Source organism: Scyliorhinus torazame, chromosome 23, assembly GCF_047496885.1.
Source record: "Scyliorhinus torazame isolate Kashiwa2021f chromosome 23, sScyTor2.1, whole genome shotgun sequence".
NCBI classification, from domain to species: domain Eukaryota; kingdom Metazoa; phylum Chordata; class Chondrichthyes; order Carcharhiniformes; family Scyliorhinidae; genus Scyliorhinus; species Scyliorhinus torazame.
In genome coordinates, this window is record NC_092729.1 from 27402680 (window position 1) to 27546858 (window position 144179).

Below are 144179 nucleotides of genomic sequence, written 5' to 3' on the forward strand. Positions count from 1 at the left end.
CCCCCACACAGACAGCACTGTCAGAGCTCCCACCCCACACAGCTAGCACTGTCCGTGCTCCACCACACAGTCGGCACTGCCAGTGCTCCCACCACACAGCCAGCACTGTCAGTGCTCCCACCACACAGCCAGCACTGTCAGTGCCCCCAACCCACACAGCCAGCACTATCAGTGCTCCCACACAGCCAGCACTGCCAGTGCTCCCACCACACAGCCAGCACTGCCAGTGCTCCCACCACAGCCAGCACTGTCAGTGCTCCCACCACACAGCCAGCACTGTCAGTGCTCCCCCACACAGCCAGCACTGTCAGTGCTACCACCACACAGCCAGCACTGCCTGTGCTCCCACCACACATCTAGCACTGTCAGTGCTCCCCACAGAGCCAGCACTGTCAGTGCTCCCACCACACATTCAGCACTGTCAGTGCTCCCACCACACAGCCAGCACTGTCAGTGCTCCCCACACAGCCAGCTCTGTCAGAGCTCCCCACACAGCCAGCACTGTTCGTGCTCCCCACAAGCCAGCCCTGTCAGTCCTCCCACCACACAGCCAGAACTGTCAGTGCTCCCACCACACAGCCAGCACTGCCAGTGCTCACCCACACAGCCAGTACTGTCAGTGCACCCCCCACACAGCCTGCACTGTCAGTGCACCCCCATACAGCCAGCACTGTCAATGCTCCCCCACACAGCCAGCACTGCCAGTGCTCCCACCACACAGCCAGCACTGTCAGTGCTCCCACCACACAGCAAGCACTGTCAGTGCTCCCACCACACAGCCAGCACTGTCAGTGCTCCCATACAGCCAGCACTGCCAGTGCTCCCACCACACAGCCAGCACTGCCAGTGCTCCCACCACAGCCAGCACTGTCAGTGCTCCCACCACACAGCCAGCATTCTCAGTGCTCCCCCACACAGCCAGCACTGTCAGTTCTCCCACCACACAGCCAGCGCTGTCAGTGCTCCCCTACACAGCCAGCACTGTCAGTGCTCCCCCCACACAGCCAGCACTGTCAGTGCTCTCCCCACACAGCCAGCAGTGTCAGTGCTCCCCCACACAGCCAGCACTGTCAGTGCTCCCCCACACAGCCAGCACTGTCAGTGCTCCCACCACAAAGTCAGCTCTGTCAGTGCTCCCCAGATACAGCCAGCACTGTCAGTGCTCCCACCACACGGCCAGCACTGTCAGTGCTACCACCACACAGCCAGCATTCTCAGTGCTCCCACCACACAGCCAGCACTGCCAGTGCTCCCACCACACAGCCAGCACTGTCAGTGCTCTCACCACACAGCCAGCACGGTCACTGCTCCCCCCACACAGCCAGCACTGTCAGTGCCCCCCGCACACACAGCCAGCACTGTCAGTGCTCCCTCACACAGCCAGCAATGTCAGTGCTCCCACCACACAGCCAACACTATCAGTGCTCTCACCATACTGCCAGCACTGTCAGTGCTCCCCACAGAGCCAGCACTGTCAGTACTACCCCCACTCAGCCAGCACTGTCGGTGCTCCCCACAGAGCCAGCACTGTCAGGTCTCCCACCACACAGCCAGCAATGTCTGTGCTCCACACACAGCCAGCACTGTCAGTGCTCCCCCACACAGCCAGCACTGTCAGTGCTCCCCTCACACACAGCCAGCACTGTCAGTGCTCCCACCACACAGACAGCACTGCCAGTGCTCCCACCACACAGCCAGCACTGTCCGAGCTCCCACCACACAGCCAGCACTGTCAGTGCTCCCCAGAGAGCCAACTCTGTCAGTGCTCCCACCACACAGCCACCACTGTCAGTGCTCCCCCACGCAGCCAGCACTGTCAGTGCTCTCACCACACAGCCAGCACTGTCAGTGCTCCCCCCACTCAGCCAGCACTGTCAGTGCTCCCGCCACACAGCCAGCACTGTCAGTGCTCCCCCCACACAGCCAGACTGTCAGTGCTCCCCTCACACACAGCCAGCAGTGTCAGTGCTTCCCCCACACAGCCAGCACTGTCAGTGCTCCCCCACACAGCCAGCACTGTCAGTGCTCCCCACAGAGCCAGCACTGTCTGTGCTCCTCCCACACAGCCAGCACTGTCAGTGCTCTCACCACACAGCCAGCACGGTCACTGCTCCCCCCACACAGCCAGCACTGTCAGTGCTCCCACCACACAGCCAGCACTGCCAGTGATCACACCACACTGCCAGCACTGTCAGTGCTCTCCCCACACTCAGCCAGCACTGTCAGTGCTCCCCCACACAGCCAGCAATGTCAGTGCTCCCACCACACAGCCAACACTGTCTGTGCTCCCCACACAGCCAGCACTGTCAGTGCTCTCACCATACTGCCTGCACTGTCAGTGCTCCCACCACACAGCCAGCACTGTCAGTGCTCCCCCCACACAGCCAGCACTGTCAGTGCTCTCACCATACTGCCTGCACTGTCAGTGCTCCCACCATACTGCCTGCACTGTCAGTGCTCCCCCCATACAGCCAGCACTGTCTGTGCTCCCCACACAGCCAGCACTGTCAGTGCTCTCACCATACTGCCTGCACTGTCAGTGCTCCCACCACACAGCCAGCACTGTCAGTGCTCCCCCCACACAGCCAGCACTGTCAGTGCTCCCCCACACAGCCAGCACTGTCAGTGCTCCCCACACAGCCAGCACTGTCAGTGCTCCACCCTCACAGCCAGCACTGTCAGTGCTTCCACCACACAGCCAGCACTGTCAGTGCTCCCCCACAGAGCCAGCACTGTCAGTAATCCCCCCACACAGCCAGCACTGTCAGTTCTCCTCCCACACAGCCTGAACTGTCAGTGCTCCCCCACACAGCCAGCACTGTCAGTGCTCCCCACACAGCCAGCACTGTCAGTGCTCCCCCACACAGCCAGCACTGTCAGTGCTCCCTCCCCACACAGCCAGCACTGTCAGTGCTCCCCCCACACAGCCAGCACTGCCAGTGCTCCCAGCACACAGCCAGCACTGTCAGTGCTCCCACCACACAGCCAGCACTGTCAGTGCTCCCCACAGAGCCAACACTGTCAGTGCTCCCACCACAGAGCCAGCACTGTGAGTGCTCCCCCCACGCAGCCAGCACTGTCAGTGCTTCCCCCACACAGCCAGCAGTCTCAGTGCTCCCCCACACAGCCAGCACTGTCAGTGCTCCCCCACACAGCCAACACTGTCAGTTCTCTCACCACACAGCCAGCACTGTCAGTGCTTCCCCCACACAGCCAGCACTGTCAGTGTTCCCACCACACATCTAGCACTGTCAGTGCTCCCCACACAGCCAGCACTGTCAGTGCTCCCGCCACACAGACAGCACTGTCAGTGTTCCCACCACACATCAAGCACTGTCAGTGCTACCCGCACAGCCAGCACTGTCAGTGCTCCCCCCACACTGCCAGCACTGTCAGTGCTCCCCCCCACACAGCCAGCACTGTCAGTGCTCCCCCACACAGCCAGCACTGTCCGTGCTCCCCACACAGCCAGCACTGTCAGTGCTCCCCACACAGCCAGCACTGTCAGTGCTCCCCCACACAGACAGCACTGTCAGAGCTCCCACCCCACACAGCTAGCACTGTCCGTGCTCCACCACACAGTCGGCACTGCCAGTGCTCCCACCACACAGCCAGCACTGTCAGTGCTCCCACCACACAGCCAGCACTGTCAGTGCCCCCAACCCACACAGCCAGCACTATCAGTGCTCCCACACAGCCAGCACTGCCAGTGCTCCCACCACACAGCCAGCACTGCCAGTGCTCCCACCACAGCCAGCACTGTCAGTGCTCCCACCACACAGCCAGCACTGTCAGTGCTCCCCCACACAGCCAGCACTGTCAGTGCTACCACCACACAGCCAGCACTGCCTGTGCTCCCACCACACATCTAGCACTGTCAGTGCTCCCCACAGAGCCAGCACTGTCAGTGCTCCCACCACACATTCAGCACTGTCAGTGCTCCCACCACACAGCCAGCACTGTCAGTGCTCCCCACACAGCCAGCTCTGTCAGAGCTCCCCACACAGCCAGCACTGTTCGTGCTCCCCACAAGCCAGCCCTGTCAGTCCTCCCACCACACAGCCAGAACTGTCAGTGCTCCCACCACACAGCCAGCACTGCCAGTGCTCACCCACACAGCCAGTACTGTCAGTGCACCCCCCACACAGCCTGCACTGTCAGTGCACCCCCATACAGCCAGCACTGTCAATGCTCCCCCACACAGCCAGCACTGCCAGTGCTCCCACCACACAGCCAGCACTGTCAGTGCTCCCACCACACAGCAAGCACTGTCAGTGCTCCCACCACACAGCCAGCACTGTCAGTGCTCCCATACAGCCAGCACTGCCAGTGCTCCCACCACACAGCCAGCACTGCCAGTGCTCCCACCACAGCCAGCACTGTCAGTGCTCCCACCACACAGCCAGCATTCTCAGTGCTCCCCCACACAGCCAGCACTGTCAGTTCTCCCACCACACAGCCAGCGCTGTCAGTGCTCCCCTACACAGCCAGCACTGTCAGTGCTCCCCCCACACAGCCAGCACTGTCAGTGCTCTCCCCACACAGCCAGCAGTGTCAGTGCTCCCCCACACAGCCAGCACTGTCAGTGCTCCCCCACACAGCCAGCACTGTCAGTGCTCCCACCACAAAGTCAGCTCTGTCAGTGCTCCCCAGATACAGCCAGCACTGTCAGTGCTCCCACCACACGGCCAGCACTGTCAGTGCTACCACCACACAGCCAGCATTCTCAGTGCTCCCACCACACAGCCAGCACTGCCAGTGCTCCCACCACACAGCCAGCACTGTCAGTGCTCTCACCACACAGCCAGCACGGTCACTGCTCCCCCCACACAGCCAGCACTGTCAGTGCCCCCCGCACACACAGCCAGCACTGTCAGTGCTCCCTCACACAGCCAGCAATGTCAGTGCTCCCACCACACAGCCAACACTATCAGTGCTCTCACCATACTGCCAGCACTGTCAGTGCTCCCCACAGAGCCAGCACTGTCAGTACTACCCCCACTCAGCCAGCACTGTCGGTGCTCCCCACAGAGCCAGCACTGTCAGTGCTCCCCCACAGCCAGCACTGTCAGTGCTCACACCACACAGCCAGCACTGCCAGTGCACACTGTGTTCCCACCACACATCTAGCACTGTCAGTGCTCCCCACACAGCCAGCACTGTCAGTGCTCCCGCCACACAGACAGCACTGTCAGTGTTCCCACCACACATCTAGCACTGTCAGTGCTCCCCACACAGCCAGCACTGTCAGTGCTCCCCCACACTGCCAGCACTGTCAGTGCTCCCCCCACACAGCCAGCTCTGTCAGTGCTCCCCCACACAGCCAGCACTGTCCGTGCTCCCCACCCAGCCAGCACTGTCAGTGATCCCCCACACAGCTAGCACTGTCAGTGTTCCCCCTCACAGCCAGCACTGTCAGAGCTCCCACCCCACACAGCCAGCACTGTCGGTGCTCCCCCCACACAGTCGGCACTGCCAGTGCTCACACCACACAGCCAGCACTGTCAGTGCTCCCACCACACAGCCAGCACTGTCAGAGCCCCCAACCCACACAGCCAGCACTATCAGTGCTCCCACACAGCCAGCACTGCCAGTGCTCAAACCACACAGCCAGCACTGCAAGTGTTCCCACCACAGCCATCACTGTCAGTGCTCCCACCACACAGCCAGCACTGCCAGTGCTCCCACCACACAGCCAGCACTGCCAGTGCTCCCACCACAGCCAGCACTGTCAGTGCTCCCACCACACAGCCAGCACTGTCAGTGCTGCCCCACACATCCAGCACTGTCAGTTCTACCACCACACAGCCAGCACTGCCTGTGCTCCCACCACACATCTAGCACTGTCAGTGCTCCCCACAGAGCCAGCACTGTCAGTGCTCCCACCATACAGCCAGCACTGTCAGTGCTCCCACCACACAGCCAGCACTGTCAGTGCTCCCCACACAGCCAGCTCTGTCAGAGCTCCCCACACAGCCAGCACTGTTCGTGCTCCCCACAAGCCAGCCCTGCCAGTGCTCCCACCACACAGCCAGCACTGTCAGTGCTCCCACCACACAGCCAGCACTGCCAGTGCTCACCCACACAGCCAGTACTGTCAGTGCACCCCCACACAGCCTGCACTGTCAGTGCACCCCCATACAGCCAGCACTGTCAATGCTCCCCCACACAGCCAGCACTGCCAGTGCTCCCACCACACAGCCAGCACTGTCAGTGCTCCCGCCACACAGCAAGCACTGTCAGTGCTCCCACCACACAGCCAGCACTGTCAGTGCTCCCATACAGTCAGCACTGCCAGTGCTCCCACCACACAGCCAGCACTGCCAGTGCTCCCACCACAGCCAGCACTGTCAGTGCTCCCACCACACAGCCAGCATTCTCAGTGCTCCCCCACACAGCCAGCACTGTCAGTTCTCCCACCACACAGCCAGCGCTGTCAGTGCTCCCCCCACACTGCCAGCACTGTCAGTGCTCCCCCCACACAGCCAGCTCTGTCAGTGCTCCCCCACACAGCCAGCACTGTCCGTGCTCCCCACCCAGCCAGCACTGTCAGTGATCCCCCACACAGCTAGCACTGTCAGTGTTCCCCCTCACAGCCAGCACTGTCAGAGCTCCCACCCCACACAGCCAGCACTGTCGGTGCTCCCCCCACACAGTCGGCACTGCCAGTGCTCACACCACACAGCCAGCACTGTCAGTGCTCCCACCACACAGCCAGCACTGTCAGAGCCCCCAACCCACACAGCCAGCACTATCAGTGCTCCCACACAGCCAGCACTGCCAGTGCTCAAACCACACAGCCAGCACTGCCAGTGTTCCCACCACACCCATCACTGTCAGTGCTCCCACCACACAGCCAGCACTGCCAGTGCTCCCACCACACAGCCAGCACTGCCAGTGCTCCCACCACAGCCAGCACTGTCAGTGCTCCCACCACACAGCCAGCACTGTCAGTGCTGCCCCACACATCCAGCACTGTCAGTTCTACCACCACACAGCCAGCACTGCCTGTGCTCCCACCACACATCTAGCACTGTCAGTGCTCCCCACAGAGCCAGCACTGTCAGTGCTCCCACCATACAGCCAGCACTGTCAGTGCTCCCACCACACAGCCAGCACTGTCAGTGCTCCCCACACAGCCAGCTCTGTCAGAGCTCCCCACACAGCCAGCACTGTTCGTGCTCCCCACAAGGCAGCCCTGTCAGTGCTCCCACCACACGGCCAGCACTGTCAGTGCTCCCACCACACAGCCAGCACTGCCAGTGCTCACCCACACAGCCAGTACTGTCAGTGCACCCCCCACACATCCTGCACTGTCAGTGCACCCCAATACAGCCAGCACTGTCAATGCTCCCCCACACAGCCAGCACTGCCAGTGCTCCCACCACACAGCCAGCACTGTCAGTGCTCCCGCCACACAGCAAGCACTGTCAGTGCTCCCACCACACAGCCAGCACTGTCAGTGCTCCCATACAGCCAGCACTGCCAGTGCTCCCACCACACAGCCAGCACTGCCAGTGCTCCCACCACAGCCAGCACTGTCAGTGCTCCCACCACACAGCCAGCATTCTCAGTGCTCCCCCACACAGCCAGCACTGTCAGTTCTCCCACCACACAGCCAGCGCTGTCAGTGCTCCCCCTACACAGCCAGCACTGTCAGTGCTCCCCCCACACAGCCAGCACTGTCAGTGCTCTCCCCACACAGCCAGCAGTGTCAGTGCTCCCCCACACAGCCAGCACTGTCAGTGCTCCCCCACACAGCCAGCACTGTCTGTGCTCCCACCACAAAGTCAGCTCTGTCAGTGCTCCCCAGATACTGCCAGCACTGTCAGTGCTCCCACCACACGGCCAGCACTGTCAGTGCTCCAACCACACAGCCAGCACTGTCAGTGCTCCCCCCACACAGCCTCACTGTCAGTGCTCCCCCCACACAGCCAGCACTGTCAGTGCTTCCACAACTCGGCCAGCACTGTCAGTGCTCAGCCCACACAGCCAGCACTGGCAGTGCTACCACCAATCAGCCAGCATTCTCAGTGCTCCCACCACACAGCCAGCACTGCCAGTGCTCCCACCACACAGCCAGCACTGTCAGAGCTCCCACCACACAGCCAGCACTATCAGTGCTCCCCCACAGAGCCAACACTGTCTGTGCTCCCACCACACAGCCAGCACTGTCAGTGCTCCCCCACACAGCCAGCACTGTCAGTGCTGCCACCCACACAGCCAGCACTGTCAGTGCTTCCCCCCACACAGGCAGCACTGTCAGTGCTCCCACCACACAGCCAGCAATGTCAGTTCTCTCAGCACACAGCCAGCACTGTCAGTGCTCCCCTCACGCAGACAGCACTGTCAGTGCTCCCCCACACAGCCAGCACTGTCAATGCTCCCACCACACAGCCAGCACTGCCAGTGCTCCCACCACACAGCCAGCACTGTCAGAGCTGCCACCACACAGCCAGCACTATCAGTGCCCCCCCACAGAGCCAACTCTGTCTGTGCTCCCACCACACAGCCAGCACTGTCAGTGCTCCCCCACGCAGCCAGCACTGTCAGTGCTCCCCCTACACATCCAGCAGTGTCAGTGCTTCCCCCACACAGCCAGCCCTGTCAGTGCTCCCCCTCACACAGCCAGCACTGTCAGTGCTCCCCACAGAGCCAGCACTGCCTGTGCTCCTCCCACACAGCCAGCACTGTCAGTGCTCTCACCACACAGCCAGCACGGTCACTGCTCCCCCCACACAGCCAGCACTGTCAGCGATCCCACCACACAGCCAGCACTGCCAGTGCTCACACCATACTGCCTGCACTGTCAGTGCTCCCCCCACACAGCCAGCACTGTCAGTGCCCCCCGCACACACAGCCAGCACTGTCAGTGCTCCCTCACACAGCCAGCAATGTCAGTGCTCCCACCACACAGCCAACACTATCAGTGCTCTCACCATACTCCCTGCACTGTCAGTGCTCCCCACACAGCCAGCACTGTCTGTGCTCCCCACACAGCCAGCACTGTCAGTGCTCTCACCATACGGCCTGCACTGTCAGTTCTCCCACCACACAGCCAGCACTGTCAGTGCTCTCCCCACACAACCAGCACTGTCAGTGCTCCCCCACACAGCCAGCACTGTCAGTGCTCCCCCACACAGCCAGCACTCTCAGTGCTCCACCCTCACAGTCAGCACTGTCAGTGCTCCCACCACACAGCCAGCACTGTCAGTGCACCCCCACAGAGCCAGCACTGTCAGTGATCCCCCCACACAGCCAGCACTGTCAGTTCTCCTCCCACACAGCCTGAACTGTCAGTGCACCCCACACAGCCAGCACTGTCCGTGCTCCCCACACAGCCAGCACTGTCAGTGCTCCCCCACACAGCCAGCACTGTCAGTGCTCCCTCCCCACACAGCCAGCACTGTCAGTGCTCCCCCCACACAGCCAGCACTGCCAGTGCTCCCAGCACACAGCCAGCATTGTCAGTGCTCCCACCACACAGCCAGCACTGTCAGTGCTCCCACACAGCCAGCACTGTCACTGCTCCCCCACACAGCCAGCACTGTCAGTGCTCCCTCCCCACACAGCCAGCACTGTCAGTGCTCCCCCCACACATCCAGCACTGCCAGGGCTCCCAGCACACAGCCAGCACTGCCAGTGCTCACACCACACAGCCAGCACTGTCAGTGCCCCCCGCACACACAGCCAGCACTGTCAGTGCTCCCCCACAGAGCCAACACTGTCAGTGCTCCCACCACAGAGCCAACACTGTCAGTGCTCCCCCCACGCAGCCAGCACTGTCAGTGCTTCACCCACACAGCCAGCAGTGTCAGTGCTCCCCCACACAGCCAACACTGTCAGTGCTCCCCCACACAGCCAGCACTGTCAGTTCTCTCACCACACAGCCAGCACTGTCAGTGCTTCCCCCACACAGCCAGCACTGTCAGTGCTAAACACACAGACAGCACTGTCAGTATTACCCCCACTCAGCCAGCACTGTCGGTGCTCCCCACAGAGCCAGCACTGTCAGTGCTCCCCCACACAGCCAGCACTGTCAGTGCTCACACCACACAGCCAGCACTGCCAGTGCTCCCTCCGCACAGCCAGCACAGTCAGTGCTCCCGCCACACAGACAGCACTGTCAGTGTTCCCACCACACATCTAGCACTGTCAGTGCTCCCCACACAGCCAGCACTGTCAGTGCTCCCGCCACACAGACAGCACTGTCAGTGTTCCCACCACACATCTAGCACTGTCAGTGCTCCCCACACAGCCAGCACTGTCAGTGCTCCCCCCACACTGCCAGCACTGTCAGTGCTCCCCCCACACAGCCAGCTCTGTCAGTGCTCCCCCACACAGCCAGCACTGTCCGTGCTCCCCACCTAGCCAGCACTGTCAGTGATCCCCCACACAGCTAGCACTGTCAGTGTTCCCCCTCACAGCCAGCACTGTCAGAGCTCCCACCCCACACAGCCAGCACTGTCCGTGCTCCCCCCACACAGTCGGCACTGCCAGTGCTCACACCACACAGCCAGCACTGTCAGTGCTCCCACCACACAGCCAGCACTGTCAGAGCCCCCAACCCACACAGCCAGCACTATCAGTGGTCCCACACAGCCAGCACTGCCAGTGCTCAAACCACACAGCCAGCACTGCCAGTGCTCCCACCACAGCCATCACTGTCAGTGCTCCCACCACACAGCCAGCACTGCCAGTGCTCCCACCACACAGCCAGCACTGCCAGTGCTCCCACCACAGCCAGCACTGTCAGCGCTCCCACCACACAGCCAGCACTGTCAGTGCTGCCCCACACATCCAGCACTGTCAGTTCTACCACCACACAGCCAGCACTGCCTGTGCTCCCACCACACATCTAGCACTGTCAGTGCTCCCCACAGAGCCAGCACTGTCAGTGCTCCCACCATACAGCCAGCACTGTCAGTGCTCCCACCACACAGCCAGCACTGTCAGTGCTCCCCACACAGCCAGCTCTGTCAGAGCTCCCCACACAGCCAGCACTGTTCGTGCTCCCCACAAGCCAGCCCTGTCAGTGCTCCCACCACACAGCCAGCACTGTCAGTGCTCCCAGCACACAGCCAGCACTGCCAGTGCTCACCCACACAGCCAGTACTGTCAGTGCACCCCCCACACAGCCTGCACTGTCAGTGCACCCCCATACAGCCTGCACTGTCAATGCTCCCCCACACAGCCAGCACTGCCAGTGCTCCCACCACACAGCCAGCACTGTCAGTGCTCCCGCCACACAGCAAGCACTGTCAGTGCTCCCACCACACAGCCAGCACTGTCAGTGCTCCCATACAGCCAGCACTGCCAGTGCTCCCACCACACAGCCAGCACTGCCAGTGCTCCCACCACAGCCAGCACTGTCAGTGCTCCCACCACACAGCCAGCATTCTCAGTGCTCCCCCACACAGCCAGCACTGTCAGTTCTCCCACCACACAGCCAGCGCTGTCAGTGCTCCCCCTACACAGCCAGCACTGTCAGTGCTCCCCCCACACAGCCAGCACTGTCAGTGCTCTCCCCACACAGCCAGCAGTGTCAGTGCTCCCCCACACAGCCAGCACTGTCAGTGCTCCCCCACACAGCCAGCACTGTCTGTGCTCCCACCACAAAGTCAGCTCTGTCAGTGCTCCCCAGATACTGCCAGCACTGTCAGTGCTCCCACCACACGGCCAGCACTGTCAGTGCTCCAACCACACAGCCAGCACTGTCAGTGCTCCCCCCACACAGCCTCACTGTCAGTGCTCCCCCCACACAGCCAGCACTGTCAGTGCTTCCACAACTCGGCCAGCACTGTCAGTGCTCAGCCCACACAGCCAGCACTGGCAGTGCTACCAACAATCAGCCAGCATTCTCAGTGCTCCCACCACACAGCCAGCACTGCCAGTGCTCCCACCACACAGCCAGCACTGTCAGAGCTCCCACCACACAGCCAGCACAACAGTGCTCCCCCACAGAGCCAACACTGTCTGTGCTCCCACCACACAGCCAGCACTGTCAGTGCTCCCCCACACAGCCAGCACTGTCAGTGCTGCCACCCACACAGCCAGCACTGTCAGTGCTTCCCCCCACACAGGCAGCACTGTCAGTGCTCCCACCACACAGCCAGCAATGTCAGTTCTCTCAGCACACAGCCAGCACTGTCAGTGCTCCCCTCACGCAGACAGCACTGTCAGTGCTCCCCCACACAGCCAGCACTGTCAATGCTCCCACCACACAGCCAGCACTGCCAGTGCTCCCACCACACAGCCAGCACTGTCAGAGCTGCCACCACACAGCCAGCACTATCAGTGCCCCCCCACAGAGCCAACTCTGTCTGTGCTCCCACCACACAGCCAGCACTGTCAGTACTCCCCCTCACACAGCCAGCACTGTCAGTGCTCCCCACAGAGCCAGCACTGCCTGTGCTCCTCCCACACAGCCAGCACTGTCAGTGCTCTCACCACACAGCCAGCACGGTCACTGCTCCCCCACACAGCCAGCACTGTCAGTGATCCCACCACAAAGCCAGCACTGCCAGTGCTCACACCATACTGCCTGCACTGTCAGTGCTCCCCCCACACAGCCAGCACTGTCAGTGCCCCCCGCACACACAGCCAGCACTGTCAGTGCTCCCCCACACAGCCAGCAATGTCAGTGCTCCCACCACACAGCCAACACTATCAGTGCTCTCACCATACTGCCTGCACTGTCAGTGCTCCCCCACACAGCCAGCACTGTCAGTGCTGCCACCCACACAGCCAGCACTGTCAGTGCTTCCCACCACACAGGCAGCACTGTCAGTGCTCCCACCACACAGCCAGCAATGTCAGTTCTCTCAGCACACAGCCAGCACTGTCAGTGCTCCCCTCACGCAGACAGCACTGTCAGTGCTCCCCCACACAGCCAGCACTGTCAATGCTCCCACCACACAGCCAGCACTGCCAGTGCTCCCACCACACAGCCAGCACTGTCAGAGCTGCCACCACACAGCCAGTACTATCAGTGCTCCCCCACAGAGCCAACTCTGTCTGTGCTCCCACCACACAGCCAGCACTGTCAGTGCTCCCCCACGCAGCCAGCACTGTCAGTGCTCCCCCCTACACATCCAGCAGTGTCAGTGCTTCCCCCACACAGCCAGCACTGTCAGTGCTCCCCCTCAAACAGCCAGCACTGTCAGTGCTCCCCACAGAGCCAGCACTGCCTGTGCTCCTCCCACACAGCCAGCACTGTCAGTGCTCTCACCACACAGCCAGCACGGTCAATGCTCCCCCACACAGCCAGCACTGTCAGTGATCCCACCACACAGCCAGCACTGCCAGTGCTCACACCATACTGCCTGCACGGTCAGTGCTCCCCCCACACAGCCAGCACTGTCAGTGCCCCCCGCACACACAGCCAGCACTGTCAGTGCTCCCCCACACAGCCAGCAATGTCAGTGCTCCCACCACACAGCCAACACTATCAGTGCTCTCACCATACTGCCTGCACTGTCAGAGCTCCCCCACACAGCCAACACTGTCTGTGCTCCCCACACAGCCAGCACTGTCAGTGCTCTCACCATACTGCCTGCACTGTCAGTGCTCCCACCACACAGCCAGCACTGTCAGTGCTCCCCCCACACAACCAACACTGTCAGTGCTCCCCCACACAGCCAGCACTGTCAGTGCTCCCCCACACAGCTAGCACTCTCAGTGCTCCACCCTCACAGCCAGCACTGTCAGTGCTCCCACCACACAGCCAGCACTGTCAGTGCACCCCACAGAGCCAGCACTGTCAGTGATCCCCCCACACAGCCAGCACTGTCAGTTCTCCTCCCACACAGCCTGAACTGTCAGTGCACCCCACACAGCCAGCACTGTCCGTGCTCCCCACACAGCCAGCACTGTCAGTGCTCCCCCACACAGCCAGCACTGTCAGTGCTCCCCCCACACAGCCAGCACTGCCAGTGCTCCCAGCACACAGCCAGCACTGTCAGTGCTCTCACCACACAGCCAGCACTGTCAGTGCTCCCCACACAGCCAGCACTGTCAGTGCTCCCCCACACAGCCAGCACTGTCAGTGCTCCCTCCCCACACAGCCAGCACTGTCAGTGCTCCCCCCACACATCCAGCACTGCCAGGGCTCACACCACACAGCCAGCACTGTCAGTGCCCCCCCGCACACACAGCCAGCACTGTCAGTGCTCCCCCACAGAGCCAACACTGTCAGTGCTCCCACCACAGAGCCAGCACTGTCAGTGCTCCCCCCACGCAGCCAGCACTGTCAGTGCTTCCCCCACACAGCCAGCAGTGTCAGTGCTCCCCCACACAGCCAGCACTGTCAGTGCTCCCCCCACACAGCCAGCTCTGTCAGTGCTCCCCCACACAGCCAGCACTGTCCGTGCTCCCCACCCAGCCAGCACTGTCAGTGATCCCCCACACAGCTAGCACTGTCAGTGCTCCCCACACAGCCAGCACTGTCAGAGCTCCCACCACACATAGCCAGCACTATCCGTGCTCCCCCCACACAGTCGGCACTGCCAGTGCTCCCACCACACAGCCAGCACTGTCAGTGCTCCCACCACACAGCCAGCACTGTCAGAGCCCCCAACCCACACAGCCAGCACTATCAGTGCTCCCACACAGCCAGCACTGCCAGTGCTCCCACCACACAGCCAGCACTGCCAGTGCTCCCACCACAGCCATCACTGTCAGAGCTCCCTCCCCACACAGCCAGCACTGTCAGTGCTCCCCCCACACAGCCAGCACTGCCAGTGCTCCCAGCAGACAGCCAGCACTGCCAGTGCTCCCAGCAGACAGCCAGCACTGTCAGTGCTCCCCCCACACAGCCAGCACTGTCAGTGCTCCCCCCACACAGCCAGCACTGCCAGTGCTCCCAGCAGACAGCCAGCACTGTCAGTGCTCCCACCACACAGCCAGCACTGTCAGTGCTCCCCCACAGAGCCAACACTGTCAGTGCTCCCACCACAGAGCCAGCATTGTCAGTGCTCCACCCACGCAGCCAGCACTGTCAGTGCTTCCCCCACACAGCCAGCAGTGTCAGTGCTCCCCCACACAGCCAGCACTGTCAGTGCTCCCCCACACAGCCAGCACTGTCAGTACTACCCCCACTCAGCCAGCACTGTCGGTGCTCCCCACAGAGCCAGCACTGTCAGTGCTCCCCACACAGCCAGCACTGTCAGTGCTCACACCACACAGCCAGCACTGTCAGTGCTTCCCCCACACAGCCAGCACTGTCAGTGCTCCACACACAGACAGCACTGTCAGTACTACCCCCACTCAGCCAGCACTGTCGGTGCTCCCCACAGAGCCAGCACTGTCAGTGCTCCCCACACAGCCAGCACTGTCAGTGCTCACACCACACAGCCAGCACTGCCAGTGCTCCCTCCGCACAGCCAGCACTGTCAGTGCTCCCGCCACACAGGCAGCACTGTCAGTGTTCCCACCACACATCTAGCACTGTCAGTGCTCCCCACACAGCCAGCACTGTCAGTTCTCCCGCCACACAGACAGAACTGTCAATGTTCCCACCACACATCTAGCACTGTCAGTGCTCCCCACACAGCCAGCACTGTCAGTGCTCCCCACCACACTGCCAGCACTGTCAGTGCTCCCCCCACACAGCCAGCTCTGTCAGTGCTCCCCCAAACAGCCAGCACTGTCCGTGCTCCCCACCCAGCCAGCACTGTCCGTGCTCCCCACACAGCCAGCACTATCCTTGCTTCCCCCACACAGCCAGCACTGCCAGTGCTCCTACCACACAGCCAGCACTGCCAGTGCTCCCACCACAGCCATCACTGTCAGTGCTCCCACCACACAGCCAGCACTGTCAGTGCTCACCACACAGCCAGTACTATCAGTGCTACCACCACACAGCCAGCACTGCCTGTGCTCCCACCACACATCTAGCACTGTCAGTGCTCCCCACACAGCCAGCACTGTCAGTGCTCCCGCCACACAGATAGCACTGTCAGTGCTCCCACCACACAGCCAGCACTGTCAGTGCTCCCCCACACAGCAGGCTCTGTCAGTGCTCCCCACACAGCCAGCACTGTCCGTGCTCCCCACACAGCCAGCCCTGCCAGTGCTCCCACCCCACACAGCCAGCACTGTCCGTGCTCCCCCCACACAGTCGGCACTGCCAGTGCTCCCACCACACAGCCAGCACTGTCAGTGCTCCCACCACACAGCCAGCACTGTCAGTGCCACCACCCCACACAGCCAGCACTATCAGTGCTCCCACACAGCCAGCACTGCCTGTGCTCCTACCACACAGCCAGCACTGTCAGTGCTCCCACCACACAGCCAGCACTGTCAGTGCTCCCACCACACAGCCAGCACTGCCAGTGCTCCCCATACAGCCAGCACTGTCAATGCTCCCCCACACAGCCAGCACTGCCAGTGCTCCCACCACACAGCCAGCACTGTCAGTGCTCCCACCACACAGCCTGCATTGTCAGTGCTCCCACCACACAGCCAGCACGATCAGTGCTCCCATACAGCCAGCACTGTCAGGGCTCCCCCACACAGCCAGTACTGTCAGTGCACCCCCCACACATCCAGCACTGTCAGTGCTCCCCCATACAGCCAGCATTGTCAATGCTCCCCCACACAGCCAACACTGCCAGTGCTCCCACCACACAGCCAGCACTGTCAGTGCTCCCACCACACAGCCAGCACTGTCAGTGCTCCCACCACACAGCCAGCACTGTCAGTGCTCCCATACAGCCAGCACTGTCAGTGCTCGCACCACACCGCCAGCACTGTCAGTGCTCCCCCACACAGCCAGCACTGTCAGTGCCACCCCACACAGCCAGCACTGTCAGTGCTTCACCCACACAGCCAGCACTGCCAGTGCTCCCCACACAGCCAGCACTGACAGTGCTTCCCCACAGAGCCAGCACTGTCAGTGCACCCCCCACACAGACAGCACTTTCAGTGCTAACCCATACAGCCAGCACTGTCAATGCTCCCCCACACAGCCAGCATTGCCAGTGCTCCCACCACACAGCCAGCACTGTCAACCTCCCCCCACACAGCCATCACTGTCAGTGCTCCCCCACACAGCCAGCGCTGTCAGTGCTCCCCACACAGCCAGCACTGTCAGAGCTCCACCACACAGCTAGCACTGTCAGTGCTCCCCACACAGCCAGCACTGTCAGTGACCCCCCACACAGCCAGCACTATCAGTGCTCCCCACAGCCAGCACTGCCAGTTCTCCACCCACAGCCAGCACTGCGAGTGTTCCCCACACAGCCAGCACTGCCAGTGCTCTCCCACAGAGCTAGCACTGTCAGTGCTCCCCCACAGACCCAGCACTGTCTGTGCTCCCACCACACAACCAGCACCGTCAGTGCTCCCCCACACAGCCAGCACTATCAGTGCTCCACCCTCACAGACAGCACTGTCAGTACTCCCACCACACAGCCAGCACTTTCAGTGCTCCCCCACACGCCAGCACTGTCAGTGCTCCCACTACATAGCCAGCACTGTCAGTGCTCCCACCACACAGCCAGCACTGCCAGTGCTCCCACCACACAGCCAGCACTGTCAGTGCTCCCCACACAGCCAGCACTGTCAGTCCTCCCACAACACAGCCAGCACTGTCAGTGCTCCCTCCACACAGCCAGCACAGTCAGTGCTCCCCACACAGCCAGCACTGTCAGTGCTCCCCCACACAGCCATCACTGTCAGTGCTCCCTCCACACAGCCATCACTGTCAGTGCTCCACCCACAGCCAGCACTGTCAGTTCTCCCACCACACAGCCAGCACAGTCAGTGCTCCCCCACACAGCCAGCACTGTCAGTCCTCCCACCACACAGACAGCACTGTCAGTGTTCCCACCACACATCTAGCACTGTCAGTGCTCCCCACACAGCCAGCACTGTCAGTTCTCCCGCCACACAGACAGAACTGTCAATGTTCCCACCACACATCTAGCACTGTCAGTGCTCCCCACACAGCCAGCACTGTCAGTGCTCCCCCCACACTGCCAGCACTGTCAGTTCTCCCCACGCAGCCAGCTCTGTCAGTGCTCCCCCACACAGCCAGCACTGTCCGTGCTCCCCACCCAGCCAGCACTGTCCGTGCTCCCCACACAGCCAGCACTGTCCGTGCTTCCCCCACACAGCCAGCACTGCCAGTGCTCCCACCACACAGCCAGCACTGCCAGTGCTCCCACCACAGCCATCACTGTCAGTGCTCCCACCACACAGCCAGCACTGTCAGTGCTCACCACACAGCCAGTACTATCAGTGCTACCACCACACAGACAGCACTGCCTGTGCTCCCACCACACATCTAGCACTGTCAGTGCTCCCCACACAGCCAGCACTGTCAGTGCTCCCGCCACACAGATAGCACTGTCAGTGCTCCCACCACACAGCCAGCACTGTCAGTGCTCCCCCACACAGCAGGCTCTGTCAGTGCTCCCCACCCAGCCAGCACTGTCCGTGCTCCCCACACAGCCAGCACTATCCTTGCTTCCCCCACACAGCCAGCACTGCCAGTGCTCCTACCACACAGCCAGCACTGCCAGTGCTCCCACCACAGCCATCACTGTCAGTGGTCCCACCACACAGCCAGCACTGTCAGTGCTCACCACACAGCCAGTACTATCAGTGCTACCACCACACAGCCAGCACTGCCTGTGCTCCCACCACACATCTAGCACTGTCAGTGCTCCCCACACAGCCAGCACTGTCAGTGCTCCCGCCACACAGATAGCACTGTCAGTGCTCCCACCACACAGCCAGCACTGTCAGTGCTCCCCCACACAGCAGGCTCTGTCAGTGCTCCCCACACAGCCAGCACTGTCCGTGCTCCCCACACAGCCAGCCCTGCCAGTGCTCCCACCCCACACAGCCAGCACTGTCCGTGCTCCCCCCACACAGTCGGCACTGCCAGTGCTCCCACCACACAGCCAGCACTGTCAGTGCTCCCACCACACAGCCAGCACTGTCAGTGCCCCCACCCCACACAGCCAGCACTATCAGTGCTCCCACACAGCCAGCACTGCCTGTGCTCCTACCACACAGCCAGCACTGTCAGTGCTCCCACCACACAGCCAGCACTGCCAGTGCTCCCACCACACAGCCAGCACTGTCAGTGCTCCCACCACACAGCCAGCACTGTCAGTGCTCCCACCACACAGCCAGCACTGTCAGTGCTCCCATACAGCCAGCACTGTCAGTGCTCGCACCACACCGCCAGCACTGTCAGTGCTCCCCCACACAGCCAGCACTGTCAGTGCCACCCCACACAGCCAGCACTGTCAGTGCTTCACCCACACAGCCAGCACTGCCAGTGCTCCCCACACAGCCAGCACTGACAGTGCTTCCCCACAGAGCCAGCACTGTCAGTGCACCCCCCACACAGACAGCACTTTCAGTGCTAACCCATACAGCCAGCACTGTCAATGCTCCCCCACACAGCCAGCATTGCCAGTGCTCCCACCACACAGCCAGCACTGTCAACCTCCCCCCACACAGCCATCACTGTCAGTGCTCCCCCACACAGCCAGCGCTGTCAGTGCTCCCCACACAGCCAGCACTGTCAGAGCTCCACCACACAGCTAGCACTGTCAGTGCTCCCCACACAGCCAGCACTGTCAGTGACCCCCCACACAGCCAGCACTATCAGTGCTCCCCACAGCCAGCACTGCCAGTTCTCCACCCACAGCCAGCACTGCGAGTGTTCCCCACACAGCCAGCACTGCCAGTGCTCTCCCACAGAGCTAGCACTGTCAGTGCTCCCCCACAGACCCAGCACTGTCTGTGCTCCCACCACACAACCAGCACCGTCAGTGCTCCCCCACACAGCCAGCACTATCAGTGCTCCACCCTCACAGACAGCACTGTCAGTACTCCCACCACACAGCCAGCACTTTCAGTGCTCCCCCACACGCCAGCACTGTCAGTGCTCCCACTACATAGCCAGCACTGTCAGTGCTCCCACCACACAGCCAGCACTGCCAGTGCTCCCACCACACAGCCAGCACTGTCAGTGCTCCCCACACAGCCAGCACTGTCAGTCCTCCCACAACACAGCCAGCACTGTCAGTGCTCCCTCCACACAGCCAGCACAGTCAGTGCTCCCCACACAGCCAGCACTGTCAGTGCTCCCCCACACAGCCATCACTGTCAGTGCTCCCTCCACACAGCCATCACTGTCAGTGCTCCCCCCACAGCCAGCACTGTCAGTTCTCCCACCACACAGCCAGCACAGTCAGTGCTCCCCCACACAGCCAGCACTGTCAGTCCTCCCACCACACAGACAGCACTGTCAGTGTTCCCACCACGCATCTAGCACTGTCAGTGCTCCCCACACAGCCAGCACTGTCAGTTCTCCCGCCACACAGACAGAACTGTCAATGTTCCCACCACACATCTAGCACTGTCAGTGCTCCCCACACAGCCAGCACTGTCAGTGCTCCCCCCACACTGCCAGCACTGTCAGTTCTCCCCACGCAGCCAGCTCTGTCAGTGCTCCCCCACACAGCCAGCACTGTCCGTGCTCCCCACCCAGCCAGCACTGTCCGTGCTCCCCACACAGCCAGCACTGTCCGTGCTTCCCCCACACAGCCAGCACTGCCAGTGCTCCCACCACACAGCCAGCACTGCCAGTGCTCCCACCACAGCCATCACTGTCAGTGCTCCCACCACACAGCCAGCACTGTCAGTGCTCACCACACAGCCAGTACTATCAGTGCTACCACCACACAGCCAGCACTGCCTGTGCTCCCACCACACATCTAGCACTGTCAGTGCTCCCCACACAGCCAGCACTGTCAGTGCTCCCGCCACACAGATAGCACTGTCAGTGCTCCCACCACACAGCCAGCACTGTCAGTGCTCCCCCACACAGCAGGCTCTGTCAGTGCTCCCCACACAGCCAGCACTGTCCGTGCTCCCCACACAGCCAGCCCTGTCAGTGCTCCCACCCCACACAGCCAGCACTGTCCGTGCTCCCCCCACACAGTCGGCACTGCCAGTGCTCCCACCACACAACCAGCACTGTCAGTGCTCCCACCACACAGCCAGCACTGTCAGTGCCCCCACCCCACACAGCCAGCACTATCAGTGCTCCCACACAGCCAGCACTGCCTGTGCTCCTACCACACAGCCAGCACTGTCAGTGCTCCCACCACACAGCCAGCACTGTCAGTGCTCCCACCACACAGTCAGCACTGCCAGTGCTCACCCACACAGCCAGTACAGTCAGTGCACCCCCCACACAGCCTGCACTGTCAGTGCTCCCCATACAGCCAGCACTGTTAATGCTCCCCCACACAGCCAGCACTGCCAGTGCTCCCACCACACAGCCAGCACTGTCAGTTCTCCCACCACACAGCCTGCATTGTCAGTGCTCCCCCCACACAGCCAGCTCTGTCAGTGCTCCCCCACACAGCCAGCACTGTCCGTGCTCCCCACCCAGCCAGCACTGTCAGTGATCCCCCACACAGCTAGCACTGTCAGTGCTCCCCCACACAGCCAGCACTGTCAATGCTCCCCCACACAGCCAACACTGCCAGTGCTCACACCACACAGCCAGCACTGTCAGTGCTCCCACCACACAGCCAGCACTGTCAGTGCTCCCACCACACAGCCAGCACTGTCAGTGCTCCCATACAGCCAGCACTGTCAGTGCTCGCACCACACCGCCAGCACTGTCAGTGCTCCCCCACACAGCCAGCACTGTCAGTGCAACCCCACACAGCCAGCACTGTCAGTGCTTCACCCACACAGCCAGCACTGCCAGTGCTCCCCACACAGCCAGCACTGACAGTGCTTCCCCACAGAGCCAGCACTGTCAGTGCACCCCCACACAGACAGCACTGTCAGTGCTAACCCATACAGCCAGCACTGTCAATGCTCCCCCACACAGCCAGCATTGCCAGTGCTCCCACCACACAGCCAGCACTGTCAACCTCCCCCCACACAGCCATCACTGTCAGTGCTCCCCCACACAGCCAGCGCTGTCAGTGCTCCCCACACAGCCAGCACTGTCAGAGCTCCCCCACACAGCTAGCACTGTCAGTGCTCCCCACACAGCCAGCACTGTCAGTGACCCCCCACACAGCCAGCACTATCAGTGCTCCCCACATCCAGCACTGCCAGTTCTCCACCCACAGCCAGCACTGCGAGTGTTCCCCACACAGCCAGCACTGCCAGTGCTCTCCCACAGAGCTAGCACTATCAGTGCTCCACCCTCAGACAGCACTGTCAGTACTCCCACCACACAGCCAGCACTTTCAGTGCTCCCCCACACGCCAGCACTGTCAGTGCTCCCACTACATAGCCAGCACTGTCAGTGCTCCCACCACACATCCAGCACTGCCAGTGCTCCCACCACACAGCCAGCACTGTCAGTGCTCCCCACACAGCCAGCACTGTCAGTCCTCCCACAACACAGCCAGCACTGTCAGTGCTCCCTCCACACAGCCAGCACAGTCAGTGCTCCCCACACAGCCAGCACTGTCAGTGCTCCCCCACACAGCCATCACTGTCAGTGCTCCCTCCACACAGCCATCACTGTCAGTGCTCCCCCCACAGCCAGCACTGTCAGTTCTCCCACCACACAGCCAGCACTGTCAGTGCTCCCCCACACAGCCAGCACTGTCAGTCCTCCCACCACACAGACAGCACTGTCCGTGTTCCCACCACACATCTCGCACTGTCAGTGCTCCCCACACAGCCAGCACTGTCAGTGCTCCCGCCACACATCTAGCACTGTCAGTGCTCCCCACACAGCCAGCACTGTCAGTGCTCCCCCCACACTGCCAGCACTGTCAGTGCTCCCCCACACAACCAGCTCTGTCAGTGCTCCCCACACAGCCAGCACTGTCCGTGCTCCCCACACAGCCAGCACTGTCAGTTCTCCCCCACACAGCCAGCACTGTCAGTGCTCCCGCACACAGCCAGCACTGTCAGTGCTCCCACCCCACACAGCCAGAACTGTCCGTGCTCTCCCCACACAGTCGGCACTGCCAGTGCTCCCACCACACAGCCAGCACTGCCAGTGCTCCCACCACACAGCCAGCACTGTCAGTGCCCCCAAACCACACAGCCAGCACTATCAGTGCTCCCACACAGCCAGCACTGCCAGTGCTCCCACCACACAGCCAGCACTGCCAGTGCTCCCACCACAGCCAGCACTGTCAGTGCTCCCACCACACAGCCAGCACTGTCAGTGCTCCCCACACAGCCAGCACTGTCAGTGCTCCCACCACACAGCCAGCACTGTCAGTGCTCCCACCGCACAGCCAGCACTGTCAGTGCTCCCGCCACACTGACAGCACTGTCAGTGTTCCCACCACACATCTAGCACTGTCAGTGCTCCCCACACAGCCAGCACTGTCAGTGCTCCCGCCACACAGACAGCACTGCCAGTGCTCCCCCACACAGCCAGCAATGACAGTGCTCCCCCACACAGCCAGCACTGACAGTGCTCCCCCACAGAGCCAGCACTGCCAGTGCTCCCACCACACAGCCAGCACTGTCAGTGCTCCCCCACACAGCCAGCACTGTCAGTGCTCCCACCACACAGCCAGCACTGCCAGTGCTCCCAACGCACAGCCAGCACTGTCAGTGCTCCCGCCACACAGACAGCACTGTCAGTGCTCGCCCACACAGCTAGCACTGTCAGTGCCACCCCACACAGCCAGCACTGTCAGTCCTCCCACCACACTGCCAGCACTGTCAGTGCTCCCCCCCATACAGCCAGCACTGTCAATGCTCCCCACACAGCCAGCACTACCAGTGCTCCCACCACGCAGCCAGCACTGTCATCCTCCCCCCACACAGCCATCACTGTCAGTGCTCCCCCACACAGCCAGCGCTGTCAGTGCTCCCCACACAGCCAGCACTGTCAGTGCTCCCCCCACACAGCTAGCACTGCCAGTGCTCCCCACACAGCCAGCACTGTCAGTGACCCCCCAGACTGCCAGCACTATCAGTGCTCCCCACAGCCAGCACTGCCAGTTCTCCACCCACAGCCAGCACTGCGAGTGCTCCCCACACAGCCAGCACTGCCAGTGCTCTCCCACAGAGACAGCACTGTCTGTGCTCCCACCACACAACCAACACCGTCAGTGCTCCACCACACAGCCAGCACTGTCAGTGCTCCAACCTCACAGACAGCACTGTCAGTACTCCCACCACACAGCCAGCACTTTCAGTGCTCCCCCACAGAGCCAGCACTGTCAGTGCTCCCACTACATAGCCAGCACTGTCAGTGTTCCCACCACACAGCCAGCACTGCCAGTGCTCCCACCACACAGCCAGCACTGTCAGTGCTCCCCACACAGCCTGCACTGTCAGTCCTCCCACAACACAGCCAGCACTGTCAGTGCTCCCCACACAGCCAGCACTGTCAGTGCTCCCCCACACAGCCAGCCCTGACAGTGCTCCCCCACACAGCCAGCACTGTCAGTCCTCCCACCACACTGTCAGCACTGTCAGTGCTCTCCCCTCACAGCCAGCACTGTCAGTGCACCCCCCTCACAGCGAGCACTGTCCGTGCTCCCCTCACACAGCCAGCACTTTCAGTGCTCCACCCGCACAGCCAGCACTGTCAGTGCTGCCCCCACACAGCCAGCACTGTCAGTGCTCCCCCACACAGCCAGCACTGTCAGTTCTCCCCCCACACAGCCAGCACTGTCAGTGCTCCCCCACACAGCCAGCACTGTCAGTGCTCCCTCCACACAGCCATCACTGTCAGTGCTCCCCCCACAGCCAGCACTGTCAGTGCTCCCACCACACTGCCAGCACTGTCAGTGCTCCCCCACACAGCCAGCACTGTCAGTCCTCCCACAACACAGCCAACACTGTCAGTGCTCCCTCCACACAGCCATCACTGTCAGTGCTCCCACCACACAGCCAGCACTGTCAGTGCTCCCCACAGAGCCAGCACTGTCAGTGCTCCCCCACACAGCCAGCACTGTCAGTGCTCCCCCACACAGCCAGCACTGTCAGTGCTCCCCCCCACAGCCAGCACTGTCAGTCCTCCCACCACACAGCCAGCACTGTCAGTGCTCCCCTCACACAGCCTGCACTGTCAGTGCACCACCCACACAGCCAGCACTGTCAGTTCTCCCCCCACACAGCCAGCACTGTCAGTGCTCCCCACACAGCCAGCACTGTCAGTCCTCCCACCACACAGTCAGCACTGTCAGTGCTCTCCCCTCACAGCCAGCACTGTCAGTGCACCCCCCTCACAGCCAGCACTGTCCGTGCTCCACTCACACAGCCAGCACTTTCAGTGCTCCACCCACACAGCCAGCACTGTCAGTGCTGCCCCCACACAGCCAGCACTGCCAGTGCTCCACCCACACAGCCAGCACTGTCAGTGCTCCCCCCACACAGCCAGCACTGTCAGTGCTCCCCCACACAGCCAGCACTGGCAGTGCTCCCTCCACACAGCCATCACTGTCAGTGCTTCCCCCACAGCCAGCACTGTCAGTGCTCCCTCCACACAGCCAGCACTGTCAGTGCTCCCACCACACAACCAGCACTGTCAGTGCTCCCCACACAGCCAGCACTATCAGTCCTCCCACCACACAGCCAGCACTGTCAGTGCTCCCTCCACACAGCCAGCACTGTCAGTGCTCCCATCACACAGCCAGCACTGTCAGTGCTCCTCACACAGCCAGCACTGTCAGTGCTCCCCCACACAGCCAGCACTGTCAGTGCCCCCCCACACAGCCAGCACTGTCAGTGCTCCCCCCACCGCTAGCACTGTCAGTCCTCCCACCACACAGCCAGCACTGTCAGTGCTCCCCCCACAGAGCCAGCACTGTCAGTGCTCCCACCACACAGCCAGCAGTGTCAGTGCTCCCACCACACAGCAAGCACTGTCAGTGCTCCCCACACAGCCAGCACTGTCAGTGCGCCCACCACAGAGCCAGCACTGTCAGTGCTCCCCCACACAGCCAGCACTGTCAGAGCTCCCCCACACAGCCAGCACTGTCAGTGCTCCCCCCACACAGCCAGCACTGTCAGTGCACCCCCCTCACAGCCAGCACTGTCCGTGCTCCCCTCACACAGCCAGCACTTTCAGTGCTCCACCCACACAGCCAGCACTGTCAGTGCTGCCCTCACACAGCCAGCACTGTCAGTGCTCGACCCACACAGCCAGCACTGTCAGTGCTCCCCCCACACAGCCAGCACTGTCAGTGCTCCCATCAGACAGCCAGCACTGGCAGTGCTCCCCCACACAGCCAGCACTGTCAGTGCTCCCACCACACAACCAGCACTGGCAGTGCTCCCCCCACACAGCCTTCACGTTCAGTGCTCCTAACACACAGCCAGCACTGTCAGTGCTCCCACCACACAGCCAGCACTGTCAGTGCTCCCCCACACTGCCAGCACTGTCAGTGCTCCCCCACACAGACAGCACTGTCAGTCATCCCGCCACACAGCCAGCACTGTCAGTGCTCCCCCACAATGCCAGCACTGTCAGTGCACCCCCCACACAGCCAGCACTGTCAGTGCACCCCCCACACAGCCAGCACTGTCAGTGCTCCCCCCACACAGCCAGCACTGTCAGTGCTCCCCCACACAGCCAGTACTGTTAGTGCTCCCCACACACAGCCAGCATTGTCAGTGCTCCACCCACACAGCCAGCACTGTCATTGCTCCACCCACACAGTCAGCACTGTCAGTGCCCCCGCCACACAGCCAGCCCTGACAGTGCTCCCCCCAAACAGTCAGCACTGTCAGTGCCCCCGCCACAAACCCAGCTGATTGGCAACGGGGGGACGCACACACCCAGCTGATCGGCAATGGGGGAAGCACACTCCCAGCTGATCGGCAATGGGGGGGAAGCACACTCCCATCTGATCGGCAATGGGGGCAGGCACACACCCAGCTGATCGGCAATGGGGGGAAGCACACACCCAGCTGATCGTCAATGTGGGGAAGCTCAATGCCAGCTGATCGGCAATGCGGGGAAGCACACACCCAGCTGATCGGCAATGGGGGAACCAACACCCAGCTGATCGGCAATGGGAGGAAGCACACACCCAGCTGATCGGCAATGGGGGGAAGGACACACCCAGCTGATCGGCAATGGGGGGAAGCACACTCCCAGCTGATCGGCAATGGGGGCAGGCACACACCCAGCTTATCGGCAATGGGGGGAAGCACACACCTAGCTGATCGTCAATGTGGGGAAGCACAATGCCAGCTGATCGGCAATGCGGGGAAGCACACACCCAGCTGATCGGCAATGGGGGGAAGCACACAACCAGCTGATCGGCAATGGGGGGAAGCACACACCCAGCTGATCGGCAATGGGGGGAAGCACACACCCAGCTGATCGGCAATGGGGGGAAGCACACGCCCAGCTGACCGGCAATGGGGGGAGGCACACACCTAGCTGGTCGGCAATGGGGGGAAGCACACACACAGCTGATCGGCAATGGAGGGAAGGACAAATCTAGCTGATCGTTAATGGGGGGAAGCACAAACCCAGCTGATCGGCAATTTGGGGAAGCACACACCCAGCTGATCGGCAATGCGGGGAAGCACACACCCAGATGATCGGCAATTTGGGGGAAGCATACACCCAGCTGATCGGCAATGGGGGGAAGCACAAACCCAGCTGATCGGCAATGGGGGGAAGCACACACCGAGCTGATCGGCAATGGGGGGAGGCACAAACCCAGCTGATCGGCAATGCATGGAAGCACACTCCCAGCTGACCGGCAATGGGGGAGGCACACACCCAGCTGATCGGCAATGCGGTGAAGGACAGACCCAGCTTATCGGCAATGGGGGGAAGCACACTCCCAGCTGATCGGCAATGGGGGGAAGCACACACCCAGCTGATCGTCAATGTGGGGAAGCACAATGCCAGCTGATCGGCAATGCAGGGAAGCACACACCCAGCTGATCGGCAATGGCGGGAAGCACACACCCAGCTGATCGGCAGAGGGGGGGAAGCACACGCCCAGCTGATCGGCAATGGGGGAAGCACAATGCCAGCTGATCGGCAATGTGGGGAAGCACACACCCAGCTGATCGGCAATGGGGGGAAGCACACAACCAGCTGATCGGCAATGGGGGGAAGCACACACCCAGCTGATCGGCAATGGGGGGAAGCACACAACCAGCTGATCGGTAATGGGGGGAGGCACACACCCAGCAGATCTGCAATGCGGGGAAGCACACACCCATCTGATCGGCAATGCGGGGAAGGACAGACCCAGCTGATCGGCAATGCGGGGAAGGACAGACCCAGCTTATCGGCAATGGGGGGAAGCACACTCCCAGCTGATCGGCAATGGGGGGAAGCACACACCCAGCTGATCGTCAATGTGGGGAAGCACAATGCCAGCTGATCGGCAATGCAGGGAAGCACACACCCAGCTGATCGGCAATGGCGGGAAGCACACACCCAGCTGATCGGCAGTGGGGGGGGAAGCACACGCCCAGCTGATCGGCAATGGGGGAAGCACAATGCCAGCTGATCGGCAATGCGGGGAAGCACACACCCAGCTGATCGGCAATGGGGGGAAGCACACAACCAGCTGATCGGCAATGGGGGAAGCACACACCCAGCTGATCGGCAATGGGGGGAAGCACACAACCAGCTGATCGGCAATGGGGGGAGGCACACACCCAGCAGATCTGCAATGCGGGGAAGCACACACCCATCTGATCGGCAATGCGGGGAAGGACAGACCCAGCTGATCGGCAATGCGGGGAAGGACAGACCCAGCTGATCGGCAATGGGTGGAAGGACACACCCAGCTGATCGGCAATGGGGGGAAGCACACTCCCAGCTGATCGGCAATGGGGGGAAGCACACTCCCAGCTGATCGGCAATGGGGGGAAGCACACACCCAGCTGATCGGCAATGGGCGGAAGCACACTCCCAGCTGATCGGCAATGGGGAGATGGACTCACCCAGCTGATCGGCAATGGGGGGAAGCACACTCCCAGCTGATCAGCAATGGGGGGAAGCACACACCCAGCTGATCGGCAATGGGCGGAAGCACACTCCCAGCTGATCGGCAATGGGGAGATGGACTCACCCAGCTGATCGGCAATGGGGGGAGGCACACACCCAGCTGATCGGCAATGTGGGGATGCACACACCCAGCTGATCAGCAATGGGGGGAAGGACACACCCAGCTGATCGGCAATGCGTGGAAGGACAGACCCAGCTGATCGGCAATGCGGGGAAGGACAGACCCAGCTGGTCGGCTTTGCGGGGAAGCTCACACCCAGCTGATCGGCAATGCGCGGAAGGACACACCCAGCTGATCGGCAATGGGGGGAAGGACAGACCCAGCTGATCGGCAATGGGGGGAAGCACAAACCCAGCTGATTGGCAACGGGGGGAAGCACACACCCAGCTGATCGGCAATGGGGGGAAGCACACTCCCAGCTGACCGGCAATGGGGGGAGGTACACACACAGCTGATCGGCAATGGGCCGAAGCACACACCCAGCTGATCGGCAATGGGGGGAAGGACAAATCTAGCTGATCGGCAATGGGGGGATGCACAAACCCAGCTGATCAGCAATGGGGGGAAGCACAAAACCAGCTGATCGGCAATGTGGGGAAGGACACGCCCAGCTGATCGGCAATGCGGGGTAGCACACACCCAGCTGATCGGCATTGGGGGGAAGGACACACCCAGCAGATCAGCAATGGGGTTAAGGACAGAACCAGCTGATCGGCAATGGGGGGGAAGCACACACCCAGCTGATCGGCAATGGGGGGAAGCACACACCCAGTTGATCGGCATTGGGGGCAAGCACACACCCAGCTGATCGGCAATGGGGGGAAGGACACACCCAGCTGATCGGCAATGGGGGGAAGGCACACCCAGCTGATCGGCAATGGGGGGAAGGACAGGCCCAGCTGATCGGCAATGTGTGGAAGCACACTCCTAGTTGATCGGCAATGGGGGGAAGCACACACCCAGATGATCGGCAATGGGCGGAAGGACAGACCCAGATGATCGGCAATGGTGGGAAGGACACACCCAGGTGATCGGCAATGTGGGGAAGGACAGACCCAGCTATTCGGCATTGCGGGGAAGCACACTCCCAGCTGATCGGCAATGGGGGGAAGCACACACTCAGCTGATCGGCAATGGGGTGAAGCACAAACCCAGCTGATCGGCAATGGGGGGAAGCTCAAACCCAGCTGATCGTCAATGTGCTGAAGCACACACCCAGCTGATCGGCAATGCGGGGAAGCACACACCCAGCTGATCGGCAATGGGGGAAGCAAACACCCAGCTGATCGGCAATGGGGGGAAGCACACACCCAGCTGATCGGCAATGAGTGGAAGCACACACCCAGCTGATCGGCAATGGGGGGAAGCACACTCCCAGCTGATCGGCAATGGGGGCAGGCACACACCCAGCTGATCGGCAATGGGGGGAAGCACACACCCAGCTGATCGGCAATGGGGTAAAGCACACACCCAGCTGATCGGCAATGGAGGGAAGCACACAGTCAGCTGATCGGCAATGCGGGGAAGGACACACCCAGCTGATCAGCAATGGGGAGAAGAAAACACCCAGCTGATCGGCAATGGGGGGAAGGACAAATCTAGCTGATCGGCATTGGGGGGAAGCACACACACAGCTGATCGGCAATGGGGGGAAGCACATACCCAGCTGATCGGCAATGGGGGGAGCACACACCCAGCTGATCGGCAATGGGGGGAAGGACATACCCAGCTAATCGTCAATGTGGGGAAGGACAAACCTAGCTGATCGGTAATGGGGGGAAGCACACTCCCACCTAATCGGCAATGCGGGGAAGGACACTCCCAGCTGATCGGCAATAGGGGGAAGAACAGACCCAGCTGATCTGCAATGGGGGGAAGCACAATGACAGCTGATCGGCAATGGGGGGAAGCACACACCCAGCTGATTGGCAATGGAGGGAAGCACACATCCAGCTAACTGACAATGGGGGGAAGGACAGACCCAGCTGATCGGCAATGGGGGAAGCACACTCCCCGCTGATCGGCAATGGGGGGAAGGACATACCCAGCTGATCGGCAATGGGGGGAAGCACACTCGCAGCTGATCGGCAATGGGGGGAAGGACAGACCCAGCTGATCGGCAATGCGGGGAAGGACACACCCAGCTGATCGGCAATGGGGGGAAGGACAGACCCAGCTGATCGGCTAGTGGGGGGAAGCACACACCCAGCTGATCGGCAATAAGGGGAAGCACATACCCAGCTGATCGGCAATGGGGGGAAGCAAACACCCAGCTGATCGGCAATGGGGGGAAGGACAGACCCAGCTGATCGGCAATGGGGGGAAGGACACACCTAGCTGATCGGTAATGGGGGGAAGCACACTCCAAGCTAATCGGCAATGCGGGAAAGGACACTCCCAGCTGATCGGCAATGGGGGGAAGAACAGACCCAGCTGGTCTGCAATGGGGGGAAGCTCAATGCCAGCTGATCGGCAATGGGGGGAAGCACACACCCAGCAGATCGGCAATGAAGGGAAGCACACACCAAGCTGATCGGCAATGGGGGGAAGCACACCCCCAGCTGATCGGCAATGGGGGGAAGGACACAGCTGACCGGCAATGGGGGGAAGGACACACCCAGCTGATCGGCAATGGGGGAAGCACACATCCAGCTGACCGGCAATGGAGGGAAGGACAGACCCAGCTGATCGGCAATGGGGGGAAGCACACTCCCAGCTGATCGGCAATGGGGGGAAGGACATACCCAGCTGATCGGCAATGGGGGGAAGCACACACCCAGCTGATCGGCAATGGGGGGGGGGGAAGCACACTCCCAGCTGATCGGCAATGTGGGGAAGGACACACCCAGCTGATAGGCAATGGGGGGAAGCACACTCCCAGCTGATCGGCAATGGGGGGAAGCACACGCCCAGCTGATCGGCAATGCGGGGAAGGACAGACCAAGCTGATCGGCAATGGAGGGATGCACACACCCAGCTGATCGGCAATGGGGGGAAGCACACACCCAGCTGATCGGCAATGGGGGGAAGCACACGCCCAGCTGATCGGCAATGGGGGGGGGGGGAAGCGCACACCCAGCTAATCGGCAATGCGGGGAAGCACGGACCCAGCTGATCGGCAATGGAGTGAAGCACACTCCCAGCTGATCGTCAATGGGGGGGAAGCGCACTCCCAGCTGATCAGCAATGCGGGGAAGCACATTCCCAGCTGATCGGCAATGGGGGGGAAGCACACACCCAGCTGATTGGCAATGCGCGGAAGCACACACCCAGCTGATCGGCAATGGGGGTAGTTCACTCCCAGCTGATCGGCAATGCGGGGAAGCACACACCCAGCTGATCGGCAATAGGGGAAGCATACACCCAGCTGATCGGCAATGGGGGGAAGGACAAACCCAGCTGATCGGCAATGTGGGGAAGGACACTCCCAGCTGTTCGTCAATGGGGGAAGCACACTCCCAGCTGTTCGTCAATGGGGGGGGAAGTACACTCCCAGCTGATCGGCAATGCGTGGAAGCACACACCCAGCTGATCGGCAATGGGGGAAGCACACTCCCAGCTGATCGGCAATGCGGGGAAGCACAAACCCAGCTGATCCGCAGTGGGGGGAAGCACACACCCAGCTGATCGGCAATGGGGGGAAGGACAGACCCAGCTGATCAGCAATGGGAGAAGCACACACCCAGCTGATCGGCAATGGGGGGAAGCACACACCCAGCTGGTCGGCAATGGGGGGAAGGACACACCCAGCTGATCGGCAATGGGGGGAAGCACACACCCAGCTGATCGGCAATGCGGGGAAGCACACACCCAGCTGATCGGCAATGAGGGGAAAGACACACCCAGCTGTTCGGCAATGGGGGTAAGTACACACCCAGCTGATCGGCATGGGGGGGGGGGAAGGACTCACCCAGCTGATCGGCAATGTGGGGAAGGACAAACCCAGCTGATCGGCAATGTGGGGAAGCACAGTCCCAGCTGATCGGCAATGGGGGGAAGCACACACCCAGCTGATCGGAAATGTGGGGAAGGACACACCCAGCTGATCGACAATGGGGCAAGGACACACCCAGCTGATCGGCAATAGGGGGGGAAGGACAGATCCAGCTGATCGGCAATGGGGGGAATGACAGACCCTGCTGATCGGCAATGCGGGGAAGCACATTCCCAGCTGATCGGCAATGGGGGGAAGCACACAACCAGCTGATCGGCAATCGGGGGGGAAGCAAAAACCCAGCTGATCGGCAATGGGGGGAAGCACAAACCCAGCTGATCGGCAATGTGGGGAAGGGCACACCCAGCTGATCGGCAATGCGGTGTAGCACACACCCAGCTGATCGGCAATGCGGGGAAGCACACTCCCAGCTGATCGGCGAGGGGGAAGCACACACCCAGCTGATCGGCAATGCGGGGAAGAACACACCCAGCTGATCGGCAATGCCGGGAAGCGCACACCCTGCTGATCGGCAAAGATGTGAAGAACACACCCAGCTGATCGGCAATGCGGGGAAGAACACACCCAGCTGATCGGCAATGCCGGGAAGCGCACACCCTGCTGATCGGCAAAGAGGTGAAGAACACACCCAGCTGATCGGCAATGGGGGGAAGCACACACCCAGCTGAACGGCAATGGCGGGAGGCACACACCCAGCTGATCGGCAATCTTGGGAAGCACACTCCCAGCTGATCGGCAATGGGGGGAGGCACACACCCAGCTAATCGGCAATGGGGGAAGGACACACCCAGCTGATCGGCAATGGGGGGAAGCACACACCCAGCTGATCCGCAGTGGGGGGAAGGACAAATCTAGCTGATCGGCAATGGGGGGAATCAAACACCCAGCTGATCGGCAATGGGGGAACGCATACCCAGCTGATCGGCAATGGGGGGAAGCACACACCCAGCTGATCGGCAGTGGGGAAGGACAGACCCAGCTGATCGGCAATGGGGTGAAGGACAAACCTAGCTGATCGGCAATGGGGGGAAGCACACACCCAGCTGATCGGCAATGGGGGGAAGCACACACCCTGCTGATCGGCAATGGGGAGAAGGACAGACCTAGGTGATCGGCAATGGGTGGGAAGGACAGACCCAGCTGATCGCCAATGGGGGGGGAAGCACAGACCCAGCTGATCGGCAATGGGGGAAGGACAGACCCAGCTGATCGGCAATGGGGGGAAGGACAGACCCAGCTGATCGGCAATGAGGGGAAGCACACACCCAGCTGACCGGCAATGGGGGGATGCACAGACCCAGCTGATCGGCAATGGGGTGTAGCACACTCCCAGCTGATCGGCAATGGGGTGAAGGACAGACCCAGCTGATCGGCAATGCGGGGAAGGACATACCCAGCTGATCGGCAATGCGGGGAAGGACACACCCAGCTGATCGGCAATGGGGGGAAGGACAGACCCAGCTGATCGGCAATGCAGGGAAGGACACACCCAGCTGATCGGCAATGGGGGGAAGGACAGACCCAGCTGATCGGCAATGCGTGGAAGGACACCCAGCTGATCGGCAATGCGGGGAAGGACACACCCAGCTGATCGGCAATGCGGGGAAGGACACACCCAGCTGATCGGCAATGCGGCGAAGGACACACCCAGCTGATCGGCAATGGGGGGAAGGACAGACCCAGCTGATCGGCAATGGGGGGGAATGACACACCCAGCTGATCGGCAATGGGGGGAAGGACACACCCAGCTGATCGGCAATGGGGGGAAGGACACAATCAGCTGATCGGCAATGGGGGGAAGGACATACCCAGCTGATTGGCAATGGCGGGAAGGACACACCCAGCTGATCGTTAATGGAGGAAGCACACACCCAGCTGATCGGCAATGGGGGGGAAGCACACCCAGCTGATCGGCAATGGGGTGAAGGACAGACCCAGGTGATCGGCAATGGGGGGAAGGACAGACCCAGCTGATCGTCAATGGAGGGAAGCACACACCCAGCTGATCGGCAATGGGGGGAAGCACACATCCAGCTGATCGGCAATGAGGAGAAGGACAGACCCAGCTGATCGGCAATGGGGGGAAGGACAGACACAGCTGATCGCCAATGGGGGGGAAGCACACACCCAGCTGATCGGCAATGGGGGGAAGCACACACCCAGCTGATCGCCAATGGTGGGAAGGACAGACCCAGCTGATCGGCAATGGGGGGAAGGGCAAACCTAGCTGATCGGCAATTGGGGGAAGCACAATCCCAGCTGATCGGCAATGGGGGGAAGCACACACCCAGCTGATCGGCAATGGGGGGAAGCACACACGCAGCTGATCGGCAATGGGGGGAAGGACAGACCCAGCTGATCGGCAAATGGGGGAAGGACAGACCCAGCTGATCGCCATTGGGGGGGGGGGGGAAGCACACACCCAGCTGATCGGCAATGGGGGGTAGGACAGACCCAGCTGATCGGCAATCGGGGGAAGGTCACACCCAGCTGATCGGCAATGGGGGGGAAGCACACACTCAGTTGACCGGCAATGTGGGGAAGGACACTCCCAGCTGTTCGTCAATGGGGGAAGCACACTCCCAGCTGTTCGTCAATGGGGGGAAGCACACTCCCAGCTGATCGGCATTGGGGGGATGGACACACGCAGCTGATCGGCAATGGGGGGAAGTACACTCCCAGCTGATCGGCAATGCGTGGAAGCACACACCCAGCTGATCGGCAATGGGGGGAAGCACACTCCCAGCTGATCGGCAATGCGGGGAAGCACACACCCAGCTGATCGGCAATGCGGGGAAGCACATACCCAGCTGATCGGAAATGCGGGGAAGCACACACCCAGCTGATCGGCAATGGGGGAGGCACACACCCAGCTGATCGGCAATGTGGGGAAGCACACACCCAGCTGATCGGCATGGGGGGAGTCACACCCACCCACTGATAGTCCTGGTAATGCAGACTGGTAAGTCAGGGTGAGGCTGGCTTGGGATGGTCAGTTTTACCGGCAGTGCGAGGAGAGAGATGCCGAGTGGGTGGGGTTTCCTCTCAGGGTTTAATGAATTGAAGAATTGAACTAAAGGGAACTTTCAGCCCATTATTCAACTGCTGCCTGAACTGAGTCTGTGTCACGGCGTAAATCGCAGTGTTTGTGCAGCAACTCAGGAGCTGCAGCATGAAGCCCAATTCCTGAACATAATCATCTAACCATACAGAGTAATACCCCAGCCACCGCATCCGGTTCCATATAGAATAAACCATTAACGTTGACCATAACAGGATGAAGTTGGCGGAGATAACGAAGAGTAAAATGATGGATTTGCTCCGACTCTCCATCTCTGGGTCTCTGGCACTGTACCCACTGCTGTGAGCCCGGAGTCTCCTGCGGGCCCTGCTGCTCAGGACAATGTGTCTGACGGTGAGAACATTGAGCAGCAGAATCAGGGCGAATGGAACACCCGGGGTTAGAATGTGGTGGAGGAACTCGATTGGTCCCCAGACCGGAGAGAACACAACACCCTTTTTGACTTCACAAAACCAGGGGCTGTTCCCCAGCCAATACCCACCGGTCAGCATCACCCCCCAGGAAATGTCCTTCAAACAGCTCAGCACAGCCACTGTTCCCAGAACCATAGCCGCCGTTTTCTCGCTGCAATATTTACTTTTCAGCCTCGGGCAACAAATGGCCACAAATCGATCAAAGGTGAAAGTGACGGTGAACCAGACAGAACAGTCAGTGGCTGCATAAAGCAGGGCGGCGTGGATATTACACACGGGGATGGACCGCAGGAAAATAAACTGTTCACCAAAAACAATGGGAATGTGTCTGAATATCAGGTCGAGAATAACGACCAGGAGATCCCCCACTGCCATGGCCAACAGGTAACAACTCACACATTTGGACAGCCCACAGTTTCTTCTCTTCAGGATCACAATTGTGATGAGGTTCACTGTGAGGAAGGGAAATACACAATGAAATTATACATCAGCCTGGGAAAGACATCACAAGTATGGTCGGCGTGGTGTTGAGGGAGTGAAATAAATATATACTTATACACACACACACATACAGAGACAGTAACACACACACAGTAATACACTGACACACACGCACACAAACACTAACACACTCACACACAGAGACACTGACACACACTCACAAACACACACTAACACACTCTCTCACACACACACAGTAATTCACTCACACACACAGACACTAACACACTCACACATACAGACACTGACACACAAACACACACATACAGAGACAGTAACACACACACACAGTAATACACTCACACACACGCACACAAACACTAACACACTCACACACAGAGACACTGGCACACACTCACATACAGTAATACACTTACACACACAGACAGAGACAGTAATACACTCACACACACAGACACTAACATACTCTCACACACACACACAGTAATTAACTCACACACACGCACACAGACACTAACACACTCACACATACAGACAGAGACAGTAATGTGCTCACACTCACACAGGCACTAACACACTGACACACACATACAGAGACAGTGATACACTGACACACACAGACACTGACAGACACTCACATACAGTAATACACTTACACACACACAGACAGAGACAGTAATGCACTCACACTCACACAGACACTAACACACACACATACTGAGACAGTAATACACTCACACAGACACTAACACACACACATACAGTAATACACTTACACACACACAGACAGTAATACACTCACACAGACACTAACACACACAGTAATACACTCACACACACACAGTAATACACTCACACACACATGGACAGTAATACACTCACACTCACACAGACACTAACACACACACACAGTAATACACTCACATACACACATACAGAGACAGTAATACAGTCACACACACACAGACACTGACACATTCTCACACACACACACAGAGACAGTAATACCCACACACGTACAGAGACTGTAATACCCTCACACTCACAGAGAAACTAGCACACTCACACACACACATACAGTAATACACTCACACACACATACAGAGACAGTAATACACTCACACATGCACAGACAGAGACAGTAATACACTCACACTCACACAGACACTGTCACACTCTCACAAACACACATGCAGAGACAGTAATACACACACACAGACACTGACACGCACATAACAGAGACAGTAATGCACTCACACACACACATACAGAGACAGTAATACACTCACACTCACACAGACACTAACACTCGCACACACAAAGGCAGTAATACACTCACGCACAAAGGCACTAATACACACTCACAAAGACACTAATGCACACACTCACAAACAGACACAAATACACACAATCACTGACACAGATACACTAATACAAACACTCAAAGACATACAGAGAGACTAATACACACACTCACTAACACGCAGATACACTAATACAAACTCACAGACACACACACACTAATACGCACAAACACATACACTAATACACACACTCACTGACACATAGAGCAATACATATACACACTCACCGGTACACACTGGCACTAATACACACTCACACATACACAGACACTGATAAACACACTCACAGACACAGATACCATAATGCACACACTCACACACAGACGCTAATACGCTAACAGACACACTGCGACACTAATACACACACTCACACACAGATACACTAATACACACATTCATTGACTCACACAGACACTAATAAATACACACACAGACACACAGAGACACGACTACACACACACAGAAACTAATAGACACTTCACAGCCGCACAGAAAGACATTTATACATACATTCACTCACACACACACAGACACTAATGCACACACTCTCAGACACACAGATAGACTAATACACACACGCACTGACACGCAGATACACTAATACATACTCACAGGCACGCACACATGCACAGTAATACACACAAACACTAAAACACACACTCACACACAGACAGTAATACACACACTCACAGACACACACAGGGACACAAATGCACACTCACACAGAGACAGTAATACACACACACAGACAAACACACAAACACAAATACACACTCACAGACACACAGATAGACCCGAATACACACACTCACACACACACAAAGACACCAATGCGCACAATCTCACACACACAGATACACTAATACACATACACTCACAGACCTAAACAGAGACTCTATACACATACACACACTCACACACACAGACCCCAATACACACACAGATAAACTAATACACACACTCACAGGCACACATAGACTATAATACACACACTCATACAAATACACAGGCAGCAACACACACACTCACACACACAAACACTAATACGCACAGTCACATAAAACAGACACATACAGGGGCACTAATTAACACTCACAGACACAGAGACACGAATACACACACACACAGACAATAATACACACACTCACAGACACAAACACAGACACTAATACACACGCACACACACACACACACTAATATACACACACAATGACACAGACAGAGGCACGAATACACAAACTCATTAATACACACAGCCACACACAGATACACTAATGCACACACACACACAGACATACACAGACACTAATGCACAGATTCAACGACACACAGAGACACTAATACACACACTCACTGACAAGCAGATACACAAATACATACTCAGACACACACACAGGCTAATACACACACAAACAGACACTCAGAGACACACACAGACACGCACACTAATACACACACTCTCACACACAAACACCATGCACACACACACACACAGACACTAATACACACACTCACTGACACATAGAGACAGTAATATACATACTCAGAGAAACAGACACAATAATACACACACTCTCCCACAGGCACTAATAGAGACTCACAGATACAGTAATACACACACACACAGACATACACAGGCACTAATACACACACACACATATAGGTGCACTAACACATACACTCACAGACACACACATACACTAATACACAAACCCACAGACACACAGACACTAATACACACACTCACACATGGAGGCACTAATACACACACTCACAGACACACACAGACACTAATACACACTCACACATGCAGGCGCACTAATACATACACTCACAGTCACACACAGACTTAAAACACACACTGAAAGACACACAGAGACACTCATATACACACTTACAGACACAGAGATACTAAAATTCACACACAGAGACATACACAGATACACTGATAGGTACATTCAAAAACACAGGGACACTAATACACACAATCACACACAGATACTAATACACACACTCACAGACATACAGAGACACTAATACATACACTCACTGACACATAGAGGCACTAATATACACACATACATACACACAGACACAGACAGATACAATGATACACACATAGGGACAGTAATAAACACAGTCACAGACTCACACAGACACTAGCACACACACTCACACACAGGAACACTAATACACACACTCACAGACACGCACAGAGCCACAAATACACACATTCACAGACTCACACAGACACTAGCACACACTCTCACAGACACACAGAGACACTAATACACACACTCACAGACACACAGAGACACTACTTTAAACATAGCTTTAAACTGAGGGGTAATAGATATAGGACAGAGGTCAGAGGTAGGTTCTTTATGCAAAGAGTGGTGAGGCCGTGGAATGCCCTACCTGCAACAGTAGCGAACTCGCCAACATTGAGGGCATTTAAAAGTTTATTGGATAATAACCATATGGATGATAATGGCATAGTGTAGGTTAGATGGCTTTTGTTTCGGTGCAACATCGTGGGCCGAAGGGCCTGTACCGCGCTGTATCGTTCTATGTTCTATGTACTACACACACTCACAGACACACACAGAGATACTAATACACACATTCACACACAAACCGACCATAATATGCACACTCATACACACATACAGACACTAATACACACACAGACAGTCACACACAGACACAAATTCACAGAGAGACTAATACACACAGTCACAGAAATACGGGAAATGCTACACACACTCATAGACACACACAGACACTAATACACACAATCACACACACAGACACTGATACACGTATATATGTACACACACACTCTCACACAGAGACACTAGTACACAGCTCACAGACAGGCAGAGACACTAATATACACACGCACACAGACACTAATAGAAGCACTCACACTCACAGACACTAATACACTCACACACACAAACGCAGACACTAATGCACACATTCTCACACACACACAGACACTCACAGATACACTAATAAACACAGAAATAAAGACATACACAGACTCTAATACACACACTCACAGACAAACACAGAGACACTAATACACACACACAGACACGTAGTCACACTCTCACAGACACACAGAGACATACATACACACACCCACAGGCACATGGAACTCTAATGCACACACTCACACACACACACACACACGCAGACACTGTCATGTGCGAGTACCTGTAAGAAATGGGTGTTTATAAATGGGTGTGTATATAAATATCTATAGTGAAGTACCTTTTAGAAATGGGTGCTTATTACTGTCGTGATGTCAGAGAGTGGGTGGAGATGGGCTGTCTGTCCGCTTTTTACTTTCGTTTTGGCTGTTTGCTCCAGGGTGTGTTTTAGATTTGTTATCAGTGTTGGAGCTGAAGCCAGACAGAGCAGGTGTACTGTTGTTCTCTCTGCCATGAAAAAACTATCTCTTGATCATTGGGTGAATTCAGAATTATAAAGTATTTCTTAAGTCTTCTGGATGTCAAAAGGACAGCTTACGGATTACTTAGTGTTGTATTCTTTTGGAATTGAATTAGGTTTCTAAGTTGAGTTGTTCACTGTATGTTGTTTTAAAAAGGTTAACTTGAGTTTATAGAATAAACATTGTTTTGCTTTAAAAGGTGCTTTTCCATTCCTGCTGTACCACACTGTACAGTGGGCCATGTGCTCCCCATAACACAACCTATTAAACATTGTGGGTCAGGGGAACTCCATGGCACACTTTGGGGTTCTCTAAACCCTGGCCCACAATACTAAGACACACACGCGCAGACACACAGAGGCACTAATACACACACTCGCAGACACATAGAGACACTAACACACACACTCACAGACACACAGAAACACTAATACACACACTCGCTGACACAGAGGCACTAATACACATACTCGCAGACACATAGACACTAACACACACACTCGCAGACACACAGAGGCACTAATACACACACTCACACACACATAGACACTAATACACATACTCGCAGACACATAGACACTAACACACACTCTCGCAGACACACATAGACACTAATACAGACACACAGAGACTCTAATACACCCACTCACACACAGACACTAATACACACACTCACTGACACACAGGTACACTAATACACACACTCACAAAAACACAGACAAAAATGCACACACTCGCAGACACACAGACGCGTATACATACACACAGGCACACACAGGCACACACATACACTAATACACTCAATCACTGGCACGCAGATGCACTAAAACACACACTCACACAACACACAGAGACACTAATACACACACACAGACACACACAGACACTAATACACACACTCTCACACACACATAAACACTAATACACACACTCACCGACACATAGATATACTAATACACACTCACAGACAGACATACTGTCACTAATACACACACTAACACACAGAGACTAATACACATTCACAGACACACAGATACACTAATACACAAACTCACACACACAGAGGCATTAGTACACAGCTCACAGACCGACAGAGACACTAATACACAAATACACACACATTAATAGAGACACTCACATACATAGCCACTAATACACTCACACGCACACAAACACTAATGCACACATTCTCACACACACTCAGACACACACAGACACTAATCCACACACTCACACACACACAGACACTAATACACACACTCACACACACAGCGACACAAATACACACACTCACTGACACATAGATACACTAATGCTCACTCACAGACACACATACAGACACTAATACACAGACTCACACACACAGATACTAATACACGCACTCACAGACAGACACTGGCACCAATACACACACACATACACTAACACACACACGAATACGCACACTCACTGTTACACAGAGACAATAATACACACTCACAGACACACACAGACACTAATACACACACTCACACACAGATACACTAATACACATACACAGACACACAGATACACTAATACAGACACGCACACACACAGATATACTAGTACACAGCTCACAGACCGACAGAGACATTAACACAAAAACACAGACACGCACACTAATAGAGACACTCACACACATAGACACTGATACACTCACACACACAGACTAAGGCACACATTCTCAGACACGTACCGACACTCACAGATACACTAATATACACAGAAATACAGACACACACAGACTCTAATACACACACTCAAACGTCCCTACAAACACACACACACTACTCTCCACACACACACGACCCCCTCCACACACACTACCCCCTCCACGCACACTAACCCCTCCCCACACGCACGCTAACCCCCTTAACCACAGACATACTAACCCCCCCACACTCACTAACCCACCCCCACACACACTAACCCCCCTGACACACACACACTATCCCACCACCCCACAGACACTAACCCCGCCACACAGCCAAACCCACCCCCACACACACTGACCCCCCACACACACTAACACACCCCACACACACTAACCCCCCCCCACACACTAACACCCCCACACACTAACCCCCTCACACACTAACCCCCCCCACACACACTAACCCCCCCCCCACAAACACACACTAAACCTCCCACACACAAATATTAAAACCCCCACACACACTAACCTTCCCACACACACTCACCCCCACACACACACTAACCCTCCCACACACACTAAAACCCCCACACACACAATAACACCCTCCACACACACTTACCCTCCCACACACACACATTAACCACCCCACACACACTAACCCTCCCACACACATACTAACTCCCCACCAACACGCACACACTAAGCCCCCAGACACACACTAACCCCCCACACACACTAACCCTCCCCACACACACTAACACCCCACCAACACACACAAACGAACCCCCCTCACACACACTAACCCCCCAACACACTAACCCCCCAGACACACACTAACTCTCCAGACACACACTACCCCCCCCCACACACACACACACTAACCCTCCCCACACACACACACTAACACCCCACCAACACGCACAAACAATCCCCCCTCACAAATACTAACCCCCCAACACACTAACCCCCTCACACACTCACCCCCTCACACACACACTAACCCCCCCACACACACACTAACCCCCTCACAAACACACGATCCCACACACACACTGACGGCCCACCGACACTAACCTCCCCAAAACACATACGCAAACACCCCCTCACACACCCCCACACACACAGTAACCCCCTAACACACATTAACCCCCCACACACACTACCCCCACGCACAATTACACCCCACACACACACTGACCCCCCTCACACACACATTAACCCACCCCACACAAACACTAACCCTCCCACACACACTATATCCCCCACACACACACTGACGGCCCACAGACACTCATCTCCCCAAAACACACACACTAACCCCCCTCACACACACTAACCCACCCCACACAAACACTAACCCTCCCACACACACACACTATCCCCCACACACACACTGACGGCCCACAGACATTCACCTCCCCAAAACACACACGCAAACCCCCCTCAACCCACCCCCCAGACACAGCAACCCTCCAACACACATTAACCCCCCACACACACTACCTCACCCCCACACACACAATAACACCCCACATACACACTTACCCCCCTCACACACACACTAACCCACCCCACACACACAAAACCGCCACACACACACTAACCCCCGCCCCCACACATACTAACCCACACACTTACAATATCCCCCACACACACAGTAACCCCACCCACACATACACTAACACCCCCACCACACACACTAACCAAACACCGCCCACACACACACACTAACCGCCCTCACACATACACTAACAGCTCCCCCCACACACACTAAACGTCGCCGACACACTAACACCCCCCACACACACACACACACTCCCCCACCACACACACAATAAACCTCCCATACACACTAACCCTCCCACACACACTAACCCCCCCACAAACAGACTAACCCCCCACACACACTAACCCTCCTCACAGACACACAACCCCCCCCACACACACATTAATCCCCCATCATACATTAAACCCCCAACAAAAACTAACACCCCCCACACACACAATAACCCCCCACCACACACGAACCACCCCACACGCACACTTCCCCACACCACACACACAAAACCCCACACACACTAACCCCCGCCCCCACACACAGTAACCCACACACTTACTATATCCCCACCACACACACAATAAACCTCCCACACACACTAACCCACCCACACACACTCACCCTCCCACACACACTAACCCTCCCACACACACTAACCCTCCCACACACACAATAACCCCCCCCCACCCACAGTAACCCTCACACACACACACTAACTCCCCCACACACACTAACCCTCCCACATACACACTATCTCCCCACCAACATGCACACATTAACCCCCAGACACACACTAATCCCCAGACACGCACAAACCCCCCACACACACTAACCCTCCCACACACACTAAAACCCCACCAACACACACAAACTAAGCCCACTCACACACACACTAACCCTCCTCACACACATTAACCCCACCCACAAACAGACTACCCCCCAAACACACTAACCCCCCTTACACACACTATCCCCCACACACACACTGACGCCCCACAGACGCTAACCTCCCAAAAACACACACACTAACCCCCCTCACACACACAGAAACCCCCCCACACAGACTAAAACCCCCACTCACACTAACACCTCCACACACAGTAACCCCCCCCGCCACACACTGACCCCACCCCACACACACTGACCCCCTCCCACACACACACACACTAAACCCCCCCACACACCCTGACACACACGCAAACTAATCCCCCCACACACACACTAACCCCCCACACACACACTCCCCCACCCCACACACACTAACCCCCCACACATACACTCCCCACCACACACACACTAACCCTCCCACACACACACTAACCCCCCACACACACTAACCCTCCCACACACACACTAACCCCCACACACACTAACCCTCCCTCACACACACTAACCCCCCACACACACTAACCCTCCCTCACACACACTAACCGCCCTCACACAGACACTAACCACCCCCTGCCACACAAACACACATACTAACCCCCCACACACACATTAATCCCCACCCCTCACACACACTAACCCCCTCACACACTAACCCCCCCCCCCCACACACACACACTAACACCCCCAAATAAACACACACACTAACACCCCCCCCCCCACATACTAATGTTAAATCCTCAGTTTCTTTACCCGTCAGTCTGGCCTCAATAAAAGTCGAGATGGATTTGCAGGTACAGCATTAGTTATTTTATTCAGCTTGCAAGCTAGCTCAGTTCACAGCAGTACAGAATGCGTCTCGCTCTCTGTACTTCCAGAATCAAGTGCCTTTATCAAACAAAGAGCTCTGTACTGATACATTCAAATGGCATCAAGTTTCACATACTCGACGCCCATAGGTCATCCTATGTCCCTCCTGACCTGTTTGATCTATTCTGATTGGCTCACTTCCAATCCCTTCCTCTGGCCCTTATTATTCAGCATCACTCTCGTAGACACACCTCTTCCTGCTTTTCCATGCGGTCTGAAATCCTTTGTCTGTGAACTAACCAGAATCAAAGTGGCCTATTTCTACATTACATTAACTAATATCTCTAAAGTAACTATTTTATATCACATTCATCACTAACACCCCCTCACACACTAATATCCCCACTACACACACACTAACCCCACACACACTAATCTCCCCAACAAAGACACTAAACCCGCCCCACACACACTAACCCCCCTAACACACTCACACACTAAAACCCCCACAACACACACGCACATTAACGCACCCACACACACTGACACCCCCACACACTAACCGCCCCACACACAAACTAAAGCCCCCCCCCCACACATGAACGACACACACATGCACTAATCACACCCCAACGCACACACTAACACCCCCACACACACTAACACCCCCACACACACTAACCCTCCCACACACACACTAACACTACCACACACACTAACCCTCCCACACACTAATCCCCCCCCACACACACTAACCCTCCCACACACTCAGCCCCCCCCAGGCACACATTACCCCTCCCACCCACACACTAACACCCCCACACACACACTAACCCTCCCATACACACACTAGCCCCCTGTGGTGGTATGTATTAGGGGTATTGTGGTACCCTGTGATGCCGAGAGTCTATTGGTGGATAGACGCTGGGTCCCGAGTGGATCAGCCGCCTACTGGCTCCACCCAGTAAGGCGGAGTATAAGAGCCCGGTTTCTCCCAGCAGCTGCAGTCTGTAACTGTGCTGCTGGGGAAGAAGTCTGCGTAATAAAGCCATCGATCGACTCCTTCTCAGCTCGTCTCGAGAGTGATTGATTGTGCTGCACTCTGAGCCTGTATACAGTTAACCATTTACTGCTCAATAATCTCTGGGAGCAGGGGACAGGCAGTGTGGCCTCGGGAGCCCCCAATTAAAAAGCTGTTTCAGAGGCCTCTGTGCCTGTATAGAGTTAACCATTTACTTCTCAATAATCCCTGGGAGCAGAAGACAGGCAGTGTGTCCTCGGGAGCCCCCAATTAAAAAGCTGTTTCAGAGACCTCTGTGCTGTATACAGTTAACCATTTACTGCTCAATAATCCCTGGGAGCAGGGGACAGGCAGTGTGGTCCGGGAGCCCCCAATTAAAAAGCTGTTTCAGAGACCTCTGTGCTGTACGTAGTTAACCATTTACTGCTCAATAATCCCTGGGAGCAGGGGTCAGGCAGTGTGGTCCGGGAGCCCCCAATTAAAAAGCTGTTTCAGTGACATTTGTGCCTGTATCTGGTTAACCATTTACTGCTCAAAAATCCCTGGGAGCAGGGGACAGGCAGTGTGACCTCGCAGCACCCAATGAAAAGCTGTTTGGGAGACTTCTGTGCTCTATACAGTTACCATTTACGTCCCAATAATCACTGGGAGCAGGAGATAGGCAGTGTGGCCTCGGGATCCCCCAATTAAAAAGCAGTTTCGCGAGACCTCTGTGCTTGTATATAGTTAACCATTTACTGCTCAATAATCCAGGTGAGCAGGGGTCAGGCAGTGTGGCTTCGCGAGCTCCCAATTAAAAAGCTGTTTCAGAGACCTCTGTGCTGTACGTATTTAACCATTTACTGCTCAACAATCCCTGGGAGCAGGGGTCAGGCAGGGCGGCCTCGAGAGCCCCCAATTAAAAACTGTTTCAGTTTTGTATGTAGTTGTATATAGTTAACCATTTACTGCTCAATAATCCCTGGGACCAGGAGCTGGCAGTGTGGCCTCGGGAGCCCCCAGTTAAAAAGGTGTTTCAGATACTCTGTGCTGTATATAGTTAACCATTTACTGCTCAATAATCCCTGGTTGCAGGGGACAGGCAGTGTGGCCTTGGGAGCCCCCAATTAAAAAGCTGTTTCAGGGACCTAGGTGCTGTACATAGTTAACCATTTACTTCCTGTCAATAATCCCTGTGAGCAGGGGACAGGCAGTGTGGTCCGGGAGCCCCCAATTAAAAAGCTGTTTCAGTGACCTCTGTGCTGTGTATAGTTAACCATTTACTGCTCAATAATCCCTGGGAGCAGGGAACAGGCAGTGTTTTCCGTGAGCCACAATTAAAAAGCTGTTTCAGAGACGTCTGTGCTGTCTCTGGTTAACCATTTACTGCTCAATAATCACAGGGAGCAGGGGACGGCAGTGTGGCCTCGGGAGCCCCCAATTAAAAAGCTGTTTCAGAGACCTATGTGCTGTACATAGTTAACCATTTACTGCTCAATAATCCCTGGGAGCAGGGGACAGGCAGTGTGGCCTCGGGAGCCCCCAATGAAAAAGCTGTTTCAGAGACCGATGTGCTGTACATAGTTAACCATTTACTGCTCAATAATCCCTGAGTGCAGGGGACAGGCAGTGTGGCCTCGGGAGCCCCCAATGAAAAAGCTTTTTGGGAGACCTCTGTGCTGTATATAGTTAACCATTTAATTCCCAAAAATCCCAAGGAGCAGAGGAAATGCAATGTGGCCTCGGGAGCCGTCAATTAAAAAGCTGTTTCAGAGACCTCTGTGCCTGTACATAGTTAACCATTTGCTGCTCAATAATCCCTGGGAGCAGGGGTCTGGCAGTGTGGTCCGGGACCCCCAATTAAAAAGCTGTTTGAGAGGCCTCTGTGCTGTATATATTTAACCATTTACTTCCTGTCAATAATCCCTGTGAGCAGGTGACAGGCAGTGTGGTCCGGTATCCCCCAATTAAAAAGCTGTTTCAGAGACCTCTGTGCTGTATATAGTTAACCATTTACTGCTCAATACTCCCTGGGAGCAGGGGACAGGCAGTGTGGCCTAGGGAGCCACCAGTTAAAATGCTGTTTCAGAGACCTCTGTGCCTGTATATAGTTAACCATTTACTGATCAATAGTCCCTGGGAGCAGGGGACAGGCAGTGTTCCCTAGGGAGCCATCATTTAAAATGCTGTTTCAGAGATCTCTGTGCTGTATTTGGTTAACCATTTACTTCTCAATAATCCCTGGGAGCAGGGGACAGGCAGTGTGGTCCGGGAGTCCCCAATTAAAACGCTGTTTCAGTGACCTCTGTGCTTGTATATAGTTAACCATTTACTGCTGAATACTCCCTGGGAGCAGGGGACAGGCAGTGTGGCATAGGGAGCCACCAGTTAAAATGCTGTTTCAGAGACCTCTGTGCATGTATATAGTTAACCATTTACTGCTCAATAATCCCTGGGAGCAGGACAGGCAGTGTGGCCTCGAGAGCCCCCAACTAAGAAGCTGTTTCAGAGACGTCTGTGCCTGTATATATTTCATCATTTACTGCTCAATAATCCCTGGGAGCAGGACAGGCAGTGTGGCCTCGAGAGCCCCCAATTAAAAAGCTGTTTCAGAGACCTCTGTGCCTGTATATAGTTCATCATTTACTGCTCAATAATCCCTGGGAGCAGGGGACAGGCAGTGTGGCCTTGGGACCCCCCAATTAAAAAGCTGTTTCAGAAACCTCTGTGCTGTATATGGTTAACTATTTGCTGCTCAATAATCCCTGGGAGCAGGGGACAGGCAGTGTGGCCTCGGGAGCTCCCAATTAAAAAGCTGTTTCAGTGACCTCTGTGCCTGAATATAGTGAACCATTTACTGCTCAATAATCCCTGGGAGCAGGGAACAGGCAGTGTGGCTCCGGGATCCCCCAATTAAAAAGCTGTTTCAGAGACCTCTGTGCTGTATATAGTTAACCATTTACTTCTGAATAATTCCTTGGAGCAGGGGACAGGCAGTGTGGTCCGGGAGCCCCCAATTAAAAAGCTGTTTGAGAGACCTCTGTGCCTAAAGATGGTTAACCATTTACTTCTCAATAATCCCTGGGAGCAGGGAACAGGCAGTGTGGTCCGTGAGCCAAAATTAAAAAGCTGTTTCAGTGACCTCTGTGCCTGTCTCAGGTTAACCATTTAATTCTCAATAATCCCTGGGAACAGGGGGCAGGCAGTGTGGCTCCGGGAGCCCCCAATTAAAATGCTGTGTCAAAGATCACTGCGCCTGTATATAGTTAACCATTTACTGCTCAAGAATCCCTGGGAGCAGGGGACAGACAGTGTGGCCTCGGGAGCCCCCAATGTAAAAGCTTTTTGGGAGACCTCTGTGCTGTATATAGTTAACCATTTAATTCTCAAGAACCCCAGGGAGCAGAGGAAATGCAGTGTGGCCTCGGGAGCCCACAATTAAAAGGCTGTTTCAGAGACCTCTGTGCTGTACGTAGTTAACCATTTACTGCTCAATAATCCCTGGGAGCAGGGGTCAGGCAGTGTGGTCCGGGAGCCCCCAATTAAAAAGCTGTTTCAGTGACATTTGTGCCTGTATCTGGTTAACCATTTACTGCTCAAAAATCCCTAGGAGCAGGGGACAGGCAGTGTGGCCTCGCAGCACCCAATGAAAAAGCTGTTTGGGAGACTTCTGTGCTCTATACAGTTACCATTTACGTCCCAATAATCCCTGGGAGCAGGAGATAGGCAGTGTGGCCTCGGGATCCCCCAATTAAAAAGCAGTTTCGAGAGACCTCTGTGCTTGTATATAGTTAACCATTTACTGCTCAATAATCAAGGTGAGCAGGGGTCAGGCAGTGTGGCTTCGCGAGCTCCCAATTAAAAAGCGGTTTCAGAGACCTCTGTGCTGTACGTATTTAATCATTTACTGCTCAACAATCCCTGGGAGCAGGGGTCAGGCAGGGTGGCCTCGAGAGCCCCCAATTAAAAACTGTTTCAGTTTTGTATGTAGTTGTATATAGTTAACCATTTACTGCTCAATAATCCCTGGGACCAGGAGCTGGCAGTGTGGCCTCGGGAGCCCCCAGTTAAAAAGGTGTTTCAGATACTCTGTGCTGTATATAGTTAACCATTTACTGCTCAATAATCCCTTGTTGCAGGGGACAGGCAGTGTGGCCTTGGGAGCCCCCAATTAAAAAGCTGTTTCAGGGACCTAGGTGTTGTACATAGTTAACCATTTACTTCCTGTCAATAATCCCTGTGAGCAGGGGACAGGCAGTGTGGTCCGGGAGCCCCCAATTAAAAAGCTGTTTCAGTGACCTCGGTGCTGTGTATAGTTAACCATTTACTGCTCAATAATCCCTGGGAGCAGGGAACAGGCAGTATTTTCCGTGAGCCACAATTAAAAAGCTGTTTCAGAGACGTCTGTGCTGTCTCTGGTTAACCATTTACTGCTCAATAATCACAGGGAGCAGGGGACGGCAGTGTGGCCTCGGGAGCCCGCAATTAAAAAGCTGTTTCAGAGACCTATGTGCTGTACATAGTTAACCATTTACTGCTCAATAATCCCTGGGAGCAGGGGACAGGCAGTGTGGCCTCGGGAGCCCCCAATGAAAAAGCTGTTTCAGAGACCGATGTGCTGTACATAGTTAACCATTTACTGCTCAATAATCCCTGGGTGCAGGGGACAGGCAGTGTGGCCTCGGGAGCCCCCAATGAAAAAGCTTTTTGGGAGACCTCTGTGCTGTATATAGTTAACCATTTAATTCCCAAAAATCCCAAGGAGCAGAGGAAATGCAGTGTGGCCTCGGGAGCCGTCAATTAAAAAGCTGTTTCAGAGACCTCTGTGCCTGTACATAGTTAACCATTTACTGCTCAATAATCCCTGGGAGCAGGGGTCTGGCAGTGTGGTCCGGGACCCCCAATTAAAAAGCTGTTTGAGAGGCCTCTGTGCTGTATATATTTAACCATTTACTTCCTTTCAATAATCCCTGTGAGCAGGTGACAGGCAGTGTGGTCCGGTAGCCCCCAATTAAAAAGCTGTTTCAGAGACCTCTGTGCTGTATATAGTTAACCATTTACTGCTCAATACTCCCTGGGAGCAGGGGACAGGCAGTGTGGCCTAGGGAGCCACCAGTTCAAATGCTGTTTCAGAGACCTCTGTGCCTGTATATAGTTAACCATTTACTGCTCAATACTCCCTGGGAGCAGGGGACAGGCAGTGTTCCCTAGGGAGCCATCATTTAAAATACTGTTTCAGAGTTCTCTGTGCTGTATTTGGTTAACCATTTACTTCTCAATAATCCCTGGGAGCAGGGGACAGGCAGTGTGGTCCGGGAGTCCCCAATTAAAACGCTGTTTCAGTGACCTCTGTGCTTGTATATAGTTAACCATTTACTGCTCAATACTCCCTGGGAGCAGGGGACAGGCAGTGTGGCCGAGGGAGCCACCAGTTAAAATGCTGTTTCAGAGACCTCTGTGCATGTATATAGTTAACCATTTACTGCTCAATAATCCCTGGGCGCAGGACAGTCAGTGTGGCCTCGAGAGCCCCCAACTAAAAAGCTGTTTCAGAGACGTCTGTGCCTGTATATATTTCATCATTTACTGCTCAATAATCCCTTGGAGCTGGACAGGCAGTGTGGCATCGAGAGCCCCCAACTAAAAAGCTGTTTCAGAGACGTCTGTGCCTGTATATAGTTCATCATTTACTGCTCAATAATCCCTGGGAGCAGGGGACAGGCAGTGTGGCCTTGGGACCCCCCAATTATAAAGCTGTTTCAGAGACCTCTGTGCTGTATATGGTTAACTATTTACTGCTCAATAATCCCTGTTAGCAGGGGACAGGCAGTGTGGCCTCGGGAGCCCCCAATTCAAAAGCTGTTTCAGTGACCTCTGTGCTGTATATAGTTACCCATTTTTCGGATCAATAATCCCTGGGAGCAGAGGACAGGCAGTGTGGCCTCGAGAGCCTTCAATTAAAAAGCTGTTTCAGAGACCTCTGCGCCTGGAGAGAGTTAACCATTTACTGCTCAATAATCCCTGAGAGCAGGGGACAGGCAGTGTGGTCCGTGAGCCACAATTAAAAAGCTGTTTGAGAGACCTGTGTGCTTGAAGATGGTTAACCATTTACTTCTCAATAATACCTGGGAGCAGGGAACAGGCAGTGTGGTCCGTGAGCCACAATTAAAAAGCTGTTTCAGAGACGTCTGTGCTGTCTCTGGTTAACCATTTACTGCTCAATAATCCCTGGGAGCAGGGGACAGGCAGTGTGGCCTCGGGAGCCCCCAATTAAAAAGCTGTTTCAGTGACCTCTGTGATGTATATAATTAACCATTTACTGCTCAATAATCCCTGGGAGCAGGGGGCAGGCAGTGTGGCTCCGGGAGCCCCCAATTAAAACGCTGTGTCAGAGACCACTGCGCCTGTATATAGTTAACCATTTACTGCTCAATAATCCCTGGGAGCAGGGGACAGGCAGTGTGGCCTCGGGAGCTCCCAATTAAAAAGCTGTTTCAGTGACCTCTGTGCCTGAATATAGTGAACCATTTACTGCTCAATAATCCCTGGGAGCAGGGGACAGGCAGTGTGGCTCCGGGATCCCCCAATTAAAAAGCTGTTTCAGAGACCTCTGTGCTGTATATAGTTAACCATTTACTTCTGAATAATCCCTGGGAGCAGGGGACAGGCAGTGTGGTCCGGGAGCCCCCAATTAAAAAGCTGTTTGAGAGACCTCTGTGCCTAAAGATGGTTAACCATTTACTTCTCAATAATCCCTGGGAGCAGGGAACAGGCAGTGTGGTCCGTGAGCCAAAATTAAAAAGCTGTTTCAGTGACCTCTGTGCCTGTCTCAAGTTAACCATTTAATTCTCAATAATCCCTGGGAGCAGGGGGCAGGCTGTATGGCTCCGGGAGCCCCCAATTAAAATGCTGTGTCAAAGATCACTGCGCCTGTATATAGTTAACCATTTACTGCTCAAGAATCCCTGGGAGCAGGGGACAGACAGTGTGGCATCGGGAGCCCCCAATGTAAAAGCTGTTTGGGAGACCTCTGTGCTGTATATAGTTAACCATTTAATTCTCAAGAACCCCAGGGAGCAGAGGAAATGCAGTGTGGCCTCGGGAGCCCACAATTAAAAGGCTGTTTCAGAGACCTCTGTGCTGTACGTAGTTAATCATTTACTGCTCAATAATCCCTGGGAGCAGGGGTCAGGCAGTGTGGTCCGGGAGCCCCCAATTAAAAAGCTGTTTCAGTGACATTTGTGCCTGTATCTGGTTAACCATTTGCTGCTCAAAAATCCCTGGGAGCAGGGGACAGGCAGAGTTTCCTCGCAGCACCCAATGAAAAAGCTGTTTGGGAGACTTCTGTGTTCTATACAGTTACCATTTACGTCCCAATAATCCCTGGGAGCAGGAGATAGGCAGTGTGGCCTCGGGAACCCCCAATTAAAAAGCAGTTTCGAGAGACCTCTGTGCTTGTATATAGTTAACCATTTACTGCTCAATAATCAAGGTGAGCAGGGGTCAGGCAGTGTGGCTTCGCGAGCTCCCAATTAAAAAGCGGTTTCAGAGACGTCTGTGCCTGTATATAGTTACCCATTTTTCGGAGCAATTATCCCTGGGAGCAGAGGACAGGCAGTGTGGCCTCGAGAGCCTTCAATTAAAAAGCTGTTTCAGAGACCTCTGCGCCTGTAGAGAGTTAACCATTTACTGCTTAATAATCCCTGAGAGCAGGGGACAGGCAGTGTGGTCCGGGATACCCCAATTAAAAAGCTGTTTGAGAGACCTCTGTGCTTGAAGATGGTTAACCATTTACTTCTCAATAATACCTGGGAGCAGGGAACAGGCAGTGTGGTCCGTGAGCCACAATTAAATAGCTGTTTCAGAGACGTCTGTGCTGTCTCTGGTTAACCATTTACTGCTCAATAATCCCTGGGAGCAGGGGACAGGCAGTGTGGCCTCGGGAGCCCCCAATTAAAAAGCTGTATCAGTGACCTCTGTGCTGTATATAATTAACCATTTACTGCTCAATAATCCCTGGGAGCAGGGGGCAGGCAGTGTGGCTCCGGGAGCCCCCAATTAAAACGCTGTGTCAGAGACCACTGCGCCTGTATATAGTTAACCATTTACTGCTCAATAATCCCTGGGAGCAGGGGACAGGCAGTGTGGCCTCGGGAGCACCCAATTAAAAAGCTGTTTCAGTGACCTCTGTGCCTGAATATAGTGAACCATTTACTGCTCAATAATCCCTGGGAGCAGGGGACAGGCAGTGTAGCTCCGGGATCCCCCAATTAAAAAGCTGTTTGAGAGACCTCTGTGCCTGATGATGGTTAACCATTTACTTCTCAATAATCCCTGGGAGCAGGGAACAGGCAGTGTGGTCCGTGAGCCACAATTAAAAAGCTGTTTCAGTGACCTCTGTGCCTGTCTCAGGTTAACCATTTAATTCTCAATAATCCCTGGGAGCAGGGGGCAGGCAGTGTGGCTCCGGGAGCCCCCAATTAAAATGCTGTGTCAAAGATCACTGCGCCTGTATATAGTTAACCATTTACAGCTCAAGAATCCCTGGGAGCAGGGGACAGACAGTGTGGCCTCGGGAGCCCCCAATGTAAAAGCTGTTTGGGAGACCTCTGTGCTGTATATAGTTAACCATTTAATTCTCAAGAACCCCAGGGAGCAGAGGAAATGTAGTGTGGCCTCGGGAGCCCACAATTAAAAGGCTGTTTCAGAGACCTCTGTGCTGTACGTAGTTAACCATTTACTGCTCAATAATCCCTGGGAGCAGGGGTCAGGCAGTGTGGTCCGAGAGCCCCCAATTAAAAAGCTGTTTCAGTGACATTTGTGCCTGTATCTGGTAAACCATTTACTGCTCAAAAATCCCTGGGAGCAGGGGACAGGCAGTGTGGCCTCGCATCACCCAATGAAAAAGGTGTTTGGGAGGCTTCTGTGCTCTATACAGTTACCATTTACTTCCCAATAATCCCTGGGAGCAGGAGACAGGCAGTGTGGCCTCGGGATCCCCCAATTAAAAAGCTGTTTCGAGAGACCTCTGTGCCTGTATATAGTTAACCATTTACTGCTCAATAATCCCTGGGTGCAGGGGACAGGCAGTGTGGCCTCGGGAGCCCCCAATGAAAAAGCTTTTTGGGAGACCTCTGTGCTGAATATAGTTAACCATTTAATTCCCAAAAACCCCAAGGAGCAGAGGAAATGCAGTGTGGCCTCGGGAGCCGTCAATTAAAAAGCTGTTTCAGAGACCTCTGTGCCTGTACATAGTTAACCATTTACTGCTCAATAATCCCTGGGAGCAGGGGTCTGGCAGTGTGGTCCGGGACCCCCAATTAAAAAGCTGTTTGAGAGGCCTCTGTGCTGTATATATTTAACCATTTACTTCCTGTCAATAATCCCTGTGAGCAGGTGACAGGCAGTGTGGTCCGGTAGCCCCAAATTAAAAAGCTGTTTCAGAGACCTCTGTGCTGTATATAGTTAACCATTTACTGCTCAATACTCCCTGGGAGCAGGGGACAGGCAGTGTTCCCTAGGGTGCCATCATTTAAAATGCTGTTTCAGAGATCTCTGTGCTGTATTTGGTTAACCATTTACTTCTCAATAATCCCTGGGAGCAGGGGACAGGCAGTGTGGTCCGGGAGTCCCCAATTAAAACGCTGTTTCAGTGACCTCTGTGCTTGTATATAGTTAACCATTTACTGCTCAATACTCCCTGGGAGCAGGGGACAGGCAGTGTGGCCTAGGGAGCCACCAGTTAAAATGCTGTTTCAGAGACCTCTGTGCCTGTATATAGTTAACCATTTACTGCTCAGTAATGCCTGGGAGCAGGACAGGCAGTGCGGCCTCGAGAGCCCCCAACTAAAAAGCTCTTTCAGAGACGTCTGTGCCTGTATATAGTTCATCATTTACTGCTCAATAATCCCTGGGAGCAGGGGACAGGCAGTGTGGCCTTGGGACCCCCCAATTAAAAAGCTGTTTCAGAGACCTCTGTGCTGCATATGGTTAACTATTTAACGCTCAATAATCCCTGGGAGCAGGGGACAGGCAGTGTGCCTAGGGAGCCACCAGTTAAAATGCTGTTTCAGAGACCTCTGTGCCTGTATATAGTTAACCATTTACTGCTCAATAATCCCTGGGAGCAGGACAGGCAGTGTGGCCTCGAGAGGCCCCAATTAAAAAGCTGTTTCAGTGACCTCTGTGCTGTATATAGTTACCCATTTTTCGGATCAATAATCCCTGGGAGCAGAGGACAGGCAGTGTGGCCTCGAGAGCCTTCAATTAAAAAGCTGTTTCAGAGACCTCTGCGCCTGTAGAGAGTTAACCATTTACTGCTTAATAATCCCTGAGAGCAGGGGACAGGCAGTGTGGTCCGGGATACCCCAACTAAAAAGGTGTTTGAGAGACCTCTGTCCTTCAAGATGGTTTACCATTTACTTCTCAATAATACCTGGGAGCAGGGAACAGGCAGTGTGGTCCGTGAGCCACAATTAAAAAGCTGTTTCAGAGACGTCTGTGCTGTCTCTGGTTAACCATTTACTGCTCAATAATCCCTGGGAGCAGGGGACAGGCAGTGTGGCCTCGGGAGCCCCCAATTAAAAAGCTGTATCAGTGACCTCTGTGCAGTATATAATTAACCATTTACTGCTCAATAATCCCTGGGAGCAGGGGGCAGGCAGTGTGGCTCCGGGAGCCCCCAATTAAAACGCTGTGTCAGAGACCACTGCGCCTGTATATAGTTAACCATTTACTGCTCAATAATCCCTGGGAGCAGGGGACAGGCAGTGTGGCCTCGGGAGCACCCAATTAAAAAGCTGTTTCAGTGACCTCTGTGCCTGAATATAGTGAACCATTTACTGCTCAATAATCCCTGGGAGCAGGGGACAGGCAGTGTGGCTCCGGGATCCCCCAATTAAAAAGCTGTTTGAGAGACCTCTGTGCCTGAAGATGGTTAACCATTTACTTCTCAATAATCCCTGGGAGCAGGGGACAGGCTGTGCGGCCTCGGGAGCCCCCAATTAAAAAGCTGTTTCAGTGACCTCTGTGCTGTATATAGTTAACCATTTAATTCTCAAGAACTCCAGGGAGCAGAGGAAATGCAGTGTGGCCTCGGGAGCCCACAATTAAAAGGCTGTTTCAGAGACCTCTGTGCTGTACGTAGTTAACCATTTACTGCTCAATAATCCCTGGGAGCAGGGGTCAGGCAGTGTGGTCCGAGAGCCCCCAATTAAAATGCAGTTTCAGTGACATTTGTGCCTGTATCTGGTAAACCATTTACTGCTCAAAAATCCCTGGGAGCAGGGGACAGGCAGTGTGGCCTCGCAGCACCCAATGAAAAAGCTGTTTGGGAGGCTTCTGTGCTCTATACAGTTACCATTTACTTCCCAATAATCCCTGGGAGCAGGAGACAGGCAGTGTGGCCTCGGGATCCCCCAATTAAAAAGCTGTTTCGAGAGACCACTGCGCCTGTATATAGTTAACCATTTACTGCTCAATAATCCAGGTGAGCAAGGGTCAGGCAGTGTAGCTCCGCGAGCTCCCAATTAAAAAGCTGTTTCAGAGACCGATGTGCTGTACATAGTTAACCATTTACTGCTCAATAATCACAGGGAGCAGGGGACGGCAGTGTGGCCTCGGGAGCCCGCAATTAAAAAGCTGTTTCAGAGACCGATGTGCTGTACATAGTTAACCATTTACTGCTCAATACTCCCTGGGTGCAGGGGACAGGCAGTGTGGCCTCGGGAGCCCCCAATGAAAAAGCTTTTTGGGAGACCTCTGTGCTGAATATAGTTAACCATTTAATTCCCAAAAACCCCAAGGAGCAGAGGAAATGCAGTGTGGCCTCGGGAGCCGTCAATTAAAAAGCTGTTTCAGAGACCTCTGTGCCTGTACATAGTTAACCATTTACTGCTCAATAATCCCTGGGAGCAGGGGTCTGGCAGTGTGGTCCGGGACCCCCAATTAAAAAGCTGTTTGAGAGGCCTCTGTGCTGTATATATTTAACCATTTACTTCCTGTCAATAATCCCTGTGAGCAGGTGACAGGCAGTGTGGTCCGGTAGCCCCCAATTAAAAAGCTGTTTCAGAGACCTCTGTGCTGTATATAGTTAACCATTTACTGCTCAATACTCCCTGGGAGCAGGGGACAGGCAGTGTGGCCTAGGGAGCCACCAGTTAAAGTGCTGTTTCAGAGACCTCTGTGCCTGTATATAGTTAACCATTTACTGCTCAATACTCCCTGGGAGCAGGGGACAGGCAGTGTTCCCTAGGGAGCCATCATTTAAAATGCTGTTTCAGAGATCTCTGTGCTGTATTTGGTTCACCATTTACTTCTCAATAATCCCTGGGAGCAGGGGACAGGCAGTGTGGTCCGGGAGTCCCCAATTAAAACGTTGTTTCAGTGACCTCTGTGCTTGTATATAGTTAACCTTTTACTGCTCAATACTCCCTGGGAGCAGGGGACAGGCAGTGTGGCCGAGGGAGCCACCAGTTAAAATGCTGTTTCAGAGACCTCTGTGCATGCATATAGTTAACCATTTACTGCTCAATAATCCCTGGGAGCAGGACAGGCAGTGTGGCCTCGAGAGCCCCCAACTAAAAAGCTGTTTCAGAGACGTCTGTGCCTGTATATATTTCATCATTTACTGCTCAATAATCCCTGGGAGCAGGACAGGCAGTGTGGCCTCGAGAGCCCCCAATTAAAAAGCTGTTTCAGAGACCTCTGTGCCTGTATATAGTTCATCATTTACTGCTCAATAATCCCTGGGAGCAGGGGACAGGCAGTGTGGCCTTGGGACCCCCCAATTAAAAAGATGTTTCAGAGACCTCTGTGCTGTATATGGTTAACTATTTACTGCTCAATAATACCTGGGAGCAGGGGGCAGGCAGTGTGGCCTCGGGAGCCCCCAATTAATAAGCTGTTTCAGTGACCTCTGTGCTGTATATAGTTACCCATTTTTCGGATCAATAATCCCTGGGAGCAGAGGACAGGCAGTATGGCCTCGAGAGCCTTCAATTAAAAAGCTGTTTCAGAGACCTCTGCGCCTGTAGAGAGTTAACCATTTACTGCTGAATAATCCCTGAGAGCAGGGGACAGGCAGTGTGGTTCGGGATCCCCCAATTAAAAAGCTGTTTGAGAGACCTCTGTGCTTGAAGATAGTTAACCATTTACTTCTCAATAATACCTGGGAGCAGGGAACAGGCAGTGTGGTCCGTGAGCCACAATTAAAAAGCTGTTTCAGAGACGTCTGTGCTGTCTCTGGTTAACCATTTACTGCTCAATAATCTCTGGGAGCAGGGGACAGGCAGTGTGGCCTCGGGAGCCCCCAATTAAAAAGCTGTTTCAGTGACCTCTGTGCTGTTTATAATTAACCATTCACTGCTCAATAATCCCTGGGAGCAGGGGCAGGCAGTGTGGCTCCGGGATCCCCCAATTAAAACGCTGTGTCAGAGACCACTGCGCCTGTATATAGTTAACCATTTACTGCTCAATAATCCCTGGGAGCAGGGGACAGGCAGTGTGGCCTCGGGAGCTCCCAATTAAAAAGCTGTTTCAGTGACCTCTGTGCCTGAATATAGTGAACCATTTACTGCTCAATAACCCCTGGGAGCAGGGGACAGGCAGTGTGGCTCCGGGATCCCCCAATTAAAAAGCTGTTTCAGAGACCTCTGTGCTGTATATAGTTAACCATTTACTTCTGAATAATCCCTGGGAGCAGGGGACAGGCAGTGTGGTCCGGGAGCCCCCAATTAAAAAGCTGTTTGAGAGACCTCTGTGCCTAAAGATGGTTAACCATTTACTTCTCAATAATCCCTGGGAGCAGGGAACAGGCAGTGTGGTCCGTGAGCCAAAATTAAAAAGCTGTTTCAGTGACCTCTGTGCCTGTCTCAGGTTAACCATTTAATTCTCAATAATCCCTGGGAGCAGGGGGCAGGCAGTGTGGCTCCGGGAGCCCCCAATTAAAATGCTGTGTCAAAGATCACTGCGCCTGTATATAGTTAACCATTTACTGCTCAAGAATCCCTGGGAGCAGGGGACAGACAGTGTGGCCTCGGGAGCCCCCAATTTAAAAGCTGTTTGGGAGACCTCTGTGCTGTATATAGTTAAGCATTTAATTATCAAGAACCCCAGGGAGCAGAGGAAATGCAGTGTGGCCTCGGGAGCCCACAATTAAAAGGCTGTTTCAGAGACCTCTGTGCTGTACGTAGTTAACCATTTACTGCTGAATAATCCCTGGGAGCAGGGGTCAGGCAGTGTGGTCCGGGAGCCCCCAATTAAAAAGCTGTTTCAGTGACATTTGTGCCTGTATCTGGTGAACCATTTACTGCTCAAAAATCCCTGGGAGCAGGGGACAGGCAGTGTGGCCTCGCAGCACCCAATGAAAAAGCTGTTTGGGAGACTTCTGTGCTCTATACAGTTACCATTTACGTCCCAATAATCCCTGGGAGCAGGAGATAGGCAGTGTGGCCTCGGGATCCCCCAATTAAAAAGCAGTTTCGAGAGACCTCTGTGCTTGTATATAGTTAACCATTTACTGCTCAATAATCAAGGTGAGCAGGGGTCAGGCAGTGTAGCTTCGCGAGCTCCCAATTAAAAAGCGGTTTCAGAGACCTCTGTGCTGTACGTATTTAATCATTTACTGCTCAACAATCCCTGGGAGCAGGGGTCAGGCAGGGTGGCCTCGAGAGCCCCCAATTAAAAACTGTTTCAGTTTTGTATGTAGTTGTATATAGTTAACCATTTACTGCTCAATAATCCCTGGGACCAGGAGCTGGCAGTGTGGCCTCGGGAGCCCCCAGTTAAAAAGGTGTTTCAGATACTCTGTGCTGTATATAGTTAACCATTTACTGCTCAATAATCCCTGGTTGCAGGGGACAGGCAGTGTGGCCTTGGGAGCCCCAATTAAAAAGCTGTTTCAGGGACCTAGGTGCTGTACATAGTTAACCATTTACTTCCTGTCAATAATCCCTGTGAGCAGGGGACAGGCAGTGTGGTCCGGGAGCCCCCAATTAAAAAGCTGTTTACGTGACCTCTGTGCTGTGTATAGTTAACCATTTACTGCTCAATAATCCCTGGGAGCAGGGAACAGGCAGTATTTTCCGTGAGCCACAATTAAAAAGCTGTTTCAGAGACGTCTGTGCTGTCTCTGGTTAACCATTTACTGCTCAATAATCCCTGGGAGCAGGGGACAGGCAGTGTGGCCTCGGGAGCCCCCAATTAATAAGCTGTTTCAGTGACCTCTGTGCTGTATATAGTTACCCATTTTTCGGATCAATAATCCCTGGGAGCAGAGGACAGGCAGTATGGCCTCGAGAGCCTTCAATTAAAAAGCTGTTTCAGAGACCTCTGCGCCTGTAGAGAGTTAACCATTTACTGCTCAATAATCCCTGAGAGCAGGGGACAGGCAGTGTGGTTCGGGATCCCCCAATTAAAAAGCTGTTTGAGAGACCTCGGTGCTTGAAGATAGTTAACCATTTACTTCTCAATAATACCTGGGAGCAGGGAACAGGCAGTGTGGTCCGTGAGCCACAATTAAAAAGCTGTTTCAGAGACGTCTGTGCTGTCTCTGGTTAACCATTTACTGCTCAATAATCCCTGGGAGCAGGGGACAGGCAGTGTGGCCTCGGGAGCCCCCAATTAAAAAGCTGTTTCAGTGACCTCTGTGCTCTATATAATTAACCATTTACTGCTCAATAATCCTTGGGAGCAGGGCGCAGGCAGTGTGGCTCCGGGAGCCCCCAATTAAAACGCTGTGTCAGAGACCACTGCGCCTGTATATAGTTAACCATTTACTGCTCAATAATCCCTGGGAGCAGGGGACAAGCAGTCTGGCCTCGGGAGCTCCCAATTAAAAAGCTGTTTCAGTGACCTCTGTGCCTGAATATAGTGAACCATTTACTGCTCAATAATCCCTGGGAGCAGGGGACAGGCAGTGTGGCTCCGGGATCCCCCAATTAAAAAGCTGTTTCAGAGACCTCTGTGCTGTATATAGTTAACCATTTACTTCTGAATAATCCCTGGGAGCAGGGGACAGGCAGTGTGGTCCGGGAGCCCCCAATTAAAAAGCTGTTTGAGAGACCTCTGTGCCTAAAGATGGTTAACCATTTACTTCTCAATAATCCCTGGGAGCAGGGAACAGGCAGTGTGGTCCGTGAGCCAAAATTAAAAAGCTGTTTCAGTGACCTCTGTGCCTGTCTCAGGTTAACCATTTAATTCTCAATAATCCCTGGGAGCAGGGGGCAGGCAGTGTGGCTCCGGGAGCCCCCAATTAAAATGCTGTGTCAAAGATCACTGCGCCTGTATATAGTTAACCATTTACTGCTCAAGAATCCCTGGGAGCAGGGGACAGACAGTGTGGCCTCGGGAGCCCCCAATGTATAAGCTGTTTGGGAGACCTCTGTGCTGTATATAGTTAACCATTTAATTCTCAAGAACCCCAGGGAGCAGAGGAAATGCAGTGTGGCCTCGGGAGCCCACAATTAAAAGGCTGTTTCAGAGACCTCTGTGCTGTACGTAGTTAACCATTTACTGCTCAATAATCCCTGGGAGCAGGGGTCAGGCAGTGTGGTCCGGGAGCCCCCAATTAAAAAGCTGTTTCAGTGACATTTGTGCCTGTATCTGGTTAACCATTTACTGCTCAAAAATCCCTGGGAGCAGGGGACAGGCAGTGTGGCCTCGCAGCACCCAATGAAAAAGCTGTTTGGGAGACTTCTGTGCTCTATACAGTTACCATTTACGTCCCAATAATCCCTGGGAGCAGGAGATAGGCAGTGTGGCCTCGGGATCCCCCAATTAAAAAGCAGTTTCGAGAGACCTCTGTGCTTGTATATAGTTAACCATTTACTGCTCAATAATCAAGGTGAGCAGGGGTCAGGCAGTGTGGCTTCGCGAGCTCCCAATTAAAAAGCGGTTTCAGTGACCTCTGTGCTGTACGTATTTAATCATTTACTGCTCAACAATCCCTGGGAGCAGGGGTCAGGCAGGGTGGCCTCGAGAGCCCCCAATTAAAAACTGTTTCAGTTTTGTATGTAGTTGTATATAGTTAACCATTTACTGCTCAATAATCCCTGGGACCAGGAGCTGGCAGTGTGGCCTCGCGAGCCCCCAGTTAAAAAGGTGTTTCAGATACTCTGTGCTGTATATAGTTAACCATTTACTGCTCAATAATCCCTGGTTGCAGGGGACAGGCAGTGTGGCCTTGGGAGCCCCAATTAAAAAGCTGTTTCAGGGACCTAGGTGCTGTGTATAGTTAACCATTTACTGCTCAATAATCCCTGGGAGCAGGGAACAGGCAGTGTTTTCCGTGAGCCACAATTAAAAAGCTGTTTCAGAGACGTCTGTGCTGTCTCTGGTTAACCATTTACTGCTCAATAATCACAGGGAGCAGGGGACGACAGTGTGGCCTCGGGAGCCCCCAATTAAAAAGCTGTTTCAGAGACCTATGTGCTGTACATAGTTAACCATTTACTGCTCAATAATCCCTGGGAGCAGGGGACAGGCAGTGTGGCCTCGGGAGCCCCCAATGAAAAAGCTGTTTCAGAGACCGATGTGCTGTACATAGTTAACCATTTACTGCTAAATAATCCCTGGGTGCAGGGGACAGGCAGTGTGGCCTCGGGAGCCCCCAATGAAAAAGCTTTTTGGGAGACCTCTGTGCTGTATATAGTGAACCATTTAATTCCCAAAAATCCCTAGGAGCAGAGGAACTGCAGTGTGGCCTCGGGAGCCGTCAATTAAAAAGCTGTTTCAAAGACCTCTGTGCCTGTACATAGTTAACCATTTACTGCTCAATAATCCCTGTGAGCAGGTGACAGGCAGTGTGGTCCGGTAGCTCCCAATTAAAAAGCTGTTTCAGAGACCTCTGTGCTGTATATAGTTAACCATTTACTGCTCAATACTCCCTGGGAGCAGGGGACAGGCAGTGTGGCCTAGGGAGCCACCAGTTAAAATGCTGTTTCAGAGACTGTGCCTGTATATAGTTAACCATTTACTGCTCAATACTCCCTGGGAGCAGGGGACAGGCAGTGTTCCCTAGGGAGCCATCATTTAAAATGCTGTTTCAGAGAACTCTGTGCTGTATTTGGTTAACCATTTACTTCTCAATAATCCCTGGGAGCAGGGGACATGCAGTGTGGTCCGGGAGTCCCCAATTAAAACGCTGTTTCAGTGACCTCTGTGCTTGTATATAGTTAACCATTTACTGCTCAATACTCCCTGGGAGCAGGGGACAGGCAGTGTGGCCTAGGGAGCCACCAGTTAAAATGCTGTTTCAGAGACCTCTGTGCCTGTATATAGTTAACCATTTACTGCTCAATAATCCCTGGGAGCAGGACAGGCAGTGTGGCCTCGAGAGCCCCCAACTAAAAAGCTGTTTCAGAGACGTCTGTGCCTGTATATAGTTCATCATTTACTGCTCAATAATCCCTGGGAGCAGGGGACAGGCAGTGTGGCCTTGGGACCCCCCAATTAAAAAGCTGTTTCAGTGACCTCTGTGCTGTATATAGTTACCCATTTTTCGGATCAATAATCCCTGGGAGCAGAGGACAGGCAGTGTGGCCTCGAGAGCCTTCAATTAAAAAGCTGTTTCAGAGACCTCTGCGCCTGTAGAGAGTTAACCATTTACTGCTTAATAATCCCTGAGAGCAGGGGACAGGCAGTGTGGTCCGGGATCCCCCAATTAAAAAGCTGTTTGAGAGACCTCTGTGCTTGAAGATGTTTCACCATTTACTTCTCAATAATACCTGGGAGCAGGGAACAGGCAGTGTGGTCCGTGAGCCACAATTAAAAAGCTGTTTCAGAGACGTCTGTGCTGTCTCTGGTTAACCATTTACTGCTCAATAATCCCTGGGAGCAGGGGACAGGCAGTGTGGCATCGGGAGCCCCCAATTAAAAAGCTGTTTCAGTGACCTCTGTGCTGTATATAATTAACCATTTACTGCTCAATAATCCCTGGGAGCAGGGGGCAGGCAGTGTGGCTCGGGGAGCCTCCAATTAAAACGCTGTGTCAGAGACCACTGCGCCTGTATATAGTTAACCATTTAATGCTCAATAATCCCTGGGAGCAGGGGACAGGCAGTGTGGCCTCGGGAGCTCCCAATTAAAAAGCTGTTTCAGTGACCTCTGTGCCTGAATATAGTGAACCATTTACTGCTCAATAATCCCTGGGAGCAGGGGACAGGCAGTGTGGCTCCGGGATCCCCCAATTAAAAATCTGTTTGAGAGACCTCTGTGCCTGAAGATGGTTAACCATTTACTTCTCAATAATCCCTGGGAGCAGGGAACATGCAGTGTGGTCCGTGAGCCACAATTAAAAAGCTGTTTCAGTGACCTCTGTGCCTGTCTCAGGTTAACCATTTAATTCTCAATAATCCCTGGGAGCAGGGGGCAGGCAGTGTGGCTCCGGGAGCCCCCAATTAAAATGCTGTGTCAAAGATCACTGCGCCTGTATATAGTTAACCATTTACTGCTCAAGAATCCCTGGGAGCAGGGGACAGACAGTGTGGCCTCGGGATCCCCCAATGTAAAAGCTGTTTGGGAGACCACTGTGCTGTATATAGTTAACCATTTAATTCTCAAGAACCCCAGGGAGCAGAGGAAATGCAGTGTGGCCTCGGGAGCCCACAATTAAAAGGCTGTTTCAGAGACCTCTGTGCTGTACGTAGTTAACCATTTACTGCTCAATAATCCCTGGGAGCAGGGGTCAGGCAGGGTGGCCTCGACAGCCCCCAATTAAAAACTGTTTCAGTTTTGTATGTAGTTGTATATAGTTAACCATTTACTGCTCTATAATCCCTGGGACCAGGGGCTGGCAGTGTGGCCTCGGGAGTCCCCAGTTAAAAAGGTATTTCAGAGACGTCTGTGCCTGTATATATTTCATCATTTACTGCTCAATAATCCCTGGGAGCAGGACAGGCAGTTTGGCCTCGAGAGCCCCCAATTAAAACGCTGTTTCAGAGACCTCTGTGCCTGTATATAGTTCATCATTTACTGCTCAATAATCCCTGGGAGCAGGGGACAGGCAGTGTGGCCTTGGGACCCCCCAATTAAAAAGATGTTTCAGAGACCTCTGTGCTGTATATGGTTAACTATTTACTGCTCAATAATCTCTGGGAGCAGGGGACAGGCAGTGTGGCCTCGGGAGCCCCCAATTAATAAACTGTTTCAGTGACCTCTGTGCTGTATATAGTTACCCATTTTTCGGATCAATAATCCCTGGGAGCAGAGGACAGGCAGTGTGGCCTCGAGAGCCTTCAATTAAGAAGCTGTTTCAGAGACCTCTGCGCCTGTAGAGAGTTAACCATTTACTGCTCAATAATCCCTGAGAGCAGGGGACAGGCAGTGTGGTTCGGGATCCCCCAATTAAAAAGCTGTTTGAGAGACCTCTGTGCTTGAAGATAGTTAACCATTTACTTCTCAATAATACCTGGGAGCAGGGAACAGGCAGTGTGGTCCGTGAGCCACAATTAAAAAGCTGTTTCAGAGACGTCTGTGCTGTCTCTGGTTAACCATTTACTGCTCAATAATCCCTGGGAGCAGGGGACAGGCAGTGTGGCCTCGGGAGCCCCCAATTAAAAAGCTGCTTCAGTGACCTCTGTGCTGTATATAATTAACCATTTACTGCTCAATAATCCCTGGGAGCAGGGGGCAGGCAGTGTGGCTTCGGGAGCCCCCAATTAAAACGCTGTGTCAGAGACCACTGCGCCTGTATATAGTTAACCATTTACTGCTCAATAATCCCTGGGAGCAGGGGACAGGCAGTGTGGCCTCGGGAGCTCCCAATTAAAAAGCTGTTTCAGTGACCTCTGTGCCTGAATATAGTGAACCATTTACTGCTCAATAATCCCTGGGAGCAGGGGACAGGCAGTGTGGCTCCGGGATCACCCAATTAAAAAGCTGTTTCAGAGACCTCTGTGCTGTATATAGTTAACCATTTACTTCTGAATAATCCCTGGGAGCAGGGGACAGGCAGTGTGGTCCGGGAGCCCCCAATTAAAAAGCTGTTTGAGAGACCTCTGTGCCTAAAGATGGTTAATCATTTACTTCTCAATAATCCCTGGGAGCAGGGAACAGGCAGTGTGGTCCGTGAGCCAAGATTAAAAAGCTGTTTCAGTGACCTCTGTGCCTGTCTCAGGTTAACCATTTAATTCTCAATAATCCCTGGGAGCAGGGGGCCGGCAGTGTGGCTCCGGGAGCCCCCAATTAAAATGCTGTGTCAAAGATCACTGCGCCTGTATATAGTTAACCATTTACTGCTCAATAATCCCTGGGAGCAGGGGACAGACAGTGCGGCCTCGGGAGCCCCCAATGTAAAAGCTGTTTGGGAGACCTCTGTGCTGTATATAGTTAACCATTTAATTCTCAAGAACACCAGGGAGCAGAGGAAATGCAGTGTGGCCTCGGGAGCCCACAATTAAAAGGCTGTTTCAGAGACCTCTGTGCTGTACGTAGTTAACCATTTACTGCTCAATAATCCCTGGGAGCAGGGGTCAGGCAGTGTGGTCCGGGAGCCCCCAATTAAAAAGCTGTTTCAGTGACATTTGTGCCTGTATCTGGTTCACCATTTACTGCTCAAAAATCCCTGGGAGCAGGGGACAGGCAGTGTGGCCTCGCAGCACCCAATGAAAAAGCTGTTTGGGAGACTTCTGTGCTCTATACAGTTACCATTTACGTCCCAATAATCCCTGGGAGCAGGAGATAGGCAGTGTGGCCTCGGGATCCCCCAATTAAAAAGCAGTTTCGAGAGACCTCTGTGCTTGTATATAGTTAACCATTTACTGCTCAATAATCAAGGTGTGCAGGGGTCAGGCAGTGTGGCTTCGCGTGCTCCCAATTAAAAAGCGGTTTCAGAGACCTCTGTGCTGTACGTATTTAATCATTTACTGCTCAACAATCCCTGGGAGCAGGGGTCAGGCAGGGTGGCCTCGAGAGCCCCCAATTAAAAACTGTTTCAGTTTTGTATGTAGTTGTATATAGTTAACCATTTACTGCTCAATAATCCCTGGGACCAGGAGCTGGCAGTGTGGCCTCGGGAGCCCCCAGTTAAAAAGGTGTTTCAGATACTCTGTGCTGTATATAGTTAACCATTTACTGCTCAATAATCCCTGGTTGCAGGGGACAGGCAGTGTGGCCTTGGGAGCCCCAATTAAAAAGCTGTTTCAGGGACCTAGGTGCTGTACATAGTTAACCATTTACTTCCTGTCAATAATCCCTGTGAGCAGGGGACAGGCAGTGTGGTCCGGGAGCCCCCAATTAAAAAGCTGTTTCAGTGACCTCTGTGCTGTGTATAGTTAACCATTTACTGCTCAATAATCCCTGGGAGCAGGGAACAGGCAGTGTTTTCCGTGAGCCACAATTAAAAAGCTGTTTCAGAGACGTCTGTGCTGTCTCTGGTTAACCATTTACTGCTCAATAATCACAGGGAGCAGGGGACGGCAGTGTGGCCTCGGGAGCCCCGAATTAAAAAGCTGTTTCAGAGACCTATGTGCTGTACATAGTTAACCATTTACTGCTCAATAATCCCTGGGAGCAGGGGACAGGCAGTGTGGCCTCGGGAGCCCCCAATGAAAAAGCTGTTTCAGAGACCGATGTGCTGTACATAGTTAACCATTTACTGCTCAATAATCCCTGGGTGCAGGGGACAGGCAGTGTGGCCTCGGGAGCCCCCAATGAAAAAGCTTTTTGGGAGACCTCTGTGCTGTATATAGTTAACCATTTAATTCCCAAAAATCCCTAGGAGCAGAGGAAATGCAGTGTGGCCTCGGGAGCCGTCAATTAAAAAGCTGTTTCAGAGACCTCTGTGCCTGTACATAGTTAACCATTTACTGCTCAATAATCCCTGGGAGCAGGGGTCTGGCAGTGTGGTCCGGGACCCCCAATTAAAAAGCTGTTTGAGAGGCCTCTGTGCTGTATATATTTTACCATTTACTTCCTGTCAATAATCCCTGTGAGCAGGTGACAGGCAGTGTGGTCCGGTAGCTCCCAATTAAAAAGCTGTTTCAGAGACCTCTGTGCTGTATATAGTTAACCATTTACTGCTCAATACTCCATGGGAGCAGGGGACAGGCAGTGTGGCCTAGGGAGCCACCAGTTAAAATGCTGTTTCAGAGACTGTTCCTGTATATAGTTAACCATTTACTGCTCAATACTCCCTGGGAGCAGGGGACAGGCAGTGTTCCCTTGGGAGCCATCATTTAAAATGCTGTTTCAGAGAACTCTGTGCTGTATTTGGTTAACCATTTACTTCTCAATAATCCCTGGGAGCAGGGGACAGGCAGTGTGGTCCGGGAGTCCCCAATTAAAACGCTGTTTCAGTGACCTCTGTGCTTGTATATAGTTAACCATTTACTGCTCAATATTCCCTTGGAGCAGGGGACAGGCAGTGTGGCCTAGGGAGCCACCAGTTAAAATGCTGTTTCAGAGACCTCTGTGCCTGTAAATAGTTAACCATTTACTGCTCAATAATCCCTGGGAGCAGGACAGGCAGTGTGGCCTCGAGAGCCCCCAACTAAAAAGCTGTTTAAGAGACGTCTGTGCCTGTATATAGTTCATCATTTACTGCTCAATGGTCCCTGGGAGCAGGGGACAGGCAATGTCGCCTTGGGACCCCCCAATTAAAAAGCTGTTTCAGTGACCTCTGTGCTGTATATAGTTACCCGTTTTTCGGATCAATAATCCCTGGGAGCAGAGGACAGGCAGTGTGGCCTCGAGAGCCTTCAATTAAAAAGCTGTTTCAGAGACCTCTGCGCCTGTAGAGAGTTAACCATTTACTGCTTAATAATCCCTGAGAGCAGGGGACAGGCAGTGTGGTCCGGGATCCCCCAATTAAAAAGCTGTTTGAGAGACCTCTGTGCTTGAAGATGGTTAACCATTTACTTCTCAATAATACCTGGGAGCAGGGAACAGGCAGTGTGGTCCGTGAGCCACAATCAAAAAGCTGTTTCAGAGACGTCTGTGCTGTCTCTGGTTAACCATTTACTGCTCAATAATCCCTGGGAGCAGAGGACAGGCAGTGTGGCATCGGGAGCCCCCAATTAAAAAGCTGTTTCAGTGACCTCTGTGCTGTATATAATTAACCATTTACTGCTCAATAATCCCTGGGAGCAGGGGGCAGGCAGTGTGGCTCCGGGAGCCCCCAATTAAAACGCTGTGTCAGAGACCACTGCGCCTGTATATAGTTAACCATTTACTGCTCAATAATCCCTGGGAGCAGGGGACAGGCAGTGTGGCCTCGGGAGCTCCCAATTAAAAAGCTGTTTCAGTGACCTCTGTGCCTGAATATACTGAACCATTTACTGCTCAATAATCCCTGGGAGCAGGGGACAGGCAGTGTGGCTCCGGGATCCCCCAATTAAAAAGCTGTTTGAGAGACCTCTGTGCCTGAAGATGGTTAACCATTTACTTCTCAATAATCCCTGGGAGCAGGGAACAGGCAGTGTGGTCCGTGAGCCACAATTAAAAAGCTGTTTCAGTGACCTCTGTGCCTGTCTCAGGTTAACCATTGAATTCTCAATAATCCCTGGGAGCAGGGGGCAGGCAGTGTGGCTCCGGGAGCCCCCAATTAAAATGCTGTGTCAAAGATCACTGCGCCTGTATATAGTTAACCATTTACTGCTCAAGAATCCCTGGGAGCAGGGGACAGACAGTGTGGCCTCGGGAGCCCCCAATGTAAAAGCTGTTTGGGAGACCACTGTGCTGTATATAGTTAACCATTTAATTCTCAAGAACCCCAGGGAGCAGAGGAAATGCAGTGTGGCCTCGGGAGCCCACAATTAAAAGGCTGTTTCAGAGACCTGTGTGCTGTACGTAGTTAACCTTTTACTGCTCAATAATCCCTGGGAGCAGGGGTCAGGCAGGGTGGCCTCGACAGCCCCCAATTAAAAACTGTTTCAGTTTTGTATGTAGTTGTATATAGTTAACCATTTACTGCTCTATAATCCCTGGGACCAGGGGCTGGCAGTGTGGCCTCGGGAGTCCCCAGTTAAAAAGGTGTTTCAGATACTCTGTGCTGTATGTAGTTAACCATTTAATGCTAAATAATCCCTAGTTGCAGGGGACAGGCAGTGTGGCCTTGGGAGCCCCCAATTAAAAAGCTGTTTCAGGGACCTAGGTGCTGTACATAGTTAACCATTTACTTCCTGTCAATAATCCCTGTGAGCAGGGGACAGGCAGTGTGGTCCGGGAGCCCCCAATTAAAAAGCTGTTTCAGTGACCTCTGTGCTGTGTATAGTTAACCATTTACTGCTCCATAATCCCTGGGAGCAGGGAACAGGCAGTGTTTTCCGTGAGCCACAATTAAAAAGCTGTTTCAGAGACGTCTTTGCTGTCTCTGGTTAACCATTTACTGCTCAATAATCACAGGGAGCAGGGGACGGCAGTGTGGCCTCGGGAGCCCCCAATTAAAAAGCTGTTTCAGAGACCTATGTGCTGTACATAGTTAACCATTTACTGCTCAATAATCATGGGAGCAGGGGACAGGCAGTGTGGCCTCTGGAGCCCCCAATGAAAAAGCTGTTTCAGAGACCTATGTGCTGTACATAGTTAACCATTTACTGCTCAATAATCCCTGGGAGCAGGGGACAGGCAGCGTGGCCTCGGGAGCCCCCAATGAATAAGCTTTTTGGGAGACCTCTGTGCTGTATATAGTTAACCATTTAATTCCCAAAAATCCCTAGGAGCAGAGGAAATGCAGTGTGGCCTCGGGAGCCGTCAATTAAAAAGCTGTTTCAGAGACCTCTGTGCCTGTACATAGTTAACCATTTACTGCTCAATAATCCCTAGGAGCAGGGGTCTGGCAGTGTGGTCCGGGACCCCCAATTAAAAAGCTGTTTGAGAGGCCTCATGCTGTTTATATTTAACCATTTACTTCCTGTCAATAATACCTGTGAGCAGGTGACAGGCAGTGTGGTCCGGTAGCCCCCAATTAAAAAGCTGTTTCAGAGACCTCTGTGCTGTATATAGTTAACCATTTACTGCTCAATAAACTCTGGGATGAAAGGACAGGCAGTGTGGCTCCGGGATTACTCAATTAAAACGCTGTTTCAGTCACCTCTCTGCCTGTATATAGTTAACCATTTACTGCTCAATACTCCCTGGGAGCAGGGGACAGGCAGTGTGGCCTAGGGAGCCACCAGTTAAAATGCTGTTTCAGAGACCTCTGTGCCTGTATATAGTTAACCATTTACTGCTCAATACTCCCTGGGAGCAGGGGACAGGCAGTGTTCCCAAGGTGCCATCATTTAAAATGCTGTTTCAGTGACCTCTGTGCTGTATTTGGTTAACCATTTACTTCTCAATAATCCCTGGGAGCAGGGGACAGGCAGTGTGGTCCGGGAGCCCCCAATTAAAACATTGTTTCAGTGACCTCTGTGCTTGTATATAGTTAACCATTTACTGCTCAATACTCCCTGGGAGCAGGGGACAGGCAGTGTGGCCTAGGGAGCCACCAGTTAAAATGCTGTTTCAGAGACCTCTGTGCCTGTATATAGTTAACCATTTACTGCTCAATAATCCCTGGGAGCAGGACAGGCAGTGTGGCCACGAGAGCCCCCAACTAAAAAGCTGTTTCAGAGACGTCTGTGCCTGTATATAGTTCATCATTTACTGCTCAATAATCCCTGGGAGCAGGGGACAGGCAGTGTGGCCTCGGGAGCCCCCAATTAAAAAGCTGTTTCAGTGACCTCTGTGCTGTATATAGTTACCCATTTTTCGGATCAATAATCCCTGGGAGCAGAGGACAGGCAGTGTGGCCTCGAGAGCCTTCAATTAAAAAGCTGTTTCAGAGACCTCTGCGCCTGTAGAGAGTTTACCATTTACTGCTCAATAATCCCTGAGAGCAGGGGACAGGCAGTGTGGTCCAGGTTCCCCCAATTAAAAAGCTGTTTGAGAGACCTCTGTGCTTGTATATAGTTAACCATTTACTGCTCAATAATCCAGGTGAGCAAGGGTCAGGCAGTGTAGCTCCGAGAGCTCCCAATTAAAAAGCTGTTTCAGAGACCTCTGTGCTGTACGTATTTAACCATTTACTGCTCAACAATCCCTGGGAGCAGGGGTCAGGCAGGGTGGCCTCGAGAGCCCCCAATTAATAACTGTTTCAGTTTTGTATGTAGTTGTATATAGTTAACCATTTACTGCTCAATAATCCCTTGGACCAGGGGCTGGCAGTGTGGCCTCGGGAGTCCCCAGTTAAAAAGGTGTTTCAGATACTCTGTGCTGTATGTAGTTAACCATTTATTGCTCAATAATTACAGGGAGCAGGGGACGGCAGTGTGGCCTCGGGAGCCCCCAATTAAAAAGCTGTTTCAGAGACCTATGTGCTGTACATAATTAACCATTTACTGCTCAATAATCATGGGAGCAGGCGACAGGCAGTGTGGCCTCGGGAGCCCCCAATGAAAAAGCTGTTTCAGAGACCTATGTGCTGTACATAGTTAACCATTTACTGCTCAATAATCCCTTGGAGCAGGGGACAGGCAGTGTGGCCTCGGGAGCCCCCAATGAAAAATCTTTTTGGGAGACCTCTGTGCTGTATATAGTTAACCATTTAATTCCCAAAAATCCCTAGGAGCAGAGGAAATGCAGTGTGGCCTCGGGAGCCGTCAATTAAAAAGCTGTTTCAGAGACCTCTGTGCCTGTACATAGTTAACCATTTACTGCTCAATAATCCCTGGGAGCAGGGGTCTGGCAGTGTGGTCCGGGACACCCAATTAAATAGCTGTTTGAGAGGCCTCTGTGCTGTATATAGTTAACCATTTACTGCTCAATAATCCCTGGGAGCAAGGGACAGGCAGTGTGGCTCCGGGAGCCCTCAATTAAAAAGCTTTTTCAGAGGCATCTGTGCCTGTATATAGTTAACCATTTGCTTCTGAATAATCGCTGGGAGCTGGAGACAGGCAGTGTGGCCTCTGGAGCCCCCAATTAAAAAGTAGTTTCAGTGACCTCGGTGCTGTATATAGTTAACCATTTACTGCTCTATAATCCCTGGGAGCAGGGAACAGGCAGTGTGGCCTCGGGAGCCCCCAATTAAAAAGCTGTTTCAGAGAGTTCTGTGCTGTATATAGTTAACCATTTACTGCTCAATAATCCCTGGGAGCAGGGGACAGGCAGCGTGGCTTCGGGAGCCCCCAATTAAAAATGTGTTTCAGAGACCTCGGCGCTGTTATATAGATAACCATTTACTGCTCAATAATGCCTGGGAACAGGTGACAGGCAGTGTGGTCCGGGAGCCCCCAATTAAATAGCTGTTTCAGAGAGCTCTGCGCCTGTATCTCGTTAACCATTTCTTCTCAATAATACCTGGGAGCAGGGGACAGGCAGTGTGGCCTCGGGAGCACCCAATTTAAAAGCTGTTTCAGAGAACTGTGTGCTGTATATAGTTAACCATTTACTGCTCAATAATCCATGGGAGCAGGGAGCAGGCATTGTGGCCTTCGGAGCCCCCAATTAAAATGCTGTGTCAGAGACCACTGCGCCTGTATATCGTTAACAATTTACTGCTCAATAATCCCTGGGAGCAGCGGAAGGGCAGTGTGGACTCGCAGCACCCAATGGAAAAGCTGTTTGAGAGACCTCTGTGCTGTATGCAGTTAACCATTTACTGCTCAACAGTCCCTGGGAGCAGGGGTCAGGCAGTGTGGCCTCGGGAGCCCACAAATAAAAAGCTGTTTCAGAGACCTCTGTGCTGTATATAGTTAACCATTTACTTCTCAATAATCGCTGGGAGCAGGGGACAGGCAGTGTGGCTCTGGGAGACCCTAATTAAAAAGCAGTTTCAGTGACCTCTGTGCAGTATACAGTTAACCATTTACTGCTCAATAATCCCTGGGAGCAGGAGACAGGCAGTGTGCCCTTGGGAGCACCCAATTAAAAAGCTGTTTCAGAGACTTCTGTGCCTGTATATAGTTAACCATTTACTGCTCCATAATCCCTGGGAGCAGGGGACAGGCAGTGTGGCCTTGGGAGCCCCCAATTAAAAAGCTGTTTCAGAGACCTCTGTGCTTTATAAAGTTATCCATTTACTGCTCACTAATTCCTGGGATCAGGGGACAGACAGTGTGGCCTTGGGAGCCCCCAATTAAAAAGCTGCTTCAGAGGCCTCTGTGCTGTATATAGTTAACCATCTACTGCTCAATAATCCCTGGGAGCAGGGGACAGGCAGCGTGGCCTCGGGAGCCCCCAGTTAAATAGCTGTTTCAGATACTCGGTGCTGTATATAGTTAACCATTTACTGCTCAATAATCCCTGGGAGCAAGGGACAGGCAGTGTGGCTCCGGGAGCCCTCAATTAAAAAGCTGTTTCAGAGACCTATGAGCCTGTATATAGTTAACCATTTAATTCTCAATAATCCCTGGGAGCAGGATCAGGCAGTGTGGCCTCGGGAGCCCCCAGTTAAAAAGCTGTTTCAGATACTCTGTGCTGTTTACTGTTAACCATTTACTGCTCAATAATCCCTGGGAGCAGGGGACAGGTAGTGCGGTCCAGGAGCCCCCAATTAAAAAGCTGTTTCAGAGACCTCTGTGCTGTATGTAGTTAACCATTTACTTCTCAATAATCCCTGGGAGCAGGGGACAGGCTGTGTGGCTCCAGGACCCCGAACAAAGAACGGTTTCAGAGACCTCTACGCTGTATACAGTTAACCATTTACTGCTCAATAATCCCTGGGACCAGGGGACAGGCTATTTGGCTCCGGGAGCCCCCAATTAAAAAGCTGTTTCAGAGGCCTCTGTGCTGTATATAGTTAACCATTTACTGCCCAATAATCCCTGGGAGCAGGGGACAGGCAGTGTGGCCTCGGGGGCCCCCAATTAAAAATCAGTTTTAGTGACATCTGTGCTGTATACAGTTAACCATTTACTGCTCTGTAATCCCAGGGAACAGGGGACAGGCAGTGAGGTCCAGGAGCCACCAATTAAATATCTGTTTCAGAGAGCTCTGCGCCTGTAACTCGTTAACCATTTACTTCTCAATAATCCCTGGGAGCAGGGGACAGGCAGTGTGGTCCGGGAGACCCCAATTAAAAAGATGTTTCAGAGACCTCTGTGCCTGTATACAGTTAACCATTTACTGCTCAATAATCCCTGGGAGCAGGGTACAGGCAGTGTGGCCTTGGGAGCACCCAATTAAAAAGCTGTTTCAGAGACCTCTGTGCTTGTACATATTTAACCATTTACTGCTCAATAATCCCTGGGAGCAGGGGACAGGCAGTGTGGCCTCGGGTGCCCCCAGTTAAAAAGCTGCTTCAGAGATCTCTGCGCCTGTATATAGTTAACTATTTACTGCTCAATAATCCCTGGGAGCAGGGACAAGCAGTGTGGCCTCGGGAGCCCCCAGTAAAAAGCTGTTTCAGATACTCTGTGCTGTATATAGTTAACCATTTACTGCACAATAATCCCTGGGAGCAGGGGACAGGCAGTGCGGTCCGGGAGCCCCCAATTAAAAAGCTGTTTCAGAGACCTCTGTGCCTGTATATATTTAACCATTTACTGCTCAATAATCCCTGGGCGCAGGGTACAGGCAGTGTGGCCTCGGGAGCCCCCAATTAAAAAGCTGTTTCAGAGACTTCTGTGCTGTATGTAGTTAACCATTTACTTCTCAATAATCCCTGGGAGCAGGGGACAGGCTGTGTGGCTCCAGGAGCCCGAAAGAAAAGCGGTTTCAGAGACCTCTATGCTGTATGCAGTTAACCATTTACTTCTCAATGATCCCTGGGAGCAGGGGACAGGCAGTGTGGCCTCTGGAATCTCCAATTAAAAAGCTGTGTCAGAGACATCTGTGCTATATATAGTTCTCCATTTATGTCTCAATAATCCTGGGGAGCAGGGGACAGGCAATGTGGCTCCGGGAGCCCCCAATTAAAAAGCTGTTTCAGAGGCCTCTGTGCTGTATATAGTTAACCATCTACTGCTCAATAATCCCTGGGAGCAGGGGACAGGCAGTGCGGCCTCGGGAGCCCCCAGTTAAATAGCTGATTCAGATACTCTGTGCTGTATATAGTTAACCATTTACTGCTCAATAATCCCAGGGAGCAAGGGACAGGCAGTGTGGCTCCGGGAGCCCTCAATTAAAAAGCTGTTTCAGAGACCCATGTGCCTGTATACAGTTAACCATTTACTGCTCAATAATCCCTGGGAGCAGGGTACAGGCAGTGTGGCCTTGGGAGCACCCAATTAAAAAGCTGTTTCAGAGACCTCTGTGCTTGTACATATTTAACCATTTACTGCTCAATAATCCCTGGGAGCAGGGGACAGGCAGTGTGGCCTCGGGTGCCCCCAGTTAAAAAGCTGCTTCAGAGGCTTCTGTGCTGTATATAGTTCACCATTTACTGCTCAATAATCCCTGGGAGCAGGGGACAGGCAGTGTGGCCTTGGGGGCTCCCAATTAAAAAGCTGTTTCAGAGATCTCTGCGCCTGTATATAGTTAACTATTTACTGCTCAATAATCCCTGGGAGCAGGGACAAGCAGTGTGGCCTCGGGAGCCCCCAGTAAAAAGCTGTTTCAGATACTCTGTGCTGTATATAGTTAACCATTTACTGCACAATAATCCCTGGGAGCAGGGGACAGGCAGTGCGGTCCGTGAGCCCCCAATTAAAAAGCTGTTTCAGAGACCTCTGTGCCTGTATATATTTAACCATTTACTGCTCAATAATCCCTGGGCGCAGGGTACAGGCAGTGTGGCCTCGGGAGCCCCCAATTAAAAAGCTGTTTCAGAGACTTCTGTGCTGTATGTAGTTAACCATTTACTCCTCAATAATCCCTGGGAGCAGGGGACAGGCTGTGTGGCTCCAGGAGCCCGAAAGAAAAGCGGTTTCAGAGACCTCTATGCTGTATACAGTTAACCATTTACTTCTCAATGATCCCTGGGAGCAGGGGACAGGCAGTGTGGCCTCTGGAATCTCCAATTTTAAAGCTGTGTCAGAGACATCTGTGCTATATATAGTTCTCCATTTATGTCTCAATAATCCTGGATAGCAGGGGACAGGCAATGTGGCTCCGGGAGCCCCCAATTAAAAAGCTGTTTCAGAGTACTCTGTGCTGTATATAGTTAACCATTTACTGCTCAATAATCCCTGGGAGCAAGGGACAGGCAGTGTGGCTCCGGGAGCCCTCAATTAAAAAGCTGTTTCAGAGACCTCTGTGCCTGTATATAGTTAACCATTTACTTCTCAATAATCCCTGGGAGCAGGGACAGGCAGTGTGGCCTCGGGAGCCCCCAGTTAAAAAGCTGTTCCAGATACTCTGTGCTGTTTACTGTTAACCATTTACTGCTCAATAATCCCTGGGAGCAGGGGACAGGCAGTGCGGTCCAGGTGCCCCCAATTAAAAAGCTGTTTCAGAGACCTCTGTGCTGTATGTAGTTAACCATTTACTTCTCAATAATCCCTGGGACCAGGGGACAGGCTATTTGGCTCCGGGAGCCCCCAATTAAAAAGCTGTTTCAGAGGCCTCTGTGCTGTATATAGTTAACCATTTACTGCCCAATAATCCCTGGGAGCAGGGGACAGGCAGTGTGGCCTCGGGGCCCCCAATTAAAAAGCAGTTTCAGTGACATCTGTGCTGTATATAGTTAACCATTTACTGCTCTGTAATCCCAGGGAACAGGGGACAGGCAGTGTGGTCCTGGAGCCCCCAATTAAATATCTATTTCAGAGAGCTCTGCGCCTGTAACTCGTTGACCATTTACTTCTCAATAATCCCTGGGAGCAGGGGACAGGCAGTGTGGTCCGGGAGACCCCAATTAAAAAGATGTTTCTGAGAACTCTGTGCCTGTATACAGTTAACCATTTACTGCTCAATAATCCCTGGGAGCAGGGTACAGGCAGTGTGGCCTTGGGAGCACCCAATTAAAATGCTGTTTCAGAGACCTCTGTGCTTGTACATATTTCACCATTTACTGCTCAATAATCCCTGGGAGCAGGGGACAGGCAGTGTGGCCTCGGGTGCCCCCAATTAAAAAGCTGTTTCAGTGACCTCTGTGCCTGTTTCTAGTTAACTATTTACTGCTCAATAATCCCTGGGAGCAGGGGAAAGGCAGTGTGGTCGAGAGCTCCCAAGTAAAAAGCTGTTTCAGAGACCTCTGTGCTGTATATGTTTAACCATTTACTGCTCAATAATCCCTGTGAGCAGGGGACAGGCAGTGTGGCCTCGGGAGCCCCCAATTAAAAAGCTGCTTCAGATACCCTGTGCTGTATATAGTTAACCATTTACTGCTCAAAAATCCCTGGGAGCAAGGGTCAGGCAGTGTGGCTCCGGGAGCCCCAAATTAAAAAGCTGTTTCAGAGATCTCTGCGCATGTATATAGTTAACTATTTACTGCCCAATAATCCCTGGGAGCAGGGACAAGCAGTGTGGCCTCGGGAGCCCCCAGTTAAAAAGCTGTTTCAGATACTCTGTGCTGTATATAGTTAACCATTTACTGCTCAATAATCCCTGGGAGCAGGGGACAGGCAGTGCGGTCCGGGAGCCCCCAATTAAAAAGCTGTTTCAGAGACCTCTGTGCTGTATATGTTTAACCATTTACTGCTCAATAATCCCTGTGAGCAGGAGACAGGCAGTGTGGCCTCGGGAGCCCCCAGTTAAAAAGCTGCTTCAGAGGCTTCTGTGCTGTATATAGTTCACCATTTACTGCTCAATAATCCCTGGGAGCAGGGGACAGGCAGTGTGGCCTTGGGGGCCCCCAATTAAAAATCTGTTTCAGAGATCTCTGCGCCTGTATATAGTTAACTATTTACTGCTCTATAATCCCTGGGAGCAGGGACAAGCAGTGTGGCCTTGGGAGCCCCCAGTAAAAAGCTGTTTCAGATACTCTGTGCTGTATATAGTTAACCATTTACTGCTCAATAATCCCTGGGAGCAGGGGACAGGCAGTGCGGTCCGGGAGCCCCCAATTAAAAAGCTGTTTCAGAGACCTCTGCGCCTGTATATATTTAACCATTTACTGCTCAATAATCCCTGGGCGCAGGGTACAGGCAGTGTGGCCTCGGGAGCCCCCAATTAAAAAGCTGTTTCAGAGACCTCTGTGCTGTATGTAGTTAACCATTTACTTCTCAATATTCCCTGGGAGCAGGGGACAGGCTGTGTGGCTCCAGGAGCCCGAACGAAAAGCGGTTTCAGAGACCTCTATGCTGTATACAGTTAACCATTTACTGCTCAATAATCCCTGGGAGCAGGGGACAGGCAGTGTGGCCTCTGGAATCTCCAATTAAAAAGCTGTGTCAGAGACCTCTGTGCTGTATATAGTTAACCATTTATGTCTCAATAATCCTGGGGAGCAGGGGACAGGCAATGTGGCTCCGGGAGCCCCCAATTAAAAAGCTGTTTCAGAGACATCTGTGCTGTATATATTTAACCATTTACTGCTCAATAATCCCTGGGAGCAGGGGACAGGCAGTGCGGCCTCAGGAGACCCCAATTATAAAGCTGTTTCAGAGATCTCTGTGCCTGTATACAGTTAGCCATTTACTGCTCAATAATCCCTGGGAGCAGGGTACAGGCAGTGTGGCCTCGGGAGCCCCCAATTAAAAAGCTGTTTCAGAGACCTCTGTGCCTGAACATAGTTAACTATTTACTGCTCAATAATCCCGGGGAGCAGGAGTCAGGCAGTTTGGCTTCGGGAGCCCCCAATTAAAAAGCTGTTTCAGAGAACTCTGTGCTGTATATAGTTAACCATTTACTTCTCAATAATCCCTGGGAGCAGGGGACAGGCAGTGTGGCCTCGGGAACCCCCAATTAAAAAGCTGTTTCAGTGACCTCTGTGCCTGTATATAGTTAACCATTTACGTCTCAATAATCCCTGGGAGCAAGGGACAGGCAGTGTGGCCTTGGGAGCCCCCAATTAAAAAGCTGTTTCAGAGACCTCTGTGCCTGAACATAGTTCACCATTTACTGCTCAATAATCCCTGGGAGCAGGGGACAGGCAGTGTGGCCTCGGGAGCCCCCAATTAAAAATCTGTTTCAGACACCTCTGTGTGGTGGTATGTATTTGGGATATTCAGGTACCCTGTGATGTCGAGAGGCAATTGGTGGATAGACGCTGGGTCCGGGGTGGATCTGCCGCCTGCTGGCTTCACCCAGTAAGGCGGAGTATAAGTGCCCATGTTCTCCCAGCTGCCGCATTCTGTAACTGTGCTGCTGGGGAACAGGTCTGCATAATAAAGCCATCGATCGACTCCTTCTCGTCTCGTCTCGTGAGTGATTGATTGTGCTACAATTTATTACGCAGACTTAAAGGACATGGAGCTCCGACTCACTCCAGAGTGTCTGCGAATCAGCCCCCACGCGGCAGACTCAGCGGCCACTTTTAAACACTGGCTAGCGTGTTTTCATGGATACCTCCGAACGGCCCCTGGCATAGTTAAAGAAGACCAGAAACTGCAGGTCCTGCCAGCCCGGAAATCTACACTCTCATAGAGGACGCGGACGATACCCCGACGGCGATCGCCATGCTGATAGAAATCTATATTCGGCCCATCAACCAGGTCTACGCAGGCCACCAGCTCGCGACGAGACGGCAAATCCCCTGGAAATCGCTGGACGAATTCTACAGTGTGCTGTTAATACTGGGGAGAAACTGCAACTGCCCATCGGTTACGGCTAACGAACACACAGAGCTGCTGGTCTGAGAACCAGCGATGGCTGGAGAGAGATGCACTAGGCCTCAAAGAGGCACGAGCCCTCGCGGCCTCGTTCGATGTGGCATCGCAGAACACCCGTGCCCCGACCTCGCGACAGCCCCTTGGGCACTGTGGACCCCCGGCGCGACCGAACCCCCGGGACACCCTGTCCCCCCGCAGGCCTGCGCTGCCAGAGCGGCAGATCACCCGGGGGGGCCCCGCTGCTACTTTTGTGGGCAGTGGAAACACCCCCGACTGCGCTGCCTGGCCCGCTCAGTCCTCTGTAAAGGGTGCGGCAAAAAGGGGCACTTTGCAGCAGTGTGGGTCGCCGCAATCTCCAGGGGAGAACCCCAAACTCATCCCCCCCCCCCAGCAATCCGTGTGCGGCCAACCGGCGCCGCCATCTTGGGTCCCGGACTCCATGCAGGAGGGATGGGCGCCGCCATTTTGTACTCCTGCGACAACGTGCGATCCATGGGCAGCGCCACCTTGTCCAGCCCCGACCGTGTGCGACCCGTGGACGCCGCCATCTTGGCTGGCGGCTAAGGACCCCGGGATGGATGGCCCCACGGGGCCTGAAGAAAACGCCCCAATGCAGCAACTACGACTGGCTTCTGTGACCCTGGACCAGTCGCGGCCCCGAACGCTCCAAACAGCAACAACAACAGGATTTATAAACGGGTACGAGACACCCTGCCTGATCGACTCTGGGAGCACGGAGAGTTTTATACATCCCGATACGGTAAGGCGCTTTTCCCTTCCAATCCACCCGAGTAATCAAAAGAAAATTCTGGCAGCTGGATCCCATTCCGTACAGATCAAAGGGTTCTGCATCGCGAACCTCACGGTGCAGGGGTGGGAGTTCAAGAACTACCAGCTTTACGTCCTCCCCCACCTCTGCGCTGCCACACTCCTGGGGTTGGATTTTCAGTGCAACCTCCAGAGTTTAACATTTAAATTCGGCGGCCCTATACCCCCACTCACTATCTGCAGCCTCGTGACCCTCAAGGTCGATCCTCCTTCCCAGTTCGCAAACCTCACCCCGGATTGCAAACCCGTCGCCACTGGGAGCAGCCAGTACAGCGCCCAGGACCGATCTTTTATCCAGTCAGAAATCCAGTGGCTGCTGCGGGAAGGCATAATCCAGGCCAGCAATAGTCCCTGGAGAGCTCAGGTGGTAGTTGTAAAGACCGGGGAGAAGCAGAGGATGGTCGTAGACTATAGTCAAACCATCAATAGGTACACGCAGCTGGATGCGGACCCTCTCCCCCGCATATCCGACATGGTCAATCGGATTGCACAGTACAAGGTCTTTTCCACAGTAGACCTTAAGTCCGCCTACCACCAGCTCCCCATCCGCCCGAGCAGCTGCAAATACACTGATTTTGAAGCGGATGGGCGGCTCTATCACTTTTTAAGGGTTCCATTCGGCGTCACGAACGGGGTCTCGGTCTTCCAACGGCAAATGGACCGAATGGTTGACCGGGACGGTTTGCGGGCCACGTTCCCGTACCTCGACAACGTCACCATCTGCGGCCAGGACCAGCAGGACCACGACGCCAACCTCCGTAAATTCCTCCAGGCCGCGAACGCCCTGAATCTCACATACAACAGGGAGAAATGCGTGTGTAGCACCGACTGTCTAGCCATCATTGGCTACGTAGTGCAAAATGGAGTGATAGGCCCAGACCCCGAACGCATGCGCCCCCTCATGGAGTTCCCCCTCCCTCACTGCTCCAAGGCCCTGAAACGCTGCCTGGGCTTTTTCTCTTATTACGCCCAGTGCGTCCCGAACTACACTGACAAGGCCCATCCGCTAATCCAGTCCACGGTCTTTCCCCTGTCGACAGAGGCCCGTCAGGCCTTCAGCTGCATCAAAGCGGATATCGCAAAGGCCACGATGCACGCCATCGACGAGTCCATCCCCTTCCAGGTCGAGAGCGACGCGTCCAACGTAGCTCTGGCGGCCACCCTCAACCAAGCGGGCAGACCCGTGGCCTTTTTTTCATGCACCCTCCACGCTTCCGAAATCGGCCACTCCTCAGTGGAAAAGGAGGTCCAGGCCATAGTGGAAGCTCTGCGGCATTGGAGGCATTACCTGACCGGTAGGAGATTCACTCTCCTCACTGACCAATGGTCGGTTGCTTTGATGTTTAATAGTGCACAGCGGGGCAAGATAATTAACGACAAGATCTTTCGGTGGAGGATCGAACTCTCCACCTACAACTCTGAGATCTTGTATCATCCCGGGAAGCTGAATGAGCCTTCCGATGCCCTATCCCGCGACACATGTGCCAACGTACAAGTGGACCATCTCCAAACCCTCCACGAGGACCTCTGCCACCCGGGGGTCACTCGGTTCTATCACTTCGTAAAGACCCGCAACCTGCCCGACTCCATCGAGGAGGTCCGGACAGCCACCAGGAACTGCCAAATCTGCGCAGAGCGCAAACCGCACTTCTACAGGCCAGAGAAAGAGCACATGATAGAGGCTTCCCGTCCCTTTGAGTGTCTCAGTCTGGACTTCAAAGGCCCCCTCCCCTCCAACGACCGCAACACGTACTTCCTGAGCGTGATTGACGAGTACTCCCAGTTCCCATTCGCCACTCCCTGTCCCGACATGACCGCGGCCACGGTCATTCGAGCCCTCGGCACCATCTTTACCCTGTTCGGTTTCCCCGCGGACATAGATAGCGATAGGGGGTCCTCCTTCATGAGCGACGAACTGCGTCAATTCCTGCTCAGCAAAGGCATCGCCTCGAGCAGGCCGACCAGTTACAACCCCCGGGGGAACGGTCAGGTAGAGAGGGAGAACGGAACGGTCTGGAAGACCGTCCTGCTGGCCCTAAGGTCCAGAAGTCTCCCAGTTTCCCGATGGCAGGAAGTCCTCCGGGACGATCTCCACTCCATCCGGTCGCTGCTTTGTACAACAACGAATCAAACACCTCAGGAAGTCCTCCTTGTCTTCCCTAGGAAGTCCTCCTCCGGAACGTCACTTCCGACCTGGCTGGCAACCCCGGGACCCATCCTGCTCCTTAAGCATGTGCGGACGCACAAATCGGACCCGTTGGTCGAGAGGGTTCATCTCCTCCACGCGGACCCTCAATACGACTACGTGGCGTACCCCGACGGCCGACAGGACACGGTCTCCCTGTGGGACCTGGCACCCGCCGGAGCTCCACACACATCCTGCCTCGCACCGGCGCACCCCACAGCCGACCCCTCCGGAGCTGCACACCACCCCCCCCCCCAACGCCAGTCACCCCCACTGGAGCTCCACCCACCCCAACACCAATCACCCCTCCCTCCCACCGGCGCACCCCACAGCCTCCCCCTTCCCGGGTGGTTCGGTCCTTCCCCCGGTCCAAAGAGGGATATTGGAGCGGGGAGGCATTGCGACGTTCCCAGAGACGACGGGGCCCGAACCAGCGTCTGCATCACCACCGGGGCTAAGCCGATCGGTTAGGACGACCAGGGAACCCATTCGACTCATCGAATCAGTATAGTAAAGCAAGAAATCGGAGCATAACCGCTGTGTTAGCGGCATCCTAGGTACCGACTCTGTAAACACCGACCAACATACGGCCCACGACCCCGCCGGGTTCTTTTTCAACAAGGGGTGAATGTGGTGGTATGTGTTAGGGGTATTAAGGTACCCTGTGAGGCCGAAAGGCTATTGGTGGATAGACACTGTATCCCGATTGGATCAGCCGCCTGCTGGCTCCACCCAGTAATGCGGAGTATAAGAGCCCGGGTTCTCCCAGCAGCAGCATTCTGGAACTGTGCTACGGGTGGAACAAGTCAGCGTAATAAAGCCATCGTTCGACTCCTCATCTCCTCTCGTCTCGTGAGTGATTGATTGTGCTGCACTCTGTGACTGTATACAGTTAACCATTTACTGCTCAATAATCCCTGGGAGCAGGGGACAGGCAGTGTGGATCCGGGAGCCCCCAATTAAAAAGCTGTTTCAGAGACCTCTATGCTGTATATAGTTAACCATTTACTTTTTCTCAATAATCCCCTTTCGTGTGATACAAGGAGCCCCTGCAGTGTTGCCTCAAACTCCCGCAGTGTAACGGTCACCATTACTGAGACGGGTTTTTTAATTCCGGATGCAGAAACGGACAATGGAACTGTGACGTTAACAGCCCCTTACAGGACCACCCACAGCCTGGTGTCAGGCTCCAGGCCGTGCTGAAGGAGGCGACACCGTTCTGTAACCAGCTCCTTGTATCAGATTTGACAGGACCATCCACAGCCTGGTGTCAGGGTCCAGGCCGTGCTGAAGGATGCGACACCGTTCTGTAACCAGCTCCTTGTTATATCAGATTTGACAGGACCATCCACAGCCTGGTGTCAGGCTCCAGGCTGTGCTGAAGGAGGTGACACCGTTCTGTAACCAGCTCCTTGTTATATCAGATTTGACAGGACCACCCACAGCCTGGTGTCAGGCTCCAGGCCGTGCTGAAGGAGGTGACACCGTCCTGCAACCAGCTCCTTGTTATATCAGATTTGACAGGACCACCCACAGCCTGGTGCCAGGCTCCAGGCTGTGCTGAAGGAGGCGACACCGTTCTGAAACCAGCTCCTTGTTATATCAGATTTGACAGGACCATCCACAGCCTGGTGTTAGGCTCCAGGCCGTGCTGAAGGAGGTGACACCGTTCTGTAACCAGCTCCTTGTTATATCAGATTTGACAGGACCATCCACAGCCTGGTGTCAGGCTCCAGGCCGTGCTGAAGGAGGCAACACCGTTCTGAAACCAGCACCTTGTTATATCAGATTTGACAGGACCATCCACAGCCTGGTGTCAGGCTCCAGGGCGTGCTGAAGGAGGCGACACCGTTCTGTAACCAGCACCTTGTTGTATCAGATTTGACAGGACCATCCACAGCCTGGTGTCAGGCTCCAGGCCGTGCTGAAGGAGGCGACACCGTTCTGTAACCAGCTCCTTGTTGTATCAGATTTGACAGGACCATCCACAGCCTGGTGTCAGGCTTCAGGCCGTGGTGAAGGAGGTGACAGCGTTCTGTAACCAGCTCCTATTTATGTCAGATTTGACAGGACCGTCCACAGCCTGGTGTCAGGCTCCAGGCTGTGCTGAAGGAGGCGACAACGTTCTGTAACCAGCTCCTTGTTATATCAGATTTGACAGGACCATCCACAGCCTGGTGTCAGGCTCCAGGCCGTGCTGAAGGAGGTGACACAGTTCTGTAACCAGCTCCTTGTTCTATCAGATTTGACAGGACCATCCACAGTCTGGTGTCAGGCTCCAGGCAGTGCTGAAGGAGGTGACACCGTTCTGCAACCAGCACCTTGTTGTATCAGAGTTGACAGGACAATCTACAGCCTGGTGTAATTCTCCAGGCCGTGCTGAAGGAGGTGACACCGTTCTGTAACCAGCACCTTGTTGTATCAGATTTGACAGGACAATCTACAGCCTGCTGTAATTCTCCAGGCCGTGCTGAAGGAGGTGACACCGTTCTGTAACCAGCACCTTGTTGTATCAGATTTGACAGGACAATCTACAGCCTGGTGTAATTCTCCAGGCCGTGCTGAGAAAGGTGACACCGTTCTGTAACCAGCTCCTTGTTATATCAGATTTGACAGGACCATCCACAGCCTGGTGCCAGGCTCCATGCCGTGCTGAAGGAGGCGACACAGTTCTGTAACCAGCTCCTTGTTATATCAGATTTGACAGGACCATCCACAGCCTGGTGTCAGGCTCCAGGTCGTGCTGAAAGAGGCGACACCGTTCTGTAACAAGCACCTTGTTATATCAGATTTTACAGGACATCCACAGCCTGTTGTCAGGCTCCAGGGCGTGCTGAAGGAGGCGACACCGTTCTGTAAACAGCACGTTGTTATATCAGATTTGACAGGACCATCCTCAGCCTGGTGTCAGGCTCCAGGCCGTGCTGAAGGAGGTGACACCGTTCTGTAACCAGCTCCTTGTTATATCAGATTTGACAGGCCCACCCACAGCCTGCTGTCAGGCTCCAGGCCGTGCTGAAGGAGGTGACACCGTTCTGTAACCAGCTCCTTGTTATATCAGATTTCACAGGACCATCCACAGCCTGGTGTCAGTCTCCAGGCCGTGCTGAAGGAGGTGACACCGTTCTGTAACCAGCTCCTTGTTATATCAGATTTGACAGGACCATCCACAGCCTGGTGTCAGGCTCCAGGCCGTGCTGAAGGAGGTGACACCGTTCTGTAACCAGCTCCTTGTTATATCAGATTTGACAGGACCACTCACAGCCTGGTGTCAGGCTCCAGGCCGTGCTGAAGGAGGTGACACCGTTCTGTAACCCGCTCCTTGTTATATCAGATTTCACAGGACCATCCACAGCCTGGTGTCAGGCTCCAGGCCGTGCTGAAGGAGGCGACACCGTTCTGTAACCAGCTCCTTGTTATATCAGATTTGACAGGACCATCCACAGCCTGGTGTCAGGCTCCAGGCCGTGCTGAAGGAGGCGACACCGTTCTGTAACCAGCACCTTATTATATCAGATTTGACAGGACCATCCACAGCCTGGTGTCAGGCTCCAGGCCGTGCTGAAGGAGGTGACACCGTTCTGTAACCAGCTCCTTGTTATATCAGATTTGACAGGACCATCCACAGCCTGGTGTCAGGCTCCAGGCCGTGCTGAAGGAGGCGACACCGTTATGTAACCAGCACCTTGTTATATCAGTTTGACAGGACCATCCACAGCCTGATGTCAGGCTCCAGGCCGTGCTGAAGGAGGTGTCACCGTTCAGTAACCAGCACCTTGTTATATCAGATTTGACAGGACCATCTACAGCCTGGTTTCAGGCTCCAGGCCCTGCTGAAGGAGGCGACACCGTTCTGTAACCAGCACCTTGTTATATCAGATTTGACAGGACCATCCACAGCCTGGTGTCAGGCTCCAGGCCGTGCTGAAGGAGGCGACACCTTTCTGTAACCAGCTCGTTTTTATATCAGATTTGACAGTACCATCCACAGCCTGGTGTCAGGCTCCAGGCCGTGCTGAAGGAGGCGACACCGTTCTGAAACCAGCACCTTGTTATATCAGATTTGACAGGACCATCCACAGCCTGGTGTCAGGCTCCAGGCCGTGCTGAAGTAGGCGACACCGTTCTGTAACCAGCACCTTGTTATATCAGATTTTACAGGACCATCCACAGCCTGATGTCAGGCTCCAGGGCGTGCTGAAGGAGGCGACACCGTTCTGTAACCAGCACCTTGTTGTATCAGATTTGACAGGACCATCCACAGCCTGGGGTCAGGCTCCAGGCCGTGGTGAAGGAGGTGACAGCGTTCTGTAACCAGCTCCTATTTATGTCAGATTTGACAGGACCATCCACAGCCTGGTGTCAGGCTCCAGGCCGTGCTGAAGGAGGCGACACCGTTCTGTAACCAGCTCCTTGTTATATCAGATTTGACAGGACAATCCACAGCCAGGTGTCAGGCTCCAGGCCGTGCTGAAGGAGGCGACAACGTTCTGTAACCAGCTCCTTGTTATATCAGATTTGACAGGACCATCCACAGCCTGGTGTCAGGCTCCAGGCCGTGATGAAGGAGGCGACACCGTTCTGTAACAAGCTCCTTGTTATATCAGATTTGACAGGACCATCCACAGCCTGGTCTCAGGCTCGAGGGCGTGCTGAAGGAGGCGACACCGTTCTGTAACCAGCATGTTGTTACATCAGATTTGACAGGACCATCCACAGCCTGGTGTCAGGCTCCAGGCCGTGCTGAAGGAGGTGACACCGTTCTGTAACCAGCACCTTGTTATATCAGAATTGACAGGACCATCCACAGCCTGGTGTCAGGCTCCAGGCCGTGCTGAAGGAGGCGACACCGTTCTGTAACCAGCTACTTGTTCTATCAGATTTGACAGGACCATCCACAGTCTGGTGTCAGGCTCCAGGCCGTGCTGAATGAGGTGACGCCGTTCTGTAACCAGCACCTTGTTGTATCAGATTTGACAGGACCATCCACAGCCTGGTTTCAGGCTCCAGGCCGTGCTGAAGGAGGTGACACCGTTCTGTAACCAGCTCCTTGTTATATCAGATTTGACAGGACCACCCACAGCCTGGTGTCAGGCTCCAAGCTTTGCTGAAGGAGGTGACACCGTTCTGTAACCAGCTCCTTGTTATATCAGATTTGACACGACCATCCACAGCCTGGTGTCAGGCTCCAGGCCGTGCTGAAGGAGGCGACACCGTTCTGTAACCAGCTCCTTGTTATATCAGATTTGACAGGACCATCCACAGCCTGGTGTCAGGCTCCAGGCCGTGCTGAAGGAGGTGACACCGTTCTGTAACCAGCTCCTTGTTATATCAGATTTGACAGGCCCACCCACAGCCTGCTGTCAGGCTCCAGGCCGTGCTGAAGGAGGTGACACCGTTCTGTAACCAGCTCCTTGTTATATCAGATTTCACAGGACCATCCACAGCCTGGTGTCAGTCTCCAGGCCGTGCTGAAGGAGGTGACACCGTTCTGTAACCAGCTCCTTGTTATATCAGATTTGACAGGACCATCCACAGCCTGGTGTCAGGCTCCAGGCCGTGCTGAAGGAGGTGACACCGTTCTGTAACCAGCTCCTTGTTATATCAGATTTGACAGGACCACTCACAGCCTGGTGTCAGGCTCCAGGCCGTGCTGAAGGAGGTGACACCGTTCTGTAACCCGCTCCTTGTTATATCAGATTTCACAGGACCATCCACAGCCTGGTGTCAGGCTCCAGGCCGTGCTGAAGGAGGCGACACCGTTCTGTAACCAGCTCCTTGTTATATCAGATTTGACAGGACCATCCACAGCCTGGTGTCAGGCTCCAGGCCGTGCTGAAGGAGGCGACACCGTTCTGTAACCAGCACCTTATTATATCAGATTTGACAGGACCATCCACAGCCTGGTGTCAGGCTCCAGGCCGTGCTGAAGGAGGTGACACCGTTCTGTAACCAGCTCCTTGTTATATCAGATTTGACAGGACCATCCACAGCCTGGTGTCAGGCTCCAGGCCGTGCTGAAGGAGGCGACACCGTTATGTAACCAGCACCTTGTTATATCAGTTTGACAGGACCATCCACAGCCTGATGTCAGGCTCCAGGCCGTGCTGAAGGAGGTGTCACCGTTCAGTAACCAGCACCTTGTTATATCAGATTTGACAGGACCATCTACAGCCTGGTTTCAGGCTCCAGGCCCTGCTGAAGGAGGCGACACCGTTCTGTAACCAGCACCTTGTTATATCAGATTTGACAGGACCATCCACAGCCTGGTGTCAGGCTCCAGGCCGTGCTGAAGGAGGCGACACCTTTCTGTAACCAGCTCGTTTTTATATCAGATTTGACAGTACCATCCACAGCCTGGTGTCAGGCTCCAGGCCGTGCTGAAGGAGGCGACACCGTTCTGAAACCAGCACCTTGTTATATCAGATTTGACAGGACCATCCACAGCCTGGTGTCAGGCTCCAGGCCGTGCTGAAGTAGGCGACACCGTTCTGTAACCAGCACCTTGTTATATCAGATTTTACAGGACCATCCACAGCCTGATGTCAGGCTCCAGGGCGTGCTGAAGGAGGCGACACCGTTCTGTAACCAGCACCTTGTTGTATCAGATTTGACAGGACCATCCACAGCCTGGGGTCAGGCTCCAGGCCGTGGTGAAGGAGGTGACAGCGTTCTGTAACCAGCTCCTATTTATGTCAGATTTGACAGGACCATCCACAGCCTGGTGTCAGGCTCCAGGCCGTGCTGAAGGAGGCGACACCGTTCTGTAACCAGCTCCTTGTTATATCAGATTTGACAGGACAATCCACAGCCAGGTGTCAGGCTCCAGGCCGTGCTGAAGGAGGCGACAACGTTCTGTAACCAGCTCCTTGTTATATCAGATTTGACAGGACCATCCACAGCCTGGTGTCAGGCTCCAGGCCGTGATGAAGGAGGCGACACCGTTCTGTAACAAGCTCCTTGTTATATCAGATTTGACAGGACCATCCACAGCCTGGTCTCAGGCTCGAGGGCGTGCTGAAGGAGGCGACACCGTTCTGTAACCAGCATGTTGTTACATCAGATTTGACAGGACCATCCACAGCCTGGTGTCAGGCTCCAGGCCGTGCTGAAGGAGGTGACACCGTTCTGTAACCAGCACCTTGTTATATCAGAATTGACAGGACCATCCACAGCCTGGTGTCAGGCTCCAGGCCGTGCTGAAGGAGGCGACACCGTTCTGTAACCAGCTACTTGTTCTATCAGATTTGACAGGACCATCCACAGTCTGGTGTCAGGCTCCAGGCCGTGCTGAATGAGGTGACGCCGTTCTGTAACCAGCACCTTGTTGTATCAGATTTGACAGGACCATCCACAGCCTGGTTTCAGGCTCCAGGCCGTGCTGAAGGAGGTGACACCGTTCTGTAACCAGCTCCTTGTTATATCAGATTTGACAGGACCACCCACAGCCTGGTGTCAGGCTCCAAGCTTTGCTGAAGGAGGTGACACCGTTCTGTAACCAGCTCCTTGTTATATCAGATTTGACACGACCATCCACAGCCTGGTGTCAGGCTCCAGGCCGTGCTGAAGGAGGCGACACCGTTCTGTAACCAGCTCCTTGTTATATCAGATTTGACAGGACCATCCACAGCCTGGTGTCAGGCTCCAGGCCGTGCTGAAGGAGGCGACACCGTTCTGTAAACAGCACCTTATTATATCAGATTTGACAGGACCATCCACAGCCTGGGGTCAGGCTCCAGGCCGTGCTGAAGGAGGTGACACCGTTCTGTAACCAGCTCCTTGTTATATCAGATTTGACAGGACCATCCACAGCCTGGTGTCAGTCTCCAGTGCGTGCTGAAGGAGGCGACACCGTTCTGAAACCAGCTCCTTGTTGTATCAGATTTGACAAGACCATCCACAGACTGGTGTTAGGCTCCAGGCGGTGGTGAAGGAGGTGACAGCGTTCTGTAACCAGCTCCTATTTATGTCAGATTTGACAGGACCATCCACAGCCTGGTGTCAGGCTCCAGGCCGTGCTGAAGGAGGCGACACCGTTCTGTAACCAGCTCCTTGTTATATCAGGTTTGACAGGACAATCCACAGCCAGGTGTCAGGCTCCAGGCCGTGCTGAAGGAGGCGACAACGTTCTGTAACCAGCTCCTTGTTATATCAGATTTGACAGGACCATCCACAGCCTGGTGTCAGGCTCCAGGCCGTGATGAAGGAGGCGACACCGTTCTGTAACCAGCTCCTTGTTATATCAGATTTGACAGGACCATCCACAGCCTGGTCTCAGGCTCCAGGGCGTGCTGAAGGAGGCGACACCGTTCTGTAACCAGCATGTTGTTACATCAGATTTGACAGGACCATCCACAGCCTGGTGTCAGGCTCCAGGCCGTGCTGAAGGAGGTGAGACCGTTCTTTAACCAGCACCTTGTTATATCAGAATTGACAGGACCATCCACAGCCTGGTGTCAGGCTCCAGGCCGTGCTGAAGGAGGCGACACCGTTCTGTAACCAGCTCCTTGTTATATCAGATTTGATAGGACCATCCACAGCCTAGTGTCAGGCTCCAGGCCGTGCTGAAGGAGGCGACACCGTTCTGTAACCAGCACCTTGTTATATCAGATTAGACAGGACCATGCACAGCCTGGTGTCAGGCTCCTGGCCGTGCTGAAGGAGGCGACACCGTTCTGTAACCAGCTCCTTGTTGTATCAGATTTGACAGGACCATCCACAGCCTGGTGTCAGGCTCCAGGCCGTACTGAAGGAGGTGACACCGTTCTGTAACCTGCTCCTTGTTGTATCAGATTTGACAGGACCATCCACAGCCTGGTGTCAGGCTCCACGCCGTGCTGAAGGAGGTGACACCGTTCTGTAACCAGCTCCTTGTTATATCAGATTTGACAGGACCATCCACAGTCTGGTGTCAGGCTCCAGGCCGTGCTGAATAAGGTGACACCGTTCTGTAACCAGCACCTTGTTGTATCAGATTTGACAGGACCATCCACAGCCTGATTTCAGGCTCCAGGCCGTGCTGAAGGAGGTGACACCGTTCTGCAACCAGCTCCTTGTTATATCAGATTTGACAGGACCACCCACAGACTGGTGTCAGGCTCCAGGCTTTGCTGAAGGAGGTGACACCGTTCTGTAACCAGCTCGTTGTTATATCAGATTTGTCATGACCATCCACAGCCTGGTGTCAGGCTCCAGGCCGTACTGAAGGAGGCGACACCGTTCTGTAACCAGCACCTTATTATATCAGATTTGACAGGACCATCCACAGCCTGGTGTCAGGCTCCAGGCCGTGCAGAAGGAGGCGACACCGTTCTGTAACCAGCTCCTTGTTATATCAGATTTGACAGGACCATCCACAGCCTGGTGTCAGGCTCCAGGCCGTGCTGAAGGAGGTGACACCGTTCTGTAACCAGCTCCTTGTTATATCAGATTTGACAGGACCATCCACAGCCTGGTGTCAGGCTCCAGGCCGTGCTGAAGGAGGCGACACCGTTCTGTAACAAGCTCCTTGTTATATCAGATTTGACAGGACCATCCACAGCCTGGTGTCAGGCTCCAGTGAGTGCTGAAGGAGGCGACACCGTTCTGTAACCAGCACCTTGTTATATCAGATTTGACAGGACCATCCACAGCCTGGTGTCAGGCTCCAGGCCGTGCTGAAGGAGGTGACACCGTTCTGTAACCAGCACCTTGTTATATCAGATTTTACAGGACCATCCACAGCCTGGTTTCAGGCTCCAGGCCCTGCTGTAGGAGGCGACATGTTCTGTAACCAGCACCTTGTTATATCAGATTTGACAGGACCATACACAGCCTGGTTTCAGGCTCCAGGCCGCGCTGAAGGAGGCGACACCTTTCTGTAACCAGCTCCTTGTTGTATCAGATTTGACAGGACCATCCACAGCCTGGTGTCAGGCTCCAGGCCGTGCTGAAGGAGGTGACACCGTTCTGTAACCAGCACCTTGTTATATCAGATTTTACAGGACCATCCACAGCCTGGTTTCAGGCTCCAGGCCCTGCTGTAGGAGGCGACATGTTCTGTAACCAGCACCTTGTTATATCAGATTTGACAGGACCATACACAGCCTGGTTTCAGGCTCCAGGCCGCGCTGAAGGAGGCGACACCTTTCTGTAACCAGCTCCTTGTTGTATCAGATTTGACAGGCCCATCCACAGCCTGGTGTCAGGCCCCAGGCCGTGCTGAAGGAGGCGACACCGTTCTGTTACCAGCTCCTTGTTGTAGCAGATTTGACAGGACCATCCACAGCCTGGTGTCAGGCTCCAGGCCGTGCTGAAGGAGGTGACACCGTTCTGTAACCGATCCTTGTTCATCTCATTTGACAGGACCATCCACAGCCTGGTGTCAGGCTCCAGGCCGTGCTGAAGGAGGTGACACCGTTCTGTAACCGGCTCCTTGTTATATCAGATTTGACAGGACCATCCAGAGTCTGGTGTCAGGCTCCAGGCTGTGCTGAAGGAAGCGACACCGTTCTGTAACCAGCACCTTGTTGTATCAGATTTGACAGGAACATCCACAGACTGGTGTCAGGCTCCAGGCCGTGCTGAAGGAGGCGACACCGTTCTGTAACCAGCACCTTGTTGTATCAGATTTGACAGGACCATCCATAGCCTGGTGTCAGGCTCCAGGCCGTGCTGAAGGAGATGACAGCGTTCTGTAACCAGCTCCTTGTTATATCAGATTTGACAGGACCATCCACAGCCTGGTGTCAGGCTCCAGGCCGTGCTGAAGGAGGTGACACCGTTCTGTAACCAGCTGCTTGTTCTATCAGATTTGACAGGACCATCCACAGCCTGGTGTCAGGCTCCAGGCCGTGCTGAAGGAGGTGACACCGTTCTGTAACCAGCTCCTTGTTATATCAGATTTTACAGTACCATCCACAGTCTGGTGTCAGGCTCTTGCCGTGCTGAAGGAGGTGACACCGTTCTCTAACCAGCACCTTGTTGTATCAGATTTGACAGGACCATCCACAGCCTGGTGTCAGGCTCCAGGCCGTGCTGAAGGAGGTGACACCGTTCTGTAACCAGCTCCTTGTTATACCAGATTTGACAGTACCACCCACAGCCTGGTGTCAGGCTCCAGGCCGTGCTGAAGGAGGCGACACCGTTCTGTGACCAGCACCTTGTTATATCAGATTTGACAGGACCATCCACAGCCTGGTGTCAGGCTCCAGGCCGTGCTGAATGAGGTGACACCGTTCTGTAACCAGCACCTTGTTATATCAGTTTGACAGGACCATCCACAGCCTGATGTCAGGCTCCAGGCCGTGCTGAAGGAGGTGACACCGTTCTGTAACCAGCACCTTGTTATATCAGATTTGACAGGACCATCCACAGCCTGGTTTCAGGCTCTAGGCCCTGCTGAAGGAGGCGACACCGTTCTGTAACCAGCACCTTGTTATATCAGATTTGACAGGACCATCCACAGCCTGGTGTCAGGCTCCAGGCCGTGCTGAAGGAGGCGACACCTTTCTGTAACCAGCTCCTTGTTGTATCAGATTTGACAGGACCATCCACAGCCTGGTGTCAGGCCCCAGGCCGTGCTGAAAGAGGTGACACCGTTCTGTAACCAGCACCTTGTTGTATCAGATTTGACAGGACCATCCACAGCCTGGTGTCAGGCTCCAGGCCGTGCTGAAGGAGGTGACACCATTCTGTAACCAGCTCCTTGTTATATCAGATTTGACAGGACCACCCACAGCCTGGTGTCAGGCTCCAGGCTTTGCTGAAGGAGGTGACACCGTTCTGTAACCAGCTCCTTGTTATATCAGATTTGACAGGACTATCCACAGCCTGGTGTCATGCTCCAGGCCGTGCTGAAGGAGGCGACACCGTTCTGTAACCAGCTCCGTGTTATATCAGATTTGACAGGATCATCCACAGCCTGGTGTCAGGCTCCAGGCCGTGCTGAAGGAGGTGACACCGTTCTGTAACCAGCTCCTTGTTATATCAGATTTGACAGGTCCATCCACAGCCTGGTGTCAGGCTCCAGGCCGTGCTGAAGGAGGCGACACCGTTCTGTAACCAGCTCCTTGTTATATCAGATTTGACAGGACCATCCACAGCCTGGTGTCAGGCTCCAGTGAGTGCTGAAGGAGGCGACACCGTTCTGTAACCAGCACCTTGTTATATCAGATTTGACAGGACCATCCACAGCCTGGTGTCAGGCTCCAGGCCGTGCTGAAGGAGGTGACACCGTTCTGTAACCAGCACCTTGTTATATCAGATTTTACAGGACCATCCACAGCCTGGTTTCAGGCTCCAGGCCCTGCTGAAGGAGGCGACACCGTTCTGTAACCAGCACCTTGTTATATCAGATTTGACAGGACCATCCACAGCCTGGTTTCAGGCTCCAGGCCGCGCTGAAGGAGGCGACACCTTTCTGTAACCAGCTCCTTGTTGTTTCAGATTTGACAGGACCATCCACAGCCTGGTGTCAGGCCCCAGGCCGTGCTGAAGGAGGCGACATCGTTCTGTAACCAGCTCCTTGTTGTAGCAGATTTGACAGGACCATCCACAGCATGGTGTCAGGCTCCAGGCCGTGCTGAAGGAGGTGACACCGTTCTGTAACCAGATCCTTGTTACATCTCATTTGACAGGACCATCCACAGCCTGGTGTCAGGCTCCAGGCCGTGCCGAAGGAGGTGACACCGTTCTGTAACCAGCTCCTTGTTATATCAGATTTGACAGGACCATCCAGAGTCTGGTGTCAGGCTCCAGGCTGTGCTGAAGGAGGCGACACCGTTCTGTAACCAGCTCCTTGTTGTATCAGATTTGACAGAACCATCCACAGACTGGTGTCAGGCTCCAGGCAGTGCTGAAGGAGGTGACACCGTTCTGTAACCAGCACCTTGTTGTATCAGATTTGACAGGACCATCCATAGCCTGGTGTCAGGCTCCAGGCCGTGCTGAAGGAGGCGACACCGTTCTGTAACCAGCACCTTGTTATATCAGTTTGACAGGACCATCCACAGCCTGATGTCAGGCTCCAGGCCGTGCTGAAGGAGGTGACACCGTTCTGTAACCAGCACCTTGTTATATCAGATTTGACAGGACCATCCACAGCCTGGTTTCAGGCTCTAGGCCCTGCTGAAGGAGGCGACACCGTTCTGTAACCAGCACCTTGTTATATCAGATTTGACAGGACCATCCACAGCCTGGTGTCAGGCTCCAGGCCGTGCTGAAGGAGGCGACACCTTTCTGTAACCAGCTCCTTGTTGTATCAGATTTGACAGGACCATCCACAGCCTGGTGTCAGGCCCCAGGCCGTGCTGAAAGAGGTGACACCGTTCTGTAACCAGCACCTTGTTGTATCAGATTTGACAGGACCATCCACAGCCTGGTGTCAGGCTCCAGGCCGTGCTGAAGGAGGTGACACCATTCTGTAACCAGCTCCTTGTTATATCAGATTTGACAGGACCACCCACAGCCTGGTGTCAGGCTCCAGGCTTTGCTGAAGGAGGTGACACCGTTCTGTAACCAGCTCCTTGTTATATCAGATTTGACAGGACTATCCACAGCCTGGTGTCATGCTCCAGGCCGTGCTGAAGGAGGCGACACCGTTCTGTAACCAGCTCCGTGTTATATCAGATTTGACAGGATCATCCACAGCCTGGTGTCAGGCTCCAGGCCGTGCTGAAGGAGGTGACACCGTTCTGTAACCAGCTCCTTGTTATATCAGATTTGACAGGTCCATCCACAGCCTGGTGTCAGGCTCCAGGCCGTGCTGAAGGAGGCGACACCGTTCTGTAACCAGCTCCTTGTTATATCAGATTTGACAGGACCATCCACAGCCTGGTGTCAGGCTCCAGTGAGTGCTGAAGGAGGTGACACCGTTCTGTAACCAGCACCTTGTTATATCAGATTTGACAGGACCATCCACAGCCTGGTGTCAGGCTCCAGGCCGTGCTGAAGGAGGTGACACCGTTCTGTAACCAGCACCTTGTTATATCAGATTTTACAGGACCATCCACAGCCTGGTTTCAGGCTCCAGGCCCTGCTGAAGGAGGCGACACCGTTCTGTAACCAGCACCTTGTTATATCAGATTTGACAGGACCATCCACAGCCTGGTTTCAGGCTCCAGGCCGCGCTGAAGGAGGCGACACCTTTCTGTAACCAGCTCCTTGTTGTTTCAGATTTGACAGGACCATCCACAGCCTGGTGTCAGGCCCCAGGCCGTGCTGAAATAGGCGACATCGTTCTGTAACCAGCTCCTTGTTGTAGCAGATTTGACAGGACCATCCACAGCATGGTGTCAGGCTCCAGGCCGTGCTGAAGGAGGTGACACCGTTCTGTAACCAGATCCTTGTTACATCTCATTTGACAGGACCATCCACAGCCTGGTGTCAGGCTCCAGGCCGTGCCGAAGGAGGTGACACCGTTCTGTAACCAGCTCCTTGTTATATCAGATTTGACAGGACCATCCAGAGTCTGGTGTCAGGCTCCAGGCTGTGCTGAAGGAGGCGACACCGTTCTGTAACCAGCTCCTTGTTGTATCAGATTTGACAGAACCATCCACAGACTGGTGTCAGGCTCCAGGCCGTGCTGAAGGAGGTGACACCGTTCTGTAACCAGCACCTTGTTGTATCAGATTTGACAGGACCATCCATAGCCTGGTGTCAGGCTCCAGGCCGTGCTGAAGGAGGCGACACCGTTCTGTAACCAGCTCCTTGGTATATCAGATTTGATAGGACCATCCACAGCCTAGTGTCAGGCTCCAGGCCGTGCTGAAGGAGGCGACACCGTTCTGTAACCAGCTCGTTGTTCTATCAGATTTGACAGGACCATCCACAGCCTGGTGTCAGGCTCCAGGCCGTGCTGAAGGAGGTGACACCGTTCTGTAACCAGCTCCTTTTTATATCAGATTTTACAGTACCATCCACAGTCTGGTGTCAGGCTCTAGGCCGTGCTGAAGGAGGTGACACCGTTCTGTAACCAGCACCTTGTTGTATCAGATTTGACAGGACCATCCACAGCCTGGTGTCAGGCTCCAGGCCGTGCTGAAGGAGGTGACACCGTTCTGTAACCAGCTCCTTGTTATACCAGATTTGACAGTACCACCCACAGCCTGGTGTCAGGCTCCAGGCCATGCTGAAGGAGGCGACACCGTTCTGTAACCAGCACCTTGTTATATCAGATTTGACAGGACCATCCACAGCCTGGTGTCAGGCTCCAGGCCGTGCTGAATGAGGTGACACCGTTCTGCAACCAGCACCTTGTTATATCAGTTTGACAGGACCATCCACAGCCTGATGTCAGGCTCCAGGCCGTGCTGAAGGAGGTGACACCGTTCTGTAACCAGCACCTTGTTATATCAGATATGACAGGACCATCCACAGCCTGGTTTCAGGCTCCAGGCCCTGCTGAAGGAGGCGACACCGTTCTGTATCCAGCACCTTGTTATATCAGATTTGACAGGACCATCCACAGCCTGGTGTCAGGCTCCAGGCCGTGCTGAAGGAGGCGACACCTTTCTGTAACCAGCTCCTTGTTGTATCAGATTTGACAGGACCATCCACAGCCTGGTGTCAGGCCCCAGGCCGTGCTGAAGGAGGCGACATCGTTCTGTAACCAGCTCCTTGTTGTAGCAGATTTGACAGGACCATCCACAGCATGGTGTCAGGCTCCAGGCCGTGCTGAAGGAGGTGACACCGTTCTGTAACCAGATCCTTGTTACATCTCATTTGACAGGACCATCCACAGCCTGGTGTCAGGCTCCAGGCCGTGCCGAAGGAGGTGACACCGTTCTGTAACCAGCTCCTTGTTATAACAGATTTGACAGGACCATCCAGAGTCTGGTGTCAGGCTCCAGGCTGTGCTGAAGGAGGCGACACCGTTCTGTAACCAGCTCCTTGTTATATCAGATTTGACAGGACCATCCACAGCCTGGTGTCAGGCTCCAGTGAGTGCTGAAGGAGGCGACACCGTTCTGTAACCAGCACCTTGTTATATCAGATTTGACAGGACCATCCACAGCCTGGTGTCAGGCTCCAGGCCGTGCTGAAGGAGGTGACACCGTTCTGTAACCAGCACCTTGTTATATCAGATTTTACAGGACCATCCACAGCCTGGTTTCAGGCTCCAGGCCCTGCTGAAGGAGGCGACACCTTTCTGTAACCAGCACCTTGTTATATCAGATTTGACAGGACCATCCACAGCCTGGTTTCAGGCTCCAGGCCGCGCTGAAGGAGGCGACACCTTTCTGTAACCAGCTCCTTGTTGTTTCAGATTTGACAGGACCATCCACAGCCTGGTGTCAGGCCCCAGGCCGTGCTGAAGGAGGCGACATCGTTCTGTAACCAGCTCCTTGTTGTAGCAGATTTCACAGGACCATCCACAGCATGGTGTCAGGCTCCAGGCCGTGCTGAAGGAGGTGACACCGTTCTGTAACCAGATCCTTGTTACATCTCATTTGACAGGACCATCCACAGCCTGGTGTCAGGCTCCAGGCCGTGCCGAAGGAGGTGACACCGTTCTGTAACCAGCTCCTTGTTATATCAGATTTGACAGGACCATCCAGAGTCTGGTGTCAGGCTCCAGGCTGTGCTGAAGGAGGCGACACCGTTCTGTAACCAGCTCTTTGTTGTATCAGATTTGACAGAACCATCCACAGACTGGTGTCAGGCTCCAGGCCGTGCTGAAGGAGGTGACACCGTTCTGTAACCAGCACCTTGTTTTATCAGATTTGACAGGACCATCCATAGCCTGGTGTCAGGCTCCAGGCCGTGCTGAAGGAGGCGACACCGTTCTGTAACCAGCTCCTTGTTATATCAGATTTGATAGGACCATCCACAGCCTAGTGTCAGGCTCCAGGCCGTGCTGAAGGAGGCGACACCGTTCTGTAACCAGCTCGTTGTTCTATCAGATTTGACAGGACCATCCACAGCCTGGTGTCAGGCTCCAGGACGTGCTGAAGGAGGTGACACCGTTCTGTAACCAGCTCCTTTTTATATCAGATTTTACAGTACCATCCACAGTCTGGTGTCAGGCTCTAGGCCGTGCTGAAGGAGGTGACACCGTTCTGTAACCTGCACCTTGTTGTATCAGATTTGACAGGACCATCCACAGCCTGGTGTCAGGCTCCAGGCCGTGCTGAAGGAGGTGACACCGTTCTGTAACCAGCTCCTTGTTATACCAGATTTGACAGTACCACCCACAGCCTGGTGTCAGGCTCCAGGCCATGCTGAAGGAGGCGACACCGTTCTGTAACCAGCACCTTGTTATATCAGATTTGACAGGACCATCCACAGCCTGGTGTCAGGCTCCAGGCCGTGCTGAATGAGGTGACACCGTTCTGTAACCAGCACCTTGTTATATCAGTTTGACAGGACCATCCACAGCCTGATGTCAGGCTCCAGGCCGTGCTGAAGGAGGTGACACCGTTCTGTAACCAGCACCTTGTTATATCAGATATGACAGGACCATCCACAGCCTGGTTTCAGGCTCCAGGCCCTGCTGAAGGAGGCGACACCGTTCTGTATCCAGCACCTTGTTATATCAGATTTGACAGGACCATCCACAGCCTGGTGTCAGGCTCCAGGCCGTGCTGAAGGAGGCGACACCTTTCTGTAACCAGCTCCTTGTTGTATCAGATTTGACAGGACCATCCACAGCCTGGTGTCAGGCCCCAGGCCGTGCTGAAAGAGGGGACACCGTTCTGTAACCAGCACCTTGTTGTATCAGATTTGACAGGACCATCCACAGCCTGGTGTCAGGCTCCAGGCCGTGCTGAAGGAGGTGACACCGTTCTGTAACCAGCACCTTGTTATATCAGATTTGACAGGACCATCCACAGACTGGTGTCAGGCTCCAGGCCTTGCTGAAGGAGGCGACACAGTTCTGTAACCAGCACCTTGTTATATCAGATTTGACAGGACCATCCACAGCCTGGTGTCAGGCTCCAGGCCGTGCTGAAGGAGGTGACAGCTTTCTGTAACCAGCTCCTTGTTGTTTCAGATTTGACAGGACCATCCACAGCCTGGTGTCAGGCCCCAGGCCGTGCTGAAGGAGGCGACATCGTTCTGTAACCAGCTCCTTGTTGTAGCAGATTTGACAGGACCATCCACAGCATGGTGTCAGGCTCCAGGCCGTGCTGAAGTAGGTGACACCGTTCTGTAACCAGATCCTTGTTACATCTCATTTGACAGGACCATCCACAGCCTGGTGTCAGGCTCCAGGCCGTGCCGAAGGAGGTGACACCGTTCTGTAACCAGCTCCTTGTTATATCAGATTTGACAGGACCATCCAGAGTCTGGTGTCAGGCTCCAGGCTGTGCTGAAGGAGGCGACACCGTTCTATAACCAGCTCCTTGTTCTATCAGATTTGACAGGACCATCCACAGCCTGGTGTCAGTCTCCAGGCCGTGCTGAAGGAGGTGACACCGTTCTGTAACCAGCACCTTGTTGTATCAGATTTGACAGAACCATCCACAGACTGGTGTCAGGCTCCAGGCCGTGCTGAAGGAGGTGACACCGTTCTGTAACCAGCACCTTGTTGTATCAGATTTGACAGGACCATCCATGGATTGGTGTCAGGCTCCAGGCCGTGCTGAAGGAGATGACAGCGTTCTGTAACCAGCTCCTTGTTATATCAGATTTGACAGGACCATCCACAGCCTGGTGTCAGGCTCCAGGCCGTGCTGAAGGAGGTGACACCGTTCTGTAACCAGCTCCTTGTTGTAGTAGATTTGTCAGGACCATCCACAGCCTGATGTCAGGCTCCAGGCCGTACTGAAGGAGGTGACACCGTTCTGTAACCAGCTCCTTGTTCTATCAGATTTGACAGGACCATCCACAGCCTGGTGTCAGGCTCCAGGCCGTGCTGAAGGAGGTGACACCGTTCTGTAACCATCTCCTTTTTATATCAGATTTTACAGTACCATCCACAGTCTGGTGTCAGGCTCTAGGCCGTGCTGAAGGAGGTGACACCGTTCTGTAACCAGCACCTTGTTGTATCAGATTTGACAGGACCATCCACAGCCTGGTGTCAGGCTCCAGTCCGTGCTGAAGGAGGTGACACCGTTCTGTAACCAGCTCCTTGTTATACCAGATTTGACAGTACCACCCACAGCCTGGTGTCAGGCTCCAGGCCATGCTGAAGGAGGCGACACCGTTCTGTAACCAGGACCTTGTAATATCAGATTTGACAGGACCATCCACAGCCTGATGTCAGGCTCCAGGCCGTGCTGAAGGAGGTGACACCGTTCTGTAACCAGCACCTTGTTATATCAGATTTGACAGGACCATCCACAGCCTGGTTTCAGGCTCCAGGCCCTGCTGAAGGAGGCGACACCGTTCTGTATCCAGCACCTTGTTATATCAGATTTGACAGGACCATCCACAGCCTGGTGTCAGGCTCCAGGCCGTGCTGAAGGAGGCGACACCTTTCTGTAACCAGCTCCTTGTTGTATCAGATTTGACAGGACCATCCACAGCCTGGTGTCAGGCCCCAGGCCGTGCTGAAAGAGGGGACACCGTTCTGTAACCAGCATCTTGTTGTATCAGATTTGACAGGACCATCCACAGCCTGGTGTCAGGCTCCAGGCCGTGCTGAAGGAGGTGACACCGTTCTGTAACCAGCACCTTGTTATATCAGATTTGACAGGACCATCCACAGACTGGTGTCAGGCTCCAGGCCGTGCTGAAGGAGGCGACACAGTTCTGTAACCAGAACCTTGTTATATCAGATTTGACAGGACCATCCACAGCCTGGTGTCAGGCTCCAGGCCGTGCTGAAGGAGGCGACACCGTTCTGGAACCAGCTCCTTGTTATATCAGATTTGACAGGACCACCCACAGCCTGTTGTCAGGCTCCAGGCTTTTCTGAAGGAGGTGACACCGTTCTGCAAACAGCTCCTTGTTATATCAGATTTGGCAGGACCATCCACAGCCTGGTGTCAGGCTCCAGGCCGTGCTGAAGGAGGCGACACCGTTCTGTAACCAGCTCCTTGTTATATCAGATTTGACAGGACCATCCACAGCCTGGTGTCATGCTCCAGTCCGTGCTGAAGGAGGCGACACCGTTCTGTAACCAGCTCCTTATTATATCAGATTTGACAGGACCATCCACAGCCTGGTGTCAGGCTCCAGGCCGTGCTGAAGGAGGTGACATCGTTCTGTAACCAGCACCTTGTTATATCAGTTTGAAAGGACCATCCACAGCCTGGTGTCAGGCTCCAGGCCGTGCTGAAGGAGGTGACACCGTTCTGTAACCAGCTCCGTTTTATATCAGATTTGACAGGACCATCCACAGCCTGGTGTCAGGCTCCAGGCCGTGCTGACGGAGGCGACACCGTTCTGTAACCAGCTCCTTGTTATATCAGATTTGACAGGACCATACACAGCCTGGTGTCAGGCTCCAGTCAGTGCTGAAGGAGGGGACACCGTTCTGTAACCAGCACCTTGTTATATCAGATTTGACAGGACCATCCACAGCCTGGTGTCAGGCTCCAGGCCGTGCTGAATGAGGTTACACCGTTCTGTAACCAGCATCTTGTTATATCAGTTTGACAGGACCATCCACAGCCTGATGTCAGGCTCCAGGCCGTGCTGAAGGAGGTGACACCGTTCTGTAACCAGCACCTTGTTATATCAGATTTGACAGGACCATCCGCAGCCTGGTTTCAGGCTCCAAGCCCTGCTGAAGGAGGCGACACCGTTCTCTAACCAGCACCTTGTTATATCAGATTTGACAGGACCATCCACAGCCTGGTGTCAGGCTCCAGGCCGTGCTGAAGGAGGCGACACCTTTCTGTAACCAGCTCCTTGTTGTATCAGATTTGACTGGACCATCCACAGCCTGGTGTCAGGCCCCAGGCCGTGCTGAAGGAGGCGACACCGTTCTGTAACCAGATCCTTGTTGTAGCAGATTTGACAGGACCACCCACAGCCTGGTGTCAGGCTCCAGGCCGTGCTGAAGGAGGCGAAACCTTTCTGTAACCAGCTCCTTCTTGTATCAGATTTGACTGGACCATCCACAGCCTGGTGTCAGGCCCCAGGCCGTGCTGAAGGAGGCGACACCGTTCTGTAACCAGCTCCTTGTTGTAGCAGATTTGACAGGACCACCCACAGCCTGGTGTCAGGCTCCAGACCGTGCTGAAGGAGGTGACACCGTTCTGTAACCAGATCCTTGTTACATCACATTTGACAGGACCATCCACAGCCTGGTGTCAGGCTCCAGGCCGTGCTGAAGGAGGTGACACCGTTCTGTAACCAGCTCCTTGTTGTATCAGATTTGACAGGACCATCCACAGTCTGGTGTCAGGCTCCAGGCTGTGCTGAAGGAGGCGACACCGTTCTGTAACCAGCTCCTTGTTCTATCAGATTTGACAGGACCATCCACAGCCTGGTGTCAGGCTCCAGGCCGTGCTGAAGGAGGTTACACCGTTCTGTAACCAGCACCTTGTTGTATCAGATTTGACAGGACCATCCACAGACTGGTGTCAGGCTCAGGCCGTGCTGAAGGAGGCGACACCTTTCTGTAACCAGCTCCTTGTTGTATCAGAATTGACAGGACCATCCACAGCCTGGTGTCAGGCCCCAGGCCGTGCTGAAGGAGGCGACACCGTTCTGTAACCAGCTCCCTGTTGTAGCAGATTTGACAGGACCACCCACAGCCTGGTGTCAGGCTCCAGGCCGTGCTGAAGGAGGTGACACCGTTCTGTAACCAGATCCTTGTTACATCACATTTGACAGGACCATCCACAGCCTGGTGTCAGGCTCCAGGCCGTGCTGAAGGAGGTGACACCGTTCTGTAACCAGCTCTTTGTTGTATCAGATTTGACAGGACAATCCACAGTCTGGTGTCAGGCTCCAGGCTGTGCTGAAGCAGGCGACACCGTTCTGTAACCAGCTACTTGTTCTATCAGATTTGACAGGACCATCCACAACCTGGTGTCAGGCTCCAGGCCGTGCTGAAGGAGGTGACACCGTTCTGTAATCAGCACCTTGTTGTATCAGATTTGACAGGACCATCCACAGACTGGTGTCAGGCTCCAGGCCGTGCTGAAGGAGGTGACACCGTTCTGTAACCAGCACCTTGTTGTATCAGATTTGACAGGACCATCCACAGCCTGGTGTCAGGCTCCAGGCCGTGCTGAAGGAGGTGACAGCGTTCTGTAACCAGCTCCTTGTTATATCAGATTTGACAGGACCATCCACAGCCTGGTGTCAGGCTCCAGGCCGTGCTGAAGGAGGTGACACCGTTCTGTAACCAGCTCCTTGTTGTAGCAGATTTGCCTGGACCATCCACAGCCTGGTGTCAGGCTCCAGGCCGTACTGAAGGAGGTGACACCGTTCTGTAACCAGCTCCTTGTTCTATCAGATTTGACAGGACCATCCACAGCCTGGTGTCAGGCTCCAGGCCGTGATGAAGGAGGTGCACCGTTCTGTAACCAGCTCCTTGTTATATCAGATTTTACAGTACCATTCACAGTCTGGTGTCAGGCTCCAGGCCGTGCTGAAGGAGGTGACACCGTTCTGTAACCAGCACCTTGTTGTATCAGATTTGACAGGACCATCCACAGCCTGGTGTCAGGCTCCAGGCCGTGCTGAAGGAGGTGACACCGTGCTGTAACCAGCTCCGTTTTATATCAGATTTGACAGGACCATCCACAGCCTGGTGTCAGGCTCCAGGCCGTGCTGACGGAGGCGACACCGTTCTGTAACCAGCTCCTTGTTATATCAGATTTGACAGGACCATACACAGCCTGGTGTCAGGCTCCAGTCAGTGCTGAAGGAGGGGACACCGTTCTGTAACCAGCACCTTGTTATATCAGATTTGACAGGACCATCAACAGCCTGGTGTCAGGCTCCAGGCCGTGCTGAATGAGGTGACACCGTTCTGTAACCAGCATCTTGTTATATCAGTTTGACAGGACCATCCACAGCCTGATGTCAGGCTCCAGGCCGTGCTGAAGGAGGTGACACCGTTCTGTAACCAGCACCTTGTTATATCAGATTTGACAGGACCATCCGCAGCCTGGTTTCAGGCTCCAGGCCCTGCTGAAGGAGGCGACACCATTCTGTAACCAGCACCTTGTTATATCAGATTTGACAGGACCATCCACAGCCTGGTGTCAGGCTCCAGGCCGTGCTGAAGGAGGCGACACCTTTCTGTAACCAGCTCCTTGTTGTATCAGATTTGACTGGACCATCCACAGCCTGGTGTCAGGCCCCAGGCCGTGCTGAAGGAGGCGATACCGTTCTGTAACCAGCTCCTTGTTGTAGCAGATTTGACAGGACCACCCACAGCCTGGTGTCAGGCTCCAGGCCGTGCTGAAGGAGGTGACACCGTTCTGTAACCAGCTCCTTGTTGTATCAGATTTGACAGGACCATCCACAGCCTGGTGTCAGGCTCCAGGCCGTGCTGAAGGAGGCGACACCTTTCTGTAACCAGCTCCTTGTTGTATCAGATTTGACTGGACCATCCACAGCCTGGTGTCAGGCTCCAGGCCGTGCTGAAGGAGGTGACACCGTTCTGTAACCAGATCCTTGTTACATCACATTTGACAGGACCATCCACAGCCTGGTGTCAGGCTCCAGGCCGTGCTGAAGGAGGTGACACCGTTCTGTAACCAGCTCCTTGTTGTATCAGATTTGACAGGACCATCCACAGTCTGGTGTCAGGCTCCAGGCTGTGCTGAAGGAGGCGACACCGTTCTGTAACCAGCTCCTTGTTCTATCAGATTTGACAGGACCATCCACAGCCTGGTTTCAGGCTCCAGGCCGTGCTGAAGGAGGTTACACCGTTCTGTAACCAGCACCTTGTTGTATCAGATTTGACAGGACCATCCACAGACTGGTGTCAGGCTCCAGGCCGTGCTGAAGGAGGCGACACCTTTCTGTAACCAGCTCCTTGTTGTATCAGATTTGACAGGACCATCCACAGCCTGGTGTCAGGCCCCAGGCCGTGCTGAAGGAGGCGACACCGTTCTGTAACCAGCTCCCTGTTGTAGCAGATTTGACAGGACCACCCACAGCCTGGTGTCAGGCTCCAGGCCGTGCTGAAGGAGGTGACACCGTTCTGTAACCGGATCCTTGTTACATCACATTTGACAGGACCATCCACAGCCTGGTGTCAGGCTCCAGGCCGTGCTGAAGGAGGTGACACCGTTCTGTAACCAGCACCTTGTTGTATCAGATTTGACAGGACCATCCACAGTCTGGTATCAGGCTCCAGGCTGTGCTGAAGGAGGCGACACCGTTCTGTAACCAGCTCCTTGTTCTATCAGATTTGACAGGACCATCCACAGCCTGGTGTCAGGCTCCAGGCCGTGCTGAAGGAGGTGACACCGTTCTGTAACCAGCACCTTGTTGTATCAGATTTGACAGGACCATCCACAGACTGGTGTCAGGCTCCAGGCCGTGCTGAAGGAGGTGACACCGTTCTGTAACCAGCACCATGTTGTATCAGATTTGACAGGACCATCCACAGCCTGGTGTCAGGCTCCAGGCCGTGCTGAAGGAGGTGACACCGTTCTGTAACCAGCACCTTGTTGTATCAGATTTGACAGGACCATCCACAGCCTGGTGTCAGGCTCCAGGCCGTGCTGAAGGAGGTGACACCGTTCTGTAACCAGCTCCGTTTTATATTAGATTTGACAGGACCATCCACAGCCTGGTGTCAGGCTCCAGGCCGTGCTGACGGAGGCGACACCGTTCTGTAACCAGCTCCTTGTTATATCAGATTTGACAGGACCATACACAGCCTGGTGTCAGGCTCCAGTCAGTGCTGAAGGAGGGGACACCGTTCTGTAACCAGCACCTTGTTATATCAGATTTGACAGGACCATCCACAGCCTGGTGTCAGGCTCCAGGCCGTGCTGAATGAGGTGACACCGTTCTGTAACCAGCATCTTGTTATATCAGTTTGACAGGACCATCCACAGCCTGATGTCAGGCTCCAGGCCGTGCTGAAGGAGGTGACACCGTTCTGTAACCAGCACCTTGTTATATCAGATTTGACAGGACCATCCGCAGCCTGGTTTCAGGCTCCAGGCCCTGCTGAAGGAGGCGACACCGTTCTGTAACCAGCACCTTGTTGTATCAGATTTGACAGGACCATCCACAGCCTGGTGTCAGGCTCCAGGCCGTGCTGAAGGAGGTGACACCGTTCTGTAACCAGCTCCGTTTTATATCAGATTTGACAGGACCATCCACAGCCTGGTGTCAGGCTCCAGGCCGTGCTGACGGAGGCGACACCGTTCTGTAACCAGCTTCTTGTTATATCAGATTTGACAGGACCATACACAGCCTGGTGTCAGGCTCCAGTCAGTGCTGAAGGAGGGGACACCGCTCTGTAACCAGCACCTTGTTATATCAGATTTGACAGGACCATCCACAGCCTGGTGTCAGGCTCCAGGCCGTGCTGAATGAGGTGACACCGTTCTGTAACCAGCATCTTGTTATATCAGTTTGACAGGACCATCCACAGCCTGATGTCAGGCTCCAGGCCGTGCTGAAGGAGGTGACACTGTTCTGTAACCAGCACCTTGTTATATCAGATTTGACAGGACCATCCGCAGCCTGGTTTCAGGCTCCAGGCCCTGCTGAAGGAGGCGACACCGTTCTGTAACCAGCACCTTGTTATATCAGATTTGACAGGACCATCCACAGCCTGGTGTCAGGCTCCAGGCCGTGCTGAAGGAGGTGACACCGTTCTGTAACCAGCTCCTTGTTGTATCAGATTTGACAGGACCATCCACAGCCTGGTGTCAGGCTCCAGGCCGTGCTGAAGGAGGCGACACCTTTCTGTAACCAGCTCCTTGTTGTATCAGATTTGACTGGACCATCCACAGCCTGGTGTCAGGCTCCAGGCCGTGCTGAAGGAGGTGACACCGTTCTGTAACCAGATCCTTGTTACATCACATTTGACAGGACCATCCACAGCCTGGTGTCAGGCTCCAGGCCGTGCTGAAGGAGGTGACACCGTTCTGTAACCAGCTCCTTGTTGTATCAGATTTGACAGGACCATCCACAGTCTGGTGTCAGGCTCCAGGCTGTGCTGAAGGAGGCGACACCGTTCTGTAACCAGCTCCTTGTTCTATCAGATTTGACAGGACCATCCACAGCCTGGTTTCAGGCTCCAGGCCGTGCTGAAGGAGGTTACACCGTTCTGTAACCAGCACCTTGTTGTATCAGATTTGACAGGACCATCCACAGACTGGTGTCAGGCTCCAGGCCGTGCTGAAGGAGGCGACACCTTTCTGTAACCAGCTCCTTGTTGTATCAGATTTGACAGGACCATCCACAGCCTGGTGTCAGGCCCCAGGCCGTGCTGAAGGAGGCGACACCGTTCTGTAACCAGCTCCCTGTTGTAGCAGATTTGACAGGACCACCCACAGCCTGGTGTCAGGCTCCAGGCCGTGCTGAAGGAGGTGACACCGTTCTGTAACCGGATCCTTGTTACATCACATTTGACAGGACCATCCACAGCCTGGTGTCAGGCTCCAGGCCGTGCTGAAGGAGGTGACACCGTTCTGTAACCAGCACCTTGTTGTATCAGATTTGACAGGACCATCCACACTCTGGTGTCAGGCTCCAGGCTGTGCTGAAGGAGGCGACACCGTTCTGTAACCAGCTCCTTGTTCTATCAGATTTGACAGGACCATCCACAGCCTGGTGTCAGGCTCCAGGCCGTGCTGAAGGAGGTGACACCGTTCTGTAACCAGCACCTTGTTGTATCAGATTTGACAGGACCATCCACAGACTGGTGTCAGGCTCCAGGCCGTGCTGAAGGAGGTGACACCGTTCTGTAACCAGCACCATGTTGTATCAGATTTGACAGGACCATCCACAGCCTGGTGTGAGGCTCCAGGCCGTGCTGAAGGAGGTGACACCGTTCTGTAACCAGCACCTTGTTGTATCAGATTTGACAGGACCATCCACAGCCTGGTGTCAGGCTCCAGGCCGTGCTGAAGGAGGTGACACCGTTCTGTAACCAGCTCCGTTTTATATCAGATTTGACAGGACCATCCACAGCCTGGTGTCAGGCTCCAGGCCGTGCTGACGGAGGCGACACCGTTCTGTAACCAGCTCCTTGTTATATCAGATTTGACAGGACCATACACAGCCTGGTGTCAGGCTCCAGTCAGTGCTGAAGGAGGGGACACCGTTCTGTAACCAGCACCTTGTTATATCAGATTTGACAGGACCATCCACAGCCTGGTGTCAGGCTCCAGGCCGTGCTGAATGAGGTGACACCGTTCTGTAACCAGCATCTTGTTATATCAGTTTGACAGGACCATCCACAGCCTGATGTCAGGCTCCAGGCCGTGCTGAAGGAGGTGACACCGTTCTGTAACCAGCACCTTGTTATATCAGATTTGACAGGACCATCCGCAGCCTGGTTTCAGGCTCCAGGCCCTGCTGAAGGAGGCGACACCGTTCTGTAACCAGCACCTTGTTGTATCAGATTTGACAGGACCATCCACAGCCTGGTGTCAGGCTCCAGGCCGTGCTGAAGGAGGTGACACCGTTCTGTAACCAGCTCCGTTTTATATCAGATTTGACAGGACCATCCACAGCCTGGTGTCAGGCTCCAGGCCGTGCTGACGGAGGCGACACCGTTCTGTAACCAGCTCCTTGTTATATCAGATTTGACAGGACCATACACAGCCTGGTGTCAGGCTCCAGTCAGTGCTGAAGGAGGGGACACCGCTCTGTAACCAGCACCTTGTTATATCAGATTTGACAGGACCATCCACAGCCTGGTGTCAGGCTCCAGGCCGTGCTGAATGAGGTGACACCGTTCTGTAACCAGCATCTTGTTATATCAGTTTGACAGGACCATCCACAGCCTGATGTCAGGCTCCAGGCCGTGCTGAAGGAGGTGACACCGTTCTGTTACCAGCACCTTGTTATATCAGATTTGACAGGACCATCCGCAGCCTGGTTTCAGGCTCCAGGCCCTGCTGAAGGAGGCGACACCGTTCTGTAACCAGCACCTTGTTATATCAGATTTGACAGGACCATCCACAGCCTGGTGTCAGGCTCCAGGCCGTGCTGAAGGAGGCGACACCTTTCTGTAACCAGCTCCTTTTTGTATCAGATTTGACTGGACCATCCACAGCCTGGTGTCAGGCCCCAGGCCGTGCTGAAGGAGGCGACACCGTTCTGTAACCAGCTCCTTGTTGTAGCAGATTTGACAGGACCACCCACAGCCTGGTGTCAGGCTCCAGGCCGTGCTGAAGGAGGTGACACCGTTCTGTAACCAGCTCCTTGTTGTATCAGATTTGACAGGACCATCCACAGCCTGGTGTCAGGCTCTAGGCCGTGCTGAAGGAGGCGACACCTTTCTGCAACCAGCTCCTTCTTGTATCAGATTTGACTGGACCATCCACAGCCTGGTGTCAGGCTCCAGGCCGTGCTGAAGGAGGTGACACCGTTCTGTAACCAGATCCTTGTTACATCACATTTGACAGGACCATCCACAGCCTGGTGTCAGGCTCCAGGCCGTGCTGAAGGAGGTGACACCGTTCTGTAACCAGCTCCTTGTTGTATCAGATTTGACAGGACCATCCACAGTCTGGTGTCAGGCTCCAGGCTGTGCTGAAGGAGGCGACACCGTTCTGTAACCAGCTCCCTGTTGTAGCAGATTTGACAGGACCACCCACAGCCTGGTGTCAGGCTCCAGGCCGTGCTGAAGGAGGTGACACCGTTCTGTAACCAGATGCTTGTTACATCACATTTGACAGGACCATCCACAGCCTGGTGTCAGGCTCCAGGCCGTGCTGAAGGAGGTGACACCGTTCTGCAACCAGCTCCTTGTTGTATCAGATTTGACAGGACCATCCACAGCCTGGTGTCAGGCTCCAGGCCGTACTGAAGGAGGTGACACCGTTCTGTAACCAGCTCCTTGTTCTATCAGATTTGACAGGACCATCCACAGCCTGGTGTCAGGCTCCAGGCCGTGATGAAGGAGGTGCACCGTTCTGTAACCAGCTCCTTGTTATATCAGATTTTACAGTACCATTCACAGTCTGGTGTCAGGCTCCAGGCCGTGCTGAAGGAGGTGACACCGTTCTGTAACCAGCACCTTGTTGTATCAGATTTGACAGGACCATCCACAGCCTGGTGTCAGGCTCCAGGCCGTGCTGAATGAGGTGACACCGTTCTGTAACCAGCATCTTGTTATATCAGTTTGACAGGACCATCCACAGCCTGATGTCAGGGTCCAGGCCGTGCTGAAGGAGGTGACACCGTTCTGTAACCAGCATCTTGTTTTATCAGATTTGATAGGACCATCCACAGCCTGGTTTCAGGCTCCAGGCCCTGCTGAAGGAGGCGACACCGTTCTGTAACCAGCACCTTTTTATATCAGATTTGACAGGACCATCCACAGCCTGGTGTCAGGCTCCAGGCCGTGCTGAAGGAGGTGACACCGTTCTGTAACCAGCACTTTGTTGTATCAGGTTTGACAGGACCATCCACAGCCTGGTGTCAGGCTCCAGGCCGTTCTGAAGGAGGTGACAGCGTTCTGTAACCAGCTCCTTGTTATATCACATTTGACAGGACCATCCACAGCCTGGTGTCAGGCTCCAGGCCGTGCTGAAGGAGGTGACACCGTTCTGTAACCAGCTCCTTGTTGTAGCAGATTTGTCAGGACCATCCACAGCCTGGGGTCAGGCTCCAATCCGTACTGAAGGAGGTGACACCGTTCTGTAACCAGCTCCTTGTTCTATCAGATTTGACAGGACCATCCACAGCCTGGTGTCAGGCTCCAGGCCGTGCTGAAGGAGGTGCACCGTTCTGTAACCAGCTCCTTGTTATATCAGATTTTACAGTACCATTCACATTCTGGTGTCAGGCTCCAGGCCGTGCTGAAGGAGGTGACACCGTTCTGTAACCAGCACCTTGTTGTATCAGATTTGACAGGACCATCCACAGCCTGGTGTCAGGCTCCAGGCCGTGCTGAATGAGGTGACACCGTTCTGTAACCAGCATCTTGTTATATCAGTTTGACAGGACCATCCACAGCCTGATGTCAGGGTCAAGGCCGTGCTGAAGGAGGTGACACCGTTCTGTAACCAGCACCTTGTTATATCAGATTTGACAGGACCATCCTCAGCCTGGTTTCAGGCTCCAGTCCCTGCTGAAGGAGGCGACACCGTTCTGTAACCAGCACCTTTTTATATCAGATTTGACAGGACCATCCACAGCCTGGTCTCAGGCTCCAGGCCGTGCTGAAGGAGGCGACACCTTTCTGAAACCAGCTCCTTGTTGTATCAGATTTGACAGGACCATCCACAGCCTGGTGTCAGGCCCCAGGCCGTGCTGAAGGAGGCGACACCGTTCTGTAACCAGCTACTTGTTGTAGCAGATTTGACAGGACCATCCACAGACTGGTGTCAGGCTCCAGGCCGTGCTGAAGGAGGTGACACCGTTCTGTAACCAGATCCTTGTTACATCACATTTGACAGGACCATCCACAGCCTGGTGTCAGGCTCCAGGCCGTGCTGAAGGAGGTGACACCATTCTGTAACCAGCACCTTGTTGTATCAGATTTGACAGGACGATCCACAGCCTGGTGTCAGGCTCCAGGCCGTGCTGAAGGAGGTGACAGCGTTCTGTAACCAGCTCCTTGTTATATCAGATTTGACAGGACCATCCACAGCCTGGTGTCAGGCTCCAGGCCGTGCTGAAGGAGGTGACACCGTTCTGTAACCAGCTCCTTGTTGTAGCAGATTTGTCAGGACCATCCACAGCCTGGTGTCAGGCTCCAGGCCGTGCTGAAGGAGGCGACACCTTTCTGTAACCAGCTCCTTGTTGTATCAGATTTGACAGAACCATCCACAGCCTGGTGTCAGGCCTCAGGCAGTGCTGAAGGAGGCGACACCGTTCTGTAACCAGCTCCTTGTTCTATCAGATTTGACAGGACCATCCACAGCCTGGTGTCAGGCTCCAGGCCGTGATGAAGGAGGTGCACCGTTCTGTAACCAGCTCCTTGTTATATCAGATTTTACAGTACCATTCACAGTCTGGTGTCAGGCTCCAGGCCGTGCTGAAGGAGGTGACACCGTTCTGTAACCAGCACCTTGTTGTATCAGATTTGGCAGGACCATCCACAGCCTGGTGTCAGGCTCCAGGCCGTGCTGAATGAGGTGACACCGTTCTGTAACCAGCATCTTGTTATATCAGTTTGACAGGACCATCCACAGCCTGATGTCAGGGTCCAGGCCGTGCTGAAGGAGGTGACACCGTTCTGTAACCAGCATCTTGTTTTATCAGATTTGACAGGACCATCCACAGCCTGGTTTCAGGCTCCAGGCCCTGCTGAAGGAGGCGACACCGTTCTGTAACCAGCACCTTTTTATATCAGATTTGACAGGACCATCCACAGCCTGGTGTCAGGCTCCAGGCCGTGCTGAAGGAGGTGACACCGTTCTGTAACCAGCACCTTGTTGTATCAGATTTGACAGGACCATCCACAGCCTGGTGTCAGGCTCCAGGCCGTTCTGAAGGAGGTGACAGCGTTCTGTAACCAGCTCCTTGTTATATCACATTTGACAGGACCATCCACCGCCTGGTGTCAGGCTCCAGGCCGTGCTGAAGGAGGTGACACCGTTCTGTAACCAGCTCCTTGTTGTAGCAGATTTGTCAGGACCATCCACAGCCTGGTGTCAGGCTCCAGGCCGTACTGAAGGAGGTGACACCGTTCTGTAACCAGCTCCTTGTTCTATCAGATTTGACAGGACCATCCACAGCCTGGTGTCAGGCTCCAGGCCGTGCTGAAGGAGGTGCACCGTTCTGTAACCAGCTCCTTGTTATATCAGATTTTACAGTACCATTCACATTCTGGTGTCAGGCTCCAGGCCGTGCTGAAGGAGGTGACACCGTTCTGTAACCAGCACCTTGTTGTATCAGATTTGACAGGACCATCCACACTCTGGTGTCAGGCTCCAGGCCGTGCTGAATGAGGTGACACCGTTCTGTAACCAGCATCTTGTTATATCAGTTTGACAGGACCATCCACAGCCTGATGTCAGGGTCCAGGCCGTGCTGAAGGAGGTGACACCGTTCTGTAACCAGCACCTTGTTATATCAGATTTGACATGACCATCCTCAGCCTGGTTTCAGGCTCCAGTCCCTGCTGAAGGAGGCGACACCGTTCTGTAACCAGCACCTTTTTATATCAGATTTGACAGGACCATCCACAGCCTGGTCTCAGGCTCCAGGCCGTGCTGAAGGAGGCGACACCTTTCTGTAACCAGCTCCTTGTTGTATCAGATTTGACAGGACCATCCACAGCCTGGTGTCAGGCCCCAGGCCGTGCTGAAGGAGGCGAAACCGTTCTGTAACCAGCTACTTGTTGTAGCAGATTTGACAGGACCATCCACAGACTGGTGTCAGGCTCCAGGCCGTGCTGAAGGAGGTGACACCGTTCTGTAACCAGATCCTTGTTACATCACATTTGACAGGACCATCCACAGCCTGGTGTCAGGCTCCAGGCCGTGCTGAAGGAGGTGACACCATTCTGTAACCAGCACCTTGTTGTATCAGATTTGACAGGACCATCCACAGCCTGGTGTCAGGCTCCAGGCCGTGCTGAAGGAGGTGACAGCGTTCTGTAACCAGCTCCTTGTTATATCAGATTTGACAGGACCATCCACAGCCTGGTGTCAGGCTCCAGGCCGTGCTGAAGGAGGTGACACCGTTCTGTAACCAGCTCCTTGTTGTAGCAGATTTGTCAGGACGATCCACAGCCTGGTGTCAGGCTCCAGGCCGTGCTGAAGGAGGCGACACCTTTCTGTAACCAGCTCCTTGTTGTATCAGATTTGACAGGACCATCCACAGCCTGGTGTCTGGCCTCAGGCAGTGCTGAAGGAGGCGACACCGTTCTGTAACCAGCTCCTTGTTATATCAGATTTGACAGGACCATCCACAGCCTGGTGTCAGGCTCCAGGCCGTGCTGAAGGAGGTGACACCGTTCTGTAACCAGCTCCTTGTTGTATCAGATTTAACAGGACCATCCACAGTCTGGTGTCAGGCTCCAGGCTGTGCTGAAGGATGCGACACCGTTCTGTAACCAGCTCCTTATTCTATCAGATTTGACAGGACCATCCACAGCCTGGTGTCAGGCTCCAGGCCGTGCTGAAGGAGGTGATACCGTTCTGTAACCAGCACCTTGTTGTATCAGATTTGACAGGACCATCCACAGACTGGTGTCAGGCTCCAGGCCGTGCTGAAGAAGGTGACAACGTTCTGTAACCAGCACCTTGTTGTATCAGATTTGACAGGACCATCCACAGCCTGGTGTCAGGCTCCAGGCCGTGCTGAAGGAGGTGACAGCGTTCTGTAACCAGCTCCTTGTTATATCAGATTTGACAGGACCATACACAGCCTGGTGTCAGGCTCCAGGCCGTGCTGAGGGAGGTGACACCGTTCTGTAACCAGCTCCTTGTTGTAGCAGATTTGTCAGGACCATCCACAGCCTGGTGTCAGGCTCCAGGCCGTACTGAAGGAGGTGACACCGTTCTGTAACCAGCTCCTTGTTCTGTCAGATTTGACAGGACCATCCACAGCCTGGTGTCAGGCTCCAGGCCGTGCTGAAGGAGGTGCACCGTTCTGTAACCAGCTCCTTGTTATATCAGATTTTACAGTACCATTCACAGTCTGGTGTCAGGCTCCAGGCCGTGCTGAAGGAGGTGACACCGTTCTGTAACCAGCACCTTGTTGTATTAGATTTGACAGGACCATCCACAGCCTGGTGTCAGGCTCCAGGCCGTGCTGAAGGAGGCGACACCATTCTGTAACCAGCTCCTTGTTATATCTGATTTGACAGGACCATCCACAGCCTGGTGTCAGGCTCCAGGCCGTGCTGAAGGAGGCGACACCGTTCTGTAACCAGCTCCTTTTTATATCAGATTTGACAGGACAATCCACAGCCTGGTGTCAGGCTCGAGGTCGTGCTGAAGGAGGCGACTCCGTTCTGTAACCAGCTCCTTGTTATATCAGATTTGACAGGACCATCCACAGCCTGGTGTCAGGCTCCAGGCCGTGCTGAAGGAGGCGACACCGTTCTGTAACCAGCACCTTGTTATATCAGTTTGACAGGACCATCCACAGCCTGGTGTCAGGCTCCAGGCCGTGCTGAAGGAGGTGTCACTGTTCTGTAACAAGCACCTTGTAAATATCAGATTTGACAGGCCCATCCACAGCCTGGTCTCAGGCTCCAGGCCGTGCTGAAGGAGGCGACACCTTTCTGTAACCAGCTCCTTGTTGTATCAGATTTGACAGGACCATCCACAGCCTGGTGTCAGGCTCCAGGCCGTGCTGAAGGAGGTGACACCATTCTGTAACCAGCACCTTGTTGTATCAGATTTGACAGGACGATCCACAGCCTGGTGTCAGGCTCCAGGCCGTGCTGAAGGAGGTGACAGCGTTCTGTAACCAGCTCCTTGTTATATCAGATTTGACAGGACCATCCACAGCCTGGTGTCAGGCTCCAGGCCGTGCTGAAGGAGGTGACACCGTTCTGTAACCAGCTCCTTGTTGTAGCAGATTTGTCAGGACCATCCACAGCCTGGTGTCAGGCTCCAGGCCGTGCTGAAGGAGGCGACACCTTTCTGTAACCAGCTCCTTGTTGTATCAGATTTGACAGGACCATCCACAGCCTGGTGTCAGGCCTCAGGCAGTGCTGAAGGAGGCGACACCGTTCTGTAACCAGCTCCTTGTTCTATCAGATTTGACAGGACCATCCACAGCCTGGTGTCAGGCTCCAGGCCGTGATGAAGGAGGTGCACCGTTCTGTAACCAGCTCCTTGTTATATCAGATTTTACAGTACCATTCACAGTCTGGTGTCAGGCTCCAGGCCGTGCTGAAAGAGGTGACACCGTTCTGTAACCAGCACCTTGTTGTATCAGATTTGACAGGACCATCCACAGCCTGGTGTCAGGCTCCAGGCCGTGCTGAATGAGGTGACACCGTTCTGTAACCAGCATCTTGTTATATCAGTTTGACAGGACCATCCACAGCCTGATGTCAGGGTCCAGGCCGTGCTGAAGGAGGTGACACCGTTCTGTAACCAGCATCTTGTTTTATCAGATTTGACAGGACCATCCACAGCCTGGTTTCAGGCTCCAGGCCCTGCTGAAGGAGGCGACACCGTTCTGTAACCAGCACCTTTTTATATCAGATTTGACAGGACCATCCACAGCCTGGTGTCAGGCTCCAGGCCGTGCTGAAGGAGGTGACACCGTTCTGTAACCAGCACCTTGTTGTATCAGATTTGACAGGACCATCCACAGCCTCGTGTCAGGCTCCAGGCCGTTCTGAAGGAGGTGACAGCGTTCTGTAACCAGCTCCTTGTTATATCACATTTGACAGGACCATCCACCGCCTGGTGTCAGGCTCCAGGCCGTGCTGAAGGAGGTGACACCGTTCGGTAACCAGCTCCTTGTTGTAGCAGATTTGTCAGGACCATCCACAGCCTGGTGTCAGGCTCCAGGCCGTACTGAAGGAGGTGACACCGTTCTGTAACCAGCTCCTTGTTCTATCAGATTTGACAGGACCATCCAGAGCCTGGTGTCAGGCTCCAGGCCGTGCTGAAGGAGGTGCACCGTTCTGTAACCAGCTCCTTGTTATATCAGATTTTACAGTACCATTCACATTCTGGTGTCAGGCTCCAGGCCGTGCTGAAGGAGGCGACACCTTTCTGTAACCAGCTCCTTGTTGTATCAGATTTGACAGGACCATCCACAGCCTGGTGTCAGGCCCCAGGCCGTGCTGAAGGAGGCGACACCGTTCTGTAACCAGCTACTTGTTGTAGCAGATTTGACAGGACCATCCACAGACTGGTGTCAGGCTCCAGGCCGTGCTCAAGGAGGTGACACCGTTCTGTAACCAGATCCTTGTTACATCACATTTGACAGGACCATCCACAGCCTGGTGTCAGGCTCCAGGCCGTGCTGAAGGAGGTGACACCATTCTGTAACCAGCACCTTGTTGTATCAGATTTGACAGGACCATCCACAGCCTGGTGTCAGGCTCCAGGCCGTGCTGAAGGAGGTGACAGCGTTCTGTAACCAGCTCCTTGTTATATCAGATTTGACAGGACCATCCACAGCCTGGTGTCAGGCTCCAGGCCGTGCTGAAGGAGGTGACACCGTTCTGTAACCAGCTCCTTGTTGTAGCAGATTTGTCAGGACGATCCACAGCCTGGTGTCAGGCTCCAGGCCGTGCTGAAGGAGGCGACACCTTTCTGTAACCAGCTCCTTGTTGTATCAGATTTGACAGGACCATCCACAGCCTGGTGTCAGGCCTCAGGCAGTGCTGAAGGAGGCGACACCGTTCTGTAACCAGCTCCTTGTTATATCAGATTTGACAGGACCATCCACAGCCTGGTGTCAGGCTCCAGGCCGTGCTGAAGGAGGTGACACCGTTCTGTAACCAGCTCCTTGTTGTATCAGATTTAACAGGACCATCCACAGTCTGGTGTCAGGCTCCAGGCTGTGCTGAAGGATGCGACACCGTTCTGTAACCAGCTCCTTATTCTATCAGATTTGACAGGACCACCCACAGCCTGGTGTCAGGCTCCAGGCCGTGCTGAAGGAGGTGATACCGTTCTGTAACCAGCACCTTGTTGTATCAGATTTGACAGGACCATCCACAGACTGGTGTCAGGCTCCAGGCCGTGCTGAAGAAGGTGACAACGTTCTGTAACCAGCACCTTGTTGTATCAGATTTGACAGGACCATCCACAGCCTGGTGTCAGGCTCCAGGCCGTGCTGAAGGAGGTGACAGCGTTCTGTAACCAGCTCCTTGTTATATCAGATTTGACAGGACCATCCACAGCCTGGTGTCAGGCTCCAGGCCGTGCTGAGGGAGGTGACACCGTTCTGTAACCAGCTCCTTGTTGTAGCAGATTTGTCAGGACCATCCACAGCCTGGTGTCAGGCTCCAGGCCGTACTGAAGGAGGTGACACCGTTCTGTAACCAGCTCCTTGTTCTGTCAGATTTGACAGGACCATCCACAGCCTGGTGTCAGGCTACAGGCCGTGCTGAAGGAGGTGCACCGTTCTGTAACCAGCTCCTTGTTATATCAGATTTTACAGTACCATTCACAGTCTGGTGTCAGGCTCCAGGCCGTGCTGAAGGAGGTGACACCGTTCTGTAACCAGCACCTTGTTGTATCAGATTTGACAGGACCATCCACAGCCTGGTGTCAGGCTCCAGGCCGTGCTGAAGGAGGCGACACCATTCTGTAACCAGCTCCTTGTTATATCTGATTTGACAGGACCATCCACAGCCTGGTGTCAGGCTCCAGGCCGTGCTGAAGGAGGCGACACCGTTCTGTAACCAGCTCCTTGTTATATCAGATTTGACAGGACAATCCACAGCCTGGTGTCAGGCTCGAGGTCGTGCTGAAGGAGGCGACTCCGTTCTGTAACCAGCTCCTTGTTATATCAGATTTGACAGGACCATCCACAGCCTGGTGTCAGGCTCCAGGCCGTGCTGAAGGAGGCGACACCGTTCTGTAACCAGCACCTTGTTATATCAGTTTGACAGGACCATCCACAGCCTGGTGTCAGGCTCCAGGCCGTGCTGAAGGAGGTGTCACTGTTCTGCAACAAGCACCTTGTAAATATCAGATTTGACAGGCCCATCCACAGCCTGGTGTCAGGCTCCAGACCGTGCTGAAGGAGGTGACACCGTTCTGTAACCAGCTTCTTGTTATATCAGACTTGACAGGACCATCCAGAGCCTGGTGTCAGGCTCCAGGCCGTGCTGAAGGAGGTGACACCGTTCTGTAAACAGCTCCTTGTTATGTCAGACTTGACAGGACCATCGACAGCCTGGTGTCAGGCTACAGGCCGTGCTGAAATAGGCGACACCGTTCTGTAACCAGCTCCTTGTTATATCAGATTTGACAGGACCATCCACAGCCTGGTGTCAGGCTCCAGGCCGTACTGAAGGAGGCGACACCCTTCTGTAACCAGGTCCTTGTTATATAAGATTTGACAGGCCCATCCACAGCCTGGTGTCAGGCTCCAGGCCGTGCTGAAGGAGGCAACACCGTTCTGTAACCAGCTCCTTGTTGTATCAGTTTTGACAGGACCATCCACAGCCTGGTGTCTGGCTCCAGGCCGTACTGAAGGAGGCGACACCATTCTGTAACCAGCTCCTTGTTATATCTGATTTGACAGGACCATCCACAGCCTGGTGTCAGGCTCCAGGCCGTGCTGAAGGAGGCGACACCGTTCTGTAACCAGCTCCTTGTTATATCAGATTTGACAGGACCATCCACAGCCTGGTGTCAGGCTCCAGGCCGTGCTGAAGGAGGCGGCACCGTTCTGTAACCAGCTCCATGTTATATCAGATTTGACAGGATAATCCACAGCCTGGTGTCAGGCTCCAGGCCGTGCTGAAGGAGGCGACACCGTTCTGTAACCAGCTCCTTGTTATATCAGATTTGACAGGACCATCCACAGCCTGGTATCAGACTCCAGGCCGTGCTGAAGGAGGCGACACCGTTCTGTAACCAGCACCTTGTTATATCAGATTTGTCAGAACCATCCACAGCCTGGTGTCAGGCTCCAGGCCCTGCTGAAGGAGGCGACACCGTTCTGTAACCAGCACCTTGTTGTATCAGATTTGACAGGACCATGCACAGCCTGGTGTCAGGCTCCAGGCCGTGCTGAAGCAGGTGACAGCGTTCTGTAACCAGCTCCTTGTTATATCAGATTTGACAGGACCTTCCACAGCCTGGTGTCAGGCTCCAGGCCGTGCTGAAGGAGGTGACACCGTTCTGTAACCAGCTCCTTGTTGTATCAGATTTGTCAGGACCATCCACAGCCTGGTGTCAGGCTCCAGGCCGTGCTGAAGGAGGCGACACCTTTCTGTAACCAGCTCCTTGTTGTATCAGATTTGACAGGACCATCCACAGCCTGGTGTCAGGCCCCAGGCCGTGCTGAAGGAGGCGACACCGTTCTGTAACCAGCTCCTTGTTGTAGCAGATTTGACAGGACCATCCACAGCCTGGTGTCAGGCTCCAGGCCGTGCTGAAGGAGGTGACACCGTTCTGTAACCAGATCCTTGTTACATCACATTTGACAGGACCATCCACAGGCTGGTGTCAGGCTCCAGGCCGTGCTGAAGGAGGTGACACCGTTCTGTAACCAGCTCTTGTTATATCAGATTTGACAGGACCATCCACAGCCTGGTGTCAGGCTCCAGGCCATGCTGAAGGAGGTGACACCGTTCTGTAACCAGCTCCTTGTTGTATCAGATTTGACAGGACCATCCACAGTCTGGTGTCAGGCTCCAGGCTGTGCTGAAGGATGCGACACCGTTCTGTAACCAGCTCCTTGTTCTATCAGATTTGACAGGAGCATCCACAGCCTGGTGTCAGGCTCCAGGCCGTGCTGAAGGAGGTGATACCGTTCTGTAACCAGCACCTTGTTGTATCAGATTTGCCAGGACCATCCACAGACTGGTGTCAGGCTCCAGGCCGTACTGAAGGAGGCGACACCGTTCTGTAACCAGCTCCTTGTTATATCAGATTTGACAGGACCATCCACAGCCTGGTGTCAGGCTCCAGGCCGTACTGAAGGAGGCGACACCCTTCTGTAACCAGGTCCTTGTTATATCAGATTTGACAGGCCCATCCACAGCCTGGTGTCAGGCTCCAGGCCGTGCTGAAGGAGGCGACACCGTTCTGTAACCAGCACCTTGTTATATCAGATTTGTCAGAACCATCCACAGCCTGGTGTCCGGCTCCAGGCCCTGCTGAAGGAGGCGACACCGTTCTGTAACCAGCTCCTTGTTATATCAGATTTGACAGGACCATCCACAGCCTGGTGTCAGACTCCAGGCCGTGCTGAAGGAGGCGACACCGTTCTGTAACCAGCTCCTTGTTAAATCAGATTTGACAGGACCATCCACAGCCTGGTGTCAGGCTCCAGGCCGTGCTGAAGGAAGTGACACCGTTCTGTAACCAGCTCTTTGTTATATCAGATTTGACAAGGCCATCCACAGCCTGGTGTCAGGCTCCAGGCCGTGCTGAAGGAGATGACACCGTTCTGTGACCAACTCCTTGTTATATCAGATTTGACAGGCCCAACCACCGCCTGGTGACAGGCTCCAGGCCGTGCTGAAGGAGACGGCACCGTTCTGTAACCAGCTCCTTGTTATATCAGATTTGACAGGCCCATCCACCGCCTGGTGACAGGCTCCAGGCCGTGCTGAAGGAGACGGCACCGTTCTGTAACCAGCTCCTTGTTATATCAGATTTGCCCCACACTCTGCTCCTGTACTCTCTAGAGTGGTGAAGAATGAATGGTGATCAGCCTCCGATATTAACCAGAGAGCGAGTGGAGCCACTGGATCGGGAATGACCTCAGTGACTGGAATCGATGTTGATATTTATAGCTAAAGGCACAGAGCTTCAAGGTAAGGAAGTGTTATTACCACTATTCCAGATGTTGGTCAGACTACACCTGGAGTATTGCACAGTTCTGGCACTTGATTTGAGGAAAGATGTGGGGGTTTTAGAGGCAGTTCAGAGGAGGTTGACTAGACTGACCTCAGAGATGAGGGCTTTGTCTTATCAAGAGAGTTGTTAAGAAGGAGTAGAGATCCAATTGTGGTTTATAAGATAATAAAAGGTCTGGGTGAAGTGCAAGTGGAGCGGATGCTTCCTCTTGTGGGGCGTTCTAGAACGAGAGGTCAGAATCTCAGGATAACAGGCAGCAAATGGGAAGCAGAGCTGAGGAGAAACTACTTCTCCCAATGGGATGTGAACCTGTGGAATTCGCTATCCAGAGTGCGGGGCATGCTGGGACAGTGAGTAAATTTAAGGAGCAGTTAGATAGATTTTGAATTGGGAATGGATTGAGAATTTTGGACAATGGGCAGGGCGGCGGCGTTAAGCCGAGGATGAGATCAGCCAAGACCGAATGACGGAGCAGACGCGAGGGGCCAAATAGCCTCATTCTGCTCCTGGACCTGAAAACTTACAAACTTCTGAACTGAAGAACGTGGATTCAATCTTTCCAAGATGCAAATGACCAGAGCAATAATACACTTAAAGTGGTTTATACAATAAATAACTGGACAGGGAGACTTACCAGGGACACCGACAACAGCCAGGAGGGGATAGTAACCCGCTTGAATTATCATCAGTGCGCCGTAGATCCGCAATGGTAAATACTGGTAAGACATATAGTAAATAGCCCAGGATAAACTCCTGTCCATTGCTGTAACGTTCCTGTGGATAGTTCCCAGATTCTGATCCATTGCTGTAACGTTCCTGTGGGTAGTTCCCAGATTCTGATCCATTGCTGTAACGTTCCTGTGGGTAGTTCCCAGACTCTGCTCCCTCCTCTCGGCCTCTCTGGAGCCGCTGATCTCTGGCAGTGTTGGAATTGGCGCTCCCGCTGACTGTTTGGGATAACACAGTGAAAGGAATCGCTTATTAATAGCAGAGACAAACCCTCCAGTGACACGGTTAGATCCATAGAGACTGACATTAATCACAGTCACTAAACAAACAGGCTCCATTAACCCCTTTCAATCCAATACTTTTTCTATCACAATGAAATAGAAGATTAGCCGGGTCTGGATTGGTTGTGTGACAGTGACTGAGGGATGGAGTGTGGAAGTAGTGGACACACTGACCCTGATACTCAATCCTCATTGATATCTGAGTGGTTCCAGGGGACTGGGGCATTTTCACTGTCCCATCCTGTTTATAAAAGGAGAGAGAGGGATAAACCCTGGAGTGACAGAGCAGTCAGTATAATGTTAGTCACCAGGACATTTCTAGGGGTCAGACTGGGCAACAGGAATATTGCTCCATCGCGAGGAAATGGTGTTATGTGACCAGAAACACGGCGATATTCGTGGGAAATCACATCGCATGTTGTTATTGCAGTTATATTTCAAAATAACTGGAGGATTAATGAGGGAACTGATATGAATTTATGTACTGGGACATGTTGTGATCAAATGTCATTTATTAGAGTTGTTCTCGAGTCCCAAAGCCGTGGATTAAAGGGTCTGTGACAGTGAGAATGTGATATTGGCTAAGAAACAGAAAGCAGAGAGAAGCGGTGAATGATAGTTATTCAGACAGGAGGGGAGGAGACACTGATGTTCACTCGGGATCCACATGAGGATAATTGCTCTTCAAGATACAATTCACTGCGATAGGCTTCAATGGAAAGAATTTCAACATTCACAAATGACAGACACTCAGCAATGACACAGTGAGCAGGGTCGCAGCAATCTTCAGCAGCATGTTCCCAGATCTGTGAAAGGGATGGTCACGGGGAAAGTAAATTTAAATCACTGTCGTGTGGGTGATGCATTAGGGAGGAGGGCAGAGGACAGGAAATATAAACTAAACGGGACAAGTTTAAAAAGAGTACAGGAAGGGAGCGGGTACATGCCCACACTTTGCACTGGAAGGTCACGGTGATAAGATTGGAAAAACCTCAGAAGATATTTACCTTGATCAATAGAGGCGGAGACTCCGAAAAGAAGGATGTTAGGATCATAGAGTCATCGAGGTCCAGAGGACAGAAAGGTCATTCGGCCCATCTGGACTGGGCAGGTCAAAAACAACCACCTGAGTATTTGAATCCCACTTTTTAATACTTTGCCAATAGCCTATAGAGTTATAACCAGGTTTATAGACAGGACCATAGCTGAGGAATTGCTTCTTGATCTGCCGCTAAATATACAAAAGGATGTGAGGATCTTGGAGACAAAACAAAGGGTATTTAATGGAGTGTTGTCAGGGATGGAGGATTTCAGTTGAATATGGGGATTAGTGAACTGGAATTGTAATCTGTACATCAGTTTAAGGTAAAGAGCAATTTCACAGAGGACTCCAAATTAGGAAGGGGTTTAGAGAGAGTGAGAAGAAAGGGTTCCACTGGAGTGTGTGTGTGGGCTGGCCGGCAGCGGCCTGGAGTGTGTGTGTGGGCATGCCGGCAGTGCCCTGGAGTGTGTGTGTGGGCTGGCCTGGAATGTGTGTGGGCTGGCCGGGAGTGGCCTGGCCTGGAGTGTGTGTGTGGGCTGGCCGGGAGTGGCCTGGAGTGTGTGTGTGGGCTGGCCGGGAGTGGCGTGGAGTATTGTGTGGGCTGGCCGGGAGTGGCCTGGAGTGTGTGTGTGTGGGCTGGGCTGGAGTGGACTGGAGTCTGTGTGTGGGCTGGCCTGGAGTGGCCTGGAGTGTGTGTGTGGGCTGGCCGGGAGTGGCCTGGAGTGTGTGTGTGGGCTGGCCGGGAGTGACCTGGAGTGTGTGTGTGGGCAGGCCGGGAGTGGCCTGGAGTGTGAGTGTGGGCTGGCCGGGAGTGGCCTTGCCTGGTGTGTGTGTGGGATGGTCGGGAGTGGGCTGGCCTGGAGTGTGTGTGGGCTGGCCGGGCCTGGCCTGGAGTGTGTGCGTGGGCTGGCCGGGAGTGGCCTGGAGTGTGTGCGTGGGCTGGCCGGGAGTGGCCTGGAGTGTGTGTGTGGGATGGCCGGGAGTGGCCTGGAGTATTGGGTGAGCTGGCCGGGAGTGGCCTGGCGTGTCTGTGTGGCCTGGCCGGGAGTGGCCTGGAGAGTGTGTGTGGGCTGGCCGGGTGGCCTGGCGTGTCTGTGTGGCCTGGCCGGGAGTGGCCTGGAGTGTGTGTGTGGGCTGGCCGGGAGTGGCGTGGAGTATTGTGTGGGCTGGCCGGGAGTGGCCTGGAGTGTGTGTGTGGGCTGGCCTGGAGTGGACTGGAGTCTGTGTGTGGGCTGGCCTGGAGTGGCCTGGAGTGTGTGTGTGGGCTGGCCGGGAGTGGCCTGGAGTGTGTGTGTGGGCTGGCCGGGAGTGGCCTGGAGTGTGTGTGTGGGCAGGCCGGGAGTGGCCTGGAGTGTGAGTGTGGGCTGGCCGGGAGTGGCCTTGCCTGGTGTGTGTGTGTGGGATGGCCGGGAGTGGGCTGGCCTGGAGTGTGTGTGGGCTGGCCGGGCCTGGCCTGGAGTGTGTGCGTGGGCTGGCCGGGAGTAGACTGGAGTGTGTGCGTGGGCTGGCCGGGAGTGGCCTGGAGTGTGTGTGTGGGATGGCCGGGAGTGGCCTGGAGTATTGGGTGGGCTGGCCGGGAGTGGCCGGGCGTGTCTGTGTGGCCTGGCCGGGAGTGGCCTGGAGAGTGTGTGTGGGCTGGCCGGGAGTGGCCTGGCGTGCCTGTGTGGCCTGGCCGGGAGTGGCCTGGAGAGTGTGTGTGGGCTGGCCTGGAGTGGCCTGGCCTGAAGTGTGTGTGTGGGTTGGCCGGGAGTGGCCTGGAGTGTGTGCGTGGGCTGGCCGGGCGTAGCCTGGAGTGTGTGTGTGGGCTGGCCGGGAGTGGCCTGGAGTGTCTGTGTGGCCTGGCCGGGAGTGGCCTGGCCTGAAGTGTGTGTGTGGGCTGGCCGGGAGTGTCCTGGAGTGTGTGTGTGGACTGGCCGGGAGTAACCTGGAATGTGTGTGTGGGCTGGCCGCGAGTGGCCTGGAGTGTGTGTGTGGGCTGGCCGGGAGTGGCCAGGAGTGTGTGTGTGGGCTGTCCGGGAGTGGCCTGGAGTGTGTGTGTGGGCTGGCTGGGAGTGACCTGGAGTGTGTGTGTGGGCTAGCAGGGAGTGGCCTGGAGTGTGTGTGTTGGGTGGCCGGGAGGGGCCTGAAGTGTGTGTGTGGGCTGGCCGGGAGTGACCTGGAGTGTGTGTGTGGGCTGGCCGGGAGTGGCCTGGAGTGCGTGTGTCCCCGGGTGGTTATTCTTTATTTACAGTGGTCCCTGGGTGGTTTATCTTTATTTACAGTGGTCCCTGGGTGGTTTATCTTTATTTACAGTGGTCTCTGGGTGGTTTATCTTTATTAACAGTGGTCTCTGGGTGGTTTATCTTTATTTACAGTGGTTCCTGGGTGGTTTATCTTTATTTACAGTGGTCCCTGGGCTGTTTATCTTTATTTACAGTGGTCTCTGGGTGGTTTATCTTTATATACAGTGGTCCCTGGGTGGTTTATCTTTATTTTCAGTGGTCCCTGGGTGGTTTATCTTTATTTACAGTGGTCCCTGGGTGGTTTATCTTTATTTACAGTGGTCCCTGGGTGGTTTATCTTTATTTACAGTGGTCCCTGGGTGGTTGATCTTTATTTACAGTGGTTCCTGGGTGGTTTATCTTTATTTACAGTGGTCCCTGGGTGGTTTATCTTTATTTACAGTGGTTCCTGGGTGGTTTATCTTTATTTACACTGGTCCCTGGGTGGTTTATCTTTATTTACAGTGGTCCCCGGGTGGTTTATCTTTATTCACAGTGGTCCCTAGGTGGTTTATCTTTATTTACAGTGGTCCCTGGGTGGCTTACCTTTATTTACAGTGGTCCCTGGGTGGTTTATCTTTATTTACAGTGGTCCCTGGGTGGTTTATCTTTATTTACAGTGGTCCCCGGGTGGTGTATCTTTATTTACAGTGGTCCCTGGGTGGTTTATCTTTATTTACAATGGTCCCTGTGCGGTTTATCTTTATTTACAGTGGTCCCTGGGTGGTTTATCTTTATTTACAGTGGTCCCGGGGTGGTTTATCTTTATTTACAGTGGTTTATGATTGGTTTTTCTTTATTTACTGTGGTCCCCGGTTGGTTTATCTTTATTTACAGTGGTCCCTGGGTGATTTATCTTTATTTACAGTGGTCCTTGGGTGGTTTATCTTTATTAACAGTGTTTCCCGGGTGGTTTATCTTCATTTACAGTGGTCCCGGGTCGATGTCTTTATTTACAGTGGTCCCTGGGTGGTTTATCTTTATTTACACTGGTCCCTGGGTGGTTTATCTTTATTTACAGTGGTCCCTGGGTGGTTTATCTTTATTTGCAGTGGTCCCTGGGTGGTTTATCTTTATTTACAGTGGTCCCTGGGTGGTTTATCTTTATTTACAGTGGTTCCCGGGTGGTTTATCTTTATTTACAGTGGTCCCGGGTGGTTTATCTTTATTTACAGTGTTCCCTGGGCTGTTTATCTTTATTTACAGTGGTCCCTGGGTAGTTTGTCTTTATTTACAGTGGTTCCCTGGTGGTTTATCTTTATTGACAGTGGTCTCTGGTTGGTTTATCTTGATTTACAATTGTCCCTGGGTGGTTTATCTTTATTTACAGTGGTCTCTGGGTGGTTTATCTTTATTTACAGTGGTTCCCTGGTGGTTTATCTTTATTTACAGTGGTCCCTGGGTGGTTTACCTTTATTTACAGTGGTCTCTGGGTGGTTTATCTTTATTTACAGTGGCCCCTGAGTGGTTTATCTTTATTTACAGTGGTCCCCGTGTGGTTTATCTTTATTTACAGTGGTCCCTGGGTGGTTTATCTTTATTTACAGTGGTCCCTGGGTAATTTATCTTTAATTACAGTGGCCCCCTTGTTTTTATCTTTATTTACAGTGGTCCCCGGGTGGTTTATCTTTATTTACAGTGGTCCCTGGGTGGTTTATCTTTATTTACAGTGGTCCCTGGGTGGTTTATCTTTATTTACAGTGGTCACTGGGTGGTTTATCTTTATTTACAGTGGTCCCCGGGTGGTTTATCTTTATTTACAGTGGTCCCTGGGTGGTTTATCTTTATTTACAGTGGTCTCTGGGTGGTTTATCTTTATTTACAGTGGTTCCCTGGTGGTTTATCTTTATTTACAGTGGTCCCTGGGTGGTTTACCTTTATTTACAGTGGTCTCTGGGTGGTTTATCTTTATTTACAGTGGCCCCTGAGTGGTTTATCTTTATTTACAGTGGTCCCCGTGTGGTTTATCTTTATTTACAGTGGTCCCTGGGTGGTTTATATTTATTTACAGTGGTCCCTGGGTAATTTATCTTTATTTACAGTGGCCCCCTTGTTTTTATCTTTATTTACAGTGGTCCCCGGGTGGTTTATCTTTATTTACAGTGGTCCCTGGGTGGTTTATCTTTATTTACAGTGGTCCCTGGGTGGTTTATCTTTATTTACAGTGGTCACTGGGTGGTTTATCTTTATTTACAGTGGTCCCCGGGTGGTTTATCTTTATTTACAGTGGTCCCTGGGTTGTTTATCTTTATTTACAATGGTCCCTGGGTGGTTGATCTTTATTTACACTGGTCCCTGGGTGGTTAATCTTTATTTACAGTGGTCCCGGTGTGGTTTATCTTTATTTACAGTGGTCCCTGGGTGGTTTATCTTTATTTACAGTGGTCCCTGGGTGGTTGATCTTTATTTACAGTGGTTCCTGGGTGGTTGATCTTTATTTACAGTGGTCCCTGGGTGATTTATCTTTATTTACATGGGTTCCTGGGTGGTTTATCTTTATTTACACTGGTCCCTGGGTGGTTTATCTTTATTTACAGTGGTCCCCGGGTGGTTTATCTTTATTCACAGTGGTCCCTGGGTGGTTTATCTTTATTTACAGTAGTCCCTGGTTGGTTTACCTTTATTTACAGTGGTCCCTGGGTGGTTTATCTTTATTTACAGTGGTCCCTGGGTGGTTTATCTTTATTTACAGTGGTCCCCGGGTGGTTTATCTTTATTTACAGTGGTCCCGGGGTGGTTTATCTTTATTTACAGTGGTCCCTGTGTGGTTTTTCTTTATTTACTGTGGTCCCCGGTTGGTTTATCTTTATTTACAGTGGTCACTGGGTGATTTAACTTTATTTACAGTGGTCCCTGGGTGGTTTATCTTTATTTACAGAGGTCCCCGGTTGGTTTATCTTTATTTACAGTGGTCCCTGGGCTGTTTATCTTTATTTACAGTGGTCCCTGGGTGGTTTATCTTTATTTACAGTGGTCCCTGGGCGGTTTACCTTTATTTACAGTGGTCCCTGGGTGGTGTATCTTTATTTACACTTGTCCCTGGGTGGTTTATCTTTATTTACAGTGGCCCCTGGGTGGTTTAATCTTTATTTACAGTGGTCCTTGGGTGGTTTATCTTTACTAACAGTGTTTCCCGGGTGGTTTATCTTTATTTACAGTGGTCCCGGGTGGATGTCTTTATTTACAGTGGTCCCTGGGTGGTTTATCTTTATTTACACTGGTCCCTGGGTGGTTTATCTTTATTTACAGTGGTCCCTGGGTGGTTTACCTTTATTTACAGTGGTCTCTGGGTGGTTTATCTTTATTTACAGTGGCCCCTGAGTGGTTTATCTTTATTTACAGTGGTCCCCGTGTGGTTTATCTTTATTTACAGTGGTCCCTGGGTGGTTTATATTTATTTACAGTGGTCCCTGGGTGGTTTATCTTTATTTACAGTGGTCCCCGTGTTTTTATCTTTATTTACAGTGGTCCCCGGGTGGTTTATCTTTATTTACAGTGGTCCCTGGGTGGTTTATCTTTATTTACAGTGGTCCCTGAGTGGTTTATCTTTATTTACAGTGGTCACTGGGTGGTTTATCTTTATTTACAGTGGTCCCCGGGTGGTTTATCTTTATTTACAGTGGTCCCTGGGTGGTTTATCTTTATTTACAGTGGTCCCTGGGTGGTTTATCTTTATTTACGCTGGTCCCTGGGTGGTTTATCTTTATTTACAGTGGTCCCTGGGTGGTTTATCTTTATTTACAGTGGTCCCTGGGTGGTTTATCTTTATTTACAGTGGTTCCCTGGTGGATTATCTTTATTTACAGTGGTCCCTGGTTGGTTTACCTTAATTTACAGTGGTCTCTGGGTGGCTTATCTTTATTTACAGTGGCCCCTGAGTGGTTTATCTTTATTTACAGTGGTCCCCGTGTGGTTTATCTTTATGTACAGTGGTCCCTGGGTGGTTTATATTTATTTACAGTGGTCCCTGGGTGGTTTATCTTTATTTACAGTGGTCCCCGGGTGGTTTATCTTTATTTACAGTGGTCCCTGGGTGGTTTATCTTTATTTACAGTGGTCCCTGGGTGGTTTATCTTTATTTACACTGGTCCCTGGGTGGTTTATCTTTATTTACAGTGGACCCTGGGTGGTTTATCTTTATTTACAGTGGTCACTCGGTGGTTTATCTTTATTTACAGTGATCTCTGGGTTGTTTATCTTTATTTACAGTGGACCCTGGGTGGTTTATCTTTATTTACAGTGGTCCCTGGGTGATTTATCTTTATTTACAGTGGTTCCCGGGTGGTTTATCTTTATTTACAGTGGTCCCTGGGTGGTTTATCTTTACTTACACTGGTCCCTGTGTGGTTTATCTTTATTTACAGTGGTCCCTGGGCTGTTTATCTTTATTTACAGTGCTCCCTGGGTGGTGTATATTTATTTACACTGGTCCCTAGGTGGTTTATCTTTATTTACAGTGGTCCCTGGGTGGTTTATCTTTATTTACAGTGGTCTCTGGGTGGTTTATCTTTATTAACAGTGGTCTCTGGATGGATTATCTTTATCTACAGTGGTCCCTGGGCTGTTTATCTTTATTTAGAGTGGTCTCCGGGTGGTTTATCTTTATATACAGTGGTCCCTGGGTGGTTTATCTTTATTTTCAGTGGTCCCTGGGTGGTTTATCTTTATTTACAGTGGTCCCTGGGTGGTTTATCTTTATTTACAGTGGTCCCTGGGTGGTTTATCTTTATTTACAGTGGTCCCCGGGTGGTTTATCTTTATGTACAGTGGTCCCTGGGTGGTTTTTCTTCATTTACTGTGGTTCCCGGGTGGTTTATCTTTATTTACAGTGGTCCCCGGTTGGTTTATCTTTATTTACAGTGGTCCCTGGGTGGTTTATCTTTATTTACAGTGGTCCCTGGGATGTTTATCTTTATTTACAGAGGTCCCCGTCTGGTTTATCTTTATTTACAGTGGTCCCTGGGCTGTTTATCTTTATTTACAGTGGTCCCTGTGTGGTTTATCTTTATTTACACTGGTCCCTGGGTGGTTTATCTTTATTTACAGTAGTCCCTGGGTGGTTTATCTTTATTTACAGTGGTGCCTGGGTGGTTTATCTTTATTTACAGTGGTTCCCGGGTGGTTTATCTTTATTTACAGTGGTCCCGGGTGTTTTATCTTTATTTACAGTGGTCCCTGGGTGGTTTATCTTTATTTACAGTGGTCCCTGGGTGGTTTATCTTTATTTACAGTGGTCCCTGGGTGGTTTATCTTTATTTAAAGTGGTCCCTGGGTGGTTTATCTTTATTTACAGTGGTCCCTGGCTGGTTTAACTTGATTTACAGTGGTCCCTCGGTGGTTTATCTTTATTTACAGTGGTTCCCGAGTGGTTTATCTTTATTTACCGTGGTCCCGTGTGGTTTATCTTTATTTACAGTGTTCCCTGGGCTGTTTATCTTTATTTACAGAGATCCCTGGGTGGTTTACCTTTATTTACAATTGTCCCTGTGTGGTTTATCTTTATTTACAGTGGTCCCTGGGTGGTTTATCTTTATTTACAGTGGTCCCTGGTTGGTTTATCTTTATTTACAGTGGTCCCTGGGTGGTTTTTCTTTATTTACTTTGGTTCCCGTGTGGTTTATCTTTATTTACAGTGGTCCCCGGTTGGTTTATCTTTATTTACAGTGGTGCCTGGGTGGTTTATCTTTATTTACAGTGGTCCCTGGGTGGTTTATCTTTATTTACAGAGGTCCCCAGTTGGTTTATCTTTATTTACAGTGGCCCCTGGGCTGTTTATCTTTATTACAGTGGTCCCTGGGTGGTTTATCTTTATTTACACTGGTCCCTGGGTGGTTTATCTTTATTTACAGTGTTTCCTGGGTAGTTGATCTTTATTTACAGTGGTCCCTGGGTGGTTTATATTTATTTACAGTGTTTCCCGGGTGGTTTATCTTTATTTACAGTGGTCCCGGGTGGTTTATCTTTATTTACAGTGGTCCCTGGGTGGTTTATCTTTATTTACACTGGTCCCTGGGTGGTTTATCTTTATTTACAGTGGTCCCTGGGTGGTTTATCTTAATTTACAGTGGTCCCTGGGTGGTTTATCTTTATTTACAGTGGTCCCTGGGTGTTTTATCTTTATTTACAGTGGTCCCTGGGTGGTTTATCTTTATTTACAGTGGTCCCTGGGTGGTTTATCTTTATTTACAGTGGTCCCTGGTTGGTTTATCTTTATTTACAGTGGTCCCTGGCTGGTTTAACTTGATTTACAGTGGTCCCTGGGTGGTTTATCTTTATTTACAGTGGTTCCCGAGTGGTTTATCTTTATTTACCGTGGTCCCGTGTGGTTTATCTTTATTTACAGTGTTCCCTGGGCTGTTTATCTTTATTTACAGAGATCCCTGGGTGGTTTACCTTTATTTACAATTGTCCCTGTGTGGTTTATCTTTATTTACAGTGGTCCCTGGGTGGTTTATCTTTATTTACAGTGGTCCCTGGTTGGTTTATCTTTATTTACAGTGGTCCCTGGGTGGTTTTTCTTTATTTACTTTGGTTCCCGTGTGGTTTATCTTTATTTCCAGTGGTCCCCGGTTGGTTTATCTTTATTTACAGTGGTGCCTGGGTGGTTTATCTTTATTTACAGTGGTCCCTGGGTGGTTTATCTTTATTTACAGAGGTCCCCAGTTGGTTTATCTTTATTTACAGTGGCCCCTGGGCTGTTTATCTTTATTACAGTGGTCCCTGGGTGGTTTATCTTTATTTACACTGGTCCCTGGGTGGTTTATCTTTATTTACAGTGTTCCCTGGGTAGTTGATCTTTATTTAAAGTGGTCCCTGGGTGGTTTATCTTTATTTACAGTGTTTCCCGGGTGGTTTATCTTTATTTACAGTGGTCCCGGGTGGTTTATCTTTATTTACAGTGGTCCCTGGGTGGTTTATCTTTATTTACACTGGTCCCTGGGTGGTTTATCTTTATTTACAGTGGTCCCTGGGTGGTTTATCTTAATTTACAGTGGTCCCTGGGTGGTTTATCTTTATTTACAGTGGTCCCTGGGTGGTTTATCTTTATTTACAGTGGTCCCTGGGTGGTTTATCTTTATTTACAGTAGTTCCCGGGTGGTTTATCTTTATTTACAGTGGTCCCGGGTGGTTTATCTTTATTTACAGTGTTCCCTGGGCTGTTTATCTTTATTTACAGTGGTCCCTGGGTGGTTTATCTTTATTTACAGTGGTTCCCTGGTGGTTTATCTTTATTGACAGTGGTCTCTGGTTGGTTTATCTTTATTTACAATGGTCCCTGGGTGGTTTATCTTTATTTACAGTGGTCTCTGGGTGGTTTATCTTTATTTACAGTGGTCTCTGGGTGGTTTATCTTTATTTACAGTGGTTCCCTGGTGGTTTATCTTTATTTACAGTGATCCCTGGGTGGTTTACCTTTAATTACAGTGGTTTCTGGGTGGTTTATCTTTATTTACAGTGGCCCCTGATTGGTTTATCTTTATTTACAGTGGTCCCCGTGTGGTTTATCTTTATTTACAGTGGTCCCTGGGTGGTTTATATTTATTTACAGTGGTCCCTGGGTGGTTTATCTTTATTTACAGTGGTCCCCGTGTTTTTATCTTTATTTACAGTGGTCCCCGGGTGGTTTATCTTTATTTACAGTGGTCCCTGGGTGCTTTATCTTTATTTACAGTGGTCCCTGGGTGGTTTATCTTTCTTTACAGTGGTCCCTGGGTGGCTTATCTTTATTTACAGTGGTCCCTGGGTGGTTTATCTTTATTTACAGTAGTTCCCTGGTGGATTATCTTTATTTACAGTGGTCCCTGTGTGGTTTACCTTTATTTACAGTGGTCTCTGGGTGGTTTATCTTTATTTACAGTGGCCCCTGAGTGGTTTATTTTATATACAGTGGTCCCCGTGTTGTTTATCTTTATTTACAGTGGTCCCTGAGTGGTTTATATTTATTTACAGTGGTCCCTGGGTGGTTTATCTTTATTTACAGTGGTCCCCGGGTGGTTTATCTTTATTTACTGTGGTCCCCGGGTAGTTTATCTTTATTTACAGTGGTCCCTGGGTGGTTTATCTTTATTTACAGTGGTCCCTGGGTGGTTTATCTTTCTTTACAGTGGTCCCTGGGTGGTTTATCTTTATTTACAGTGGTCCCCGGGTGGTTTAACTATATTTACAGTGGTCCCTGGGTGGTTTATCTTTATTTACAGTGGTCCCTGGGTGGTTTATCTTTATTTACACTGGACCCTGGGTGGTTTATCTTTATTTACAGTGGTCCCTGGGTGGTTTATCTTTATTTACAGTGGTCCCTGGGTGGTTTATCTTTATTTACAGTGGTTCCCTGGTGGATTATCTATATTTACAGTGGTCCCTGGGTGGTTTACCTTTATTTACAGTGGTCTCTGGGTGGTTTATCTTTATTTACAGTGGCCCCTGAGTGGTTTATCTTTATTTACAGTGGTCCCCGTGTGGTTTATCTTCATGTACAGTGGTCCCTGGGCGGTTTATATTTATTTACAGTGGTCCCTAGGTGGTTTATCTTTATTTACAGTGGTCCCCGGGTGGTTTATCTTTATTTACAGTGGTCCCTGGGTGGTTTATCTTTATTTACAGTGGTCCCTGGGTGGTTTATCTTTATTTACACTGGTCCCTGGGTGGTTTATCTTTATTTACAGTGGTCCCTGGGTGGTTTATCTTTATTTACAGTGGTCACTGGGTGGTTTATCTTTATTTACAGTGATCTCTGGGTTGTTTATCTTTATTTACAGTGGACCCTGGGTGGTTTATCTTTATTTACAGTGGTCCCTGGGTGATTTATCTTTATTTACAGTGGTTCCCGGGTGGTTTATCTTTATTTACAGTGGTCCCTGGGTGGTTTATCTTTATTTACACTGGTCCCTGTGTGGTTTATCTTTATTTACAGTGGTCCCTGGGCTGTTTATCTTTATTTACAGTGCTCCCTGGGTGGTGTATATTTATTTACACTGGTCCCTAGGTGGTTTATCTTTATTTACAGTGGTCCCTGGGTGGTTTATCTTTATTTACAGTGGTCTCTGGGTGGTTTATCTTTATTAACAGTGGTCTCTGGATGGATTATCTTTATCTACAGTGGTCCCTGGGCTGTTTATCTTTATTTAGAGTGGTCCCTGTGTGGTTTTTCTTTATTTACTGTGGTCCCCGGTTGGTTTATCTTTATTTACAGTGGTCACTGGGTGATTTAACTTTATTTACAGTGGTCCCTGGGTGGTTTATCTTTATTTACAGAGGTCCCCGGTTGGTTTATCTTTATTTACAGTGGTCCCTGGGCTGTTTATCTTTATTTACAGTGGTCCCTGGGTGGTTTATCTTTATTTACAGTGGTCCCTGGGCGGTTTACCTTTATTTACAGTGGTCCCTGGGTGGTGTATCTTTATTTACACTTGTCCCTGGGTGGTTTATCTTTATTTACAGTGGCCCCTGGGTGGTTTAATCTTTATTTACAGTGGTCCTTGGGTGGTTTATCTTTACTAACAGTGTTTCCCGGGTGGTTTATCTTTATTTACAGTGGTCCCGGGTGGATGTCTTTATTTACAGTGGTCCCTGGGTGGTTTATCTTTATTTACACTGGTCCCTGGGTGGTTTATCTTTATTTACAGTGGTCCCTGGGTGGTTTACCTTTATTTACAGTGGTCTCTGGGTGGTTTATCTTTATTTACAGTGGCCCCTGAGTGGTTTATCTTTATTTACAGTGGTCCCCGTGTGGTTTATCTTTATTTACAGTGGTCCCTGGGTGGTTTATATTTATTTACAGTGGTCCCTGGGTGGTTTATCTTTATTTACAGTGGTCCCCGTGTTTTTATCTTTATTTACAGTGGTCCCCGGGTGGTTTATCTTTATTTACAGTGGTCCCTGGGTGGTTTATCTTTATTTACAGTGGTCCCTGAGTGGTTTATCTTTATTTACAGTGGTCACTGGGTGGTTTATCTTTATTTACAGTGGTCCCCGGGTGGTTTATCTTTATTTACAGTGGTCCCTGGGTGGTTTATCTTTATTTACAGTGGTCCCTGGGTGGTTTATCTTTATTTACGCTGGTCCCTGGGTGGTTTATCTTTATTTACAGTGGTCCCTGGGTGGTTTATCTTTATTTACAGTGGTCCCTGGGTGGTTTATCTTTATTTACAGTGGTTCCCTGGTGGATTATCTTTATTTACAGTGGTCCCTGGTTGGTTTACCTTAATTTACAGTGGTCTCTGGGTGGCTTATCTTTATTTACAGTGGCCCCTGAGTGGTTTATCTTTATTTACAGTGGTCCCCGTGTGGTTTATCTTTATGTACAGTGGTCCCTGGGTGGTTTATATTTATTTACAGTGGTCCCTGGGTGGTTTATCTTTATTTACAGTGGTCCCCGGGTGGTTTATCTTTATTTACAGTGGTCCCTGGGTGGTTTATCTTTATTTACAGTGGTCCCTGGGTGGTTTATCTTTATTTACACTGGTCCCTGGGTGGTTTATCTTTATTTACAGTGGACCCTGGGTGGTTTATCTTTATTTACAGTGGTCACTCGGTGGTTTATCTTTATTTACAGTGATCTCTGGGTTGTTTATCTTTATTTACAGTGGACCCTGGGTGGTTTATCTTTATTTACAGTGGTCCCTGGGTGATTTATCTTTATTTACAGTGGTTCCCGGGTGGTTTATCTTTATTTACAGTGGTCCCTGGGTGGTTTATCTTTACTTACACTGGTCCCTGTGTGGTTTATCTTTATTTACAGTGGTCCCTGGGCTGTTTATCTTTATTTACAGTGCTCCCTGGGTGGTGTATATTTATTTACACTGGTCCCTAGGTGGTTTATCTTTATTTACAGTGGTCCCTGGGTGGTTTATCTTTATTTACAGTGGTCTCTGGGTGGTTTATCTTTATTAACAGTGGTCTCTGGATGGATTATCTTTATCTACAGTGGTCCCTGGGCTGTTTATCTTTATTTAGAGTGGTCTCCGGGTGGTTTATCTTTATATACAGTGGTCCCTGGGTGGTTTATCTTTATTTTCAGTGGTCCCTGGGTGGTTTATCTTTATTTACAGTGGTCCCTGGGTGGTTTATCTTTATTTACAGTGGTCCCTGGGTGGTTTATCTTTATTTACAGTGGTCCCCGGGTGGTTTATCTTTATGTACAGTGGTCCCTGGGTGGTTTTTCTTCATTTACTGTGGTTCCCGGGTGGTTTATCTTTATTTACAGTGGTCCCCGGTTGGTTTATCTTTATTTACAGTGGTCCCTGGGTGGTTTATCTTTATTTACAGTGGTCCCTGGGATGTTTATCTTTATTTACAGAGGTCCCCGTCTGGTTTATCTTTATTTACAGTGGTCCCTGGGCTGTTTATCTTTATTTACAGTGGTCCCTGTGTGGTTTATCTTTATTTACACTGGTCCCTGGGTGGTTTATCTTTATTTACAGTAGTCCCTGGGTGGTTTATCTTTATTTACAGTGGTGCCTGGGTGGTTTATCTTTATTTACAGTGGTTCCCGGGTGGTTTATCTTTATTTACAGTGGTCCCGGGTGTTTTATCTTTATTTACAGTGGTCCCTGGGTGGTTTATCTTTATTTACAGTGGTCCCTGGGTGGTTTATCTTTATTTACAGTGGTCCCTGGGTGGTTTATCTTTATTTAAAGTGGTCCCTGGGTGGTTTATCTTTATTTACAGTGGTCCCTGGCTGGTTTAACTTGATTTACAGTGGTCCCTCGGTGGTTTATCTTTATTTACAGTGGTTCCCGAGTGGTTTATCTTTATTTACCGTGGTCCCGTGTGGTTTATCTTTATTTACAGTGTTCCCTGGGCTGTTTATCTTTATTTACAGAGATCCCTGGGTGGTTTACCTTTATTTACAATTGTCCCTGTGTGGTTTATCTTTATTTACAGTGGTCCCTGGGTGGTTTATCTTTATTTACAGTGGTCCCTGGTTGGTTTATCTTTATTTACAGTGGTCCCTGGGTGGTTTTTCTTTATTTACTTTGGTTCCCGTGTGGTTTATCTTTATTTACAGTGGTCCCCGGTTGGTTTATCTTTATTTACAGTGGTGCCTGGGTGGTTTATCTTTATTTACAGTGGTCCCTGGGTGGTTTATCTTTATTTACAGAGGTCCCCAGTTGGTTTATCTTTATTTACAGTGGCCCCTGGGCTGTTTATCTTTATTACAGTGGTCCCTGGGTGGTTTATCTTTATTTACACTGGTCCCTGGGTGGTTTATCTTTATTTACAGTGTTTCCTGGGTAGTTGATCTTTATTTACAGTGGTCCCTGGGTGGTTTATATTTATTTACAGTGTTTCCCGGGTGGTTTATCTTTATTTACAGTGGTCCCGGGTGGTTTATCTTTATTTACAGTGGTCCCTGGGTGGTTTATCTTTATTTACACTGGTCCCTGGGTGGTTTATCTTTATTTACAGTGGTCCCTGGGTGGTTTATCTTAATTTACAGTGGTCCCTGGGTGGTTTATCTTTATTTACAGTGGTCCCTGGGTGTTTTATCTTTATTTACAGTGGTCCCTGGGTGGTTTATCTTTATTTACAGTGGTCCCTGGGTGGTTTATCTTTATTTACAGTGGTCCCTGGTTGGTTTATCTTTATTTACAGTGGTCCCTGGCTGGTTTAACTTGATTTACAGTGGTCCCTGGGTGGTTTATCTTTATTTACAGTGGTTCCCGAGTGGTTTATCTTTATTTACCGTGGTCCCGTGTGGTTTATCTTTATTTACAGTGTTCCCTGGGCTGTTTATCTTTATTTACAGAGATCCCTGGGTGGTTTACCTTTATTTACAATTGTCCCTGTGTGGTTTATCTTTATTTACAGTGGTCCCTGGGTGGTTTATCTTTATTTACAGTGGTCCCTGGTTGGTTTATCTTTATTTACAGTGGTCCCTGGGTGGTTTTTCTTTATTTACTTTGGTTCCCGTGTGGTTTATCTTTATTTCCAGTGGTCCCCGGTTGGTTTATCTTTATTTACAGTGGTGCCTGGGTGGTTTATCTTTATTTACAGTGGTCCCTGGGTGGTTTATCTTTATTTACAGAGGTCCCCAGTTGGTTTATCTTTATTTACAGTGGCCCCTGGGCTGTTTATCTTTATTACAGTGGTCCCTGGGTGGTTTATCTTTATTTACACTGGTCCCTGGGTGGTTTATCTTTATTTACAGTGTTCCCTGGGTAGTTGATCTTTATTTAAAGTGGTCCCTGGGTGGTTTATC